General features: G+C 46.3%; 3 protein-coding genes across 6 annotated transcripts; all 3 read left to right on the top strand.

Annotated features, from left to right (window-relative positions):
* The first annotated feature begins 23,292 nt into the window (after positions 1 to 23,292).
* Positions 23,293 to 98,582, top strand: LOC115409276 (tripartite motif-containing protein 16-like). 2 transcript variants are annotated; one of them, XM_030120379.1, is made up of 3 exons: positions 23,293 to 23,321; positions 96,297 to 96,394; positions 96,550 to 98,582. In XM_030120379.1, the coding sequence occupies exon 3, from the start codon at positions 96,724 to 96,726 to the stop codon at positions 98,371 to 98,373; it is 1,650 nt and encodes a 549-aa protein (XP_029976239.1). In that variant the 5' UTR covers positions 23,293 to 23,321; positions 96,297 to 96,394; positions 96,550 to 96,723; the 3' UTR covers positions 98,374 to 98,582. The 2 variants fall into 2 exon arrangements, with proteins under 2 accessions (XP_029976239.1, XP_029976238.1); XM_030120378.1 differs by lacking the exons at positions 23,293 to 23,321; positions 96,297 to 96,394 and adding an exon at positions 96,403 to 96,454.
* LOC115409277 (tripartite motif-containing protein 16-like) lies at positions 23,362 to 52,554 on the top strand. 2 transcript variants are annotated; one of them, XM_030120381.1, is made up of 3 exons: positions 23,362 to 23,384; positions 42,299 to 49,882; positions 49,978 to 52,554. In XM_030120381.1, exon 3 carries the CDS (start codon positions 50,152 to 50,154, stop codon positions 51,790 to 51,792), a length of 1,641 nt encoding a protein of 546 aa, XP_029976241.1. In that variant the 5' UTR covers positions 23,362 to 23,384; positions 42,299 to 49,882; positions 49,978 to 50,151; the 3' UTR covers positions 51,793 to 52,554. The 2 variants fall into 2 exon arrangements, with proteins under 2 accessions (XP_029976241.1, XP_029976240.1); XM_030120380.1 differs by lacking the exon at positions 23,362 to 23,384 and adding an exon at positions 23,903 to 24,121 and having other exon boundaries at positions 42,005 to 49,882.
* Positions 98,583 to 123,823: 25,241 nt separating the features above from the next.
* LOC115409854 (tripartite motif-containing protein 16-like) lies at positions 123,824 to 138,030 on the top strand. Of its 2 annotated transcripts, XM_030121139.1 has the most exons (3): positions 123,824 to 123,883; positions 135,317 to 135,364; positions 135,460 to 138,030. In XM_030121139.1, the coding sequence occupies exon 3, from the start codon at positions 135,634 to 135,636 to the stop codon at positions 137,281 to 137,283; it is 1,650 nt and encodes a 549-aa protein (XP_029976999.1). In that variant the 5' UTR covers positions 123,824 to 123,883; positions 135,317 to 135,364; positions 135,460 to 135,633; the 3' UTR covers positions 137,284 to 138,030. The 2 variants fall into 2 exon arrangements, with proteins under 2 accessions (XP_029976999.1, XP_029976998.1); XM_030121138.1 differs by lacking the exon at positions 135,317 to 135,364 and having other exon boundaries at positions 123,839 to 123,883.
* Positions 138,031 to 143,699: the final 5,669 nt, after the last annotated feature.

The following is a 143,699-nucleotide window of genomic DNA, read 5'->3' as shown; positions in this document are numbered from 1 at the left end:
AGCTAGTCGGCTAACAAAAGTTAAGCTAGTTGGCTAACAACAGTTAAGCTAGCTGGCTAACAACAGTTAAGCTAGTTGGCTAACAACAGTTAAGCTAGTTGGCTAACAACAGTTAAGCTAGTCGGCTAACAAAAGTTAAGCTAGTTGGCTAACAACAGTTAAGCTAGTTGGCTAACAACAGTTAAGCTAGTTGGCTAACAACAGTTAAGCTAGCTGGCTAACTAAGCTAGTTGGCTAACAACAGTTAAGCTAGCTGGCTAACAACAGTTAAGCTAGTTGGCTAACAACAGTTAAGCTAGCTGGCTAACTAAGCTAGTTGTCTAACAACAGTTAAGCTAGTCGGCTAACAACAGTTAAGCTAGTTGACTAACAACAGTTAAGCTAGTCGGCTAACAAAAGTTAAGCTAGTTGGCTAACAACAGTTAAGCTAGTTGGCTAACAACAGTTAAGCTAGTTGGCTAACAACAGTTAAGCTAGTTGGCTAACAACAGTTAAGCTAGCTGGCTAACAACAGCTAAGCTAGTTGGCTAACAACAGTTAAGCTAGCTGGCTAACAACAGTTAAGCTAGTTGGCTAACCACTGTTAAGCTAGTTGGCTAACAACAGTTAAGCTAGCTGGCTAACAACAGTTAAGCTAGTCGGCTAACAAAAGTTAAGCTAGTTGGCTAACAACAGTTAAGCTAGTTGGCTAACAACAGTTAAGCTAGTTGGCTAACAACAGTTAAGCTAGTTGGCTAACAACAGTTAAGCTAGCTGGCTAACAACAGCTAAGCTAGTTGGCTAACAACAGTTAAGCTAGCTGGCTAACAACAGTTAAGCTAGTTGGCTAACCACTGTTAAGCTAGTTGGCTAACAACAGTTAAGCTAGCTGGCTAACAACAGTTAAGCTAGTTGGCTAACAACTGTTAAGCTAGTTGACTAACAACAGTTAAGCTAGTCGGCTAACAAAAGTTAAGCTAGTTGGCTAACAACAGTTAAGCTAGTTGGCTAACAACAGTTAAGCTAGTTGGCTAACAACAGTTAAGCTAGTTGGCTAACAACAGTTAAGCTAGCTGGCTAACAACAGCTAAGCTAGTTGGCTAACAACAGTTAAGCTAGCTGGCTAACAACAGTTAAGCTAGTTGGCTAACCACTGTTAAGCTAGTTGGCTAACAACAGTTAAGCTAGCTGGCTAACAACAGTTAAGCTAGTTGGCTAACAACTGTTAAGCTAGTTGGCTAACAACAGTTAAGCTAGTTGGCTAACAACAGTTAAGCTAGTTGGCTAACAACAGTTAAGCTAGTCGGCTAACAACAGTTAAGCTAGTTGGCTAACAACAGTTAAGCTAGTCGGCTAACAAAAGTTAAGCTAGTTGGCTAACAACAGTTAAGCTAGTTGGCTAACAACAGTTAAGCTAGTTGGCTAACAACAGTTAAGCTAGTTGGCTAACAACAGTTAAGCTAGTTGGCTAACAACAGTTAAGCTAGTTGGCTAACAACAGTTAAGCTAGCTGGCTAACTAAGCTAGTTGGCTAACAACAGTTAAGCTAGTTGGCTAACAACAGTTAAGCTAGCTGGCTAACTAAGCTAGTTGTCTAACAACAGTTAAGCTAGCTGGCTAACAACAGTTAAGCTAGTTGGCTAACAACAGTTAAGCTAGTTGGCTAACAACAGTTAATCTAGTTGGCTAACAACAGTTAAGCTAGTTGGCTAACAACAGTTAAGCTAGTCGGCTAACAACAGTTAAGCTAGCTGGCTAACAACAGTTAAGCTAGTTGGCTAACAACAGTTAAGCTAGTTGGCTAACAACAGTTAAGCTAGTTGGCTAACAACAGTTAAGCTAGCTGGCTAACAACAGTTAAGCTAGTTGGCTAACAACAGTTAAGCTAGTTGGCTAACAACAGTTAAGCTAGCTGGCTAACAACAGTTAAGCTAGTCGGCTAACAACAGTTAAGCTAGCTGGCTAACAACAGTTAAGCTAGTTGGCTAACAACAGTTAAGCTAGTTGGCTAACAACAGTTAAGCTAGCTGGCTAACTAAGCTAGTTGGCTAACAACAGTTAAGCTACCTGGCTAACAACAGTTAAGCTAGTTGGCTAACAACAGTTAAGCTAGTTGGCTAACAACAGTTAAGCTAGCTGGCTAACAACAGTTAAGCTAGTTGGCTAACAACAGTTAAGCTAGTCGGCTAACAACAGTTAAGCTAGTCGGCTAACAAAAGTTAAGCTAGTTGGCTAACAACAGTTAAGCTAGTCGACTAACAACAGTTAAGCTAGTTGGCTAACAACAGTTAAGCTAGTTGGCTAACAACAGTTAAGCTAGTTGGCTAACAACAGTTAAGCTAGCTGGCTAACAACAGTTAAGCTAGTTGGCTAACCACTGTTAAGCTAGTTGGCTAACAACAGTTAAGCTAGTTGGCTAACAACAGTTAAGCTAGTCGGCTAACAACAGTTAAGCTAGTCGGCTAACAAAAGTTAAGCTAGTTGGCTAACAACAGTTAAGCTAGCTGGCTAACAACAGTTAAGCTAGTTGGCTAACAACAGTTAAGCTAGTTGGCTAACAACAGTTAAGCTAGTCGGCTAACAAAAGTTAAGCTAGTTGGCTAACAACAGTTAAGCTAGTTGGCTAACAACAGTTAAGCTAGCTGGCTAACAACAGTTAAGCTAGTTGGCTAACAACTGTTAAGCTAGTTGGCTAACAACAGTTAAGCTAGTTGGCTAACAACAGTTAAGCTAGTTGGCTAACAACAGTTAAGCTAGTTGGCTAACAACAGTTAAGCTAGTCGGCTAACAAAAGTTAAGCTAGTTGGCTAACAACAGTTAAGCTAGTTGGCTAACAACAGTTAAGCTAGTTGGCTAACAACAGTTAAGCTAGTCGGCTAACAAAAGTTAAGCTAGTTGGCTAACAACAGTTAAGCTAGCTGGCTAACAACAGTTAAGCTAGTTGGCTAACAACAGTTAAGCTAGTTGGCTAACAACAGTTAAGCTAGTCGGCTAACAAAAGTTAAGCTAGTTGGCTAACAACAGTTAAGCTAGTTGGCTAACAACAGTTAAGCTAGTTGGCTAACAACAGTTAAGCTAGCTGGCTAACTAAGCTAGTTGGCTAACAACAGTTAAGCTAGCTGGCTAACAACAGTTAAGCTAGTTGGCTAACAACAGTTAAGCTAGCTGGCTAACTAAGCTAGTTGTCTAACAACAGTTAAGCTAGTCGGCTAACAACAGTTAAGCTAGTTGACTAACAACAGTTAAGCTAGTCGGCTAACAAAAGTTAAGCTAGTTGGCTAACAACAGTTAAGCTAGTTGGCTAACAACAGTTAAGCTAGTTGGCTAACAACAGTTAAGCTAGTTGGCTAACAACAGTTAAGCTAGCTGGCTAACAACAGCTAAGCTAGTTGGCTAACAACAGTTAAGCTAGCTGGCTAACAACAGTTAAGCTAGTTGGCTAACCACTGTTAAGCTAGTTGGCTAACAACAGTTAAGCTAGCTGGCTAACAACAGTTAAGCTAGTCGGCTAACAAAAGTTAAGCTAGTTGGCTAACAACAGTTAAGCTAGTTGGCTAACAACAGTTAAGCTAGTTGGCTAACAACAGTTAAGCTAGTTGGCTAACAACAGTTAAGCTAGCTGGCTAACAACAGCTAAGCTAGTTGGCTAACAACAGTTAAGCTAGCTGGCTAACAACAGTTAAGCTAGTTGGCTAACCACTGTTAAGCTAGTTGGCTAACAACAGTTAAGCTAGCTGGCTAACAACAGTTAAGCTAGTTGGCTAACAACTGTTAAGCTAGTTGACTAACAACAGTTAAGCTAGTCGGCTAACAAAAGTTAAGCTAGTTGGCTAACAACAGTTAAGCTAGTTGGCTAACAACAGTTAAGCTAGTTGGCTAACAACAGTTAAGCTAGTTGGCTAACAACAGTTAAGCTAGCTGGCTAACAACAGTTAAGCTAGTTGGCTAACAACAGTTAAGCTAGCTGGCTAACAACAGTTAAGCTAGTTGGCTAACCACTGTTAAGCTAGTTGGCTAACAACAGTTAAGCTAGCTGGCTAACAACAGTTAAGCTAGTTGGCTAACAACTGTTAAGCTAGTTGGCTAACAACAGTTAAGCTAGTTGGCTAACAACAGTTAAGCTAGTTGGCTAACAACAGTTAAGCTAGTCGGCTAACAACAGTTAAGCTAGTTGGCTAACAACAGTTAAGCTAGTCGGCTAACAAAAGTTAAGCTAGTTGGCTAACAACAGTTAAGCTAGTTGGCTAACAACAGTTAAGCTAGTTGGCTAACAACAGTTAAGCTAGTTGGCTAACAACAGTTAAGCTAGTTGGCTAACAACAGTTAAGCTAGTTGGCTAACAACAGTTAAGCTAGCTGGCTAACTAAGCTAGTTGGCTAACAACAGTTAAGCTAGTTGGCTAACAACAGTTAAGCTAGCTGGCTAACTAAGCTAGTTGTCTAACAACAGTTAAGCTAGCTGGCTAACAACAGTTAAGCTAGTTGGCTAACAACAGTTAAGCTAGTTGGCTAACAACAGTTAAGCTAGCTGGCTAACAACAGTTAAGCTAGTTGGCTAACAACAGTTAAGCTAGCTGGCTAACAACAGTTAAGCTAGTTGGCTAACAACAGTTAAGCTAGTTGGCTAACAACAGTTAAGCTAGTCGGCTAACAAAAGTTAAGCTAGTCGGCTAACAACAGTTAAGCTAGTTGGCTAACAACAGTTAAGCTAGTCGGCTAACAAAAGTTAAGCTAGTTGGCTAACAACAGTTAAGCTAGTTGGCTAACAACAGTTAAGCTAGCTGGCTAACTAAGCTAGTTGTCTAACAACAGTTAAGCTAGTTGGCTAACAACAGTTAAGCTAGCTGGCTAACAACAGCTAAGCTAGTTGGCTAACAACAGTTAAGCTAGCTGGCTAACAACAGTTAAGCTAGTTGGCTAACCACTGTTAAGCTAGTTGGCTAACAACAGTTAAGCTAGCTGGCTAACAACAGTTAAGCTAGTTGGCTAACAACTGTTAAGCTAGTTGGCTAACAACAGTTAAGCTAGTTGGCTAACAACAGTTAAGCTAGTTGGCTAACAACAGTTAAGCTAGTCGGCTAACAACAGTTAAGCTAGTTGGCTAACAACAGTTAAGCTAGTCGGCTAACAAAAGTTAAGCTAGTTGGCTAACAACAGTTAAGCTAGTTGGCTAACAACAGTTAAGCTAGTTGGCTAACAACAGTTAAGCTAGCTGGCTAACTAAGCTAGTTGGCTAACAACAGTTAAGCTAGCTGGCTAACAACAGTTAAGCTAGTTGGCTAACAACAGTTAAGCTAGCTGGCTAACTAAGCTAGTTGTCTAACAACAGTTAAGCTAGTCGGCTAACAACAGTTAAGCTAGTTGACTAACAACAGTTAAGCTAGTCGGCTAACAAAAGTTAAGCTAGTTGGCTAACAACAGTTAAGCTAGTTGGCTAACAACAGTTAAGCTAGTTGGCTAACAACAGTTAAGCTAGTTGGCTAACAACAGTTAAGCTAGCTGGCTAACAACAGCTAAGCTAGTTGGCTAACAACAGTTAAGCTAGCTGGCTAACAACAGTTAAGCTAGTTGGCTAACCACTGTTAAGCTAGTTGGCTAACAACAGTTAAGCTAGCTGGCTAACAACAGTTAAGCTAGTTGGCTAACAACTGTTAAGCTAGTTGGCTAACAACAGTTAAGCTAGTTGGCTAACAACAGTTAAGCTAGTTGGCTAACAACAGTTAAGCTAGTCGGCTAACAACAGTTAAGCTAGTTGGCTAACAACAGTTAAGCTAGTCGGCTAACAACAGTTAAGCTAGCTGGCTAACTAAGCTAGTTGTCTAACAACAGTTAAGCTAGCTGGCTAACAACAGTTAAGCTAGTTGGCTAACAACAGTTAAGCTAGTTGGCTAACAACAGTTAAGCTAGCTGGCTAACAACAGTTAAGCTAGTTGGCTAACAACAGTTAAGCTAGTTGGCTAACAACAGTTAAGCTAGCTGGCTAACAACAGTTAAGCTAGTTGGCTAACAACAGTTAAGCTAGCTGGCTAACAACAGTTAAGCTAGTTGGCTAACAACAGTTAAGCTAGTTGGCTAACAACAGTTAAGCTAGTCGGCTAACAAAAGTTAAGCTAGTCGGCTAACAACAGTTAATCTAGTTGGCTAACAACAGTTAAGCTAGTTGGCTAACAACAGTTAAGCTAGTTGGCTAACAACAGTTAAGCTAGTCGGCTAACAAAAGTTAAGCTAGTCGGCTAACAACAGTTAAGCTAGCTGGCTAACAACAGTTAAGCTAGTTGGCTAACAACAGTTAAGCTAGTTGGCTAACAACAGTTAAGCTAGCTGGCTAACAACAGTTAAGCTAGTTGGCTAACAACAGTTAAGCTAGCTGGCTAACAACAGTTAAGCTAGTTGGCTAACAACAGTTAAGCTAGTTGGCTAACAACAGTTAAGCTAGTTGGCTAACAACAGTTAAGCTAGCTGGCTAACAACAGTTAAGCTAGTCGGCTAACAACAGTTAAGCTAGTTGGCTAACAACAGTTAAGCTAGCTGGCTAACAACAGTTAAGCTAGTCGGCTAACAACAGTTAAGCTAGCTGGCTAACAACAGTTAAGCTAGTTGGCTAACAACAGTTAAGCTAGTCGGCTAACAAAAGTTAAGCTAGTCGGCTAACAACAGTTAATCTAGTTGGCTAACAACAGTTAAGCTAGTTGGCTAACAACAGGTAAGCTAGTTGGCTAACAAAAGTTAAGCTAGTTGGCTAACAAAAGTTAAGCTAGTTGGCTAACAAAAGTTAAACTAGTTGGCTAAAAAACAGTTAAGCTAGTTGGCTAACAAAAGTTAAGCTAGCTGGTTAAACACAGATTAGCTAGGTCTTTAACAAAGTTAAGCTTGCTAGTTAAACAGAGGTAAGCCAGGTGGCTAACAAAGTAAGCTAGCTGGTTAACCACTAAAGTTAAAGCTTCCTCTCCTGGATGCTCTGGGACTCATCATCAGTGATGTCATCAGTGATGTCATCGGGGCTCATTGGGCGTTTGGGGTCTTTCAGCATCAGACCGTCGCCCAGGCGACCCGACCGGAGGTGATCAGACTCCGGCCTGTGTCCCAGCAGCGCTCGCCCACGGTCTGCCCTCTTCCTCCACAGCCAGCTTGTGGCTTTCTCTGCTCCAGTGGTGGATCTGATGCCTTCCCTTCTCCTCCCCTGTGAGGCCCAGCAGTGATGGAGCTCTGCAGAGGGATCGCCCTGCCAGTCCTGGCCAGCTTCCTCCAGAGGGTCACCAGAGCTTCTCCAGCCCCGCCTCCTGCACTCCTCCACCACTTCCTGGCACCACTTCCTGGTTTCCTTTGGTCGGCCTGGTCCAGGCGCTCTTCCCAGGGGGATTACAGTCCAGTCGGCATCAAGCCAAGTCGGCCTCGCGGGGGGGGGGGGGGGGGGGGGGGACAAACTGTGTGATGATGGAGACTGACAGTTAGAGGTGGAGAACGGACCTGGAACTTCATGGTTGACGTCTTGTTTGAACGAGTAGCTTAGCTAGGAGCGCAGCGCGAGCGGCTGTCTGGTCACGTGACCAGATGGGAGCGTACCTGTGTTCCCTGGTCCTACACTGGAACAAATGACTGTAAAAATACTGGATACTTTGAACAGTAGTATACTGTTTTCCATTCATACAGCTGAATACTGTAAATTCTGACGTCTTTCAGAGACAAAATATTAACGGTAAGCTGCTGTAAACTATTTACGGTACAAAGCAGTATTTTGGGTTTTTTTTACAGCAAGCCGCCGTAATCTTATGGTATAATACAGTATTTATTTTCTTTTTCAGTTGAGACTTCGAGATCTTTGATCTGTTCAGTTAAACATCTGAGAAAAATTCGAAAATAAATAGAACTTAAAACAGGCCGACACATCGGTGTGTTCATTCAAGATGGAGGAAACAGTAACGAGAAGAGAAGAATTAGGTTTCATCAGGATTTTTAATCTCAGAGCACCGAACTGGAGGGCGGGGCTTACTCCATGTGGCATCACCTGGTGCTCCTCCCCCCCCCCCCCCCGTCATCCACCCTCACCCAGGCTTTGTTAAGAAGGTAAATAGAATCTTGCAAAAGTAAGAATACGATATTATGTGATTGTGTTCAGGATGAACATTTTTTCGATTTTTTTCACAAGTCAAAATTACGTGCAGCTGTGGACAAAAGTTGAACTTTGTGTTGAAGCATATTAGCTTGAGCTGGCTTGGTCATTTTTGCTACACGGTTGCATTTGACCATTTGCTGCAGTACTCTTCACGTAAAATAATTTAAAGTAGTTTATAGGGAGACTGTTCTGCTGTTATGCTGGTTGATGCAAAAAGCTAAAAGCTTCAAATGTGCACTTAATGTAATAAAGCTAACAGTTTAAAGCTGCTGTAGGCAGGATTTTGCTAGTCAATGCTAATTTCTCTGTGTTTTCTTTGGATTAAATGTTAGAGTATCCATTGATAATCCTTTAGGAGTGCAGCATAACTGCTCTACCGCGAGGGCGCAGCGTTTCCATCTGTCTCTGTTCTGAGCTGAAAAGGAATCTCCACAGCTCCAGGTATCTTTGACCAATCAGAAGAGCCCCTGAGGCTCTATCCTGATTGGTCGAGGGGCGTTCGTCGCACGTTCTTGTGGGAGGGGCTTAACTTGCGTAAGGGCGTGATGTCAGAGAAAACAGGACAGGATTGGCTGTGCTGGGTTTCAAACCGCCATCTTGCTGAGATGCTGAATACTGCCTACAGCACCTTTAATTGTTGAGGTGAGGATTTTTTTTCTTGACATCGTACTTTAAGGACTGAATGTCGGTGATATTCATTTGTTGTGAAGGTCTGCAAGTGAAAACCAGTGTTGCCAGATCCTCATGGCAGTTTCCAGCCCAAGCACAGCTGAAAACCCGCCCATTTTTATAAAAACCAGCCCGATTGGGCCAAACCCATGAGACAGCGCCAAAACATTACACACACAACAGAAAACACTTCCTGAGCATACAAACCTTCACATAGTGACCATAACGAGGATAAACAGCTGCAGAAGACAAAGCAAGTAACACCCAGTGATGTTTTCGTCAACGATGACGACGACGAAAACATTTCGTCCACGCCCCTTTTTTCCGTGACTAAAACGAGACGTGACGAGTTAAAAATATCTCTTTAAAGACGGAAATGTGACGAGACGGATCTGTTGTTTTCGTTAACGAGACCAGATGAGACCAAAATGTCAGTATTTTGACTTTCAAAATAAATGAAAACCAATGCGATTCTCCCAGCTTTTCACACAGACCGGCTGCTTTACTCTGAAAATATTATGAATCACGAGCTGCTTCCTGTTTGACCAGCCTGCGCTGCAGCACCGGCGCACTGCAGAGCGGCAGCAACTTTGGCCGGAGCTCGGCGAGAGGAAAAGACGCAGAGATTTATGGATGTATTTAAATCAGAATCCAGCAGAAAATCAAACAGAACGCCTCGTAGTGGAGACGGAGGATCTGATCAGCTGTTTGACTGTTTGTTCTTACTGTGAAGCTGCAATAGGAGCCACCACTGATTAGTGAAGAGTTTTCCCCAAGTAGCCTACCTAATACATCTTTACTTTCTTTCTTTCTTTCTTTTTTTAAATAATTCAGGAGTTGTCTTATTTTGAAGAAATGCATTTTGACTTTTGTTTAATATTTGTATGGAGAAAATTCAGGTCAGGAATACTTACAAAGTTGATCAAACTCAAGTTCTGTTTGTCATTTCAGTTTTGGAGACTTCCAGTGTTTCACACCATCAGGTGTGGCCAAGGAATTCATTTAGTTTATTTCAGTATTTTTAATGCTCGTATTTTCCTAACAACCATCTTAATACTGGTTTTATCATTCCTCCAAAATAATAACAGGCTCAGTTCAAATCAGGAACAGAAACATAACAGAGCAGTTTGAATAAAAGATCTCAGCCTTTATATCAGTCTGGACATTATCAAAATAACTTGAAAGTATCAGCAAAACTCCTTTAGTCCTCTCAGTCTGTCTGCAGAGCTCATATCAGCACTGCGCTGAGTTAGTATCAAACCAGTCCAGTTTATTATTTGATATTCAAAGGCATCAATGTGTTCTGTCGTTTTTTTTTTTTTGCCATTTAAGTATATTTTATTATGCTTGTTTTGTTTACAATTTCATTTGTCTTTTTCCTTTTTATGACTAAAACTAGACTAAAACTATGAAGTGTAGAAAAGACTAAAATGTGACTAAAACTAATGAGCATTTCGTCCAAAAGACTAAGACTAAAACTAAATCAAAATAGGCTGCCGAAAACAACGCCGGGAACACCTCTCTGTTGCCACTATAGACCTTTTTCACACTTCCTGGTTTTTTAGCCGGAAATACGCCATCCGTGGGTGACTTTGCTTCCGGTAGCCCTGCCACAAGCTAAAAACAAACGATGCTGTCGAGTACCTGGTTGCTTTTCTAATGGGCTGAATCAGCCTTATCTTCATTTTTACTCGTTTCCAAAGAACGGAGAGGTCAGACAGAAGTGGATTCAGGCGATTAGGCGGGGAGGGGCCCAGATTTGTTCTTAACGAGGGGAGCAGCACGTCTGCAGCGACATGTCACTCCGGCGGCTACGTCCAGGAGCTAAGTGTTAGCCGCCGTAAAGCCGATGCTGTTCCAAGTCTCTTCAGCTGGAATGAGTTCACACCGCTTCCTACCAGGAGTCCGTGTCGGCCGCTGCTCCACACGGCAGTCTGTGGAGCCGTCTGTCCAGGAACCGGAGAGCAAACAGAGAGAAACTGCAGCGATGGAGGATAAACTGGACCATGACTCTGCGACCCGCCTCCTGCAGGGAAGAAACTCCATCTGTTGTAAACAACGGATTACATACACATTTTATTTTTCTTATATAAGTGTGTGTGTGTCTGTCTGTCAACAGGGTCTATCATTTTAATAAAGTGTGTGTTTGTGTCTGTCTGTGTGTGTGTGTGTGTGTGTGTGTGTGTGTGTGTGTGTGTGTGTGTGTGTGTGTGTGTGTGTGTGTGTCAACAGGGTCTATTATTTTAATAAATTGTATAAAGACCAGAATTAATCTTTCTTCTGAATCACCACAGGTGTTCTGGATGAGGTGTCAGGTTACATCAGAGACCTGGAAGCCAAACTGCAGAGTGTTTCCCTGCCATCCTCAGTCGAATTGATGTATAAATAAAGTTTGATTGATTTACATGTAACACATTGTTTTGTTACTGTTCCTTTGTGGGGAGAGGATTTGAATTTAGCCATGCAGCCACATCTGAAAAAGTGAAATCATACACACTGCAACAAGCACAATTAATTCAACTGAGGCTTAAGATATTTTATCAATAAGCATTCATTTGATTTAAACACACACACAGTACAATACAGGCCGAGGCTATATTCTGAACAATTCATTTAACGAATGAAATATCAAATGAGCTGTGTAATTAATCACCATGTGTGCATTTACAAGAATGTACAATGTTGGATCACTATGCAAAACTGTAAAACAATAACCAATGTGATAAAATATCAAAAATAATCATGTTACAGCAGTGCAGCAAATATTTATAACAGACAACAGAAGTATAAGTTAGATAGGGAATGCTGAGACCAAGGAAGAGGAAGAACTGGGAGTTCAGGAGCCAAGTGGTGCTGGATCAGATCACTGGATGTTTCAGGTGGACAAAGGTAAGACATGGGGCATCATCCACGTGGGACAGGGCCATGGAACCTGCTCTATTTCAGACAAGCCATCCAACACAGGAGCACTGAGGGGCTGGGGTTGTTCCTCATGCAGCCTGGGTCCAGCCGCCATCAAGTCAGGGTCGGGAAACGGTCCTAAAAAAAGATACATAAAGCCTCTACTTATTTGTGCTTCTATTTTGGGAAAATGTAGTTACAGTAGTTACATCTGGCCATCATTACACAAAGGCATGAGCATTTAGCTGTCACAAAAGTGAAATGCTGAATATTATTACCTGTATATGTCTGGTACAGCGTGGACTGAAGACCACTCTCACCAGCTGCTGTTGGCTTTCACACCACATCACTCACAGGTTCTGGATGAATTCCCTGAAACCAATAGTGAAATATGTTAATTTTTGCAAAGAATTGTAGTAATACACAGTCTGTGTCTGTGTGTGTTGTTTTTTTTAATAATTTCAGGACACAAACAAAAAAGACAACATATGGTAAACACAAGCACTTCATGAAAACAGAGTAAATAAACGACCTTATTAAACCACCTGAGTTCTCGCTCTATGCCATAGTTGTAGACTGTTTTTCAGGCCAGAGATGGAGGACAGTCTGCAGGCCAGACTGTGTATAATGTGCTGTCTGATGAAGTAGGGCCACAGTGTGGCTGAAAAACCCTCTTCCTGCTGCACAGCTACAGGAAAACACCATCAGACGTCCACTGTCAACAGCAAGCGTCATCTGTACAGAAATGGATCAGAATGATGAACATGACATCATGGAGATACGTCACTGTCAGTGGTCAGAGATGGTAACAGCTGATGGTAAGGGGACTCTGTAGTGCACCACCACCACCCTTTTTTCCCCCCAAAATAACTAACTTTTACAATAGATTTTCACACACACACAGACACGACTTTATTCAGTACAATAGAAACACACCACACACAGCTGGTTTGGTTGAGTGGGGACGCTCTCTTCTGGCCACAGATCTATTATAAAAGCAGATAACAGCAGTAGAGACTTATAACCTATGGAATGAACTGAAATAAAATGACAAAGAAAAAGAGCGGAGTCGAGGCTGCTGTATAAGATCAGGCTGGGACGGACAGCATGTCAGCAGAGAGCTGCAGCAGCAGGAACTTCTGCTCTCTGTGGTCAAACCTCTGGTTCATGAGGCTCCTGGCTTTTCCTCTGCGACCGGCAGCACCTTGCCCTCACTGTCACCTGGCTTTTTAATGCATTTGATACTATGATGATGATAAGACACGCACTACAACACGTTAGCTGAGAGCTAACGCTGTTAGCTGTTGGGCTAATCAACGATAGCATTCGTCTAATATCATATCTGAAAGACGTTCACTGAAACAGCCAGAAAGAGAACAAATGGTTGTCGTCATGCTGCAAATGAAACTTAAATGTTCGGATACGGTTATCAGGATCTACACATGAAAAAGTATGTCTAAATACAGTCGCCAGGGTTCAGTAGCACTTGGGCTAACATGCTAACTCTCTACTTACCTTCGTGTTTTTCTATGAAGTTTTTGTGGAAAAACTTGTATCCTTTCTTCATCTTTGACTTTTTTGTCACCGATTTCTCTTCCACCATCCTTTCCACATCAGCGAAGGAAATGCTGGGGAAATGTTGGAGACAAGCACTGAAAACGCGACCCATCTCGGAGAAAATGAATGGACTTGGCGCTGGACCGGAAGAAAAGTCACCCACGGGATGCGTATTTCCGGTTTTTGTGAAAAAGGTCTATGCTTGTCATAAATGTTGTGATAAATGCTGTATATAATACAGTGTTATTACTTCCAGCCTCCTGCCCTCCAATACAGCCTTTCAGTTACTGTTTAACTACTTGGAACTGACCTCAGAAGAAAAGCAGCTGATCAGACATTTCTACAAATACAATTATTTCACTGTATGTTTTACTGCCTGCCATACCTGTGTGCCTTTTGTCATCTGTCTGGTCATGTCTTCATGATGACAGTTTTACATCTAATATATACATCTAATATACATTATATAGTTAAACACATAATTAGAACCGCTCAGTTCTCTCTTCAGCAAATACATTGATGTGTTACACTGTTAAGCAGAGCGATATTAATCATAAACAGGAGTCTAACAAAGAAAGTAAGGAGTTCAAGGAAACTTTATTTAGCAAACTTCAACAGAACCTTCAAGAATAAAAGCAAAAATCAGTTAGAAACATCAGGAAGGTTAAAAAATGACATGTTTTTAAACATTGTACAGTTCTTTCTTTTATTTACCAGGAACAACAACAACAACATGAATGGGTCAATGATAAGGTGTTGATGTGACTCCAGTCTTCAGGGTTCACCAGGGAGAACACCGTTATATTGTTACAGATGCTTCTCCAGGAAAAAGCTCCTCGATGGAGTGAGGAGCTTCAGTCTGGTTCTGCAGGGTTCTGGACCGTCCTCAGTGTTGTGGATGAGCTGATGAACATCATCTCAGTGATCCACTTCCAGACAGGAGCAGGTGGAGGAACCTGGAGCTTTGCTCTCCTGGTCTTCAGGCATTTCTTCATCCTGCTGGAGTCGTTGATGGAGCCACAGACACATCTTTTGCCTAAACAGAGAGTTTTCCCTCCGTCATACTGCAGGGTGTTTTTCGACGCCAGAGGAGGTTTACTGAGGTCTATATTGACAACCTGGGGTGTGATGAGGCCCTGGTCCTGCTCAGATCCACCATGAACCAGCTGGTCCTGTCTCCACCAGCTGGGTTCTGCTGGGTGGAGGTGCAGACTCAGACCTGCAGCACCAGGAGCCTTTATGACTCCAGACTGACAACCTGTTGGAAGTGTAGTGGAGTAAATATTGATTCCACTTGCCATCTAATATTGTGCAGTATTATAATTTTCCCACGGTGACCGGATGTGACGTACACTTGGGCCCCTGCAGACTTGGGGTGTTTCACCCCACATAACTTTCTCAGTCTGCTGTGTCCGGCGCCGTGGTAAGTGGTGGAAATGAGATGCTAAACAAATTTAGCACGTTTTCTTTATTGTTAATATTTTCTTTTGTATTTTTAGCATGTTTTCAAACTTCACGTGCGCGACTGTGAGAGTACATGACGACGTGTGTTTTTACCAGAATTAAACGGCGGATCGATGCCAAAGACATGAAGTGTCCTGGCTGATTCCTTCACAACGCAAGAGAGAGAGTCCAGAGCCGCTACAGAAGGAAGAGGCTTTATCTCAATATTCAGAAACAAACACGTCCACAGTGAATTCTTAAAATAAGATCACAATTTATCAGTCACAGGAAGCCTCTCTGGTGTCATTCAAAGTACAGAACCAGGTCTGACACCTTGTATCAGGCCTTCAGATTATGCCTCTTTTATTTTTAGCTTGTTTGGTCACAGCCGACCCTGCAGATGTCCCAAAGTCTCTGAGGAGGACAAAAAAAAAAAAGAATCACACACTACCAACTCAATGTATTATTCATACGTGCATTAATTGAAGCATGGAAAAACAAACCTCCCTCCATCCACATCTGGCTGCAGATCACCACTGATCACCTCTGGACCAGGTTCTGGTTCTTCAGTGGTTCCTTGATTGAAATAGTTCATGGTTTTAGTCTTAATGCACAACATTCAGCAGTAGAACCAGTGGAAGACATTTACACACTGAGACTGACCTTTATGGTCAATATTAACATTCAACTCTCCTTTTAAACATTAAAGTTAAATTAAACAGCTTTAAACGTGAACTTTTCCCTCAGCTGAGCAGATTTACTCTGAAACAGATTAAACTGGACCAAGACACCGCTGGATTCACACAAAACGATCCATATCCTCTGTTAACCACAGCAGAGAGTCACAGCCTGCTGCAGCCGACAGGAAGCAGCTGAGCACCGGGTCTCCTCGTTAGGCCGTCCGGTCCCCAAATGTCCGAAATTGTCAGAACAAATTTTCAAATAAGCTTGATGTTGTTGTGTAATGCAATATTAATGAAGATTGTGATGTGTTGCTGCACGGACCTATTTGAAGGGTGCACAGAGATTTGTTCCTGGCTTCGGATAAACGGTTAACAAAGTTCCGGCTCTCTCGTTCTTTTAGTTATAAAACCCACAATAAGTTCTTGACAGAACATAACATGGTGTCAGATCAGTGGTAGTGCTTCAGTGCAACGAACCGTGACGACGGAAAAGCGAAAGAAAGCCGACGGAGGAGGAAAATGAGCGAACAAAACGCACAAGCTCAGCCGCAGCTGGCCATCCAGCAGCCGCCGTTACCTCAGTACCTCCCGCCGAGTAAGTTTGATTTTTCAAAACCTGAGGAATGGCCGAAGTGGATCAAGCGGTTTGACCGCTACAGGATCGCATCAGGGCTCGACAAGCAGTCACAGGACTTTCAGGTGAATGCGTTTATGTACTCGGCGGGGGAGGAAGCGGAGGATGTTTTGAATGTGCTGCCATTGACAGAAGCTGAGAAGAAATCGTATGAGGCTATCACGGCGGCATTTGAAAAACATTTTGTCAGCAAGAGGAACGTGATCTATGAAAGAGCCTGCTTCAACCGTCGGAACCAGCAACCGGGTGAGAGTGTGGAGACTTTTATTACTGCAGTGCACACGTTGGCTGAACATTGCCAGTTCGGCGCCCTGACAGAAGAGTTAATCAGGGATAGAATAGTGGTGGGAATCCTAGATGCCAGGCTGTCAGAGCGGCTACAGCTGGATGCAGAACTCACCCGAGAAAAAGCCATGACTCAAGTTAAACAAAGTGCAGCAGTAAAGAAACAACAGCCGGTGCTGAGAGTGGCCGAGCAGACAGCAGGACAAGTAGAAGCCATAACAAAGAAACAGAAGGGGCGCAAAGTTCTGCATGAGAAAACAGACAGCCAGACAGCTCACTGTGGCAAGTGCGGGAACGCTAAAAAACATCCATGGAAAGAATGCCCGGCCCGTGATGCTGAATGTCGAAAGTGCCACAAAAAGGGACATTATGCAAAAGCATGCAGGTCAGCCAAAGGTGTGCACGACATCACGCAGGGGTACATGGGATGTGAGGAAGAGGAGGATTTCGCTTTCCTGGGAGAAGTGAGGTCAAGTGGAGAAGATGAATGGATCGGTGTGTTGCTGCTGAATGGACAGGAGACAGAGTTCAAGCTGGATACGGGGGCTGCAGTCACCGCGATTCCCAGCAGCACATACTCCAGCAGGGTCCACGGGGCACTGCAGCAGACAAGAAAGATGCTGCATGGCCCAGGGCAACACAGGCTAGAGGTTGAGGGGTGTTTTAAAGGGAGTCTGACAGTGAAGGGCAAAACAACTGAACAGGATGTGTATGTTGTGAATGAACTGTCCAAGCCCCTGTTAGGCCTCCCAGCGATCAGGGCCCTCAATCTGGTGCAGCGCATCCGTGCGGTGGAAGCACAGCAGAAGGATGTCAAGGCGCTGTTCCCCACTGTGTTCACCGGGCTAGGGAAATTAAAGGAGCCCTACACCATCGCCCTGGACCCAGATGCTGTCCCATATGCGCTGTCTTCTCCACGCCGCGTGCCCCTCCCACTCCGCGACAAAGTAAAAAACGAACTGGATCGCATGGTCAGCATGGGTGTTATCTCCAGAGTAACACAGCCCACACCCTGGTGTGCCGGGCTGGTCGTGGTGCCGAAGCCCAACCTCAAGATACGGCTGTGTGTGGACTTAACGCACCTCAACAGGTGGGTTCAGAGGGAACGACACTTCCTCCCAGCTGTCGACCACACCCTGGGCATGCTGGCTGGGGCGAAAGTGTTCACCAAGCTGGATGCCACCTCTGGCTTCTGGCAAATCCCTCTGGCAGAGGAAAGCAAGCTGCTGATCACCTTCATCACCCCGTTCGGGCGGTATGCGTTCAATCGCTTGCCGTTTGGGATTTCCTCTGCCCCGGAACACTTTCAGCGACGCATGTTCCAGATGCTGGAGGGCTGTCCAGGCGTAGTGTGCCACGCCGATGACATCCTGGTGTATGGGGACAGCAAGGCCCAGCATGATGAGAGACTCAGTCAGGTCCTAAAGAAACTCCAGGAGGAAGGACTGACATTGAATGGGGAGAAATGTGAGTTCAGCAAGGACAGCATTACTTTCCTGGGGCACCGTGTCTCCATGGACGGCGTGACACCTGACCCCGGAAAAATCAGAGCAATACAAGACATGCCTGCCCCAGTGGACGTCGAGGGAGTGAAAAGACTGATGGGCATGGCGAACTACCTCAGTAAGTTTCTCCCACACCTTGCGTCATACACTCGCCCAATCAAAGACTTGCTGTGTGGAAAGAATGAGTGGTGTTGGGGAGTGCCGCAGGAAGAAGCTTTCCAAAGACTCAAGTCCGAGCTCAGCTCCACACAGGTGCTGGCGGCCTACTCTCCGACAGCGGAGACATGCATGTCGGCAGACGCTTCATCCTTCGGTCTGGGGGGCGTCCTCACCCAGCGGCAGCCTGATGGTGCATGGAAGCCAATCGTCTTCATCTCTCGAGGTATGTCAGACACGGAAAGACACTACGCTCAGATTGAAAAGGAAGCTTTGGCAGCTACATGGGCATGTGAACGTCTGTCCTCCTACCTGCTGGGACTGAAATTCAGATTGGAGACAGACCACAAGCCCCTAGTGCCATTGCTTAGCACCAAGGCTCTTGACGAACTCCCACCGAGAGTGCTGCGATTCAGGCTGAGACTGCTGAGATTTTCGTTTGACATTGTGCATGTGCCAGGGAAGAACCTGATAACTGCAGACACTTTGTCCAGGGCCCCAATCCAGCACACCTTCACGGCGGAGGAAAAGGAGAACGAGGCTGAGGTCAAAGTGTTCCTGGACGCCGTCAGACAGAGCCTCCCTGCCACAGAACACCGTCTGAGAGAGATAGCAGCAAAGCAGCAAGCTGACCCAATCTGTGCACAGCTGATCTGATACTGCGAGACAGCGTGGCCGGAAAGACACACCCTACCCCACGAGCTGGCTCCCTTCTGGCCTGAAAAAGACAGCCTCACCTTGAATGGACAGTTGCTCCTTCGAGGTCAACGCATCGTCATCCCAGGTGAGCTGAGGGGGGAGATCTTGCAGCAGCTGCACAGTGGTCACCAAGGTGTCGTTAAATGCCGAGCTAGGGCCCGCCAGTCAGTCTGGTGGCCGGGACTGTCAGTCCATATCAGGCAAATGGTGGAGAACTGCAACATCTGTTCACAGCATCGGGCAGAGCAGAAAGAGCCGCTGCTGACGACAGCAGTGCAAGAGAGACCCTGGCAACGTGTTGGCACAGACCTGTTCTTTTGGGAAAATGACACTTACCTGCTCGTGGTGGACTACTTTTCACGCTACATAGAAGTAGCACACCTCAGAGTAGCTACAGCTGAAACAGTAGTGGCGGCTCTGAAGGATGTTTTCAGTCGCCATGGGACACCGGAGACTGTTATGTCCGACAATGGGCCACAGTACAGCGGTTCAGTGTTCCAGACCTTCGCCAGAGCATACGGATTTGCTCACGTCACAAGCAGCCCCAGATACCCACAGGCCAACGGCGAGGCAGAGCGGGCTGTTGCCACGGTCAAAGGGCTGTGGAAAGGGAAAGGTGACAAGGCAGCGGCACTGCAGACGTACCGCGCCACACCCCTGGAGAGTGGCTACTCTCCAGCACAGCTCCTTATGGGGAGGCAGATTCGCTCAGGTGTCCCCCAGGTTCCAGCTGTGCTTCGTCCCCGGTGGCCAAACATCAGGCGGTTCCGGAAGGAGGAGAGGCGGGCGAAGGAGAACCAGCAGCGCCGGTACAACCAGCTCCACAGAGTTCGGGTCCTGCCACAGCTGCAGTCAGGCCAAGAGGTTTGGCTGCCCAAAGAAAACCAGCACGGGACAGTTGTGCAGAAAGTCAACACTGACGAAGGTTCAGTTAGGCGCAACCGCACACACATGCGTCCAGTTCACAACACACAGACACCTACACCAGACATAATCAATACACCTGAGGACACTCCAGTGCCAGGTAACATAGCCACACCTGCACGCACCATTACAGAAACACACAGACACACACATACAGATCGAGATACATCATCGAGATGCATCCAACACATACATTACTGCATCTGGCAGAGCCTCACGTCCTCCAAGACGTCTGGATTTATAAGACATTTTGGGAATTAGTGTGAGAGGAAAAGAAAAATGGAAATGTGTTCTAATAGTGTTTTGAAAAGATGTGTTCTGTTTTGAAAAGATGTGTTCTGTTTTGAGAAGATGTATTCTAAGGGTTGAGTGAATGTATGCACAAAGAAATATGACACTCAGGTTTATGCAGTTGATAAATGATTGAAATGTTGATACATTTAAGAGTTCTTACAGAGAGTAATGTTTATGCAGAGTAAATGTGGATATGTCATGATAAAAGGTCATGTAAACACTGTTGTGATGTAAGGGGAGATTCTACTTGAGGGGGAGGTGTTGTGTAATGCAATATTAATGAAGATTGTGATGTGTTGCTGCACGGACCTATTTGAAGGGTGCACAGAGATTTGTTCCTGGCTTCGGATAAACGGTTAACAAAGTTCCGGCTCTCTCGTTCTTTTAGTTATAAAACCCACAATAAGTTCTTGACAGAACATAACAGATGTGAAAAGACTGACTCCATATCAACATTCTAAATACCTACATTCTCGCCTAAAACACTGTTAAAACTACATTCTGTTAAACAATAACGCTAATATTTCATAGTTTTTTTACTCACCGCTGTGTTTACTTTAGACATCAGACTTCTTCTACTTCCGGTTTCAAGGCAGACCAAAGCAGTGGATTCAACGAGATTCGCGTTACTCCCGCCCACCGACTTTGACGAGCGAGGTTGACAGATAAAATAAATTCATGATCCACTGCAACACGCGGACCATGAATGAATTAATTAAATAGTAAAATGGTAATATAGGCTTTTTACTTAAAATGAATTGCAATTTTAATTAATTAATGATACATTTAATAGCATATTTAATTAATTAATGGTCTATTTAATTAATTACTGACACATTTAATTAATTATTTAATGATGTATTTATTTATTTAATTGTGGCCCTTTTAGTCCTCCGTACAAGACCTGTCATTTACTAATATTTCTATAATTCATCAAAAGGAGCCCAACCAAGTATTGAGAGCAGAGAAATGAACATACTTTTCACAAGTCTTATATTTTCTTTAAAACATCCTTTTTAAATCGTATTTATTTATTTATTTATGTATTTATTTATTTATTTATTTATTTATTTATTTCTGAGACACAGAATTTTGGGTTTTCATTACCTGTAAGCCATCATGATCAACATTTCAATAAACAAAGGCTGGAAATATTTCAAACTATGTCTCATGAGTCTATATCTGTCCTGTATGGGTTTGACTTTCTGAAATGAGTGACGAGAAATATTGAACATTTTCATGATATTCTAATTTTCTGAGGCATAAAGGTCCACTGCATGAGAAGATACAGCACCGCTTGACCTGACAAGATGGAAACAAACAAACAAAACTGTAAAGATTCACTTCAAAGTATTGATTACTTGGTTAAGAATGAGTTTATTGACACTACTTTTCCTGTGTTAAAGCTAATTCGACCACTGCTTGTTTCAGGGAGATGATCTTTTTCTAAAATGATCAATGAATTATTTCTCAGTCACTAATTACAATATTTACATGAGTAGAAAAATGTAAAGTCAAATTTAAAATGCACAGATAATTATTCAAACAGTCAGAAACAGGAATGTGCAAAGGATGAAATTTAAATGATGACTAGTAGGCTACTGCGTAATTAAAATGTGCAAAGAATGATTGTTCTGAACACTGAACATTTGACTTTTCAAATGACCATTCAAGATGTTCAATAAAGAAATATTGTCAACAGTCACAAACTACAACTACTAACAATTTCTTGACTCCTTGTTTCAGTCCTGAACAGTTTCAGAGTCAGCAGCTGGACTGAAGTCAATCAGTTCAACACACAGTGGCCCTCATTTATCAAACGGTAGTACGACCGTATATGGGCGCACGCCCGTCGTACGTCCATATGAAAGACGGGTTGGTTATTTATCAATTTGGTCGTGATCGTTCGGAAAAATGAAATCTCACGACAGCTCTGACATCGTGTACGCAAGTTTCAGTCAGTGCGGACTTGCGGTGCAGCGCAGAAAACCTGGCGGAGCGTGAAAATAACTATAAAGCACATCTCAAACAGGCCATAAAGCAGGAGCAGCACACATTCAGTACAGATTAAAAAATTTAAAAAAAAAAATAAAATGATGCCCTTAAGGAATATCTAATAAAATTCTTCCTCGTGGGATTAATAAAGGATTTTTAACTTTCAATAACTCCGCTGGTTCATCCTGCCACGGACAGGAGCAGTTTTAACAGTGCGCAAAGACGCACAGCTGCTGCTGCGGAGCAGCTTCAGACGCTCAGATCCAGCGGGGGAAACGCTGCTGTTCCTGTTCATCCCCGAAAAGGTGTGTGACTTTATTTAGGTAGTTTACACAATATTGCACTTGCGACAGAGTTACTTTGATGCGCTTGCGCCACAAGAGGATGTGGGAACCAGCAGAGCCGCACTGGGTCTGGACAGAGGAGACAGGACCTGAAGAACCGCTACTGAAATGGAAATAAACTCTAAAGTTTAGCAAATGATTTAATCAGTGATGTGAAGCCAGCAGCCTAGAAAATAACATGAACTAAAGGGAGGTCAAATACAGACAGAGGACGTTTAGTCAAACATTTTATGAAAACTTCTATGAATGGTCTTTAATTGAAGCAGCACCAGCAGCGGGGGGCACGCGCCGCCCTCGGTGGCCTGAGTCCCGGGTCCTGTTCGATCCTGTGCTGTGTCCCGTTCGGTCCGAGGGGTGTCTCGGTGGGACCGTCCCGCTGTGGGGAGGAGACCGGGCCGCGGTGCCGCTGTCTGACTCTGAGACATCATAAAACAAAACAATAAAACTCTGAGCTGTACAACATGAGTCGGCTTCATTATTTGTAATATCAGGGTTAAATTAACGGATCTATAACCTGCTCAGACCTCAGCCGGTGTCCGTTAATCCAGGTGACGCTGCTCACCGCTGCCGCGAACAGCGTCCTCCAGACTGCATTTTTCTTTTCTCCTTTAATTTCAGTTTTTTATTCTTCCAAAGAGCTCCTCCTGATTTCTCTCCACCTCAGACCTGAGAGGATCCATTTCCAGCTCCCAAAAGTTTCTTTTTTCGCCAAAATCGCTCCTTTTCCGTGTTTGACCTCACTGGGCGCGGCTTGGGAACTGTGAATATTTCAGGGCGGAACATTGTTAATGATGATCAAATTCAGCCGCCGCATTTATCAACACCCGATCACTCAAACGTTGAGATCGGCAAGGTACGGAAGTTTCTGTAATGCCGTGCGAGCCCCGTCGTACGATGAGCTCACTGCTCAGATATACACCCGTTTGAAAGATCGTTTGAAAGATCGTTTGATAAATGAGGGCCAGTGTGTTTTCACAGCCTGATCTCTCTCTCTGCATTTCCTCCCCCCTCCCTTCAGAGCAGCAGTGGGTGGAGCCACATGGCGACTCACTGGGTGGAGATCAGGAAAACTAGTTTGACTTCTCCAGAAGAGAAGCAGACGGAAAGAGAGGCTGGACGTCTGCTCAGGATTTCTACTGCTGTGAGTAGAAAACTAATGCTGACTAATGTGAGGAGGAGTCAGATTCAAGAGTACTTTTGGATTGTAAGTTTACCAAAAATTAGTTGTTGGCAGCTTAAATATATTAAAGATTTATACTTTTAATGTCTTCTTAGTGTGCTGATAATGTGCTTCATTATACTTGTAACTTATTTCAGTTAATAGAAAAGCTAAACTTTGCAGTTAATAGTCAACATACTTTATCATTACTTTGCTTTACTACTTTTCTAGTACACACACACACACACACACACACACACACACACACACACACACACACACACACTTTACAAATGATGGAACACATGACATTCCTGGAAGGTTCTCCATGTATTTATCAGCAGAATCCAGACTCAACATCCTGAGGATGTTAAAATAGCGTCGGAGTTGAATCATGAGACCTTCTCCTCCTCCAGACTGGATCAATCATTCTGCGTCGTGTGATGCTTAGCCCGCCTACGGGCTTCACTATCGGTGCTCTCCCTGGTGCCAGCCAATCACTGAGACAGATCCCACAGGGGAATCCCGCCATTCCCGCACGTGCGCTGGCACACTGCCACGCCCCTCACCAAGGGGATATAGTCAGCGTGCGTCAGGACCACTTCCTTCTTCTTTCTCAGCCTCGAGGCTGATCTGAAGCTCCAGACTCAAGATTCAGGACAAAGACAAGAGAAGACATGGACAAGCCGGCCCGTGAACAGTCGCCATCCGGCGTCGGGCCGTTCTCCTGCCACGGCTGCGGCGGACCGCTCTAGGAAGGACAGCTGCTTCGCCTGCTTCAGGTCAGCATCTAACTCTGCGTGTTTCTTTGGCCTGCCCTCTTGTCCCGCTGGAAGAGGCTCGGCGGAACGTCTCAATGTCTGTCTTCACCGCAGCCCCCCAGGGCACTCAACACGCGCAAGACGAGGCTCCGGCGTCACGGAGGCCTCCTCCCGCGCGTTTCTCCAGATGTCCCGCGCTCGTTGCGCCCGCTCCCTTGCCCTGGTTTTTCCTACGGCCAGGAGCGCCAGCCCCCCCCAGATGTTGGCAGCCCTGCCGGCCGCTGCTCAGGACAGGCGGCAGGTGGACGCTCTGGCTGCAACCAGACACCCGTCCTCACCGAGGTGACAGCATGTGACTGGCCTCCACTCATGCACCCCTCGTTTCCCTGGCCATGAGCGTTGAGCGGCTCTCTCCGACAACATTGGCGGAGCTGCATATCACTACGCTGGGGTGTAGTGACGCCAGCTGAGGCGCCCTGTCAACCTGCCCCCCTCCGGTGGCTGAGAGGATTACTGGTATGGAGAGCAACCCCAAGGTCGTGGGTTCGAATCCAGTGGGAATGGAGTTGATGTCCCTGATGTCACAACTCCTTACATCTGCCACACAGACCTTCTTTTCCTCCATGATGGACGCTCCACCTGCAGTCATCTGCCGACGTGTGAAACGGAGCACCTGAGGTGCCGGAGCTGCCGGAGCTGCCCTCCCGCTTGCACTGCCTGTCTGCCGTCCGGAGAGGAGCGCCGAAAATGGGTGGAGTGAGAATCATTCTGGACCTGCTGGTCCTGAAAACTCACGTGGCCACCAGGAGGTTCCGCATGCTAACAGTCAGTCACCTCCTGGAGAGCGTCCGCCCTGTGGACTGGAAGTTCCTCAGATTCGCTGTGGGAGATCAGTGTTTCCAGTACAACTGTCTCCCCTTCGGCGACTCCCTCATTCCATGCACCTTCACCAAGTGTGTCGAGGCCGCGCTGGAGCCTCTCCGTCGTCAAGGTCTCAGGATACTCACCTACATCGACGACTGGCTGATACTAGGGCCCTCTTTCCGGGAGGCCGTGGAGCGCACGGCCCTGGTCCTTCACCACATCGAGCTCCTGGGGTTTGTGGTGAACAGAGACAAGAGCGCGCTTGTCCCAGCTCAGCAGATGGCTTATCTGGACCTGGAGCTGGATGCTCTCACCATGACGGCTCACCTCTCCGAGGAGAGGTGGGCCTCTCTTCTGTCACTCCTGAGGTTTCTGATTGTGTCATCTCCGGTTCAGGTCCACCTGGTCGGGACCGTTCTGCAGATGATGGCTGCTACCCACCCCATGGTTGGCTTTGGCCTTCTGCACATCCGCAGGCTCCAACGGTGGTTCAGCCGCCTCCGCCTTTCAGGGATGCGGGACAGACGCAGGAGCGTCTCAGTCCCGCCCCAGGTGCAAAACGACCTCCTGTTCTGGCTGGATCCAGTTCTTCTCCAGCAGGGAGTCCCCATTAGCTGCGTCTCACATCATGTCGAGGTGTTCATGGATGCGTCTCTCGCAGGTTGGGGAAGATCCTGTTGTGGGCAGACTGGCACCTGTCCTCTCTGAAAGCTCGATACGTGCCCAGGGCTCTCAACGTCGGCGCGGACAGCATGTCTCGGGGAGGCCCACTCCACGACGAGTGGAGCCTGCCCCCCCGAGTGGCAGCCCGACTCTGACACAGGTTTGGACCCCCGCGGCAGACCTTTTCGCCAGTGCAGAGAATGCATACTGCCCACTTGGTTCCCGCTCAGGTCGTCAGATTAACTCGACGCCCTACTGCAGGCAGGGGGCACCCTCCGGTCCCGCCCCATCCTGGGCAGGAGTCTCTTGGCCTGGATGCTGAGCTGGTGAGACCAGTTGGGCTAGATCTCCCCCCGGCTGTGGTGTCCACCATCCAGAGCACCATAGCCCCCTTCACCGTTAAGGCTTACAGGTCTCGGTCACCTCTTTGCGTCGTGGTGCTCTGAGAGGGGTCTGGACCCGGTCTCCTGCACCGTCAGCAGGGTGCTGGAATTTCTGCAGGCATGCTGCATCCACTCTCGCGGTGTTTGCATTGGCCATCACGACGGGCCACGCGCAGTCACCCACTGGTGAAGCGGTTATTGCGAGGTGCGTGTCGGCTGCGGCCTCCCCCCAGGCATGTAGTTCCCCAGTGGGACCTCCACACTGTGCTGGATGGTCTGAGCCGACCCCCTTTCGAGCCTTGCAGCAGGTGGATGTCCGCATTCTCTCCTTCAAGGCTGCCCTCCTTTTGGCGTTGGCCTCTGCCAAGAGGGTTGGGGATCTCTGCGCCCTGTTGGTCCATCCCTCCTGAATGGCTTTCAGTCAGGACTGGGGACTGGTTCACCTTTGGCCTAACCCGGCTTTTCATCCCAAGGGGATCACTTCAGACTTCTGGTCACGAGTGATCCGGATCAGGGCACTTTGCTCCTTGTCTGGCCCGTCAGGAGACGACCCTTGGCTGCGGTTGCTGTGTCCGGTCAGGGCTCTTCGTTGCTACATTGAGCGCACAGCTGGCTTTCGCACTATGGACCAGCTGTTTGTGCAGTTTGGGGCCAGGGGGTGTAGCGCCCCGCTGTCCTCCCAGCGTCTTGCCCACTGGGTTGGGGGGCGCTATCATGGCTGCCTATGAGGCATGGAACTGCCTGCCGCCTGCGGTGATTCGCGCTCATTCTATGCGGCCCGTTGCCGCTGCTGCGGCTCTGTGCAGAGGTGTCACGGTGGGTGATATCTGCCAGGCCGCCTCTTGGGCCTCTGCGTGAACCTTTGTGCGCTCCTACCTGATGGATATTTGCACAGACTCTGTGGCCATGTCAGTTTTCAGCGAGAACAGGAGTTCTGTCGCTTAACTGTGTTGGTTCTTGTCCAGACTGGCTACTGCTTCCCTGGGGGATTCAGGCCGTGTGTGGTTCCGCTGCCTGCCCTTGTGACTCAGGTGTCCTGGCCGGCGTATGTGTGCCGCCGTGTTACGGTGTTTATCGGACATGTCTGTGGTCGACGCCTCAGTGCGAGGCTGCCTGCCGCCAGTGTCTGGGGGTTTGGTGTGGCGGTACTGGGCATACGGCCTGCCAGCTTCTTTTTCTGCGCCAATCCTGTCAGCCTTCCAGCTGGGGGTACATTTTATCCCTCCGGCCTCCGCCTTGGTAGTGTACCAATACCGAAGCCCATAGGTGGGTTAAGCATCACATGAAGTAGAAATTATAGTTACTAAACGTAACTACAGTTCTACGAGTGTGTGCTTGCCCACCTACCTGCAAGACCAGCTGCCCTGCTTACGTTTCTCCTGGGCTGTTCAGAAGAAGGGAGTTGAGCGGGCGCACGCTGATTAGTGAGGGGCGTGGCAGTGTGCCAGCGCGCATGTGGGATTGGCGCGTCAGTTTTCGGATTTTTCTCAGTGATTGGCTGGCGCCAGGGAGGGTACCAATAGCGATGCCCGTAGGTGGGCACGGACACATTCATAGAACTGGATTTACGTTTAGTAACTTTAATTTTCTAAACACTGATCATTCACTGCAGAACATCTGGATGGAGCGAAGGATGGAGGCTCCTCTCTCTTCACTGCAGGGTGAAGACATCCAGAGGATCTTGCTCCGGCTCGCTCCCCCCCGGGTTTGTTTACATGGCGACAGCGGCTGTTAGCAACGCGGTCGGTGTTAGCTTGGGGCCCAGGGCCCGCGTCCCTCGCCCGGCTTCAGAAGAGATGCAATGATGGGGTTGGTATGATACCATGCTTCTCACTGTTGTGGAGTAACGTTTGGGCTTTTGCCATCGTTTCGGGCCACCGCAGAGTTTATTTACATTAACTGATATCGTCACCCGCCCTGCCCGCCTGCTGTCTGGACGAGGGCCGCCGTTGGTCACCCCCTCTCCTGAGCATGGCCCCGGCAGGAGTTTACGGCTGTGGCGCAGCCTCCGCCTTCAGCGGGTGGCCTGATCACTGGCAGAAGAATGATGAGGGAACCGCTGTACTCCTCCTTTCTCTTGTAGCTTGGCTGAATTTGTAGTCACTGTGGTCACTGTACCGGCGGAGAATGCATCAACCCACCCCCCCCAAGCATTTTTTTGTGCACTTGTGGTGTCGTTTCACTTTCCTACAATGACTAAGTACAAAGAGTTCATTCTTCTAATTTGCATATTGTATCTGCAGAAAGCATTTCTGCCAGCAGAGGGCCCCTCTGAGCCTGAGGACCACTGGGCACGTGCCCAGATTGCCCATGTGGTAGATCAGGGCAAGGTCTTGGTGGAATAGAGACTTCTCTGTAACTGGAATATGCCCCTCCCCCAGCTTATCGTACTACCGTTGTTTTGACCTGTTGTGCGCACCCGCCCTGACTGGCGGGTAGCACTATAGTGACGGTAGAAGGAAGAGGGAGCCGTCAAGCGTCCCCCTCCTGGACATGGTTCAACTGAGCTACTTGTCTGGTGATTTGTTTTTGCCTTGCAGGCGGCGTGCGCCCCCTTCCCTCAGCTGACCGCATTACGAACATTAATTTATATTTCTGAGGTGCTGTGCACAACCCCCGCTCCTGGTGGATGGAACCAATATAGAAGCTGTTGGAGGAGGGAGCAGCTGAGCAGCCGTCTCTCTCCTGGATGTAGCTTTAGCTGGGCTGATGGCCGGTGATTGAGGTTGGTTGTGCAGGTGGAACACGCCTCCTTCCCTGGGCTTACTGCATTGCTGTTGTTTCTCCTGGCCTGCTGCACGCACCCCCGATCCCAGCGGGTGGTGCTGCTATGAGGGCACAATGGAAAGGGTGCCGCTGGGCGGCTGTCTCCTCTCCTGAGCTCGACCCCAGCTGGTGCTCACAGGCTTGGTAGTATGGTATCCGCTGTGTAGGCGGCATATGACCTTCCCCCAGCTTATTGCATTACCATTGTTTTGACCTGTTGCGTGCACCCACTGCTCCCGGTGGGTGGCAGTGCAATGAAGGCAGACAGAGGTAGAAGCCGCCGAGCGCCCCCCCCTCCTGGACGTAGCTTAGCTGAGCTACTCGTCCGGGGATCTGCATTTGCTATGCAGGTGGTGTACGCCCCCTGCAATCAGCTTACCGCACTGTTGTCTATTGACCGGTTGCGTACACACACCTCTTCCAGCGATGCCCTCACTACGGGGAAGAGGAAGCCATAGGGCGGCTGTGCCTTCTCCTGAGCGTGGCCTAGGGTTGGGCGGTATGAAGAAAATCTTATATCACGGTATCAGAAATTTCATATCACGGTAATGGTATACATCACGGTATGTATTTTTCCCCTGTAAATTCAAATAATTGCTTAGAAATAACCAAACTGTCACATTTGCTCATTTTCCTCTTATATTTTTTAAACTCCGGTTTATATAACTTCAATTATTTAAAAAATAAAAAAAAAACACACAACATGAAAGAAAAAAAAGACCTGAGTTTTTAGCGTCACTCCCGGAGCCGCTAGTCTCTGCGTCCACCATTATGGCTCCCACCTCTCCGGGATACGCTGGTGTTGTTCGTGAGTGCACCCTGTGCTTACCTGACCACTGAAACGCAGCGAACAAACCCCGCATGACGTCGGGACGCGCTGTGAAAATGCACAAACGCACCCAAACAATTGGGCTCCAGCTGTCCTGTTAGCGAGTGAGACGACTGTACACTGACTGCAGCAGACATCTGCTCTTTCTCCGGTATAAACGGTATGGCAAAATTTCAACCGGTATACACTTTTACACCGTCACACGGTGTTATACCGTCATACCGCGCAGCCCTAGCGTGGCCTCAGCTGGTTTACGGGTTTGGCAGTATAGAGTTTGCTGTGCGTACGCCCCCTTCCCTCAAATGTCACACCAACCTTGTTCTTATGCCCACTTTTAGACATAGTTGTTGTCGGCTTGGCTTTACTGATAGTCCAGTAGCTGTACGCTAGCCGGGCTACTCGGCTCTCGGAAGTGAGCCGGGTTTCCCCCTCTCGGGAGGCTGTGTCTTCACACTGCCTCCCCAGTTTGTGGGTGTGCCTCCCGCGGTTGTTGGTGATGCGGTTTGTGTTAGCTCGGTTGCTGCGGTTGAAGCACCATTCATACGCTCCTCGCTTGTCTTATCAGGACAATCCTGGTTGATAGCCAGGGGCAAGTGTTGGCTTAACTGTGGCTTGTCGGCCACTTGTTGCTGCTTCCCCTGCTTATTGGGCCTCGCTGTGGCTGTTGCCACGCGCTTTGGTGTCAGCTTGGACACAGCCGGTGGAAGTGCAGTTGTGCATTGTCTTTCCAGCTGATTGGTACCTACTTTGGCTGGTATGTGGCGAGTGTCGCGTGGCCGCTGTTGGTGGAGGATCCATTTGTGCGATTTTTTTCTCCTGCCTTATGGGTGACATGCCTGGTCATTTCTGTAAGTGGTTCAGCATCCGCAAGGCAGACCCAGTGCTTTGTCTAATCCCAGCAGTCTCGGATACTTGAAGGCTCCTCTGGGGGGACGTCGACCTCCATCTACCCTGAGGGTGCAGGTTCCAGTGATGAAAGCCACAGACCCCAGCGCTTAGCACTGGATTTAGTGTGTCAGCCTCAATGTGAGCCCCTGGGTGCAGTGGGTGCCACGCAAGACCACATTGTGATGGCTGTTAGCGTGAATAACATGATGCGTGAGTGTTGTACATGCTTTATCAGCCCGTCACGCCTGGAGGGGTGCACAAATGTTAGGGTAGCCACTCTAAGACCGACCCTTGCCCTTTTCCCAGGTGCTGTCAGGTCTACAGTCTTTTCAGCCTATGAGGCTTACACGTCATGACTCCCTGTCGAGCGTCCCTGAGGACCCGGCGGAACTCTTGTGCCCAGTAAGAGCCCTGGGCCACTATTTTGATGCTACCACAAGGCGTCCGTTCCTCTGAACTGCTTGGGCTATTCAGGAGGTCCTGATGGTGGTTCTGCTCTCTCCAAGCAGAGCTTCTCCCACTGGATCATGGTTGTGTTTGAGTTTCATTCTCAGCAGGTGGTGAACCACTCTCTACCATCAGGTGTGCTGCTACTCCTCCAGAACGGTGCCCATGCTCTGGGCGACATTTGTGCCGCTGCCCCCTGGGTGGGAGAAGCACCTTTTTTTTAGGTGCAAAAAAATGGGGGCATGAACGCCGCCACTCCCCATTCACTGGGTGTGATTTTGGCACTGCAGAGGCATCTCAATGAGGTTGGTCTCTGTGATTCCTCGTGACAAAGCTGGTATATGTCATTCCAGTGCTTTTGGCGCTGCCGCTGGCGGCCAGTAGGGATAAAAACGAATGAATGTTACAATTGTAACTACGGTTGTATGAATCCCATATGACCGCCAGAGCCCAGATAGCAAAATTCTTATGGCCCATATCTGGCCCATACCTGACATGTTCATATGGCCCACATACCGCGTGGAATGATGGCACTTGGGAGGTCCGCTCCTGTTTGCCAAAAGTGGGCCACAATCAAGCCTTCACACTGCCAGATGTCAACCATAAACCGGCCAAATAAACCAGCACTAAACCAAATGTGGGCCACTAGCAAAAATTTTTGTGGCCCATGTCTGGCCCATACCTGATATGTTCATACGGCCCACGTACTGCATGGAATGATGGCACTTGGGAGGTCCGCTCCTGTTTGCCAAAAGTGGGCCACAACCAAGCCTTCACAATGCCAGATGTCAACCATAAACAGGCCAAATCTACCAGAACTCAATCGAATGTGGGCCACCAGCAAAACAATTTTGTGCACAGTGGCCCAAATTTGGGTGAGTGCTGATTTATTTGGTCTCCTCTTGGCTGACATTTGGCACTGTGCTGGTTTGGTTGTGGCCCACTTTTGGCAAACAACTGTGGACCACCTTTGTGCCATCATTCCATATCGTATATGGGCCAGAATAAAAGCATACAGTGGCCCACATTCGGTTGAGTGCAAGTTTATTTGGCCTGTTTTTGGTTGACATCTGGCATTGTGAAGGCTTTGTTGTGGCCCACTTTTGGCACACGGGAGCGGACCTCCCAAGTGCCATCAGTCCATGCAGTATGAACATGTCAGGTATGGGTCAGATATCAGCCAAAAGAATTTTGCTAGTGGACCAAATTTGGGTGAGTGCTGGTTTATTTGGCCTGGTTTTGGTTGACATCTGGCATTGTAAAGGCTTGGTTGCGGCCCACTTTTGGCAAACAGGAGCGGACCTCCCAAGTGCCATCATTCCATGCGGTACGTGGGCCGTATGAACATATCAGGTATGGGCCAGACATGGGCCACAAAAATTTTTGCTAGTGGCCCACATTTGGTTTAGTGCTGGTTTATTTGGCCGGTTTATGGTTGACATCTGGCAGTGTGAAGGCTTGATTGTGGCCCACTTTTGGCAAACAGGAGCGGACCTCCCAAGTGCCATCATTCCATGGGGTACGTGGGCCGTGTGAACATGTCAGGTATGGGCCAGATATAGGCCGAAAAATTTTTGCTATCTGGGCAGATCTTGTCGAGCCTACACCATGACAAAGTTCTAGGTCAAACATGAACACATCATATAAATGAAGCAGAACTGGTGTCGTGTGAATTTGTGGCTACATATTATTTCGGTACCTCCAGATATTGTGTTAAATGGTGGCATGCAGTGGTCCAGTCTTGGGACTCATCAGGGTCAAAGATGAAGATACCTTCTGAAGAAATGAAGAAATAACCAGAAACCAGAAACAACTTGTGAAAAGTAGAGAACTAATGATCCTTTATTTTTTTAACCTGTGCCCCAAAATAGGCAAAACAAAATAAAAAAATAACAAAATTCTGACTCAGTGGAACACTTGTTGACCTCCAACGCTCACTGCAAAACAATCACAGCCCCAGCATCGTCTCATCTTCATCTGGCCCTTTAAGAAATGCACAAAAGAACATTTTGTTGACTCAGTAAAGCAGCTCTGTGGTTACTGGACACGGTTGCAGTGAAGTGCTAACTACAAAAACCTTATCATGAAACCAAACAAAAAAAAAGGTTTTTTTTAAATAAAATGAATCTGAAGGCATCTGATCACTGACCCAATATCTGCTTGCTCAGACAACAATGAAAGATGGCACTGATACATGCCAAGTGAACTTGAGTAAAGCAGTTTGATCAAACACTCTGACAAACTTCACATTTAACCTGAAGTTACAGTAATAAAACATAGAGTTCAATTCATTTAGAATTGGGGAGATTTGTTCTGTACTTCACCCTCTTTTTCTTTTTTTTACATATGGTGACAGCTTCATCTTGATTTCTGCTGTAGAACAGCATCACACGGATACTGCAAAATAGGTATTGTAGCTGACTTACATGTGAGCTGTGTGGCACGCCTTTTCAGCACTGGTCACTTTATCCTTACATAAAAGTGAATGTTAACTACCTAACATTTTTGCAGCACTGGCAACCTGACAAAACAATGTAACGTTCCAACAACAAGAGCTAAATGTTTCCAACAGACAGATTAATTCATTCTTTTATTTTTTGTTGAGGGACTTACCTCACCATGACTTCTCTTCTGTTCTGGATAGAAGTCACAGCTGCAGGTTTGCAGCAATTGCTTCCTTGCGCCCATTTGTCAATTCAAATATGATGCATTTAAAGGACTCGGTAATTTGGAAAACTCCGACTTGAAGCAGGAGAAACCATAACGGAAAGTAGAGTTTGAATAAAGATATGATCCTTCACGGCATACAGACTTCGTAGTGGACTTCATTAACAAAAAAAAAAAAAACAAAAAAAAACAAACAAACAAACAAAACAAAACACAAAAAAAAACCTGTCACTGTGGGTGATATGTTCAGGTACATCATGGAACATTCCACTGAAAAAGGAATATAAAGTCATCTTATCTTATCTTATCTTATCTTATCTTATCTTATCTTATCTTATCTTATCTTATCTTATCTTATGTTTATGGTTTAGTTAATAACGGATGATCTGGACAAAAGAAAAGCAGTAGCAGTTTGCATAGCTATGCATGGTGGCGTAGTAGTTAATGCTCTCGTCTCACAGTAAGAGGGTCCTGGGTTCAAGTACTGGCCAGGGCTTGGGGCTTTTCTGTGTGGAGTTTGCATGGGTTCCCTATTCTGGCTTCCTCCCACAGTCCAAAAACATGCATGTCAGATTAATTGGTCACCCTAAATTGTCCCTAGTTTTAAATGTGAGTGTAATGGTTGTATGTTATATCTGTTGTACGTTGCTTTGGACAAAAGTGTCTGCTAATTGAAATTGTAGATACAACTAGGAGCAAGTAATAGTGGACAGCTGTTCAATGAGAGAAGCAAACTAACATCGCTTTTCTTGTCTTTTCTTGCCCTGCAACATTTGTACTTCACAAAGTATGGACCCCACCATGTTACATGCGGGCCACTTTAGGCTCACATCCAGATTAGTCGATGCTGACCACTGTCTTTCGGCCAAAACTTTCCCAAATGTGTTTCAGCAAAGATGGGCCATGTGCATATTCTCATATGTGGGCCACTTTAGGCTCACATCCAGATTAGTCGATGCTGACCACTGTCTTTCGGCCAAAACTTTCCCAAATGTGTTTCAGCAAAGATGGGCCATGTGCATTTTCTCATATGTGGGCCACTTTGGGCTCACATCCAGATTAGTCGATGCTGATTGCCGTCTTTCAGCCAAAAGTGGCCCAAATGAGTTTCAGCAAAGGTGGGCCATGTGTGCCGAACCATATGTGGCCCAGCCTTGGTTCACCTGCAGAATAACTATTCCCTACTCTGCCACGTATTTGACAAACATGGGCCATATTTGTTTTATGAGGTATGGGCCAAATGTAGTATTTACCACATGGGCCAGTTTAGGCTTACATCTGTTTTTTGTGGCCCAGAAGAATGCCTTCAGTGCCAGACTGTTGCCTGAAGTGGCCCACATCCGTATGCTATCTGGGAGTGTTCTGTCGCTCAGAATCCTCACGATCAATGTTGGTCATCACGGCGTTAGATTATAACGGCGTTATTTTGTTCAGTAACAAATAATCTAATTAATTACTTTTCCCATCGTTACAGCGCCATTACCATTACTGAGAATATGAAGTGGCGCGTTACTGCAATTAGATTCAATGAAACGCGAGTGTCCACTTCTGCCGCACACATCAGCTGCAGGAGAGAGCAGATAGGAGAGAGGGTGAGGGGAGGGGTTGATGAAGACATGATGATTCTTGGCTGGTGGGCGGATCATGCTCTGATCACGTGTCTCACTCGCTGCATGCGCTGACCGCCGGTAAACACAACAAGCTTGAGCCCAGGACGTTCAAAGGAGCGTTGTGAAATAGGAGGTGTCACTGGAGGACTTCATCCACGTCGGTCTCGAGCAACTCCAACCTTGTGAAGCACCTCACAGCAAGACATGCTAGAATGACACTTGTTGCTGCTGCTGCTGCTGCTAACCCCATGCTGACCCAAGCCCGAGCCCAAATGCAGCCAGAAGGGAGACGAGCCGCTCTGTTAAAACAAGCAACGCTCGATTTTTTGGGGCAGCAGGCGACCAGAGCCGAGCTGAGCACACCGACTGCAGGTCCACTGGTACACAGTAGACCTAATATACAGTTACAGAGATTTGAACTACTTAATGGCCACAAGTTTAAATTTGTGTTTTCTTTAACAGGCTGGAATTTAGTTCAAATAAATACCAAATGTTCTAAAATACTGTATAAAGTGTTTTTATTCTTCAATCAGTTGATATAAACATCTTTTATGTTATAGATGTCATAGAATGTGGTAATGTATAGAACATGAAAAATAACGTCAGTTACTTTGTTGAGTAACTAGTTACTCTTACAGTGAGGTAACTGAGTTACTAATTCAATTACTTTTTGGGAGAAGTAATTTGTAATTCTAACTAATTACTTTTTAAAACACTGCTTCTCGATCACACGAGAAGTCTCTGTACAAACTGATCCCGGGGTTGGACACCGGAACTTATGGCTGTTCCTGGGTCACCCAGGGGTCACAACCCACATAGCAAAATTAGTATGGCCCAGTAGTGGCCCACACTTCTCACTCACACTTGGCCCACATACCGCAATGAATTACGGCACTTGGGAGGGCCACCTCTGGTTGCCACATATTGCCCATGATTGTGCCATGTCTCAGCCACCTATTTAGCCATATGTGGCCCTGTCCTGGCCCAGTGTTGGGCGAGGTAAGTTTTAGTTTTTCTCCCAGATGTCAACCACCTGTATGACCACAACTGGCCCGAAGTAGGACCAGACAAGTTTCAGAACTGGTTCCAGATGTCAGCCTCAACTAAACCATAACCGGGCCACTTCTTTAATACACTCACTTGCCGTATTTGGCCCAGAAAACAAAATGCTCCAACAATGACAGTTTCAAATATTTATTTATTGATACAATTACAATATCATCTTAAAACAGTATATAAAATTAACAAGTTTAATACTATACATTTTTAAAAGCAAAGCAAAAGTTTTATACAACATATATTCCACACTGAATACAAATAACCCCCAAAAGTGAGATATGTAGTTGAAAACAGTAATGAAGCAGCAGAAATAAAGTTTGGGGTAAGTGGAAAACTTGTGAAGGACTGGAAAAAGCAGAAGTTACTCTTACTGAAATGAATACAACAGAACAATTCGATGTAGTATAGTGTATAGTGGTAGTATAGAGTAAAGTGGATGTTGAGCACATACAGAAGTCCAAACAGCATAGCAGTGAGTAGTCCTTGATGCCATGCAGGATGATCTGATCCTCCAGCACCACAGCCAGGTCCGTCAGATCCTCCCCTTCTGGTATTCTGAGGATTCCCACGTTCAGTCCCCTCGTCATGTCGTCCTCCATATCTGTGGGCTCCTCAAAGATAAAAAGAAAAACAAAAAAAGCACTGTTAGAGTTTTTACTTGTCTGCAAGTTCCAAAAAAGACATTTAAATCTAAAGTCCACTGGTTTGCTTCTGCTAAATCCATGTTGTCTCACATGGGTTTGGAGAGACTTTTGAGACTTGAAAAAACACACAATCACTGTAAATGCAAAGGAGAGCTGAACTGCTTCCATCATGACCATGGCTGGTTCTGTAGTGTTCAAGTGTTCTTCTGGGTTTCCCGTGACAGAAGTGCAAAACTTACCTGTCCATCTCATCCGCAGCCAGGTGGAGCAAATACGATGAGCTACAACATAAAATCCCATGTTAGTATAGTGACAATGGTTACAACACACTCAACAATCATAACTGTTTTGATTTTCTAGAGGCATGCACATACACTAATACTAATGCACTGGTAATATAGTTTTTGTGTCAAATTCAACAATTTGCAGGATTTAAAAGCTGAAAAATATTTTAGGTGGGCTGAGGGCAGCAGCATTGTACTGTATATTCCTCAACTAAATTGAAGACTTGGACCTTTAATTTAATACAAATAGTGAACACCATTCTGAAAAATGCTTGTTTTTGAATTAGCCTTTTAATGTCAGAAACATGCATGGAATCTGTACTGACAGATTTAGCAGATTGACAGATTTAATCCTCCCGCCCGCACGCACTCTGCTCCTGCACCCCCACCCGCGTGCCCCACGTGACCCCCCCATCCGCGCACTCCTCTCCGTGCACCCCAAGCACACAGACGACCGTCTGCCACGCCATCTACCCCCGCACCCACAAACGTCGTCAAACGTTGTCTGCTTTAATTCAACTGGCGTTTTCATGGTGCAGTCTGCACAGAGCAGGCTGGATTCCTGTCATTCACTGGGACAAGATGTGAATTAACATGTTTAAAAACGCAAAGAGTGTCCCGCTCGTTGTCTTGAGACGATCCAGTTAGCATAGCTAAAAGTTAGCGAAAAGTCTCACGTTTAGCCTTCTAATAACTTAACAATTTAAAGGCAAGAAAAAAACATCTGGGTAGTATTCATATCACTCGGTGACTTACCTTTTCTGAATATGTGAGCGTGACTGAGCCCAGACTGAAGAAACACGTCTCGCGCAGCTGCAGAAACTGGCGGACGAACTGCCGGGGCTGTTTGAATGCACGTTCAACGTGCTGACGTCATCAGAAATGTCCAATGAGGAAAAGTATCATCGGTTCAAATTCCTAATTCCACTGGAATCATTTTAATAAGTTTGGAAAGTTTTCTTTAGTGAACACAACATAAACATAACATCTTGAGTTATCACATCTGTTTCAATAATTTGAAGTCCTGCCGACTAAAATTCTTAATTTATCATGAATAATTGGTAGAATTATTTTTAACGGTGTACAATTTTAAAAGAAGAAATTTATATAAGGACCAAGCAAGTAAAACTTGTTTATGGAAGTTTGAAAGATGAACAGGATGTTTTTTCAATGTTATAGTTACACTCTAGAGGAAATTTTAGGCCTCCAACCAGATAGCATGGCTAGACATAAAAATCCACATTTTTTCACAACAGTTTGACACATTTAGTCTTAAATTTTTTGTTTAGAGTATCGAAGTCTATGAAGTTAAGTCCTTCATTCTCATATGTATTCACGACAACAGGTTTTTTCCAAAAATATTTAAAAAGCATCTTATCCATGCACTAGATGGTTTTATTATCAACCTATATAAAAACGACTGCGTAGGTGAGTCTAGAGACTCCCTCTGCTTTTGATTTAAGTATTCTTGATTTTCAATGATGCTGTGGCTAATGCTTCACTTTATAAAATAGTCCTGACTTTTGTACTTTTTTTTCGGATTTAAGTTTGAATAGCAAAAAATGTATTATAAGCAAATAGTAGGCCACAGCAGTAACAAAACTGTAATTTTGAAGTTATATATATTATGTATGCTATATGCTAGAATGAAAATAAGTGGTTTTAATGAAAGTAAATGGGCCCAAAATCTTCTCCAGGAAAACCTGTGATTTTTATTTGTCTACTGATGTTATTGAAATGTCAACATACATTAAAAAAAATTAAAATCTGTGTCAGATTTCACAGAATGAACGACATGAATGAGAGCACAAATAAATTGATAAGCCTCTAGAAATAGGCCAAAATATTGTGCATTAAAAGAGGCCAATTAAAGTTAATGGTATTTCACACCTGAAATTTAAGTTTTATTGCATTTGGTACAAACAATAATATCGGTCATTGTGAGCTTATCTTTACATGAAGAACAGACCCGGGCCACATGTGGCCCACAGTTCAAATTTGATATGTGGGCCACATACTAAACTTAACATCTGGCCCACATCTTTTTTTCCACCTTAAAGTGATACCAACTGAATGCCACCTGTGGCCCACCGCTCTTTTTTGACACGTGGGCCACATATTAAACTCAACATCTGGCCCACATTCGGTTTGCCACCTTAAAGACGGCACCACCTCCGCCACATCTGGGCCACGTTTGGTTCACATGCTGTATGCCAGTGCCGACCGAATGCCACCTGTGCCAGCTTCCAGCCAGATGTGGCCCAAGTGTCTCTGCTATGTGGGAAGTGACGTTGTTGGTTTACATACTTGAACTGTGCGTGTCCGAACGAACATTCCAATGCCTTCAGCACCGCATCTGGCACTCATCCGGGATTTAGAGAACCGTAGTTACAATTTTAACTTTCATTTTAGCTTCCAGGACACAGCATCATGGGAGAATCACCAATTTAAGAAGTGGAAGACACTTTCTTTTATTTTAAAAGACTTCATGATGGCCTCAGAGTTCGATCACTGTTTTGAGTGCTTACGTTGTAGCTGAAGCAACCAAAAAACTACCAGTGTCTAAAGTAAGAACATGGAGTATAACTTTACTCATAAAATTAAATAGAATTACATTTTCAAAAAAGCACTTTGAATTGAAGTTTTGGTATTAACAGTCCCGAACTATACAGAAGCCTATATATCAGGGGTCGCCTATTAGATTTGGCAGCGGGCCACTTTTTGTTTGGGCACGTGAATCGCGGGGGGGGGGGGGGGGGGGGGGGGACGTACGCATTTCCGCGTCCGCTTTGGAGCCTCCGCGCACCATCGATGCGCAGCTGTGCGCGTCCCATGCAGGCGCTGTGATCCACGCATCCTCGACAAGCTTTTCCGGCGCTACAGACTGTTTATCTGCTCCTTTATTACAGATTATTTAGAGAAAATTAAGCACATACATTGTCAGTACATTATCATTCATTATTAAAGTTTATTTAGCCTTTTTTTCCTGTTTCTGAATCGCGGGGGCGGCGCCGGAGCAATTAGATACTTTTTTAACTTTTGACTTCTGTCTGCAGACCTTCTCTTCCCTCCAGACAGAGTCTGCTCTCTCTTTCCACCAGTTTTTCACTCTTTCGGTGTCTTTAAGTGGAGCCATCAGGCTGGAGCTCCGTCTGCTTTCACTTTTACCGTGATGTTTTGTTTGCTGTGGCGCTCTGGCGCAGGCGTACACCGCCGCGAGCTGCGCGCAATGCGCAACGCGGTCTCAAAATCTGGCTGCTGCGCGGACGTCCGCGGATCGGTCCGCGCGGACCCTAGCGGACAGGAATTCATGATGATTTTTACGTCACGCGGACCAACGCGCAACGCGCACCCACGCGGACATGTGAAGCATGGACGGGCTATGCGTGTGTATGTGCGTATGTGCGTTCGTGCGCGTGCGTGTTGGAATCCTCTCGCGGGCCGGATTGGACGGTTCGGCGGGCCGGATCTGGCCCGCGGGCCGCCTATTGGGGAACCCTGCTATATAAAATATACAAATGAAGTTTACTATTATTATCTCTGTCTGTATCAACAGGGTAATGAATTAAGTGCAGGAGTGCTGTGAGGAGTATTTTTTTTTTCATTTTTAGTTTTTAGTTTATTTAGCTTCTTCAATGAAAATATTATAAATTTCAGCATTTTACTGTATTTAGCCGATTTCTGTTCTGTTTTTTTCCACCTATTTGAAATTTCATGGCTATGGTGAAATAAAGGTTAGTTTTAGATGGTAATTGTTCTTTTATTGAAATAAGATTTTAAACTGATGTCTCGGACCCAAAAAGCAAACTACTGTCACCAAAATATTCACAGGTCCAACTGTCTGTTTCTCCCCCTTTTCTTCACATCTTTTAAAAACCTTGTGAATCACGGTTTGTGCCTTGAAGCTGCCAACAGTTTTGTTAATCCTAATCTAAGTGACCAGATAAGTGACCAGAGAATGTAAGAAAAAATGATAATGGTGTTTAAAGTAAGTGAAGTAAATTAAGTGAAAAACAACAACGACTTTAAAAACGTGCTGAGCCAACAATCCCTCTTCTACCATCTGGGTCATCTGTGGGTCCATCCAGCATCCAGGTCTGCTTCATGAAGGCTCGTCTTCTCCTGTGGAGCTCTCTCTCTCTCCCATCTCTCTTTCAGGACTTCCTGCATCAGTCGGAGGTTTAATGTCTTCATGGATATATCATAATATCACATTTCATCTGGTTCTTAAATGTGTTGATACCTTTGGAAACACAAAACAGTGTTTCCCAAACATTATACACAGACCAGTGTGTGGCCCAGCAGCTCAGAATCAACTCCGAGCACCAATAATTCATTGCATTTCTTTCCCCAATGGGATTTTGAATTATGTTCCAATCAATGATCTCCTCATGCCTTCATGTAATGAGACCAATATTCCAGTTGACCAATTGAATTTCAATTTTGAGCTTGTATTTTAAAGCAGAACTATGCAAGATTTGCTTTAGCGCTCCCCCTACTGGTCTCTTGTGAAAGCTCACTGTTGTAAACATTCTCCGTATCACCCCCCCCCCTCCCCCACCCCCGCCCCGCGTGCAAAGAGCGTCCCACTCCTGTTTTCTTTTTTCCGCTCATCAGACAAAGGTTTTTTCTGTCTTTTTGGTTCTGCCATCTGTGAGCACCCAAGGGTGACGTTGCTAACGCTAGCGAGGGTTTTACGTGCTTTTATATTTGTAATCCCGTATGAGCGCCGTAAAGCAGGTTTGTTGTCGCGAGATGTAGTCGGGTCACTCCTCTGAAAGTTGCAAATGCTGTTTTCAGGACACAGACCCCGGGGGGAGGGGAGGGACCGGCGAATCACCGTGACAAGTCTTTGTTTACCCCCATATGGATTCTGAAAAACATTTATTGAGGTAAAAAAGTTGCATAGTTCTGCTTTAAAATACACATTAAAAATATATGTGAAAACTAATTTTGAATAGTATACTTTTGAAATTACACATGAATTCACTTAGAATATATTTGAATTTGATTTATGTTGATAAACTGTGATTTGTAGTTATTACGGCTGCTGCCTCTGTGTGTCTTGGGTTTGATCCTGTTTGTCTCCCCCAGGTGTCCAGGCGTGGTGTTTGTCCTTTTTTTTCCAGCTCTTCATCCAAGACCTCACCTGTCCTGCCAGCAGTCAATCCTGGACACCTGTCGCCAATCATCCCATCAGCCGATCATCCAATCAACCTCCAGTCCTGCCCCTATATATTGCTTTGCACCCTGTGTTTCTGGCGGTCTGTCTGTCTGTGTGAGAGGGAGAGCATTTTGACACTTTGACTAAAGTTTGTGACCTTTTGGTTTTTGCCCTCCTTAACCAAACTAGTGTTGGAGGGCCTATTTTTGTTAAAACCTACCCGTCCCCACCTAGTGTGTTTTGCAGTCAACCCCATTCTCTGTATTGTCTTCTTCCTTGGAGAAGGGCTCCAGGTAAGACACCCCGGGGTCTACATTCAGCGCGTAGGTGACTTTCTGTTTATACACACTAGGTAAGTGTGGGCGGCTGCCACGATCTTCTGTAGCAGGCAGGTAAGGTTCAGGCTTAGTTAGTTAGGGCTAGTCACTGGTTAAGATAGTTAAGGTCACAGGGTCGAGGTGTAGGGGAAGTTTAGGGTTTTTGTGGTTAGTGGCACCGCCCACAGGGCCCTTCTCCTAACGTCCTCCTGCCCTCCATTAGCTCTCCCCATTTTTGTTTCTACCAGCCTTTTGTTTTACGCCTGCTGACTGTGTTCTGGCATCTTTTTTGTAATTTGTAAAATTTGTAACACTGCTTCTGTTTAATTATATCCTTTGTTATATAAATTCCCTTTTTCCTATGGAAAAGGCCACCAAGTTCTTTTGTGTTGTGTACCTGGTTTTGCCCGCTCACCACCTGACGCTATTTACATCTGCCCAGTAGGCCTGCGCATAAGTGTTGCGTTTTCCCCCCTCACTCCTAGTTTGGCCATTTTTAACAACTTCAAGGGGGGACGTAACATAGTGGGGGCTCGTCCGGGAAAACCTTATTGTGTCCGGAGGCTTGTGTGTGGGTGTACTGTTGTGGACTGGTTCTGGTGGTGTGGCAGCCTTGTGTTTGGTTGGTATGGTGGAGTCCATTGTGCAACTGTTTATTGATACCCCAGCAGTAGAGCTGTTGGATAGATGCCGTGTACAGATTTACAGGCCATTGCAGAGCACTTTTCTATTCAACTGCCTAAGGGCTTGCTGAAGGCTGAGTTGACGCAGCATGTCAAGCAAGAGTTGGTGAAAGCTGGTGTGCTTGTGGTGGTGCCTGAGGTGGTGTCTTCTACTCCTTTCCCTGGGGTGGAGGAAATCTCCCCTAGTGGTGGAAGGCTCCCACAGCCTGACCTGGAGTTGGAGGCTGATGCGCAGGCTGCGCCAGAGGTGTTAGTTCCCCGATCGTGCCTGTTGCTCCCGGCGTGTTGGCTGCCTCGGATGTTTTGGTTGCCCCTCCAGAAGTCCCTCGGACCATGCCTCGGTTCAGCCCAACTCGGTTGTCCCCTCCTGAGACGTCTGATAAAGCTCGGTTACGTCTCCGTATGGCTTCTCTTGAGTTGCAACACCGTGAGAGAGAGCGTAGAGAGAGGGCCGAGTATGAGCATAAACTGCAGCTCAGGAAGCTGGAACTGGAGGCTGAGGTCCAGAAGAGGCGTGTGGAGAGGAGGAGAAGGTAGCCCTGGCTCATGCCAGAGTGTCAAGCAGTCGTATGCCTGATGCCTCCAGCCCCTCTGCATTCGCCACAGCCAGCCCACCCGACCAGTTTGATGTGACAAAAAACATTTCTCTTGTTCCGCCCTTCAGAGAATCTGAAGTAGACTCTTACTTTGGAGTGTTTGAGCGTATAGCAGCAGCTCTTAAGTGGCCTGAGGAGATGTGGCCGCTGTTGCTACACTGCAAACTAACTGGTAAAGCCCAAGAGGTTGTCTCTGCTTTGTCTTTAGAAGACAGTTTAAAGTATGATAAGGTGAAAGCTACAGTGTTAAGGGCCTATGAACTGGTCCCAGAGGCCTACCGACAGGGGTTCCGTCAGCATAAGAAGGCGACGAATCAAACTTTTGTTGAATTTGCCCGTGAGAAGGAGCAATTATATGATCGTTGGTTACAGGCTAGCAAAGTGACAGATTTCGCGTCCCTTCGAGAACTCAACCTCCTTGAAGAGTTCAAAAGTTGTGTCCCGGAGAAGTTTGTTGTATACTGTAATGAACAAAAAGTCACTACATTGTCCCAGGCAGCAGTACTAGCTGATGAGTTTGCTTTGACCCACAAAACTGTGTTCACAGCACCTCGTGTGGAGACACGGAGAGTTGTCTCGCCTCCTGTACAGTCTGGTCCGTCCCAAGTCGCTTCTGGCTCAAAAGGGACAGGTGCTCGTGAGTGTTTCTACTGTCATAAAGTGGGCCATTTAATTCAAGACTGTAGGAAACACTTTCAGGCGGAGAAAAGGTCTCCTTCTTCACCCAACGGTAAAAAGCCTGTGGTGCTGGTCAAAACTAAGCCTGTTGCTCGTGAGGTATCTGGTGGGTGTGCTGACTCTCCAGATCCCAGTTATGCGCCATTTATTTTCCCTGGGTCTGTGTCTCTATGTGACAGTTCTGAGGAAGTGCCCATTCACATTCTGCGTGACACTGGAGCAGCGCAGTCAGTGATTCTAGTTGACGTGTTGCCCTGGTCAGAGGCTTCTTCCTGTGGATACAGTTTACTTTTACAGGGAATTGAAATGGGACATGTGCCGGTGCCACTACATTCTGTTAAGTTGCGCTCAAAGTTGATTAGTGACCAATTTAAGGTTGCGCTGCAGCACTCTCTCCCTGTGAAAGGAGTGTCATTAATCATGGGAAATGATATCACCTGTGATTGAAGTCTTTGCTCCTCCCAATAAACCCATGTGTTTAGACACTCTGGGAGAAGATTTCCCATCTGCCTTCCCTGCTTGTGTGTTTACCCGTGCCCAGTCACGGAGGTTAGGGGAGGAAGTGTGTGGATTAGAGGATACTGTGCTTTGTCCTTTATTCCAGTCTGCTGAAAATGTGTCACCTTCCAGTCCTGTGAAGAACCAAGACTCGGTTAAGCAGGTGAAATCATTAACTGATGAGTTAGTGCTCCCAGTGACAGGTGATACTCTCAGAAAAGCTCAAAAGCAGGATCCTAGCTTAACCAACTGTGTTTCTGCAGCGGTAAGCTCAGAAGAGGCTTCTACGAAGAAGGTAGCCTATGTGCTAGAGGATGGTCTTTTGTTGCGTACCTGGATGCCTAGGAAGGATACGGACAAGGTTTTGGATTCTGTGAAGCAGGTTGTTGTTCCAAAGCCGTTCCGTGCTCAAGTGTTGGCGTTAGCCCATGACAGTCCCTGGTCCGGTCATCTAGGTGTCACAAAAACTTATGACCGAATCCTCAAGCACTTCTTTTGGCCAGGGTTAAAGAAAGATGTAGCTACACATTGTAGGACCTGTCATACCTGCCAGATTGTGGGTAAACCTAACCAGGTTGTCTCCCCAGCTCCTCTCTGCCCAATACCAGTCATGGCAGAGCCGTTCGAGCGCGTCATTGTGGACTGCGTAGGTCCACTGCCTCGAACAAAAGCAGGTAATCAGTTTCTAATAACAATTATGTGTACCGCTACCCGTTTTCCTGAAGCCATTCCAGTATGCAAAATAACTGCTAAAGTTGTCATTGCTCTCCTCACGAAATTTTTCTCTACATTTGGCCTACCAAAGATAGTCCAGACAGATCAGGGTTCCAATTTCCTGTCAAAGTTGTTTTCCCAGGTTCTCAAAACCCTGAACATCACTCATAAAGTGTCAAGTGCCTATCATCCTCAGAGTCAGGGGGCGTTGGAAAGATGGCACCAGACTCTAAAGTCCACCCTCCGCAAGTACTGCTTGGACACCAGCAAGGACTGGGATGAAGGTATTCCCTTCGTGTTGTTTGGTCTCCGTGAAACTGTGCAGGAATCCCTCAAGTTTAGTCCTGCAGAGTTGGTCTTTGGACATACCGTACGAGGCCCGTTGAAAGTTTTGAAAGAGAGAATGATCTCCACAGATCCAGCTCCAAGAAGTGTGCTGGATTATGTCAGCAAAGTGAGAGAGCGATTACATCATGCTTGTGCCTTAGCTAAGGAGGTGTTGTCATCTTCCCAGGAAACCATGAAGACTCGTTATGATAAAACGGCTGTTCCACGAGCTCTCCAGCCAGGTGATAGTTTTGGTGCTGTTGCCAGTCCCTGGTTCTGCCCTGTCTGCCCGCTTCAGTGGTCCATATATGGTGGAGAAAAAACTCAGCGACACGGACTATGTGAAACAGACGCCCGACCGGAGACGTCAGACCAGAGTGTGTCATATTAATATGCTTAAACTGTATCACACAAGAGATGGAGAGCCGTCTAATGATGGTCCTGTTCCGTGTTGAATGTCACCGCTCATGGTGATGCTGATGATGATGGCCTTGACCTGCGGACTCAGCCACATCAGTGCGCCAGGTTAAGTAACTCGGAGGTGTTAAACTCTCTTCGAGAACATTTGACTCACTTAAGCAAAGTGCAGCAGGATGATGTGGTGAAACTGATTGACTCCTATCCCAGTTTGTTTTCAGATGTGCCCACACGCACTTCAGTTCTGTCCCACGACATAGATGTCCATAACGCGGTGCCGATTAAGCAGCATGTCTACCGAGTGAACCAAGGTAAACGTAAGATCATGCAGCAGGAGGTTGCGTACCTAATAGAGAATGGTCTGGCCATTCCCAGTACTAGTCCATGGAGCTCCCCCTGTCTGCTGATTCCTAAACCTGATGGTACCAGCTGGTTTTGCACAGATTATCGCAAGGTAAATGCAGTCACAGTCCCTGACTCTTTTCCTTTGCCCCGCATCGATGACTGTGTAGACACCGTTGGAAATGCTGTTTTTGTCACGAAATTGGATTTATTAAAGGGTTACTGGCAGGTTCCACTAACATCTAGAGCTTCTGACATCTCTGCCTTTGTAACTCCTGACAATTTTCTCCAGTACACAGTGATGGCATTCGGCATGCGCAATGCTCCAGCAACCTTCCAGCGTCTCGTTAATACAGTTGTAGGTGATGTCCCGAACTGTACCGCTTACATAGACGACCTGGTCATCCATTCTACTACCTGGACAGAGCATCTGACATCGCTGAGGGCAGTTTTCCAACGGTTGGCCGATGTCCAGTTAACGATCAACTTAGCTAAATGCGAGTTTGGAAAGGCCACAGTCACATACCTCGGGAAGGAGGTAGGCCGCAGTCAGGTGAGACCAATAGCAGCAAAGGTCTCTGCCATTGCTGACTTTCCTGCTCCTGCAACCCGTAGACAGTTGCGCAGATTCCTAGGTATGGCCGGCTACTACAGAGGATTCTGTCGTAACTTTGCTACTGTTGCAGCTCCCCTCACTGGTCTGCTGAGTCCCTCTGTACAATTTCACTGGTCTGGTGAGTGCCAATCTGCATTTGACTCCATCAAAACACTGCTGTGTAGCTCTCCTGTTCTGTCTGCCCCAGATTTTGAGCGACCGTTCAAGCTGCACGTGGACGCAAGTTCTGTTGGTGCTGGTGCTGTTCTTGTTCAAGAAGATACCGAAGGAATTGATCACCCTGTCTGTTTCTTTTCCCGCAAGTTCACCCAGGCCCAGACTAGATATTCCACCATCGAGCAGGAGACGCTAGCTTTACTTTTAGCATTGCAGTATTTTGAAGTATATCTTGGCTCCAGTCCATTTGACGTTGAGGTTTTCACTGATCATAATCCTCTGGTGTTCCTGAATCGCATGTATAACCATAATCAGTGCCTCATGCGCTGGGCATTAATGGTTCAGGGTGTTCCGCTGGTTGTACGCCACAAGAAAGGTTCGGAGAATGTGGTTGTGGATGCCCTTTCTCGGGCCTACTCTTAGGTAAGATAATGAACTCTGATTATTTTGAGCTGCGCATGGATACAATACATATGATGCAAAAGTGATTTTTGTCATAGATGTATCCTAGAGGGGTCCTGGATCTTGTAGTTATCACAATCCCACAGGATTGCTCTTAAGGGTGGGGGTGTTACAGCTGCTGCCTCTGTGTGTCTTGGGTTTGATCCTGTTTGTCTCCCCCAGGTGTCCAGGCGTGGTGTTTGTCCTTTTTTTTCCAGCTCTTCATCCAAGACCTCACCTGTCCTGCCAGCAGTCAATCCTGGACACCTGTCGCCTATCATCCCATCAGCCGATCATCCAATCAACCTCCAGTCCTGCCCCTATATATTGCTTTGCACCCTGTGTTTCTGGCGGTCTGTCTGTCTGTCTGTGTGAGAGGGAGAAATCACTTGTTCGTTTGGAGAGCATTTTGACACTTTGACTAAAGTTTGTGACCTTTTGGTTTTTGCCCTCCTGAACCAAACTAGTGTTGGAGGGCCTATTTTTGTTAAAACCTACCCGTCCCCACCTAGTGTGTTTTGTAGTCAACCCCATTCTCTGTATTGTCTTCTTCCTTGGAGAAGGGCTCCAGGTAAGACACCCCGGGGTCTACATTCAGTGCGTAGGTGACTTTGTTTATACACACTAGGTAGGTGTGGGCGGCTGCCACGATCTTCTGTAGCAGGCAGGTAAGGTTCAGGCTTAGTTAGTTAGTTAGGGCTAGTCACTGGTTAAGATAGTTAAAGTCACAGGGTCGAGGTGTAGGGGAAGTTTAGGGTTTTTGTTGTTAGTGGCACCGCCCACAGGGCCCTTCTCCTAACGTCCTCCTGCCCTCCATTAGCTCTCCCCATTTTTGTTTCTACAAGCCTTTTGTTTTACACCTGCTGGCTGCGTTCTGGCATCTTTGTTGTAATTTGTAAAATTTGTAACACTGCTTCTGTTTAATTATATCCTTTGTTATATAAATTCCCTTTTTCCTATGGAAAAGGCCACCAAGTTCTTTTGTGTTGTGTACCTGGTTTTGCCCGCTCACCAGCGACGCTATTTACATCTGCCCAGTAGGCCTGCGCATAAGTGTTGCGTTTTCCCCCCTCACTCCTAGCTTGGCCATTTTTAACAACTTCAAGGGGGGACGTAACAGTAGTACAATTATTTCAAAGTGTGTTAAAAGTGTCAGTGTGAAAGCTTAATGTTAGTATTGTTGGTTCCATCGATCTCGAGAGATCATGGACAAGCCAGGATGAAGTTCTGAAGGAACCGAGATGCCGAGTCAGCACGTCCCCCTTCTCATCCTCGCTGGTAGTGTCCAGCGGAAGCTACAGGCCCATACAGTTGGTACCACCTTGGCTAAAGCAGTTGCCAGTAGGAGCTCCAAGGCGAGAACCAACCGCCTTCAGGGCTGTACTCCATATTTTTTCTGCAGGGGAGGGTCTCCCTTAGCCTTTGTCACTCCCATGATGGCCACAAGGCAGTGGTGCTATTTTACCCATAGCTGGGGGTTGCAATATGCAGACAGGGGGAGACAGGAATCAAACCAACAACCTCTCGATTGTAAGACGACTGCTCTCCCCACAGCTGCCTCAATGTCATTATCCTTGTTATATATTTACAAAAGGTGCAATTTGTGGAAGTATATTGTCAATATAGGAGTGAAAGTATGAATAAACTGAGAATATAATAAAGTCCTCTTTTGTGTCACCAGGGGAGCAGAAGTTGAAGCTTGACATTCCAGCTGAACGACGGCTGGAAGGTGAAGTGAAGCTGCTGCATTTCCTGAATGAAGTCAAGTTGTGACGTCCTCTCCCTTCTCTCCACACTGAGTCACTGCCTCCTCCTCTTTCACAGATCTCACAGCTGAGGGATCCCTGACGTCTCTGAGCTGCAGGGGGCAGCAGCTCACCAGCAGAACCAGGGCAGACCAGCGTTCACAGGAGCAGGAAACCAGAGGAGGGTTGGGCTTCAAAGCTGCTGAGCAGGAAGAGATACTCTTCAAACACTGGCTGTTGTTGAGAGGAGGAAATGGCTCAGGGAGGAGCTCAGATGGATCCACTAAAGTTCTCTTGTTCCATCTGTCTGGATCCCCTGAAGGATCCGGTGACGGTTCCCTGTGGACACAGCTACTGCAGCAACTGTATTAATGGACACTGGGATGAAGAGCAAAACAAGGGAATCTACAGCTGTCCTCAGTGCAGGAAGGAGTTCATGCAGAGACCAGACCTGGAGATAAACTTCATGTTGGCAGAGTTAGTGGAGGATCTGAAGAAGACTGGACTCCAAGCTGCTGCAGCTGATCTCTGCTCTGCTGGACCTGAAGATGTGGCCTGTGATGTTTGCTCTGGGAGGAAGCTGAAAGCCGTCAAGTCCTGTCTGGTCTGTGTGGCCTCTTACTGTGAGGAACACCTCCAAGGTCACTACGAAGCAGCTCCATTGAAGAAACACCAGCTGGTGGAGCCCTCCAAGAAGCTCCAGGAGAAGATCTGCTCTCTTCTCGATGAGGTGAAGAAGATTTTCTGTCGCACTGATCAGCAGTGCATCTGTTACCTCTGCACCATGGACCAACACAGAGGCCATGAAACAGTCCCAGCTGCAGCAGAAAGGAGCCAGAAGCAGAAGGAGCTGGAGGGGAGTCGACTAAACATCCAGCAGAGAATCCAGGAGCGAGAGAAAGACGTGAAGCTGCTTCAGCAGCAGATGTTTGCCATCAATGTCTCTGCTGATGAAGCAGTGGAGCACAGCGAGGAGAGCTTCACCCAGATGATCCGTCTCCTCCAGAAAAGAAGCCTTGAGGTGAAGCGGCAGCTCAGATCCCAGCAGCAAACTGCAGTGGGTGGACTCAAAGAGCTTGAGGAGAAGCTGCAGCAGGAGATCGCTGAGCTGAAGAGGAAAGACGTCCAGCTGGAGCAGCTGGCTCACACAGAGGACCACACCCAGTTTCTCCACAGCTACACCTCAGTGTCAGCACTCAGTGAGCCCACACACTCCTGCAGCATCCAGACTGCTCCTCTCAGATACTTTGAGGATGTGGCAGCAGTTGTGTCAGAGAGCAGAGAGAAATTCCAGGACTTCCTGAGAGAGAATGAAGAGGAGATGTTACTGCTACAACCACAGCCAGAGAGCAGAGCAGACTTCTTACAATATTCACAGCAGATCACTCTGGATCCAAACTCTGTGAACAGAGAGCTGAAATTATCTGATGGAGACAGAAAAGTAACTTGTACAGAGGAAGATCAGCCTTATTCTGATCATCCAGACAGATTCACTGAATATCGTCAGGTTCTGAGCAGAGAGAGTCTGACTGGACGTAGTTACTGGGAGGTGGAGAGGAGAAGAGGAGTTTTTGTAGCAGTCACATACAAGAACATCAGCAGAGCAGGGAGGGAGAAGGAATGTGTGTTTGGAGGTGATGACAAATCTTGGGCTTTAGATTGTGTCTCTGACACTTTTAGTTTTTATCACAACAACATCCAAACTCCCGTCTCAGGTCCTTGGTCCTCCAGAGTGGGAGTGTACCTGGATCACAGAGCAGGTATTCTGTCTTTCTACAGTGTCTCTGAAACCATGACTCTCCTCCTCAGAGTCCAGACCTCCTTCACTCAGCCGCTACATGCTGGAGTTTATGTTTGTCCTGGATCCTCAGCAGAGTTCCTGAAACCTGAGTAGAGGACTCCATCAGACCTCCTGGTGGGGTTTTCTAAAGGAGCCTCCACATTTTCTGAGCTGAGGCGTTGATGAGATTTCTGACAGGAAGTACATTGAAACCAACAGATGGTCGGCCGTCTTCTCAGAGACTTTCTACGGGGACAAAAGGATGTGAGACGAGTGTGGAGAGACAGAAAGGAGCTGAGTTAGTGGAGAAAAACATGGCCGCTGCAGCCGTCAGTCCCTCACTGATTCCTCAACTGATGCTTTTCTAATAGTTGGACTCATTTTTCAAGCTTCTCAAACAGGAAGTTCTTCTTCATGGACTACAGGAAGCTGCAGCTTTTCACACTTTGGGGGATTTGAAGTGGAAATTAGGAGCTTTCACATGTTTGGATTGATCAGTCTTTCTTTTTTCATGATTCTTTTCTGACATTTGATCCTTCAGAGTGAAGATTTGTGGATTTTCTTGAACAGTGAACTGATTGTTTTGGCTTTTTGGATCTTCATCTGTCACCAAGTGGCAGGAAGTTTGATTCCTTTAGCTGGAAATGACTCCAGTCGACAACACACACACACACACACACACACACACACACACACACACACACACACACACACAGGTTTCTTTTAAAGACATTAAATCAGTCATAAAGTGAAATGCTACTTTATTGTCGATTTGTTTCTTTTTCAAAGGTTTTTGCTTCAAATGTTGTTTGTGTGACACCAAGAGAAACCAAGTCAGTCAACATGGAGCCTTTAATAAAATACATTCAGTCATCATTCTTATCTGGACTTTATTTGTTAGGGTTAGCCGAACAAAACTGTTAGCTGGTTCAACACAGGTAAGCTCGGCAGCTAACAAAAGTTAAGCTAGTAGGCTTAAAAAAGTTAAGCTAGTTGGCTAATAACAGTTAAGCTAGTTGGCTAACAAAAGTTAAGCTAGTTGGCTAACAAAAGCTAAGCTAGTTGGCTAACAAAAGTTAAGCTAGTTGGCTTAAAAAAGTTAAGCTAGTTGGCTAACAACAGTTAAGCTAGTTGGCTAACAAATGTTAAGCTAGTTGGCTAACAAAAGTTAAGCTAGTTGGCTAAACACAGGTAAGCTAGCTGGCTAAACACAGTAAGCTAGGTGGCTAATCACAGTAAGCTAGTGGTCTCCTCTGTCTGTGCTGGTTCTTCATGAATGACAGTGGAAACTCCAGTTGTTGATGTTCTAGATCATCAATCTCAGGGACTGATTTGTTTTGAAGGAGGAGAACAAATCATGGAGGAGCTCCTCCTGGCTGTGCAGTGAGTCGGCAGCAACCCAGGACTTTTCACAGGAGAGGTGGAACAGCCAAGGTTCCTGGCAATGGAAGAAGAGGAGCAGAAGGAGCCTTGAGGAGGTGCTGGAGGAAGAGGACCTGGATGCTGAGGAGCTCTTTGGAGTTCTTTAGAGAGAATGGGCGGCCTGGAGGTTCTCCTCCTGAGTGCTGGGATGATATCAACACTCTGCTCAAACCCTAAAACCCTAAAACATTAAAACCCTCCCTGGAGCCTGGAAGCTGCAGCTCTACCGCCCCCATGTGGCTGCAGGGCCCCACACCTTTCTGTCTTATTTGTTTCATATATTTACTTAAATCTCGTCCAACAGGAGCCACTCAGAGCGATCTGTCCACTGCCCATAACACACTGACTGCAGACTTTACTGACACTCACGGAGGACCTCTGCTGGCCAAACCTATGTTTGCTTCACAATAGAGCCAAATAGTAACAGTATTTTATCAGTAGAGGTGATTTAGAAAAATCTTCACTGCCATTAAACATCGTAGCTAAACATCTCAAATAACATCTCTCCATATTAAGACCCTCCTACCTTTGGAATGACCGAGCTGTGCTCACTGATCCTGACAGCTGCCATGTTTCCAGCTGACTGCTGCCCAAACACAAACCGAGGTGGAGATGGAGACGAGGCTGCCGGCTGACTCTGTCCTGCTTCTGTGCCGTGAACCTCATATTGACCACGGTCACAGAGATCAAAGGAGCTGAAACTCCCATCATCCATGGGGAAAACTGCAATGTTGCTGCATCAGTGATGTGGAGGTGAGACAATCCAATCACATTTCAGCAACAGCTCTAAGAACACCGTTCTCATTGATTTCCAGGGAGCTGTCAGTAGATGGCGCTCTCTTTCCTCTACTCCAGGCCTTCTGGACGCTGGGAAAAACCTCCAGGAAAATCAGTTTTGAATTTCCTGAGACTCTGCAGCCAGTCCCTGGACACCAGTGTCCCATCCAGGGAGACAGGCCCAGTACTCATTGCTCAGCTTCTACTTTATTGTTTTTATTTTAGCGCTGTATGGACCACGGCCACGTCTTGATGGCTCCTGCATTTTGATAGGCTGTGACGATGACGAGAGGCATTATGATTGGCTGCTCTGGCAGTCGTTAACAGATACAGGTAAAGTTAGCTTTCAGAGTTAGCTTTCAAAAGGCGTGTTTTTCCGCAGCATCTCCAGATGTGTGACTCTCTGGAGAAAAGGCAAACTTCAGGACGGAGTCTCCACTGTGATCCTCCAAGATGGAACAGGAAGTCTGAGCGGACCAGGCTGCTCTGATCCAGAAACATCCAGTCCCCTTCAGTTTGAGTGGATTCACTCGGGGATTCTCTAAAGCAAATATCCGGCATCGGCAGACGGAAGGTGTGGATTCCAGACTGGAAGTGGAAGTTGCTGGAGCGATTGCTGAGGGGAGCCACAGTCAGTCTTGCTGCAGGGCCAAAGTCAGCTGATCATCCTGTTTCTAGTGTTTCTACATGCCCCCTATACACACATCCACACTCTGTGAGTTGTTGCTGAGGATGTGTAGATGGTTGTTCTCCTGTGACTGGAGCGTTCCACTCAGACAGAACTTCAACCATCAAGCAGCCACATCCTGCAGATGGTTACCATGGAAGTGTTCCAGCTGTCGTCATGTCAGATGATGGTGAGGATCACATTGTTCTTGTTTCTTCTTTAGAGATGAAGGAACGTGGATCCAGAGCCACACAGAGCAGAACACATGGAGCACAAGCTGCACACTGACCAGAGGGAGGAACTGCTCATGTCTGGGGCAACCCTTGACCTTTCACTGATGGGTGTTCCAGTCAGACCGTCAGCCGCTCTACCATGCCAGTGAAAAACAGCTGGACCATATATCAGGAGGTTTACAGGAAGCTTCAGCCTTTCAGAGCATCAGTACATCTGACACACCGGGGAAAAGAGTTTCACTCTCTGGAAATGGAGACAGACACAAGTGAAGCAGTGAGAGAGAGAGAGAGAGAGAGAGAGAGAGAGAGAGAGAGAGAGAGAGAGAGAGAGACTTTGACTTTTCAACAATCCTTTATTTAAACAAGACTGGATTGTATCAAGTCAACGTTAACATATACAAAATGCCAAATCGAAAGAGATTAAAAAAATACAAGGAATAAATAAATAAATAAAAAGTCAACCATTCTCTGCCACATATTACAGCAAAACATCTGCAAAAATTATTTTTGAATCTCTAACAGAGAACAAGACACCATCATGATCCCAGGTGTTTTTAAAAGTCTCCAAGTCCTCCATTTTGAAGTAATACCTGTGCTGAAACTGTATGTGAGCTCTCACAAGCTTCTTGAACAGCAGTAGAGCATCACATCTCCCTTCTCCCTTGATCTTCTCCTTCCTGCTCAGGTAAATTACCATTTTTGCCTGTCCAAAAATGAAATTCAACAATCTCCCCTTCCTCTTCTTCCCATAAGAAAAACCAAAATGAACATTAACTCAGTAAAGTGCTCTTTGAACCGGCTCACTAAAGTGCTGAGTGCTCTGAACAGTGGAGTTAATCTGGAACACTGGGCAAAACAGTGAAAAACGGTTTCTCTCATAGAACAGAAAGGACAACCATCTGGAACCGAAGGATTGATCACTGACACAAAGGCATTGACTGCTAAAATCCCATGTAAAACACGCCAGTGCAAATCTCCAACATTTTTTGTCAATGGTGGTTTATAGAAAACATTCCAGGCTGGTTTAACCTCTGGTTTCACTTTCAGAAAAGCTCTCCATGGTGTGTCTGCCCTTCCTTTGAGATTTTCTTTGTTTAAAGCCTTTACACACCCCTGTTAAAGACCCTTCCCATTAGCAGAGTCCAGAGACATCCACACACAGCCACTGAGCAGAGGGTCTGCCATGCCACAGTCTGGAAGATTTGCTTTGATCGCCACCCTAGGAAATGGATCAGAAGCGTCAGGTGTTATTTCGCCATTAGACCACTGTTGCAGGAGCGCCCTGTCCTCTTTGGAAAACGCCCTCCTGAACTTCTCCAGGATGGCACCAACTGTCCGGACAGACCGGACCTCCAGCCTCTCCGCCAAGGCCTCCGCATTGTCCAAGTTCTCTCCCGCCAGCTGCAGCAGATGTTGAACCATTGTTACTCGTTTCTGGAAGAAAACTGCAGACATTAGCGGGGCGTCTTTCCATGGCGTTCCCAGACGTGCTCCTTGGAGTATGGGTTCCTTCAGCAGCCAGTGCAGGGATGCAGCAGGATCAAGTCTGCTCACCTCCATCAGCCTCCACACTCTGACCACACTGGCATAGAAAGGTGGCAAACAGTTCACACTTGAGTTGGCCCAATCAAAACAAAACAGTGTTTTATCAAAACCCAAATTCCCAACCTGACCTGATCTTGTCTGGACTTTATTTGTCAGGGTTAGCCTAACAGAACTGTTAGCTGGTTCAACACAGGTAAGCTAGTTGGCTAACAACAGTTAAGCTAGTTGGCTAAAAAAAGTTAAGCTAGTTGGCTAACAACAGTTAAGCTAGTTGGCTAACAACAGTTAAGCTAGCTGGCTAACAAAAGTTAAGCTAGTTGGCGAACAACAGTTAAGCTAGTTGGCTAGCAACAGTTAAGCTAGTTGCCTAAACATAAGTAAGCTAGTTGGCTCACAAAACGTTAAGCTAGGTGGCTAAAAAAAGTCAAGCCAGCTGGCGAACAAAAGTTAAACTAGTTGGCTAAAAAACAGTTAAGCTAGTTGGTTAACAAAAGTTAAGCTAGTTGGCTAACAAAAGTTAAGCTAGCTGGTTAAACACAGATAGCTAGGTCTTTAACAAAGTTAAGCTTGCTAGTTAAACAGAGGTAAGCCAGGTGGCTAACAAAGTAAGCAAGCTGGTTAACCACTAAAGTTAAAGCTCCCTCTCCTGGATGCTCTGGGACTCATCCTCAGTGATGTCATCAGTGATGTCATCGGGGCTCATTGGGCGTTTGGGGTCTTTCAGCATCAGACCGTCGCCCAGGCGACCCGACCGGAGGTGATCAGACTCCGGCCTGTGTCCCAGCAGCGCTCGCCCACGGCCTGCCCTCTTCCTCCACAGCCAGCTTGTGGCTTTCTCTGCTCCAGTGGTGGATCTGATGCCTTCCCTTCTCCTCTCCTGTGAGGCCCAGCAGTGATGGAGCTCTGCAGAGGGATCGCTCTGCCAGTCCTGGACAGCTTCCTCCAGAGGGTCACCAGAGCTTCTCCAACCCCGCCTCCTGCACTCCTCCACCACTCCTGGCACCACTTCCTGGCACCACTTCCTGGTTTCCTTTGGTCGGCCTGGTCCAGGCGCTCTGCAGGGGGATCCAGGGGGATTACAGTCAATTCGGCATCAGCCAAGTCAGCCTCGCGGGGGTGGGGGGGGGGCTCTCAGGTGGCCGAGTTGCTCGGTGCCGACTTGACTGCAAGCTGCTCACCAACTCGGCCAAAAGCCTCTTTTATTTTATCACGATGCTGCGGTGCGACGATTTGCACAGTTTTTTGGTGTCGGCTGCTCCGCTTCTCCTCACGTAGCAGGGGGGGGGGGGGGGGGGACGGGACGGAGGACAAACTGTGTGATGATGGAGACTGACAGTTAGAGGTGGAGAACGGACCTGGAACTTCATGGTTGACGTCTTGTTTGAACGAGTAGCTTAGCTAGGAGCGCAGCGCGAGCGGCTGTCTGGTCACGTGACCAGATGGGAGCGTACCTGTGTTCCCCGGTCCTACACTGGAACAAATGACTGTAAAATACTGGATACTTTGAACAGTAGTATACTGTTTTCCATTCATACAGCTGAATACTGTAAATTCTGATGTCTTTCAGAGACAAAATATTAACGGTAAGCTGCTGTAAACTATTTACGGTACAAAGCAGTATTTTGGGGGTTTTTTTTACAGCAAGCCACCGTAATCTTATGGTATAATACAGTATTTATTTTCTTTTTCAGTTGAGACTTCGAGATCTTTGATCTGTTCAGTTAAACATCTGAGAAAAATTCGAAAATAAATAGAAGTTAAAACAGGCCGACACATCGGTGTGTTCATTCAAGATGGAGGAAACAGTAACGAGAAGAGAAGAATTAGGTTTCATCAGGATTTTTAATCTCAGAGCACTGAACTGGAGGGCGGGGCTTACTCCATGTGGCATCACCTGGTGCTCCCCCCCCCCCCCCCCCCCCCCCCCCCCCCCCCCCCCCCCCCCCCCCCCGTCATCCACCCTCACCAGGCTTTGTTAAGAAGGTAAATAGAATCTTGCAAAAGTGAGAATACGATATTATGTGATTGTGTTCAGGATGAACATTTTTTCGATTTTTTTTCACAAGTCAAATTACGTGCAGCTGTGGACAAAGTTTAACTTTGTGTTGAAGCATATTAGCTTGAGCTGCTTGGTCATTTTTGCTACACGGTTCCATTTGACCATTTGTTGCAGTACTCTTCACGTAAAATAATTTAAAGTAGTTTATAGGGAGACTGTTCTGCTGTTATGCTGGTTGATGCAAAAAGCTAAAAGCTTCAAATGTGCACTTAATGTAATAAAGCTAACAGTTTAAAGCTGCTGTAGGCAGGATTTGCTAGTCAATGCTAATTTTTCTGTGTTTTCTTTGGATTAAATGTCAGAGTATCCATTGATAATCCTTTAGGAGTGGAGCATAACTGCTCTACCGCGAGGGCGCAGAGTTCCATCTGTGTCTGTTCTGAGCTGAAAAGGAATCTCCACAGCTCCAGGTATCTTTGACCAATCAGAAGAGCCCCTGAGGCTCTAACCGTGATTGGTCGAGGGGCGTTCGTCGCACGTTCTTGTGGGAGGGGCTTAACTTGCGTGAGGGCGTGATGTCAGAGAAAACAGGACAGGATTGGCTGCGCTGGGTTTCAAATGGCCATCTTGCTGAGGTAACCCTAAGCAAGATGGCGGAGATGCTGAATCCTGCCTACAGCACCTTTAATTGTTGAGGTGAGGATTTTTTTTCTTGACATAGTACTTTAAGGGCTGAATGTCGGTGATATTCATTTGTTGTGAAGGTCTGCAAGTGAAAACCAGTGTTGCCAGATCCTCATGGCAGTTTCCAGCCCAAGCACAGCTGAAAACCCGCCCAGTTTTATAAAAACCAGCCCAATTGGGCCAAACCCATGAGACAGCGCCAAAACATGACACACACAACAGAAAACACTTCCTGAGCAGACAAACCTTCACATAGTGACCATAACGAGGATAAACAGCTGCAGAAGACAAAGCAAGTAACACCCAGTGATGTTTTCGTCAACGATGACGACGACGAAAACATTTCGTCCACGCCCCTTTTTTCCGTGACTAAAACGAGACGTGACGAGCTAAAAATATCTCTTTGAACACCGAAATGTGACGAGACGGATCTGTTGTTTTCGTTAACGAGACCAGACGAGACCAAAATGTCAGTATTTTGACTTTCAAAATAAATGAAAACCAATGCGATTCTCCAGCTTTTCACACAGACCGGCTGCTTTACTCTGAAAATATCATGAATCACGAGCTGCTTCCTGTTTGACCAGCCTGCGCTGCAGCACCGGCGCACTGCAGAGCGGCAGCAACTTTGGCCAGAGCTCGGCGAGAGGAAAAGACGCAGAGATTTATGGATGTATTTAATCAGAATCCGCAGAAAATCAAACAGAACGCCTCGTAGTGGAGACGGAGGATCTGATCAGCTGTTTGACTGTTTGTTCTTACTGTGAAGCTGCAATAGGAGCCACCACTGATTAGTGAAGAGTTTTCCCCAAGTAGCCTACCTAATACATCTTTACTTTCTTTCTTTCTTTTTGTTTTTAATAATTCAGGCGTTGTCTTATTTTGAAGAAATGCATTTTGACTTTTGTTTAATATTTGTATGGAGAAAATTCAGGTCAGGAATACTTACAAAGTTGATCAAACTCAAGTTCTGTTTGTCATTTCAGTTTTGGAGACTTCCAGTGTTTCACACCATCAGGTGTGGCCAAGGAATTCATTTAGTTTATTTCAGTATTTTTAATGCTCGTATTTTCCTAACAACCATCTTAATACTGGTTTTATCATTCCTCCAAAATAATAACAGGCTCCGTTCAAATCAGGAACAGAAACATAACAGAGCAGTTTGAATTAAAGATCTCAGCCTTTATATCAGTCTGGACATTATAAAAATAACTTGAAAGTATCAGCAAAACTCCTTTAGTCCTCTCAGTCTGTCTGCAGAGCTCATATCAGCACTGCGCTGAGTTAGCATCAAACCAGTCCAGTTTATTATTTGATATTCAAAGGCATCAATGTGTTCAGTCGTTTTTTTTTGCCATTTAAGTATATTTTATTATGTTTGTTTTGTTTACAATTTCCTTTGCCTTTTTCCTTTTTATGACTAAAACTAGACTAAAACTATGAAGTGTAGAAAAGACTAAAATGTGACTAAAACTAATGAGCATTTCGTCCAAAAGACTAAGACTGAAACTAAATCAAAATAGGCTGCCGAAACAACGCAGGGAACACCTCTCTGTTGCCACAATACAAAAACAATGCATTTCAAACCAGCAGCTGCTCTCTCATGTGCACAGCACGGCTCTCACATGCACGCGTGTGCGCACGCACGCGGACACACACGCACATCCTAATGAAATGATCTTACCTTCATGAAAAATCGGGCTGAAGTTCCATTTCTTCTTTTTTATTACTTTGAATGTTGAACTTTGAATTAACAGGGAAACCAGTTCTTCCAGAACCCCGGCTCCGCTCCGGGTTCTGGACTCTTCTCCTCCGCTAGCTAGCTGCTGCGTTCAAGTGACTGGAGCTGCTGCGGAAATCTGAAACTCGGTCGTTCACATGAAGGCAGCGGAGACAGCTGGACTCAGGAGACACTCAGGAGACGCTCAGGAGACGCTCAGGAGACACTCAGGAGAACGCTCAGGAGACACTCAGGAGACACTCAGGAGACGCTCAGGAGACACTCAGGAGACGCTCAGGAGACGCTCAGGAGACACTCAGGAGACGCTCAGGAGACGCTCAGGAGACACTCAGGAGACGCTCAGGAGACGCTCAGGAGACACTCAGGAGACACGTGAAGGAAGCGTGGACTATTTGCAGAAAGGAGCGGCTCTCAGACAGCTGTGAACCGGCTCTCCTCGTTCACTTTAAAGAGCCGTTCAAACGAACGACTCGTTCACTGAACGTCACAGTAACTGTCTGTGGAGGATGACAGTGGTTGCTGCAGACTACTGGTTTTCCGTATCTGCTGCCTTGCAGTCATCTCAGCGCGGTACACAGTGGAGGGGGGCGTGTGGCGTTTCTGCACCGCCGCGGAAGAGCGGACAGACGTGATTTCCGTGAAAATTCCGCTATCGCGGAACTTGGGCTCCCGACAAGTCTGATTTTTCCAGCCAAGGAGTTAAAACCAGCCCAATGTTTACATGCCCGCCCAAGGCTCTTCTTCCCAGCCCAGTGACTTTTAAAGTAGCCCAACTGGGCGGGAACCCGCCCAATCTGGCAACACTGGTGAAAACTGATGAGTGTCATGAAAGCATTACATGGAGGACAGAACAAACTGAGTCTAACAGTGTAACTTTTTTAGGTTCTGTCTTTAGTGTGTTTTCCTGCCAGATACAGACATTGCAGTGAAAAGACTGAGCACATTTCTGTCCTGCTTTCCTCTTTGCACTAAAGTTCAATTTCTCTGTGTATTGACCTAAAACACAGTTAAAACTACAAACAATAGCTTCCAGCCAGTGCCATGCATACACATCAAGTTGGACAAAATAAAATAGACAAAATAGCAATGTTAAAAGTAAAGAACGATATGTGTATTATGCGTTGCTTTTCATTTAACTTCTTCTCCTCATATATGGCTCTCACACCTTATTTGTTTTCCATAGTTGTTTGCCATCAGTTGCTGGTGATGGAGTCACATTGGACCACTGGATGATCGGCACTGAAAGCCGGGTCATCTGTGAAGGCAGCCAAACATCCTTCATCTCGGGGCTCGCTGCAGTTTCGCAACGTTCTGTGTTCAACCTGGAGTTCCAAGAAGAAGCTGCAAGGAAGCTGGAGTTTGTTTAAAGGTACATTTTGTGACAGAAATATTGTTTGAATGTGTTTACCCCTCTTCTCAGCTCTGTTTAGGAGTGTTGCATGTCATTTCATATCAATCAATCAATCTTTATTTGTAAAGCACCTTTCATATTCATAAAACAATGCAAAGTGCTGAACAGTAAAAACAGTCATAAAAACAAAAAAGGATTCAAAAGCGCACCATGAATCAGTGTGCACCACACACACACAGATTCACTCACCGAGTTAAACAGTCACACACTGACTGAGTTACTTTCTTTTACACAGATTCAGTGGATTTGCCCTTTACTGGCATGTCGAATCAGAAGCTATCTTCAGCCTGGTCAACTGTTGTTCAGGACAACTGTAAAGTTCCAAACGAAAGCAGGCTTTGCTTTGATGGTCAAAGCATAGTCTGCTTCTTTCTGGCAGCCATCTTCAGCAACGCTGCTGGTCAGACTGGCCATGTCACTTGTGTGCTGCTGTCATTGAGCAATGTGGCCTCCTCTAAAAGCTCTTCTTAACTTGACCTGAAATACAGTCTTTAAGAGTATATTTTGAACTTTGCACACCCAAAGTCCTAGAATTCACGACCAACACATTTCCCAAATATTGAGTTAAATCAAATCTGTTTTATGGCAGCAGCTGATCTGTTGTAATCCCCAGTCATGAATGTTTTCTTGTTTCTCATTGAAAGTTTTTCAAAAAAATCAAATCATCTTCTCATAATTTTGAGACAGAGGTGATCATCATACAAATACATCTTAATTCTTTTTAAATTAATGTGATAGGGATCCATATTAAACTGTCTTTAGTTTCATCACCTAACATCTTATACATTTTCTCTACTCTTTCATTTTAGGCGCCTCATTGGTATCAATCCCGAAAGGGAGGAAAGACCAGCCAGGTGGTGTCAGAGAGGACGGGGAAGTTGGTCCACAAGAAGGCGACAACGGTGAATCCCCATGTGGCCACTCTCCTAAAAGGTTTGATGGACTTTGAGTGGGGCTTCATTTCGTAGTACAGCTCAGTCCAAACTGTCTCGGATGCCCAGGTTCATTTTTGGACTTACAGTTGTTGAAAACCTGTTTGAGATGTTTAGTTTTTATTGTTATGAAATGTGTAATGAAGCTGCTTTAACCTTGTCTTATTAGCTGCTGTGCAATTGATGCTGTGACTTTAACCCAAACGTTCTCTTTGTGTGAAGGGAGGAAGTAAGAAGGAGAAATAAGCAGTAAAGTGTCGGGCCGTTGAATTGGCTGATGAGTTGTACTCTGTTTTGCAGTCAAACCAGACTCCATCAACTTTGAACCAGTTGGACAATACAGTTTAATAAATGCAATGTTTCCAACTCCCATGTCTTAGTTCAAGAAAAAAATAAGACGGTCAAGTAATGATGCTTGTGGAGTTTATGGATGTGAACTGAAATGTCGTCTTTAATAAATGTCATTGTTGTAAGTCCATCTCTTGTCTCAGCTGTTTCTGTTTGTGGCTGTTTTCATTTATTAGTAGTATTATTTTAGAAACTGTAGCGGAGCCAGAGTGGGGGCAAGGGGGCGGTCGCCCCAGGGCCCACAAGGCCATAGGGCCCCGTTTCATGTGATTTGTTCACATTTACTCGTAAATAAATGATTATAATAAAATGTGCAGTGTGTGTCAGAAGGTATAGCATATGACTGTGGGCTCCAAATTTGTCAGTTCTACATTACGACTGTCCATGAACGCATCAGAGCTGGAAGCCAGCGCTGATTGGCTGAGCGGCATGAACCAGTTTTTTCTTTTGCACTTGATCTGAACTCTTTGGAGGGAAGTTAAACAGTATGCTAAACACTATGCTAGCTGCTAGCGGTGCTACCCAAAACCTAACATCGAGCCACTGGTGAGTCAGTGAAACCTTCAGAAATATTATCTTTATCAGAATGCTGTGGTCTGAAACACCTGCCTGTTTGAATGAGCCTTGTGTTGCTCTGAACTATAAGAGACCGCCGAGTCTATTTTTTTTTCTAATATACGTGAATTCCAAAAGATATCGACCTGTCTATACCGATCTGAATAGATTGTGTAATTTTAGACCAGCTGTGTTCATTTTATATTTAAGCTGTATCAAAGATGGTACAGATTTAGCCCGTGAGTTTTGATCTGAGTTTCAGCACCATGGACAGCGGACGCTCTGAGATGACACCTGTCAGGCTGCATTTGTCTGTGTGTGTGTGTGTGTGTGTGTTCTTCAGAACAAGTTTGTGAACTGGTTTGTGACTTTATTCTGCTTTCTGAGGCATAGAGGTTTGCTTGGTCGATAAAAGTGAGCATTAGTGTGTTGTTTGATGGTAGCATGAGGGATTGTTTGAATGGTTAAATTACTATCATAAGGGCCCGTCGAGAATGCTCCGCCCCCTCTGTACTGAGACCCAGGCTCCGCCTCTGTTTAGAAGTTTTACTTTTCACTTGAAACATTCTGCAGTGTTTAACACACAGTCATTTTACAGTAATAAGTTGTTTATGGAGAATACTGTAGCAACTGTAAAATAACTATATTAGCAACCAAAGAACTGCCAGTATAATACTGTAATGTTTATTTTCTGTACAGCACAGTACTGTAATATTTTTACAGTAATAGACTGTTGTTGTAGATCACAGTACACTGTAAGAAAAAGTACCCCCCTATCTACTCAGAAAATTAAGGCAAACACATTACAAGCAATATTATTAATTAAATTCAACTATGTTTGATATTGAGTAAATTTAAGTGAAATAAGGCGTGTCATAATGACCCATTTTAAAATGAGTAAATTCTGATTCAAAACAAAAGTGAATTTAATTGACAACGAAACTAAAATATTAATTTCAACTGAAATAACTGAAACTTAGAAATGATTTAACGTATTTATAAAAATTAATTTAATTCTACACTTCAATGATATACAGTTTAGTAATAATCATCTAAATTAATCAGTGCACTGATTTGAATTTATGTATTACATCAATTAAATCTTATTTTTAATTAATCACAAATTCAACCATTAATGTAGAACTCTTGACTTTATTTTAATGCCGCCAGCATCCTAAAATTGAAACGTACAATGCTTGACCACAGCATAGTGCAAATGATACACCCAACATTTGAATAGCTGAGCTGACACATCCTTGGTTTTCTGCACATTAGTTTTTAAACAGGCAGTAGTTAAATGATGAGTAAAATAAATATACAGAAATCATCCAATGAAATGAAAGAGTAACAAAGTGCATGGAGACCATATCAATAATAAAAATCAAGAAAATAAACACTCCACATTAAGCAAAACGTATGAACACACTACTTCTTTTTCCACGCAGGTATCGTCAGTCAAGTAATCTTGTAGATATTGACAAATGCAGCATGTAAAAAAAGCTGAAAAGAGGGGAGGGGTTGGCTGAATTAAAGTGTAGGGTAACACCATAACAATGTGTACTTCAGAGCACAAGTCTGATCCCAAAGTGTGTTAAATGCTTTGAACCTGCTGTACTTAAAGGACAGGTTCGTTTTAAAACAGTTTTTCACGTTGTTTATAGAATGAAGTACAACAATCTCCTCACCCAGAAGGCTTTTCTGATCCGAACAGTGCTTCAGGAGAAAGTTAGATCCTAAATTGAGCGGCGCACATCCCTATACTGTTAGCAGATGGGGCATGTGTATATCCGCTCCTGAAACGGCTTAATCGTCCAAAAACTCATTAGTTTCACCAATATTTCGTCACGGTCCGCTCAGCCTCTCCTCCACCACAGCCCGGTGTCGCCAGATATGTCATATATGCAGATATATGTTCCATTTGAATGTACTACTTGGCGTTCACGCGTATCTAGACACCTACATCTACATAGCAGGGATCAGAAACATGCATTCGAATCGGCAGTCGAAAAACACACAGCAACACTGCAGCTTCTATAGCTCCTGCTCATGTCACGCTACTGCCTAGACATATAGACATAGATATCTAGATGTAGGTGTCTAGATACGCGTGGACGCCAAGTAATTCATTCAAGTCGAACATATATCTGCATATATGACAATCTCGCGACACCGGGCTGTGGTGGAGGACAAAAAAAAATAATAAAAACTTCAAAGAAAAGAAAGACAAGACCAGCCTACACCTTCAGCTTCATCTCTCAACATTTCACTCAGTGAAAGTTATTTACACAATTTTAATGTATTAACAATAGTCTATTAAAGAAGTGGAGGAAAGTAACCGCAGAAACTGAAACCGATCTGCAACCTACATATTATTTCGATACTTTATAGATGAGAAATAATGTACATTTCTACACTTAGTTAATAATTGTCATATTGCAGAGAAATTATGGAAAAAGCTGGAGACTTACCATGCAAGCCTTCAGTGTCTTGTAGGCGGGCAGCGTTCAAAAGACAACTTCCTGCTTCACAGGAAGTGGTTCTCAATTAAAAACTGTTTTGAAAACATGAAGTTGGATTCATTGATTTATCTCTGTGTTTGGAATCACAAACAGCATGCTTGTTTTTTTGTCTAACTAAAATAAGAATTATTTCTCCAAACATTTTTATGTTTTTTTTTAATCAAATGATGGCGACAAAAGCAAGAACATAATAATTTGAATATCATTTACCTATTACAGGGGTTTTCAAGTGCGGATTAGCGAGCCTCCCCAAATAGAAGTCAAAGGATGGTGGCCCCCTTGTACCCCTTACTCATGTCGTCTGTGAGGGGGGTTCCTTATCAGTACTGCTTATCGGTACAATTCCTTATCATTCTCTTAGCGATTCTCATTGAGTGAGATATGAAACAAATACAAATGGGGGTTTGCGTTAGTCCTTATATTTTCATCCTGACAGAAGAAAAAAAATATCCATGTCATGAAAACTTTGCAAGCTGCAGTCGCCCCAGTTTCATCTTTTGGTGTGACATACAGCCGAAACGCTGGAGCTTCGTCCTGACGCCAGCCTAGAAAGCTCAAAACAACTACATGCCTGTGCGTGTCTGGTCCAGCTCTGCAGCTCTGTCACTCACTCTCCTCAGTGTGGTCTGCTGTCAGCTGTGGAGGTTGCCAGATCCGCCCCAAATATAATATAAAACTGTCCAACATAGAAAGCAGTCAACCTCCATCTCTGAGAAAACGCATGGTTTAAAACCGTAAAAAACCAGATTGGCATTAAAAAAAAAACACACATCAAACATATAGCATTCCATCAACCCACCTCGGGTTCAAGAGAAGCTTGATTGTGCAGAAACCTCCAATCTGGCAACACAGCCGCTCCAGTCATGGAGCTTTGATTTGTGCAGTTTCTTGTCATTTGAATTTCCTACAGTGAGTAAACCTGTACCTGTATGAGTAAAACCCCTGTTCTTTTTTTTTTAATTGTTTATTTGTTTGGAATGGACAGATCATTACAACAGCTTAACACCACAAATACAAATAGCAAATGTCCTTCCAGTTTTGTTGTTTAGAGTCCAAAAAGTATGCATCGTCCATCACGACATGAGTCAACAAGTTATTCAGAACTCGAACACAACTTATTTAAAGCTCAAACTGTTTAAATTAACTATGAACAGAAAACTGGGGGGGGGGGGGGGATTACCTGCTGTTCCTGTCTCTGAGATAACCAAAAACAAAAAAAAAAACAGTCAGAGAGAAGATCCCAAAACAAAACTGCCAGTTAAATCAAATAAAATCTGCTCTCATAGGGGCTACGAAGGAGATCCATTTGTTCCAGATTTGGTAAAACTTGCCCTTTTGTGTTCTTAATTGATATATTATTTTTTCCAACTTGAATATCTCTAGGGTAATACCAATCCAATCCTCCAAAGTAGGTGTGTTTGGGCTTAAACCATCTCCTTGGGATTGCTTTCTACATGCTACCAAGAGCATTTGCAGCAGTTTTATCTCCCTCCTGCTTTCCAGGAAGGAAAATGACCCAGGTACAGGACCTCAAAGCTCAGAGGTATTTGAGTGCTGAAGACTGTGGTTAGTGAGGACTGAATACCCTCCCAAAACACATTTAACTTGGGACATTCCAAAAGATATGATAGTGATTTGCACCTGTCGTGCCATATCGTCTCCAGCATGGCCATACTTGCACCTTTAATATGCTCCTGGTACGGTGTCCTAAAATATCTGTTAATGTTCTTCCAACAATGCTCTCTCCAGACCATTGAGCTGGAAGTTGTCCACTGGAAGGACCCTACATTGCCCCAGGTCTCCTCAGAAATTTCAATTCCTGCTTCCCTTTCCATTTATCTTTAACATATAAAGTATATTTTTATTAGCATGGGAAAGAGCTGTGTACAGCCTTGAAATGGTTTTTGAGAGGGTCATGGTCATGGCAATTTTGAAGATGAGGTAAAATTCTGATTCCTGATGAGCTCGGCTGAAACTTAAGGAGGCTGGGATCCGCCACGGGTTTCTGTTTCCTGCTCGTCTCATTTTTACGCATGCTGGCCAAACTAAAGTATTCCAGTCGCCGAAAGAGGCTGCCATTTATGTTGAAAAACACATCCAGCCTCCGACGGCTGAGGACACTGGATGACTGGGCACAAGGACACCATCAACGCGACGGAATGCGGTATGATTCACACATGCTTGCCTGCATCAATATGTAGGGTTTTTTTTCTCTTCTTTTCTTTATTATGGACAAATGAACTAAATGAACGGTGAGGCAAGAGCGGCAGGTGTCTCGTTTTTTTTTTCTTTGTGTTGTCATAATTAGAGAATTCGCAAGCAGGAAGTTAGGTTAGGTTATGCCGCTCTGTTATGGCGCCTGTTCAGGCGTTCAGCCAATTATTGCTGCCACTATGTTGGGCACTGACTGCAAAGACAGAAGGGAGAAGGAAAAGATTCACATTATTTGTAAACAGTTTATAAAACGGGATGAGTTTTTTTTCTTCCCTTCTCTTAGTTACTATTATTTACACTTATTTAATATTCAGAATTCTCCTGGAAATTTTAAAATGAGCACCAGAAGGCTATTTGCTTGATTCAAAATGACTGTTGATAATTCAACTATAGGAGGGTGGTAAGGAGCTGAAACAGGATGAGGTTTTTTGTTTGCTTTATTAGGTTCCTCTCTACTACATGTATCGGCTCCTTTCTCAGCAGCTCCGCTACCATGTGGAGTTTATATTATCCCTCTTCTTATGGGTGGGAAACGCAGGGAGTTTGTTTTTTGCTTTTTTTTTTTTTTTTTTTTTTTTTTTGTCTTTTTCATCAATCATGTTTATGCTGTGCGTAAATTCTGTCTGTACATAATGGCATCATGCATATCTACGTCTCAGAGGTGTCATGACTGGCAGAAAGAAAGATAATACCGCAAATACAATTATTAATTTAACTTCTTGGAACGTCAGAGGTTTAAATAATCCATTAAAAATGGCAAAGATATTTTCTCACCTACATGATTTGCACGCTGATATTTTGTTTTTGCAAGAGACGCATATTAAACACACGGAGGCCCTGAAACTCAGGCATAGCTGGGTAGGACAGATCTTCCAGTCAACTTTTTCAGCCAAAGCACGTGGTGTTGCAATTTTAATTAAGAAGAGTATCCTTTTCAACATATTTCAACTAAAGCGGATCCAAATGGTCGCTATATAATTGTGAATGGCACTATTCTGACTGTACATGTCACCCTCCTTAATTTGTACGGACCAAATTTTGACAACCCAAGTTTTTTTCGAGGGGTTTTCGAGCTAATACCTGATCTGGCAACAACCAACTTGATTATAGGTGGTGATTTCAATTGCGTTCTGGATCCCTTTTTGGACAGGTCCTCACCTCGCCCAGTGAGTCCCTCAGATTCTACAAAGGTGTTAAACAATTTAATAAAAACTTTAAACCTGGTAGATATCTGGAGGATCCACAATCCCACTGAGAAGGAATACTCTTTTTTTTCACAAGTCCACAACACATACACAAGGATTGATTATTTTCTAATTGACGCTAAGTTAATAGCAAATACGAAGTCGTCTAAATATAATAATATTATAATTTCAGACCACAGCCCAGTCTCTATAGGTATGGACTTTGGGTGGAAAAAAACTCCCTATAACTGGCGATTTAATCCAAATCTTCTCAACGATAAAATATTTCGAGAAAAATGCTCACTTCAATAAAGGACTACCTAGCTTTCAATGACACAGGCGAGGTTTCCGATTCAACTTTATGGGAGGCCTTTAAGGTAGTGATAAGAGGCTTTGTTATATCATATGAGGCTGCGGGGAAAAAACAGAGAAGACAAAAGTTATCTGCTATAGATCTACAGCTTCCCCTTCTTGAAAGACAGTACAGAGGGCCCCATCTCCTTCTTTATTAAAGGAAATACTTAAGTTAAAGCATGAATATAATAATATTCTTTCCCAGCAAATCAACACTATGTTGTTGAAAGTAAGGTATAAACAATTTGAGCTGGGTGACAAACCTGGCTCTCTTCTCTCAAGGCAGCTGAGAGGGGCGCAGGCTAGCAGGGCCATTCATGAAATTAAAAGTCAGGCGGGTTCTATTGTAACGGACCCAGTCGAAATAAATAAGTGTTTCAGAGATTATTATGAAAATTTATATAAATCCCAAAGTCCCACTGCTGAAGAGGATATTCTACAATTCCTGCAATCCCTCCCACTTCCGAAGATAGATGGTGATGCGCAAAACAAACTTAATGCTGAAATTACACTACAGGAGGTTGTCACGGCCATAAAGGAATCCCCAAGTGGAAAGTCTCCTGGCCCTGATGGCCTCAGCATCGAATTCTATAAAGCGTTTATTGATGATGTGGCCCCCCTACTACTAAGAATGATTCGAGAAGCAGCTCGATGCAAAACATTACCCGACTCATTATACACAGCAAATATATCTTTAATATTGAAGAAAGATAAAGATCGGACCGATCTGTCATCTTATCGACCTATTGCTCTTCTGTGTAGTGATTACAAAGTATTCGCCAAAATCTTAGCAAATAGATTAAACAAACATGTTGCAACAATTGTGCACCCAGACCAGGTTGGGTTTATCCCCAGAAGATTTTCTTTTTTAATGTAGTAGATTGTTAAATATTGTATACAGTAAACAAAGTAAGTCAAAGTCTGCAGTACTTACTCTCGATGCACACAAGGCTTTGATCAGGTGGACTGGAAATACATGTTGTTGACAATCAGAGAACTTGGCCTGGGTGAAAGCTTTAGTTCAGGGTCGAAACGCTTTATGCACACCCAACTGCATCTATTCTCACTAACTCAGACAGATCTCACCCTCTCAGTCTGTATCGTGGTGTTAGGCAGGGTTGCCCGTTGAGCCCCCTGCTGTTTGCTTTGTGTATTGAACCTTTGGCAGTAAGTATTAGATGTAATCCCGAAATTGTTCCGATACACCTGGGCAAAATAGATCATTATATAGCTTTATATGCAGACGACGTAATTTTATTTTTATCCCAACCTGAAAAATCTATTCCACCGTTATTAGATCAAATTAGAAATTTTGGGAAATTATCTGGTTATACTATAAACAGGCAAAAATGTGAATTCATGCCTCTATGTGAAGATTTAGACCCTGATTTTCTTAGGAATTTACCAGTAAAAGTGACTTCTAAAATTCATTATCTTGGCATTACAGTCTCTAAGCAATTTGATCAGCTCTACTACTCAACTATAAAGTTTTGATTGACAAACTTAAAAACGATATTGAGCTCTGGCGCACATTTCCCATGTCAATGATCGGCAGAGTCAATTCTATAAAAATGGTGATCTTACCCAGATTTTTGTATCTATTCCAGAACGTGCCCATTTTCTTTCTAAATCTTTTTTTAAAACACTGGATTCAGTCATCATGCCTTTCATTTGGGGGTATAAACCACACCGAATAAGCAAAAAGCACCTTTGTAAGCCAAAAGAACTGGGTGGACTAGCGCTCCCTCTATTTCAACATTATTATTGGGCATCTAATGCACGAGTCCTTGTGTATTGGCAACAGGCATATTCTTCAGGCCCCAACGAGACTACCCCCTCATGGCTGGCTATAGAGCAGGACATCACTGGCACCTCTCTCCCAGCACTACTCAATACAACTAAGAGAAGCCCTGCACCATTTAAAGGGACTGGACCTATAGTTAAGCATTCATTAAAGGTGTGGTATCAAATCAAGAAAACATTTAATTTAACAAACACCTCTATTTTTGCTCCCATCTGTCAAAATCATGCATTCATCCTCCTCATTCAGATTTTGTTTTCAGTACCTGGAAAGAGAAGGGCCTGGTTACAGTGAAGGATTTGTATATTGATAATGTTTTTGCTTCATTCAACCAACTTAATGCCAAATTTGACCTACATCCATCTCATCTTTTCAGGTATCTGCAAGTTAGGAACTATGTTAGAGCTAACATTTCATCGTTTGAAACCTAACGCCAGACAAAATCTACTCTCTTTTAGTAAAGGCACCTGAGACCACAAGCTGATATCATTGTTTGTAAATGCCTTTGCAGCTCAAACCGCTCCAAGTTCACAACACCTGAGAGTGCGTTGGGAGAGGGAAATAGGTACCACAATCTCTGAAGATGCGTGGTGTAAAGCCCTTCACAGTATACACACATGTTCAATTAATGCAAGACACCAGCTAATTCAATACAAGGTCATACATAGACTACATTATTCTCAAGTTAAACTGCATTATTCTCTCCATCTACTTCCCCATTATGTGTGAAATGTAAACACTCTGACGGCACACTGGCACATATGTTTTGGTTTTGCATTAAACTTAGACGATTTTGGAGTGAAGTTTTTCGTTTTTATTCTGAGGTTTATGGAGACGATCTCACCCCAGACCCAGAGACAGCCATTCTTGGCTGGTCTCACCAACTCGAGGCTCTGAGCCACTGGAAGGTTATGTCAATACAGCATGGGATGGTAACGGCTAAGAAAATTATTTTACAAAACTGGAAGAAAGACACATCCCCAAGTTTTGATGTCTGGCTAGAGCATTCAAATACTTTACACATGGAGAGAATTAGATTTGAGCTATCAGGGAAATCAGACAGATTCTATCAGATATGGCAACCATTTCTTGATCATATCACAGATCGACAGACTTCCTCATGACGCCTCAGTGTTTTGAATATGTATATTCACTGTTATTTTTTTTATTTTATTACAATCTGATCATATTCGGATGACCGCAGAAATTGTTTGTACAGCTTTTTATTATTATTTTATTTTATTTTATTACCTTTTTTTTTTTTTTTTTTTTTTACTGTTATTTTATCATTTGTTTTCTTTTGTTAACCTGCTTTGGGGGAGGGGTGGGGGAGGGGGTAATTCAAGGGACTTTCTTATGTGTTGTGATGTTATGAAAATGAATAAATAAAGTATTGAAAAGAAAAAAAAAATTCTGATTCCACCGCTGAAAAATCAGTCAGTTTGCATTCTTGATTTATATATGATCGTACTTGGAGGTATCTGTGGTAATCATTCCGTGCCAAACCATGTTTGTCTTGTAATATCTCAAAGCTGCACACTGTGTTTCTTTGAGTGAGGGACAGGAGTGTTGTGAGTCCGTACCTTGTCCATGATTTAAAGCTAGGGTCATGCCTGTTGGGAATAAAGTCTGAGTCATAGGCAAACCATCTGAACATCCTCAGCATTTATGAAGATCACAATATTAATCACCTTTTGCCATACTTGAAGAGTGTGAGTCAGCCAGGGATTTCTTATCTTTTCCAAGTGACCCATTAAACCCTTATCTGCCATTGCAGCTTGGATGGGGAACTGTTTTGACAAATTGGACTCCAGCTCTTTCCATTTAGCTATATATGTATTATTACACCAATATAAAAGGGGAGTAATTTGTGCAGCATAATAGTAATTTCTTAAACAAGGAAGACCAAATCCTCCGTTCTCCTTAGCAAGCTGGAGAGTAGCATATTTAATCCTTGGTTTCTGGCTCTGCCAATAAATCTGGAGATCCATTTGTCCCATTCCCTGAATGGTTTTCACTCACCTCAATGGGTAAATTCCTAAAAAGGTAAAGTAGTCGGGGTAAAATGTTCATCCTGACTGCACTTATTCTAGAGCTAAGACTCAGGAAGGGGAGCAGATTCCATCGGTGTAGATCTGTTTTATGCTTGAAGATATTGGGTCATAGTTTGCCTGGAAGAGCCCTGAGAGGTCCTCAGTCAGGTGTATCCCTAAATATTTGAGAATCCCATTATCCCAGTTTACCTTAAATTTCTTTCGCAAAGTCGAGCCGAATAATTAAGTGTCATCACTTCAGTTTTCAAAATATTAATTTTGTATCCAGAAAACTAACCAAAATCAGTCAGAGTAGACATCAATTCACAGAATGAACTCTCAGGTTCCCCCAGGCAGACCAGTACATCGTCGGCGAACATTGCCACCTTGTGTTCAACTCCTGACAGTGCAATACCCTTGATATTTTGATTCTGTTATTAATTGGCCCAGTACTTCTATAAATAGATCAAAAAGGAGTGGCGAGATTGCACAGCCCTGTCTGCATCCCCGTTTCAGAATAAAAGCCTCAGTTAGACTGCCATTGACCTTTATACGTGCCGAAGGGCTGTCATATAGTGCCTGGATCACCTAATAAACTTATCCTGAAATCCAAACTTCCCTAGCACCTTGTACAGAAATGCCCATCTCACAGAATCGAAAGCTTTCTCAGCGTCCAGACTCCCTATAATTGACTGAGTTTTGTCTTTTTGAACTTGATCTAGGATGTGTAATATTCTTCTGACATTATCCGTTGTTTGTCTGTGGCAAATAAAACCAGTCTGGTCTAAATTAATTAAGCCAGGTAACAACTTCTCCACTCTGCGGGCCAAAATCGAGGTGAAGAGCTTGTAATCTAAATTGAGGACACTAATTGGACGGTAATTCCCACATTCCTGTCTATCTTTGCCCTCTTTCGGGATGACTGAGATAGTTGCCTCCCTCCAAGAGGGTGGGATTTGTCCCTTCTGTAAAATGTAATTGAATGTCTTCAATAGAAGTGGAACTAGTTCTGTTCTTAGACTGCGATACCACTGAGCATTATACCCGTCTGGCCCAACTGCTTTTCCTGATTTGAGTCTGGAGATAGCGGCATTGACTTCCTCCACTGAGATTGGTTTTATTAAATTTTCATTTTGAAAGTCTGAGAGTAACGGTAAGTCTGAGAGCTAAGGAAGGTATCAATACAATCTTCCTCAGGAGCATTGGGTTGTGAATATAGATCCCTATAAAATGCCTCAAAACATTCCTCAATCTTCTCCAATTTGTTTTCCAACACATTAGTTTTAGGGTTCTTAATTTTGTAAATTGTACTGTCCTCCTGTTGTTTACATAATTTGTACGCCAAGTATTTTGCTGATTTTCCTCCTATCTCATAATGTTTCTGCCTCAGAAAAATTAAATTCTTCTGAGCCTCTTCTGTGTAGATATCATTTATTTCTCCCTGTATTTTCCTAATTTCCTGCTTTACAGTAGCGTTTGGGTTGCTTATATCTTCCTGTTGTTTCAGCTTTAAGTTAGCCTGTAAATCTTTAAGCTTTTGCCCTTTGATTCTTTTGAGATAAGAAGTGATAGATATTAAATTACCTCTCAACACTGCTTTAAGTGTATCCCATAGGATAACTGGTGATACCTCTCCTGTGTCGTTAATTTCTAGAAATTCTTTTAAATCTTCCTTAACTTTAGATAATATGGCGGGGTCATTGAATATATACGAGTTACATTTCCATAGAGTATTGCGTTTTTCCTCGCCACCTGTAGGGACAATGAAACAGGGCTATGATCCGATAGATCCCTTGTTAATATATTGCAGTCTCTAATCTTACATCTGTCTACTTTGAACAAATAAATAGTCCAGCCTAGCATAAACTTTAAATTAGTGCATAGTCTCTGATAGATGGGTATAGCTCTCGCCATACATCTATTATGCCCATTTCTACCATATAGGAGTTAACTTTTCTTGTGAGTGGGTTATTCTGATTGGTCGGATTAGAAGAGTCTAGTTTGGGGTTGCACCCTAAAATTAAAGTCCCCCCCTACAGATAACCGTGCTTGGGAGTCCCACCATTAAATCAAAACTATTTCTATAAATATCTCCAATCACTCCAGGTGGGGCATACACATTTAATATTGTAATTTCAGACCCCTCCATCCTTCTGTAATCCTAACAAATCTGCCTTCATCATCCTGATTTCTGAGATATGCTCATAGTTAAGAGGTTAGAAATAAGTGTGGTACACCCCTACTTATGTTTAGACTTAATAGATGAGGAGAATACATGTTTGAAACCCTTTCTTTTAACCTCAGGTGATCTACTTGGTTCATGTGTGTCTCCTGAATTAATGGCAATCTGGGCTTTCTCCTTCTTTAGTTTGGACAAAACCTTATCCATTTTAGTCCTATTCAAAACCCCATTACATTAAAGAAATGATTTTCACTGGCTCATTTAGCATATTGTTATATTAAATGACCACTCAACAAAGCAGCAGGCAACCCCAAGTAACAAAAAGAAAAAGAAAAAGGTGTAGTATATACTGAAACATGAACACTACTAACCACACTTTCCAACAGTGGAACTGTTTCCCCCAGTCTTTGAAGGAAAACCCCTATTTAGTCTCTGGGTTGGGGGGCCTTCCACTGTGATGGCACCTTCGGGCAAGCGAGCCACGAATCCCCTTTTAGCTCGACAATAATTTATTTCACCATGTCGTCCAACTTATAAACATAACTTTACTTTAATTCTCTCTCGTCTGTATACTTGCAGACTTTCCTTGTATCCTGCAGCCTCCGGTTCTGCCGCGGGCGCCGTCCAACCAGCTCCTCTCCACGATGGACCACCGTTGTCGTTTCCTCCCGAGAGATGCGGTGGTTTAATCACTTTAACCGGGAGCCCCCGGCCTTGCAATATCCGCCGTCGCTTCCTCAATCGTGTGTAGATTTTCACTCCTTCTTCATAAAACACCTTCACTTTCGAAAGTCTTCACCTCTTTCCCAACGCCTCTAAGCTCCTTCAGTCTCAATGCCAAGGTTTACCGGTTCATCCTAGTTCTCCGTCCCAGCATCCTCACAGCTTGGAGCGGGGAGGCACCTCGGTAGCCCCGGGGGGAGTAACGTTTAGCATCTTCTGTTGGCTGCATCGTGTCGTCTTCAGCTTGTTCGAAAATGACTCTTTTTATTTTTCCTATTCTTCCTGGACGTCATTGTGCCCCCTCTTCCTAGTTTTCGTTGTAGTTTACTGCTAATTAATTCACTCGGGCAGTTTAATTCACATTTTGTAGAGAGCACTCTTACCAGGCTGCCATCCCCTCTGACCCTTAACCCGGAAATCAAACCCCTGTTCAAATGCATATAATGATTAGATCGCGTTGTTTTTATATATTCTACCAGAAGAATTACAAAAAACAATGTGAAGGCAAAAACACGACACAGATTTTATTTTGAAATCACTGATTTAGGAACACGTATCGACTTTACATCTGGCACCGACTTGTTTCTGTCAGACTGAAGCAGCAGGGCTCCGGAGTGAGGGAAAATAGGGTCGGTCTTTGCTGAAAGTTTCGGTCCGCGGCTCTGTGGCGGTGCACCGAGCGGACCACAGCCGTGCTGGGAGTCACGCACACAGCGGAACCGATAAGCAGAACCGTTAAGGAGACAGCCAAATAATTCCTTGGAATCCAGACATGAGGAACCGGTTCTACAAAAGAACCGGTTCTCAACTCCAATCCCAAGGGGGGGCGGGGGGTGGGGGTGAGGAATCTCACAGGACACACAGCGCGCGGCTGCTGCGGAAGCTCACACGTTTGTTTTTTTTTTTCTTCTTCTCTGTCGCTCTGCGCCTACCCTGAAACCCTCTGGCGCCCCCAGGGGAGGCGTGCCTCACACTTTGAAAACCGCTGACCTATTAAATTTATTATAATTTACATGGCCATAGATTCATTTATGACAGTGTAACATCAGGGTTAAATTAACGGACCGATAACCTGTCCAGACCTCAGCAGGTGTCTGTTTGTCCAGGTGATGCTGTTCACCGCCAGTGCTCGCTTCCTCCAGACTGCGTCTTTCTCTCCTCCTTTAATTCCAGTTTTATTCTTCCACAGAGCTCCTCCTGATTTCCCTCCACCTCAGACCTGACAGGATCCATTTCCAGCTCCCAAAAGTTTGTTTTTCACCAAATTGCTCCTTTTCTGTGTTTGACCCTCAGTGGGCGCAGCTTCAAACTATGAAAACTATCAACACCCGGTCATTCAAACACTGAGATCGGTGAGGTACGGAAGTTTCTGTAATGCCACGCGAGCCCCGTGGTACGATGAGCTCACCGCTCAGATATACACCTGTTGGAAAGACATTTGATTAATGAGGGCCATTGTCACCAAACGTCATAAAGCTGCTGTAGGCAGGATTTTGCTAGTCAATGCTAATTTTTCTGTGTTTTCTTTGGATTAAATGTTAGAGTATCCATTGATAATCCTTTAGGAGTGTAGCATAACTGCTCTACCGCGAGGGCGCAGCGTTTCCCTCTGTCTCTGTTCTGAGCTGAAGAGGAATCTCCACAGCTCCAGGTATCTTTGACCAATCAGAAGAGCCCTGAGGCTCTAACCGTGATTGTTCGAGGGGCGTTTGTCACACGTTCTTGTGGGAGGGGCTTAACTTGCGTAAGGGCGTGATGTCAGAGAAAACAGGACAGGATTGGCTGTGCTGGGTTTTAAATGGCCATCTTAGATGGGTCAAATCGCCATCTTGCTTAGGTAACCCTAAGCAAGATGGCGGAAGATGCGGAATCCTGCCAACAGCACCTTTAAAGCATCAACACTGTATTATTGGTAATCATCAATAGAGAGAGATTCATCTCCGAAAGTCTCAGAAAGTCTGAAGAACCAAATTCTCTTTCAGTGAAATCAAATGGATGTCATTTAAACAACAGATCAGAATCTCATGGGTCAGTGTCAACCAGGTGATCTGATTGGTCAATAAAAGAAGATTTGACTGCAGGTCAAAGTCTTCTCTCACACAGAGTTAAATATTATCTGAGAATATTACTGGAGGCCTGGAAGAAGGGAGACCGTCTTGTTTTCCTTGGATCCAAGATTGTATCCAAGGAAAACAAGACGGTTTATATAAGTTTTACAACATGACGAGGCAGAACACCATCTAGACCTCTGACCTCTCAGACACATCTTGTCGAGGACTGGAGTTTTCCTCCCTCCGGTGCCGGGCTGGGACTCCCCTCTGATTGCTCCTCGTACCCTACAGATTCTTTCTTGGATCCCAAATCGAGAGCAGAAATAAAGAGTCCCAATGCAGATTTCCAACGCTGATTACAATTTATTTGTGCGAAGCCTCAGGACAGAGTTCTGGTCCTCTGTGTCCCTCGTCTGTCCTCCAGCAGCCTCACTGACAGAGTCAGAGCAAAAGGCCATGTCTAATCTAATGTGTGTGTATTGATGAAGTCTTCGCTCACAGGCGGGGGGATGTCCTTCATTCTTCTGGGTCACGTCCCTGGAGCTGGTCTGGGCTGGTTGGGCCTCTGCTTCTCTCACACTGATGTGGATCCGGTGTTCCTCCTGCTGTCCAGCACAGCCGCTCCGCCTGATCAGGAGTTGTCTTTCTGCACAGAGATACTCAAAGATTCCTTGCATGAACATGAGCGTATGTCTGATTCGGCGAGCAAGATTATGATCCACAAGCTGCTTTCTCCATATATTAAATAGGTCAGAAGACAGTAGAATAGTCATAGAAGTTGTAAATTTCCACAATTCCCCCTCTTGACCTAAGCTAGTCTTAGGTCAATAAAGCCAACATTAAATAGAACAGGAAATAGTAAGATAGAACACAGTAAATTTGTAATAGGAAACAGTAAAATTTCACAATCTGTATTTAAATATATTATTTGAAACATGTAAAGATTTGAACATTTGAGAGTGAAGATCTTCTAACACTCATGATTCCAACAACCTGGAGGAACTTGTTCCAGTGTGTTTGGTCCTGTGTGTGTTGGTGGTGTGTTCTAACTGTGTCTCTCATTCCAGGCTCTGTGTCTTCCCCTCCTCATGCTGATTGCTGTTCTCCTCCCTGATGTTGATCACGTCTGCCTGATATCATCACAATAATAAAGATAAGACATTTTATTTCAAAGCTCCTTTCAAACCTCTCAAGGTCTCTGTCCAGAGATAAACCAGCAGCAACAAGTAGAAAACAACCAGAGAGTTAAACATTAAAGCAGTCCAATAAGAGAACAGAGTTCAGGGTTAGCTTTAGCTTAGCTTAGCTTAGAGACACTGAAGCCTCTCCATTTCAACCAGGCTGTTCTCTGAGCCGGTCCGCTGGAACCTGACCGTCACGTCACCAGAGCTCCCAGCAGGTGGTCTCTGTGTGGTCCAGCCTCACAGCGAGCTCGACCCTTTGACCTGTGAATGACCAGGAGCCAGAGGAGCTGCTGGAGGACAAGGTGAAGTGGAGGAAGGAGGGGCTCTGGAGATGATTTGGAAGGAGGGTTGGGTTTAGTGGAGATGGAGCACCAGGATGATTCCAGTCTGCTGAGTGACAACACCACACACACACACACACACACAACACAACATCCATCCATCCATCCATCCAACCATTCCATCCACCACCACTTATCCAGGACGGGTCTTGGGGGCAAGCAGTCTCAGCAGAAGATGTCCACACTCTAAGAAATAAAGTAACAGCTCAGCTTAATTCCAGTAAGGTAACAAATTGCCTCAACCTTTTTAAGAAATTCCAACTAAACCTTTCAATAAATCCAACAGGCCTTTTAATGGTCGAAACTCAGTTATTTAAGGTCAACCAAAATATTTACTTCAACCTGCAAACAGTTAATTAGGGTGAAGTAACATAATTTAATAACTGGTCAATGTCAAAATTAAGGTGAAGCAATGTATGAAAGAGGGAGGTTACCTCACCTTTAAAACATGGTTTGAAAAATCTTACATAACTCATTCATTTCTTCCGCTTTCCCTTTCGGGGGTCACGGGTGGCTGGAGCCAATCACAGCTGCTGTGGGCGAAGGCGGGGTCACCTGGACAGTTCCTGGTCTGCCACAGGGCTGACATATATCAGACATACAACCCATCACAATTTAGGATGACCAATTAACCTGACATGCATGTTTTTTTCTCCATAGTACCCGGAGACAAGGGGAGAACATGCAAACTCCACACAGGAAAGGCCTGAGCCCCGGCCGTTATTTGAACCCAGGACCTTCTTGCTGTGAGGCATGAATACTAACCACTGCACCACCATGTGGTCATCTACTTAAACTCACCCCTAAAATATTTATGAACACTTTTGTTTGTCTTGTCTTACTTATTTAAAGTGTATTTTTTACATTTATGTTTTTCAGTTATTTGTCATCTGCAGTTGCTGTCTGAGATTTGGGCAAACTGATGGGAAAAACTCAATATACAGCAAAATTTCAGTCCATGATTCAGCTCAGACAATGATTGAGGTGTAGTTGATTTCCGGTCTGGCCTTTGAATTGCCCTTGGGGACACATGAAGTTTTTTCAGTTTGAATTTGACAGGTTTTGTTGAAAATATACATACATGTTTAAGTTGACACAGCTTCCGATTTCAAGCTGGACCAACTTCTTAAAATAGTCACCATCTTGTTATAATAAGTCCATGTATCAAATTTAGAATGTTATGTTGACAAAGCTCTTGATTTTAAGCTCAACGAGCTAACCCAATATGTTCAGTCGGACTAACCTCTTAAAACAAATTACCACCTTGTTATAATAAGTCCATGTAACAACTTTATTCTTTTATGCCGAAAAAGCTCATGATTTTAAGCTCAACTAACTAACCCATGAATCATTTTTTAGAGTGCAGGAGACATGATGGCAGGACGGCAGACGTGGACCACAGGCAACAGTGGACAAACTTGTCATGAGCTTCATTTGTGGTGGGCTCATTAAGCTTCAGTGGTGGAGCGAGTATATATTCAGACAGTTCATGTATTTAATTGAATTTGCTTCACTACCTGTAAATAAAACCGTTTAATTGATATGTATGTACACACGTCCTCGTTTCCTTTTTGCACAACACAATAGAGGCAGAAAACACCTGTTGCTAAAAAGTAACTTTTTACTTTTACTCAAAGTACATTTTAAATCATTTACTTTTACTTGAGTAGATTTTTTGACAGGTAACTTTACTTGTAAAGTAAAATCACATCAGAGTAACAGTACTTGTACTTGAGTATAATATTTTTGTACTCTTTCCACCTCTGTGCATTTGTTGAAATGTGTATTGTCTTGTTTGGGACCAATAAAACTGACATTTTGTATATCTTTGCCTTCTGTGTCATTTTTAAATGCTTAACCAAGCTTCATAAAGCATAGTAGTCCTCACTTATGATGGCCTCACAGAATATACTTAAATAATGGGTAACTAATGAGGTAGTAACAGCATTAATAAGTTATTCATTGAGCAAGAATGAGTGTTTGTAAACATATACTAACACAGTTGCTAACTCTTTATAAAGTATTAACATCTGAGGTTATCAATGAGCAACAAAGCATTTTTAACCGTGTTTAAGTGCTCAGTAAGCATAATACATGCCATACAGATCATGAATTCATGATTAATTAAGCATTTACTAATGCTCAATTAGTGCTGAAGTACTTCTGAATGGGTTGCATTTAAACCGTTTATAACTGTGTCTACTAACGCTTAGTATTGTATAAGTAATTATTTCCAAATGATGAGTTAACGATGAATTTAGCACTTCACTAATGTTTAAGTATGCTTAATGATGTGTTAGTTGAACATTTAAAACTGTCTTTACAAATGCTTTGTAATGCATTACTAATGGTGAATTCATGATGAGTTCATGAGGAATTGAGGATTAACTAATGTGTAAATTATGCTTAACTAATGATTAACTAATGCTTAATAGCGTGTAGTTATTATAAAGTGTGACCGTCCAGGTTTGCTGGAGGTGAAGTAGTGTTGATGAACGTCTGTCTTCCACGGTCTGACTTCATTTACAGTTCTTATTTTCAGCCACCAGGGGGCGGTGCAACGAACCTGAGTGATCAGCTGATCTTCAGGGATGGGCTCTTTTAAAAAACACACTTCAGTGTAATAAAACACAGCTTAAAGCCAAACGCTGTCCTTCTTCTCTCTCAGCTGATGAGACTGTCTTCCACACTCCACCAGCAGCTCATGTTCAGCTGCTCACATGGTTTAATGTCGCTGATTCACTCAGAAACTCGGCCCCAGGTTTAAACCCAGAAAGAAGGAAAACTCCAGACGTCTTCAGTGACGAGCATCGTGACGCTGTTGGGGAGCTCTTTCTTTCAAAATACCTGATTTCCCGAAATAGAAGAGTGAACTACATAAAAAAAACCCGTATATTTGGACTTGAGGAAACACACTCATTACATCCAGTTTTCAACTGAAGCTGATAAACAGGTGAAATGTAGTTTCTCCCTCAGGTCTCTTCTTAAAATCTGCACAGATGATCCTCACGTCGTCCTGAAGCCTCCACTCATGTTCACAGGACTGAACTGATCCATCACTGTAAAGGACTTGATCAGGAGGAAGATGATGCCAGACTGGAAGTTTGAATTTGCTCCTGCTCAGAGATGTTGACCTTTGATCTCTGACCTCGGTGCTTCTTTTAAAGCTTCTATCTTGACAAAGGAAATTCTAGAATCATGGGACCAGCTGTTACACAAAGCTCTTGAACTGCACCATCCTGTCAGGTTTGACCTGATATTATCACCAGCAGGGGGTCACGATGTGTGGGAGAAACTACATTCAACCTGTTTATCAGCTTCATGTGAAAACTGGATCTAAAGGAGTGTTCCTCATCAGTCTGAAGCTCTAAACAGAGCCGCCGTGGCTCAGGGCGCCGTCCAGCAGGGGGCGCTAGAGCCGCCGCCTGAGCAGCAGAAAGGGAACAAATAAAGTTAAACTTTCACTGACTTTATCAGTACCGTATTTTCGGCACTATAAGGCTCACTGGATTATAGGCGCACAGTCAATGAATGGCTTTTATTAAAAAAAAAATGTACACATGGGGCGCACCACATTTTAAGGCGCATAGGATGTATAGAATAGTATGAGAGAAATACATACTGGCAGTCCAGGTGTTACATTCTCGGTTGAAATGTGAGTAAAGTGACATATCAAGCCAGTCTGACTGAGGATCGCTCCTCTTCATGATGTGCAGCTCAGAGCGGCCGCGACTGGTGGAACTCGCTCGGTCACCGGGTTCAGCCAGCTGATCTCCTGAGGGAAGCCCCCCACCCACAGCTCAGCCGCAGCCGGCCGGCCGCTCCCGGCCCGGCGGGCGGGCTGCCGGCGGGGCCGGCCGTTCTCGGAGTCGCAGCGTTCAGGCTGCCGCCCGGCGTCCAACCGCTCCCCACGTCCCGGCTGTGCAGCCGCCGTGCTCCGTTCTGTTTAAACTAGCTAGCTTAGCAGCTTAGCAGGCAGGGGTTGTTTGCGCACATGATCAGGGTTACCGTAATTCCCGCAAGAAAGGTGCATCGAATTATAAGGCGCTCTGCTGGATTTTGAGAAAATGACAGGCTTTTACGTGCGCCTTATAGTGCGTAAAATATGGTAGTTGTACTAAATAAGCAAACACTATTAAATACCAGCAGTCGTCTGTAATATTACTGGATGAATCACCTGTGGAAAGTTTTTTGCGGTTCATCTGAGAAGGTGCTCTTACGCTGAGGCATTTTCCTGCTCCGCTGTCGAATTAAAAGTGCATTAAGGAGTTTTACAACCTTAAAATACTTATTTTCCACCATAAATATGTTTCACATGTTTAATGATGTGTACAATGTGCCCTGACATATTCATTACCAGAACCTCTAACAGCGCGAAATTGTCACTTGAAAGTCACAGTGCCGGTCCGGCACCAGCATTTTTTGGGGAGAATTTGAAAGGAATGACGTAATGCCGCTCCGGCTGGTTAGGTTTCATTTTGTCCGCCATTACTCCGCCAGATGCTTAGTGAGCAACAACTGAGCAGGATCTTCCAGAAAGTCAGAACAGACTGGCTTCTAGCACTGCCACAGCTCCACACAGACTCCACCAGTAGAAGACACTTCAATCTTACTGGAGCGCTACTAAACGAGCGAAGACGGAGTTCCCCTCTTCCGTGCACGGGAGCCACAGGGACGAGTTTTTCACTAAGCTGCATTACGCCCAAGGCCTGCAGGGGGTGCTGTTTCACATAAAACGTGCAAACTCCTTAATGTACCTTTAAGTAGAGAAGGAATTCATCAGTTCTCCATAAATAGTGTTGTAAACAGTCGGAATGCATTGATCTCATACCTTGTATTAACGGGTTAATAAATAGAATTCAGATTGTTCTCTGATCCCACTCTATAGCGATAGGGGGCGTAATGCGCCTGTTGAAATGGAGCCATCCGCCGTTAAACAGAAGAGAAGAATACTCTGTCTGAACAGCACCGTTCTCTCTGCTCCGTCTGTGTGTGTGTGTGTGTGTGTGTGTGTGTGTGTGTGTGTGGTCGCGCGGGCGCAGATCGGCTCACAACGCCTCTCGGTAACGTCGTGTAACAAAGTCTCATAGTACCGTGTGCAAAGCGCTGGTCAGTTTACGTTCACGTGCTGTGAGAAACATGAACCCCGGGCATTTCCTTCAATTAAAAAACCCGCCCGCCCGACGCCTGGACAGGACGTAAAGAGAGGACATGTCCGGGGAAAAGAGGACAATGGTCACCCTATGATATTAGAGCTTTTCAAGCAGGTGTTTACTTTTCTTTTGACATTTTTATTGGTGACGTTGCCCTGGACAAGGTACCTTTGTTAGTTTGATTTTATGTTAAATTGACGTTATCAGACTGCAAAACTGGTCATTGTCTCGTTTTTTTTCTTTTTTGGGAAAAAAAAGAAATACAACTGTTTTTTTTTTTTTTGTTCTGACTGACAAAACGGGTTTTCCCCTCTTATTCTCTTTTTTGACAGGTGGGCGGGGCTTAACACTTGTCTCTTCTGATTGGCTCCTGTTTGCACCACTCTTCAGAGTAAAGGTCTGTCTTTACTGCTCCAGCTCCTGTCAGGACTGTAAATATCTCCTGGTAGCTGAATCACCACCCCACTCTGGGCTTCCTGCTCTTTGCTCCAACTGTTGGACTCTACAGTGTTCATTTTGACATGGATTTTCATTTCAGTTTAGTTTTAGTCTCTCACCAAAGACTTGATTTATTAAAGTCACATTTTAGTTTTTTAGTTTTGTTCGTTTTAGTTAAAATATAGTCTGTGGAAATTAGTTTTAGTTTTAGTCTTAATTTTAGTCTTGATGAAGTTTGACAGTTTTGTTGTACTGTAGTAAATTAAATAGATAGATAATAGATATATAGATAGATTAGATAACTTTATTGTCCCAGTAGGAGTCTTGGGCAAAGTGCTCCATCAACATACATTACATATAAAAACAACACAACATAAAACCACAGCAGCAGAAGTGCAAAGGATATTTGTCAGGTTGTAAAAACTCCACTGTAAGCATATGTTCAATTATGTTTAGATATTTAAATTTAGAATGTATCATAAACTCTTGTGTCATAAATATGAATATCTAAGGCTTGTTAGAAAAAATTTAAATACATAAACTTGAGATTCTTTCTGTAAATTCTTACAACAAATGACAGCCTGCAGGAAAAAAGCTCCAATCATAATGACCAGCAGGTGGCGGTAATGCAACCAACGGGATGCAAGCTGCCGTAAAACATCACAGAAGAAGAAGAAGAAGAGAGAAGCACAACAACAAACAGCACTGAGTGACAGTCTGCGGTGCTGCGTCTCCCGGAGCCGGACCGGGAGCCGGTGAGCCGGCGTGAGGATGGTTCTAACCCAGCTGGTCCGGCGGCCAGCGGCAGCTTTTTCCTCACTGTTTTTACTCCTCAGTTCATGATGTTCAGAGATTTAGTTTCAGTTTTTGTTGCCATTACTTGTTAAATTTATGTTCTCGTCACAAATTAGTCAGGAATAAAGAGTCGTCAACGAATAGTTTTAGTTTAAGTTTTTGTTGACAAAATTAGCACTGGACTCTAAACTGCATTTTTTCCACCTGACTTCTTGAAAGTAGTTACAAAATGACCAGCAGGAGGCCCCTGTTCCTGCTCAATGTCTTAATCAACGGAAGTGTAAAGAAATCAGTAAATCTCATGTGTTGTTTCTGAATCCAGCCCTCAGGGGACGGTAGCCTCATCCTCTGTGGTCAGTGGAGGAACTCAGTGCAGCTCTGCAGGTTGTTCTTGTAGGACTGTTCTCATGTCACCATGGAATCCTCTTCAAACCAGAGCAGAAGCTGCAGCTTCAATACTCCTAACAGAGAATCCTGACAGGAGCCAGCAGGACTCTGAGAGGATGCAGATCCAGAGCCAGTCTGTGTTTTCACTGCATTCTGGCCTCAGTTCCCTTGTTCTGGATGATGATAACATAATCTGAGGTGGGTCGACGTCGGTTCTCTGTATCTGTGCTTGAGAACAGATCCAGGGTCTTTCTGATGGTCGTCTCATGGCAGCAGCGTGAACTGGTGGTCTCAGAGTGCTGTGGAAGAACACCGTGAAGCAGACAGAACTCCATCTCATGTTCCTGATGCTTCCTCACAGTAAAGCTGAGGTCAGCTGATCCATCCACTCCTGAACAGAGAGATTCCTTTAGAAGGAGCCCACTCCTCCACAGCTCCTCCTCCTGAGCGTCTGACAGTCAGACTGCAGCAAGAAACACAGCTGGAGCTGCTCATTCAACACCAAACATGTTTCTGAAACAACGGAGGAGAAACAAGAGTGTGTTGGTTTGTTAGTGTTGGAGAGAGTGAAGTGGAAAACAGAAGCCTCAACACCTCGGCTGAGGGCTTTTCTCATCATTTCTCTCAAAGAGGAATCAGAAAATAAATCTTCCTGTTAATTCTTACCTGAGTCCGTCTGGTTTTTAACTCCAGAAAGCTTTTTGAACATCAGCCATGGGAACCTGGATTAGCAGTGTTTCTGTTTAGAGAAGGAAGAATCAGAGAGCTCCTGGACCAAAGTCTGAAAATAATCTCTCACCAGAAAGGAGGCTCTGAAAAACTGCTCTGGTTGAAAAGCTTCATCAAATGTCTGGAATCGTTGGATTTAGACCTTAAACTGCAGCACTGGGGTCGTCCTGTGTGAATATAACAGGAATCATGTCCAGTAATGTGAGTCTGAACCTTGACCCCCCCGTCCATCCACTGCTGCTGATGAGAGGCTGAAATAAGAACTATGAACTCCACATGTGGAGAAAAAGAGCTTTAAACACACACGACACATTCAAGTCTTCTTGATCTGAACTAAACTGAACCTCTGAACACAACAGAACTCTGCAGCAGCAAAGCAACAGACTGAAGAACTGAAACATCTCTGGAGGAGCTGCTGGTGGGGGACAGGGGTTTTACCAGCCTCCCTGGAATGTCTGGACGGTCCTTCAGTGCATTCTGGAAATGCTCCGGCTGATAGCTGAACACTGTCAAAGGCTTCAGAAATGTCTGAACGCTGCAGCCGCCTGCTGCTCCTGTGAGGAAACGGCTTCCTGCCAAACAGCCAGACCGGCCTTAAAGAGGAGCCACTTCCTGTTGAGAGCAGTCTGCAGCTTCTGCAGCGTGGGGCTCCGTTCTGCAGCAGCTGCTTTGGGCATCCTTCAGAGCCAGCTGGTCAGGGAGGCCTCTGCCTGGTACCAGAAACAGAAACCAGTCAGCAAGGACTGTGGTGTGTGTAGCATCAGTTCCAGGCAGCATCTGCTCCAAGCAGTGTGTGAGCCTGGCAGCAGGAAACTAAAGAAGAGCCAATAAAACACAGTCAACAAGAAGGAGGAATGAAACACCACCTCCAGTAATCTATTACAATCAGTAATATGGAAATGATGGGAAACGGTCAGGATGAATCAGGTTTCTATGACAACATGAATGCTGTGCAGGGATTGGCCAGGCCGTCCGTGTTCCTCAGAGTTCTGGTTTTCCTGCATCAGAAGCTGTGAGCCTGCAGTGTGTTCCAGACTCCAGATATGGACGAGTGTGTTCCCTGAGCCCAGACTCAACACCTCTCCTCTCCCAGCATGCCTGGCAGCACTAACCAGCAGCTTCCTTCCTGGAGTGGTCTTTCTTCCTGGACTGTCACAGGAAGTGGCTCTCAGCCTCCCAGAGAACATTAGAGAACAGAACACACACTCATTACAGCATTACAGCATGTATCAACACATCAACATGTCAGTCACTGTGGAAGCATTGGAACTCTCTCTCTCTCTCTCTCTCTCTCTCTCTCTCTCTCTCTCTCTCTCTCTCTCTCTCTCTCTCTCTGCTTCACTTGTGTCTGTCTCCATTCCAGAGAGTGAGACTCTTTTCCCCTGTGTCAGATGTACTGATGCTCTGAAAGGCTGAAGCTTCCTGTAAACCTCCTGATATATGGTCCAGCTGTTTTTCACTGGCATGGTAGAGCGGCTGACGGTCTGACTAGACACCCATCAGTGAAAGGTCAAGGGTCGCCCCAGACATGAGCAGTTCCTCCCTCTGGTCAGTGTGCAGCTTGTGCTCCATGTGTTCTGCTCTGTGTGGCTCTGGATCCACGTTCCTTCATCTCTAAAGAAGAAACAACAAGAACAATGTGATCCTCACCATCATCTGACATGACGACAGCTGGAACACTTCCATGGTAACCATCTGCAGGATGTGGCTGCTTGATGGTTGAAGTTCTTTCTCGCTCCACCAGAGGGGCTGCTGGCTCCCATTCACAGTGAAGAGAGGACACAGGCAGAAGTCTGACCAGCAGCTCTTGCCAGCCGCAGAGATTCTGTGACTGAAAGGAGAGCAGTCTCGGTGGAGTGGTCGCATCTGAAGCCTGACTGAAAAGGGTCCAGTAGGTTGTTGTTCCGCAGGAGTTCAGAGACTTGGTTAAATACTGAGCGCTCCAGTATTTTTGACAGGAATGGTAGAAGTGAGACTGGCCTGTAGTCTTCAGCCTGGGCTGGGTTGAGATGAGGCTTTTTGAGCAGTGGGTGACGCGGGCTTGTTTAAAAGTAACAGGAAAATGCTGGTTTCCAGGGAGGAATTGACAATGTGCGTGACTGCAGGTTTGATTATGGGTAAGATGGTCTGCAGATGCTGGTGGGTATTGGATCCAGAGGACATGTTGTCGGTTTTGAGCTCAGAAGAAGTCTGGAGACCTCATCCTCACTCAGAGGACAAAGAGCAGAGAGAAGGTGCAGTGGTGGGTTTGAGCTGACTGGGCTGGTCAGGCTCAGAGAACTGGTTGCTGATTGCAGCCACCTTTTCACTGAAAAGGTGGCGAACATATCAGGAGTCAGCTCAGTGGATGACTGAGCAGCTGGAGGAGAAAGCAGGGAGTTGAACGCCATAGAAAGTTTTCAGGAATCAGAAGCTGCACAGATCTGGTTCTGATAAAAAGCTTTCTTTGCGGACTGCAAGCAAGCAGGAGGTAAAGGAAGCAAGTTTCTGTTTGTATGAGGACAAATCAGCGGTTCTTGGGATTTACCCACTTTGTTTCTGCTGCCCTGAGTCCAGCTCTTTGTTCTCTCAGGACTTCTGAGAGCCATGGACTTGGTTGTTTTTTCTTGGCTGGTTTCGACACCCGGAGGCAGAGTTTGTCCAGAGAGGAACAGAGAGGAACAGAGTGTTTCTGTAGCCTCATTAACAGGAAGCGATGAGAAGTGAGAGTAGTCCGGCACAGAGCTCACCTCCTCAGACAGCTGAGCTGCTGTGAGCGACTTCAGGTTTCTGGAAGGAGACCATCTGTGTCGTGTCTGCAATGGCAGAGAGGCAGCCGCAAATTTTACCAAGAAATGGTCAGATAGGTGTAGTGGAGTAACTGTCAGTTCTCTATGGAGCAGTTACGAGTCAGCACCAAGTCAAGGATTTTGCCAGCTTTGTGGGTGGAGGAGACGGGGCCAGGACAAGTGCAAAGGAAGCCATCAGTGCTAAAAAGTCCTGAGCCTGAGGTTTGTCAACATGAATGTTCATGTCTCCATGACAACCAGTGGTGTGCCATCATCAGGGATGTCAGAGAGTAACATGTCCATTTCAGAGACAAAGCCATCCAGATTACCCCTGGTGGGCGGTACACAACCAGAATATATGCTTTGATGGGAGTAGTGACCGTTAAAGCATGATATTCAAACGTTGTGTTCTTGTTGGACGGGCGCAGTGAGGAGAAGGACCAGTTGTCCGGAATGAGAATGCCAGCACCCCTCCGCGCCAAGTAGAGCGAGGGGTGTGGCTTAACGCAGCAGACGCAGAGAGTGCAGCTGGTGTAGCTGAGTTTTCTGGGAGGATCCATGTCTCAGTCAGGGCTAGGACCTGAATGTCTGAGAGTTTCATCAGAGAACTGATGAATTCTGTCTTATTAACTGACAGTTCCAGAGACCGAAGGTAACTCATAAAATTCCCCCTTGTGGGATTAATGAAGGATTTTTAACGTTCAATAACTCCGCTGGTCCATCGTGCCATGGAGAGGAGGCAGTATTAACAGTGTGAAAAGACGAACACGCTGCTGCAGAGCAGCTTCAGACACAGCAGGGGAGACGCTGCTGTTCAGCCCCGAAAAAGTGTGGCTTTATTTTGGCAGTTTTACACAATATTGCATTAGATAGAGTTACTTTAGCTGTATCGGCGCCACGAGAGGACCCGATGTGTAAACCAGCATGCTGGACTGAGGAAACAGGACCTGAAGAACCGCGACTGACATGTAAATAAACTCTAAAGTTTAGCAAAATGATTTATTTAATCAGTGATGTGATGCCAGCAGCCTGGAAAATAACATGAATTAAAGGGAGATTAAATACAGACAGAGGACGTTTAGTCAAACATTTGATCAAGATTTCTATAAATTTTCTTTAATCTAAGCAGCACCGGCAGCTGATGGCACGCGCCGCCCTCTTGGATTGAGTCTCGGGTCCTGCTCAGTCCAGGTTGGGCACCGGGTCCGGTGCTGGGTGTCTCGTGTGGGACCGTCCCCGCTGTGGGGAGGAGACCGGGCCGCGGTGCTGCTGCTGTCTGACTCTGAGACATGATTAAACCGAACAATAAAATCTGAGCTGAATAATGTGAGTCAGCCTCATTATTTGTAACATCAGGGTTAATTAACGGACCGATAACCTGTCCAGACCTCAGCCAGTGTCTGTTTGTCCAGGTGATGCTGTTCACCGCCAGTGCTAGCTCCTCCAGACTGCGTCTTTCTCTCCTCCTTTAATTCCAGTTTTATTCTTCCACAGAGCTCCTCCTGATTCCCTCCACCTCAGACCTGACAGGATCCATTTCCAGCTCCCAGAAGTTTCTTTTTTCACAAAAATTGCTCCTTTTCTGTGTTTGACCTCAGTGGGCGCAGCTTCAAACTATGAAACTATCAACACCCGGTCATTCAAACACTGGGATCGGTGAGGTACGGAAGATTCAGTAATGCCACGCGAGCCCCGTGGTACGATGAGCTCACCGCTCAGATATACACCTGTGAGAAAGATCGTTGATAAATGAGGGCCATTGTCACCAAATGTCTTAAAGTATCAACACTGTATTATTGGTAATCATCAATAGAGAGAGATTTCATCTCCAAAGTCTCAGAAAGTCTGAAGAACCAAATTATCTTTCAGTGAAATCAAATGGACGTCATTAAACAACAGATCAGAATCTCATGGTCAGTGTCAACCAGGTGATCTGATGGTCAATAAAAGAAGATTTGACTGCAGGTCAAAGTCTTCTCTCACACAGAGTTAAAATATTATCTGAGAATATACTGGAGGCCTGGAAGAAGAGGAGACCGTCTTGTTTTCCTTGGATCCAAGATTGTATCCAAGGAAAACAAGACGGTTTATATAAGTTTTACAACATGACGAGGCAGAACACCATCTAGACCTCTGACCTCTCAGACACATCTTGTCGAGGACGGAGTTTTCCTCCCTCCGGTGCCGGGCTGGGCTCCCCTCTGATTGCTCCTCGTACCCTACAGATTCTTTCTTGGATCCCAAATAGAGAGCAGAAATAAAGAGTCCCAATGCAGATTTCCAACGCTGATTACAATGTATTTGTGCGAAGCCTCAGGACAGAATTCTGGTCCTCTGTGTCCCTCGTCTGTCCTCCAGCAGCCTCACTGACAGAGTCAGAGCAAAAGGCCATGTCTAATCTAATGTGTGTGTATTGATGAAGTCTTCGCTCACAGGCGGGGGGATGTCTTCATTCTTCTGGGTCACGTCCCTGGAGCTGGTCTGGGCTGGTTGGGCCTCTGCTTCTCTCACACTGATGTGGATCCGGTGTTCCTCCTGCTGTCCAGCACAGCCGCTCCGCCTGATCAGGAGTTGTCTTTCTGCACAGAGATACTCAAAGATTCCTTGCATGAACATTAGCGTATGTCTGATTAGGCGAGCAAGATTATGATCCACAAGCTGCATTTCTCCATGATATTAAATAGGTCAGAAGACAGTAGAATAGTCATACAAGTTGTAAATTTCCACAATTCCCCCTCTTGACCTAAGCTAGTCTTAGGTCAATAAAGCCAACATTAAATAGAACAGGAAATAGTAAGATAGAACACAGTAAATTTGTAATAGGAAACAGTAAAATTTCACAATCTGTATTTAAATATATTATTAGAAACATGTAAAGATTTGAACATTTGAGAGTGAAGATCTTCTAACACTCATGATTCCAACAACCTGGAGGAACTTGTTCCAGTGTGTTTGGTCCTGTGTGTTTGTGGTGTGTTCTGTGTCTCTCATTCCAGGCTCTGTGTCTTCCCCTCCTCTGCTGATTGCTGTTCTCCACCCTGATGTTGATCACGTCTGCCTGATATCATCAGAATAATAAAGATAAGACATTTGATTTCAAAGCGCCTTTCAAAACTCTCAAGGTCTCTGTCCAGAGATAAACCAGCAGCAACAAGTAGAAAACAACCAGAGAGTTAAACATTAAAGCAGTCCAATAAGAGAACAGAGTTCAGGGTTAGCTTTAGCTTAGCTTAGCTCAGAGACACTGAAAGCTCTCCATTTCCAACCAGGCTGTTCCCTGAGCCGGTCTGCTGGAACCTGACCGTCACGTCACCAAGAGCTCCCAGCAGGTGGTCTCTGTGTGGTCCAGCCTCACAGCGAGCTCGACCCTTTGACCTGTGAATGACCAGGAGCCAGAGGAGCTGCTGGAGGACAAGGTGAAGTGGAGGAAGGAGGGGCTCTGGAGATGATTTGGAAGGAGGGTTGGGTTTAGTGGAGATGGAGCACCAGGATGATTCCAGTCTGCTGAGTGACAACACACGCACACACACACAACATCCATCCATCCATCCATCCACCACTTATCCAGGACCGGGTCTTGGGGGCAGCAGTCTCAGCAGAGATGTCCAGACCTCCTGTCCCCAGACTCTTCCAGGAGGATCTCAAGGCGTTCCCAGGCCAGCCCAGAGACATAGTCTCTCCAGTGTCTCCTGGGTCTTCCCCGGGGTCTCCTCCCAGTGGGACATTCAAGGAACACCTCCCCAGGGAGGCGTCCAGGAGGCATCCTAACCATATGCCCAAGCCACCTCAGCTGGTTCCTCTCAATTCGGAGGCTCTACTCCGAGCTCCTCCCTGGTGACTGAGCTCCTCACTCTATCTCTAAGGGAGCGCCCAGCCACCCTACGGAGGAAGCTCATTTCAGCCGCTTGTATCCAGATCTTGTCCTTTTGGTCATGACCCAAAGCTCATGACCATAGATGAGGGTGGGAACGTAGATTGACCGGTAAATCGAGAGCTTCGCCTTTCAGCTCAGCTCCTTCTTCACCACAACGGACCGATACAACGACTGCGTCACTGCAGCCGCTGCACCGATCCGCCTGTCAATCTCACCTCCATCCATCCCCCACTGTCAACAAGACCCCAAGATACTTAAACTCCTCCACTTGAGCCAGAGTCTCTCCACCGACCTGGAGAGGGCAGGCCACCTTCTTCTGGTTGAGGACCATGGCCTCGGATTTGGAGGTGCTGATCCTCATCCCTGTCGCTTCACACTCAGCTGTGAACCACCCCAGTGCATGATGGTCCAGGTTCGATGGAGCAAACAGGACAACTTCATCTGCAAAAAGCAGAGATGAAATCCTGTGGTCTCTGAACCAGACCCCCTCCAGCTCCTGGCTGCACCGAGAAATTCTGTCCATAAAGATTCTGAACAGAACCGGAGACAAAGGGCAGCCCTGCTGGAGTCCAACATGCACCGGGAACAGGTCCGACTTACTGCCGGCAATGTGGACCAGACTCCTGCTTCGGTCATACAGACACACACACACACACACACACACACACACACACACACACACACACACACACACTCTCTCTCACACACACACACACACACACACACACACACACCACACACACACACCACACACTGATAAGCACACACACCCACACGACACAGCTTGTGACAGCTATCATAAACTAAAGTCATTGTCACCAAACGTCTTAAAGCATCAACACTGTATTATTGGTAATCATCAATAGAGAGAGATTTCATCTCCAAAGTCTCAAAGTCTGAAGAACCAAATTCTCTTTCAGTGAAATCAAATGGACGTCATTTAAAACAACACATCAGAATCTCATGGGTCAGTGTCAACCAGGTGATCTGATTGGTCAATAAAAGAAGATTTGATTGCAGGTCAAAGTCTTCTCTCACACAGAGTTAAAGATTATCTGAGAACATTACTGGAGGCCTGGAGGAAGTCCAGAACCAAGAACCCAGTGGAGATGAGTGGATTGATCAGGATTGATTGATATGGACTGATGTGTGTTTCAGAGTCAGTGTTGGGGGAAACAGGAAGCCAGTGAGGAATGTGGAAGTTAGTGTGAATGTTCATGAAGTGATCCACTCTTCACTGAACTCCAGTCAACTCTTCACTTCAACACAGAGTGTGTGTTCACACCCTGAACTCTCTCTCTACATTTCCTCCCCCCTCCCTTCAGAGCAGCAGTGGGTGGAGCCACATGGTGACTCAACAGGTGGAGAGCAGATAAATGAGTGTGAATTCTCCAGAAGTGAAGCAGACGGGAAAGAGAGGCTGGACATCTGCTCAGGATTTCTGTGAGTAGAAACTAATTTCTAACACTCCAATCAAACAGCTGAGGGAGCTTGATGAGGACAGGACACACTGAGGGACATTACAAGAACACAGCAGCTACTTTACTGACTGACTGCTTCCTTTGTGTCCACAGTAGCTAGCATTAGCTAACAGCTGAGTTTTCACATCTCTGTGGATTCAAACAGGAAGTCCACTGATGGGATTATTAGTGTGAGACAGACCAAAGAAAGAGTGAGTGAGTTGAAAAGCAGAAGTTGAAGCTTGACATTCCAGCTGAACGACGGCTGGAAGGTGAAGTGAAGCTGCTGGATTTCCTGAATGAAATCAAGCTGTGATGTCCTCTCCCTTCTCTCCACACTGAGTCACTGCCTCCTCCTCTTTCACAGATCTCACAGCTGAGGGATCACTGACGTCTCTGAGCTGCAGGGGGCAGCAGCTCACCAGCAGAACCAGGGCAGACCAGCGTTCACAGGAGCAGGAAACCAGAGGAGGGTTGGTCTTCAAAGCTGCTGAGCAGGAAGAGAAACTCTTCAAACACTGGCTGTTGTTGAGAGGAGGAAATGGCTCAGGGAGGAGCTCAGCTGGATCCACTAAAGTTCTCTTGTTCCATCTGTCTGGATCTCCTGAAGGATCCGGTGACGGTTCCCTGTGGACACAGCTACTGCAGCAACTGTATTAAAAGACACTGGGATGAAGAGCAAAACAAGGGAATCTACAGCTGTCCTCTGTGTGGGGACAAGTCCTGGAGGAGGCCTGACCTGAAGAAAAACATCGTGTTAGCAGAGTTAGTGGAGGATCTGAAGAAGACTGGACTCCAAGCTGCTGCAGCTGATCTCTGCTCTGCTGGACCTGAAGATGTGGCCTGTGATGTTTGCTCTGGGAGGAAGCTGAAAGCCGTCAAGTCCTGTCTGGTCTGTGTGGCCTCTTACTGTGAGGAACACCTCCAAGGTCACTACGAAGCAGCTCCATTGAAGAAACACCAGCTGGTGGAGCCCTCCAAGAAGCTCCAGGAGAAGATCTGCTCTCTTCACGACGAGGTGAAGAAGATTTTCTGTCGCACTGATCAGCAGTGTATCTGTTACCTCTGCACCATGGACCAACACAGAGGCCATGAAACAGTCCCAGCTGCAGCAGAAAGGAGGCAGAAGCAGAAGGAGCTGGAGGGGAGTCGACTAAACATCCAGCAGAGAATCCAGGAGCGAGAGAAAGACGTGAAGCAGCTTCAGCAGCAGATGGAGGCCATCAATGTCTCTGCTGATGAAGCAGTGGAGCACAGCGAGGAGAGCTTCACCCAGATGATCCGTCTCCTCCAGAAAAGAAGCCTTGAGGTGAAGCGGCAGCTCAGATCCCAGCAGCAAACTGCAGTGAGTGGACTCAAAGAGCTTGAGGAGAAGCTGCAGCAGGAGATCGCTGAGCTGAAGAGGAAAGACGTCCAGCTGGAGCAGCTGGCACACACAGAGGACCACACCCAGTTTCTCCACAGCTACACCTCAGTGTCAGCACTCAGTGAGCCCACACACTCCTCCAGCATCCAGACTGATCCTCTCAGAGACTTTGAGGATGTGGCAGCAGCTGTGTCAGAGAGCAGAGACAAACTCCAGGACATCCTGAGAGAGACTGAAGAGGAGAAGCTACTGCTACAACCACAGCCAGAGAGCAGAGCAGACTTCTTACAATATTCACAGCAGATCACTCTGGATCCAAACTCTGTGAACAGAAAGCTGAAATTATCTGATGGAGACAGAAAAGTAACTTATACAAAGGAAGTTCAGCCTTATTCTGATCATCCAGACAGATTCACTGATTATCTTCAGGTTCTGAGCAGAGAGAGTCTGACTGGACGTAGTTACTGGGAGGTGGAGAGGAGAGGATGGGTTGTTGCTGTAGCAGTCACATACAAGAACATCAGCAGAGCAGGGAGGGGAAATGAATGTGTGTTTGGACATAATGACAACTCTTGGGCTTTATATTGTTACTCTAACAGTTTTAGTTTTTATCACAACAACATCAACACTCCCGTCTCAGGTCCTCAGTCCTCCAGAGTGGGAGTGTACCTGGATCACAGAGCAGGTATTCTGTCTTTCTACAGCGTCTCTGAAACCATGACTCTCCTCCACAGAGTCCAGACCTCCTTCACTCAGCCGCTGCATGCTGGAGTTTTGTTTTATGGTTTTCCTGCATCCTCAGCAGAGTTCCTGAAACCTGAGTAGAGGACTCCAGCAGATCTCCTTGGGTGGTTTTCTAAAGGAGCCTCCACATTTTCTGAGCTGAGACGTTGATGAGATTTCTGACAGGAAGAAGATTGAAACCAACAGATGGTCGGCCGTCTTCTCAGAGACTTTCTACGTGGACAAAAGGATGTGAGACGAGTGTGGAGAGACAGAAAGGAGCTGAGTTAGTGGAGAAAAACATGGCCGCTGCAGCCGTCAGTCCCTCACTGATTCCTCAACTGATGCTTTTCTAATAGTTGGACTCATTTTTCAAGCTTCTCAAGCTTCTCAAACAGGAAGTTCTTCTTCATGGACCACAGGAAGCTGCAGCTTTTCACACTTTGGGGGATTTGAAGTGGAAATTAGGAGCTTTCACATGTTTGGATTGATCAGTCTTTGTTTTTTCATGATTCTTTTCTGACATTTGATCCTTCAGAGTGAAGATTTGTGGATTTTCTTGAACAGTGAACTGGTTGTTTTGGCTTTTTGGATCTTCATCTGTCACCAAGTGGCAGGAAGTTTGATTCTTTTAGCTGGAAATGACTCCAGTCGACAACAACAGTCGACAATTTACACACACACACACACACACACACACACACACACACACACACACACACACACACACACACACACACACACACACACACACACACACACACCAAGTCAGTCAACATGGAGCCTTTAATAAAATACATTCAGTCATCATTCTAGTCTGGACTGTCATGTGTTACCCTAACAAAACTGTTAGCTGGTTCAACACAGGTAAGCTAGGTGGCTAACAACAGTTAACCCTTTAAGCTCGGGGCCATTTTCGCCTAAAAGTTCAACTAAAGACATACCCAAAGTAAACTGAATGCTGTTCTTGAACTGTTTGGAGTACATACGTGGTTGGGGTCTCATTTGAAAGCTGACAACCTGTATTTTCACCCAGTGCAGTCAGAATTACTCTTGGTGCTACTGGTTTATTCATGTTGCAGCACACTGAATTAGGATGAATTTCATTCTCGTCTGAATTTTTTCCCTCATAAAACAGCTGGAAATAAGTGTAGAAGCACTGTGCGAGCTTGAAAACACAATTTTGCTAAAGCCTGGGGTCTTACATAGTTCAGGTCAAAATGTCAGAGCAGTAATACAAGAAATGAGTGTTTCACACATGTATTTGTACTGCTATGCCCCGGCAAGGTCAATTTTGGACATCCTCTGTATACCCCCTGGATGCCCTCTGTACAATGGTATATGTTGGTTTTTGGCCCATTTTTACATTATTTTCACTCCAAAAAGTCATAAAGTACTCAAAAAATCACTTCAGAGAGGCTTCAGTGTGGGATAAGGCCCTCAGATTGAGAGGAGCAGGGACAGACAGCAGGTACATCCCTCAGCAGATGTCTGAGAAGTCACAAAACCCTGCTGGCGGGCCAACCAGCCATTCAGCAAGCTCATTGGCTACCAGCCCTGTCAGTCAAACGTTTCTGCCGACGTGATTAGGTGCGTTCACGATGGCAAAGCCAGAGGTGGACGGAGCTAGACGAAGTAGACGGCGCAGCCGTGGGGCGGAGTTATAAGTCTGCCTCCAACTCGGACAACCCTATGTTCTCCATGTTTGTGTTTCTCATGACTCCCACCGTGGGGGGTGTTTACAGGCCCGGCGTCCGGGGTGGCAATGCTCCCCCGCCTGTGCCTCCTTGCCCCCCCTGGCTGTCAGAGGGGTAATTTTGTTTTTCTTATTAAAAACAAAAGAATTCATAATTTCTTTTGTGTGTCACATTGTGTTAATTCATATTCAGTTAACTGAAATAAATAAGATTTAGAAAAACAAAATAATTTTAAGTTACGTTTTGGCTTCTGTTATGTGAAGCGTGCTGCTGCTGCGGACCAGGCGTCAAGGGGGGACAGACTGCCTCGCCCCCTCAGTCCAAAAAATTAATAAATAAAGTTTTCAGTCTATTATATGCTTAAAAAAACAACAGCAACTCCACTGGCTTGGTCAAATCAATATGAAGTGTTGTGCTATTCAAAATTCCAAAAAAAAAAAAAAAAGAAGAGGAGACTCCAGCTCTACTAAAGGTGAGAGCTGGTTATTTTCTGTTTTTGTGTTGCTCCGTTACTTTTTCGCCACCTTTGTGCACCCTCCCCCCCCTCCATTTGTAGCCCCCCCCCCCCCCCCCCCTACACTGGACTGGAGCCGGGACTGGGTGTTTATTTATGCAAATAAAGCGTGTTGTCATCAAACTGATGAGGAGTGGGCTCGGGTCCAATCCCCTGCCTGTATGAAACAGAGAGGTGGGCCAGGTAGCCGCGGTGAGTTGCTCTCCAGCAGCTCACGCGGCTACCTCTGTGACCGATCTCGTTTGGGTCTCGCGAGTTTTCGATGCCCTCCGTAGGTCCTACGTATCAGTGACGCCGGGGCACATCTGGGCGGGACGGCTCAAAAGTCTTAAAGGTCTGCCTCTGGCTTTCTCATGTCGAACGCACCTATTGACTCAGAATACGTTGATTACGAGTGATGACGACCGATGACGTGGGTCCATCAGTCTCGGCAGCGGTTGGCTGGTTAGCCATCGGAGGGCGGGATGAGTCACTTGATTGGTTGAAATATGAATAATAAGCAACGGAAACCGATCAGTCGCCATATTGGATATCCTCAGCGAGAGTGAGAGCGGTCTGGACGTTTTTATCTGATAAAAAAATGGATTATTATCGGACGCGCACGCGGAGAGACGCGCCGCGTGCGCGTGCGGTGGCGCGTCTAATTCTGGATTATTTGCTTATTTCAAGACATGTTTTGGACAAAAGGCTATACTTTCTAGCTTTGCCTGGATGCATACGTTTGTACTGTGGCAGTTTTTGCTGGATTATCTGGATTATGGATCATCTGTGATCAGTTATGAGCCTCCAAAGGTGAGTTGCGCTGTTTACTTAATTTGCTGGATGTTGGACAAATGTGTTTATACTACCCGCTGTGGTAATCACATCTGAAAGTGGTTTATACCAGCGGATTCATGAGAATATCAGCTTTCTAACGGTACATAGTACGTCTGTGGGATCTGCAAAATGCATCTGGATAATTGATAAATGCACCGTGAGAAGAAGAGCTTAAGGGGTTTTAACAGGAAGATTTATTTTCTGATTCCTCTTTGAGAGAAATGATGAGAAAAGCCCTCAGCCGAGGTGTTGAGGCTTCTGTTTTCCACTTCACTCTCTCCAACACTAACAAACCGACACACTCTTGTTTCTCCTCCGTTGTTTCAGAAACATGTTTGGTGTTGAATGAGCAGCTCCAGCTGTGTTTCTTGCTGCAGTCTGACTGTCAGACGCTCAGGAGGAGGAGCTGTGGAGGAGTGGGCTCCTTCTAAAGGAATCTCTCTGTTCAGGAGTGGATGGATCAGCTGACTTCAGCTTTACTATGAGGAAGCATCAGGAACATGAGATGGAGTTCTGTCTGCTTCACAGTGTTCTTCCACAGCACTCTGAGACCACCAGTTCACGCTGCTGCCATGAGACGACCATCAGAAAGACCCTGGATCTGTTCTCAAGCACAGATACAGAGAACCGACGTCGACCCACCTCAGATTATGTTATCATCATCCAGAACAAGGGAACTGAGGCCAGAATGCAGTGAAAACACAGACTGGCTCTGGATCTGCATCCTCTCAGAGTCCTGCTGGCTCCTGTCAGGATTCTCTGTTAGGAGTATTGAAGCTGCAGCTTCTGCTCTGGTTTGAAGAGGATTCCATGGTGACATGAGAACAGCCCTACAAGAACAACCTGCAGAGCTGCACTGAGTTCCTCCACTGACCACAGAGGATGAGGCTACCGTCCCCTGAGGGCTGGATTCAGAAACAACACATGAGATTTACTGATTTTTTTCACTTTTCCATTGATTAAGACACTGAGCAGGAACAGGGCGCCTCCTGCTGGTCATTTTTGTAACTACTTTCATGAAGTCAGGCGTGGAAAAAATGCAGTTTATTGGGGAAGGTGGGGAGGGGGTGATTCATCCAGTAATATTATAGACGACTGCTGGTATTTTAATAGTCTTTGCTTATTTAGTACAATTACTGATGAAAACAGTGAAAGTTTAACTTTATTTGTTTCCCTTTCTGCTGCTCAGGCGGCGGCTCTAGCGCCCCCTGCTGGACGGCGCCCTGAGCCACGGCCGGCTCTGTTTAGAGCTTCAGACTGATGAGGAACACTCCTTTAGATCCAGTTTTCACATGAAGCTGATAAACAGGTTGAATGTAGTTTCTCCCACACATCGTGACGCCCCCTGCTGGTGATAATATCAGGTCAAACCTGACAGGATGGTGCAGTTCAAGAGCTTTGTGTAACAGCTGGTCCCATGATTCTAGAATTTCCTTTGTCAAGATAGAAGCTTTAAAAGAAGCACCGAGGTCAGAGATCAAGGTCAACATCTCTGAGCAGGAGCAAATTCAAACTTCCAGTCTGGCATCATCTTCCTCCTGATCAGGTCCTTTACAGTGATGGATCAGTTCAGTCCTGTGAACATGAGTGGAGGCTTCAGGACGACGTGAGGATCATCTGTGCAGATTTTAAGAAGAGACTGAGGGAGAAACTACATTTCACCTGTTATCAGCTTCAGTTGAAAACTGGATGTAAATGAGAGTTCCTCATCAGTCTGAAGCTCTAAATGTTCTTATTGTTTATATTTCACTCTTCTATTTCGGGGGAAAACAGGTATTTTGAAGGAAAGAGCTCCCCACAGCGTCACGATGCTCGTCCACTGAAGACGTCTGGAGTTTTCCTTCTTTCTGGGTTTAAACCTGGGCCGAGTTTCTGAGGAATCAGCGACATTAAACCATGTGAGCAGCTGAACATGAGCTGCTGGTGGAGTGTGAAGACAGTCTCATCAGCTGAGAGAGAAGAAGGACAGCGTTTGGCTTTAAGCTGGTGTTTTTATTACACTGGACGTGTTTGGGGGGGAAAGTTGTTGTGACAGCGCACGCTGGCACCGAGCAAGTCCGAGCGGTGACGGGCGGTGTGGTGCTCACACGGAGCGTTGGAGCGGCGCAGAGCGGTGCTCAGTCGGAACACGGCGTTTTCATACCCACCCAACCCTACATGAATTACGCCTGTGAACTACGCTAAATGATCTAACCACGCAACTCTAATGCTAAAATGATGCTAATGCTAAAACAATGCTAATCTGATAATCGCTATGAAAAAGATGGCTCGCTCTGGTCCGACTCCAACTTGTAGGGGAGGCATCGCTTATATAGGGCTGTACTCGATGACTACGATGGATGCAGGGGCGTGGGCGAAGCGTGCCTTGGATGCCATCATCCAGCCAATCACAAAATTCTAATGTAGTAAAGCTGTTGAACCACTTGGGGCGGTAGTGAGACGGTTTTGTCACAAAAATAGGATTTTAAACAAGTTTGCACTAAATTGTAAGAGTAATGTCAGAAATGAGTAGACAACCAATATAAGACATGCATTACACAGTTATTAGCAAAAAAAAAGTAATTTGGGGGTTAGTTGCCCTTTAAGCAGCCGACAGAACCAGCTGTAATGATGACATGAACTCACTCATTCATCTGGAAATACCTGCGAGCTGCTGTCATTCCAACATCATCAATCAAACTGTTCTTTGTCATTCCGATGCTGGAGGTAAAAACTCTTGTTTTGGACTAAATCCATGTTAGACTCCAAACCAGCAGCCATCATTTGTACAAACAAGCAAATTCTCCGGCCGTGTGAGCCAGAAACAGGAGCAGTTTGCTGCTGAGAGCGCTGTGCACGGCTCCCTGAGGCCTGGCTGGCTGGTCTGCAGGGAGGCTGCTCCTGTTTTTACCTGCTGTAAAGCACTTCCTGTTGGTTAGACTGTCTGTCATGTGCTGTAGAAGGAAAGACTGATGTGGTTTAAACAGTGATGCATTCATATCCTGAGCCATGTTCTGAGAAATCTTCATCAGTCGGGTCGTTCTGGCCAAAGACAAAGCAGAGCAGCCCAGAACTTCCTGAACATTTCAGAGCTCGCCGTCCTGTTTCTTCTTCCTGGTGAGTGAGACCCTGAGTTACTGTCACTTCACCATGAAGACTCTTCCTCTCACCTGGAGGGGACTATTATCTGGGACAGGACCCAGACTGAGCCTCTCCTGAATGAAGAAAGATGAAGAACGACACCAGAAACACATCTAGAGTTTAAAGCAAACTGTTTATTTGGCTGCAGAGGAAGAGTCCTGTGGCCGCCACTGAGAGCAGAGAGGACATTTCTTATTGAGCTGCTGCAGGTTCAGTGTTAACGTTTCCCCGTGTGAAGCACAGAGCAAACACAACCTGTAGCAGCCGCTGGACTGACGAGGCGTGAGATCAGACAGATGGGGAAGGTCTTCTTCATTTCCATCGAGGAGCGCTCCTCACCACACCCTGAAACTCTTTAAAAGCGTTCAGACAACAACAATAAACATTTTAGAAAACATCTGGCAGTGCGACTGGATCCTGATGACATGAAACCTTCCACAGTCCTATCAGTTCACCGTACGAAACCTCTGCGCTCTGCAAGGAATACCCACAATACCGAGCAGCAGCGGCTGCCTGACGGCTGGCTCAAAACTACGGCTGAGAGCCAAGCGGACTGCATTCCAACCATATTTCAACCTAACTTCTGGTCGTTACATGTTTCCATGGATCAGTTTCAAATATACAAAATAAATCACAGCATTATTCAACAATACTCACACAATATTCTAATCCACGTGTCCAGCTCTTTGTCTCTTTGCTCCTTTTTGTTTCCATTTAATACAAATTTAAACACAGAGAAATAACATTCTGTCCATTTACATCACTGTTTCTATCACTGTTTTACTGTTTCCTGTTCTATTTACTGTTATGGAAGAACTGAGCTGGTGAACTCCTCTGGTCTTGCTGGTCTAATCAGACACATGCTGATGTTCATGCAGGGATTCCTGAGTGTCTCTGAGCAGAAAGACGACTCCTTATCAGGCCCAGTGTGGCTGTGCTGGAACAACAGGAGGAACTCCTGATCCACATCAGTCCAAGCAGCCCAGCCCGGCTCCAGGGACCACTCTGATGGAGGTGTGGCTTTGTTCTGCTTTTATCAGACACTGGTTGTTGTTTCAACACTGTTCAGCACTTTGTTCTGCTTTTTAAACATGAAAAGTTCTCTATAAATAAAGTTTGGTTTGATTCTCTGAGACTCCTCAGACCTTCCCTCTAATCTCAGCTCTAACTGTCCGTTGCTTTAATGAACTCATCTCCTCTCAGCTGTCTTGGTCCTCTCTTCTTTCTTCTGGACTAAATCCTCTTTCTCTTCAATCTGACGCTTTGCCATTTTCCTCCAGATGTTTAGACGTCTGATGGAAACGCTCAGTTTACTGACACTAATGGATTTACTGCATTTTCATGTGTTTAGAAGACGTTCAAAGAAAATGTTGGAGCCTTTAAAATCCACAGGACTTCTTGACCCCCAGTGAATCTTTGGCATCACCACAGTAGTGAACAATAATGTGTGAAGAAGTTTCACCCTCGAATGATTCCTATTCAACAGGATTTCATCTCAGAAAAAGCTGTGAACCCACTGAATTGTGGGAAACTGTGAGTTGGAATGTCTTCAGGTCCATGAAGGAGACCTTCCTCATTCCTTTACTGCCTTCAGCCACCAGGGGGCGACACAACCTTTATCTTCTGTCTCTTTCAGGGGGAGATGAAGAGTGAAGCACTTCCAGAAGATATTTCCTTAATTCTCTGGAAAGTGAGGATCTCAGATGAAGCATGAGTCCAGTTATAGCCTCTGATTTAACTCTTCATGGGAAAAGTAGAGACTTTACACTTTTAAGATAATTAAGATAATGTGATTGTGAAATATTTTGATCCTGTTCAGAGACTTTTAGGAGCAGAATTCATGAATTCCAGAGTCATTTTGTTTGGTTTTGGTCCATTAAAAACAACATGATTAGTTTTGAAATCCTTTTAGAAAGTCTCCTCTGAGCCTGGTTCTACAGGAAGTCTCCTCTGAGCCTGGTTCTACAGGAAGTCTCCTCTGAGCCTGGTTCTACAGGAAGTCTGGTTCTACAGGAAGTCTCCTCTGAGCCTGGTTCTACAAGAAGTCTGGTTCTACAGGAAGTCTCCTCTGAGCCTGGTTCTACAAACCAAACCAAATTACACTAACAAAATTAAACTAAACCAAACTAAATTAAACTAAACTAAACTATACTAACTAATACTAGTTTAAACAGTTAAGTATCCACAAAGCTGCCCCAGGAGCTAGAATGCTGTGGGAAGTACGGTGCACTGAAGCCCTGTCCTCTAATGTCTGAATGTTATTCCCTTTAGTCCGTTCATTGCTTTTCACCTGCTGTCCCCCCCTTCGAGGGGAGTCTCTCCAGTTTCAGTTGCTGACTCCACTATTACGAGGACCTATGAACAAGCTCCGTCCGGACCGGGAGGACACTCCTGTCGGTCCTGCCCGTGGACTGGCTTCGGTTCTACTGCTGGGATCCGTGGTTCTTGTGCTGGACCGTCCAACGGACTGTCCTCAACATTGTCCTAGGCTTTACTTCTTAGTGTCTCATGCTAACTGTTGCCAAAGCTGTCCGTCCCTGGGAGAGGGATCCCTCCATACTGTGGTTCTCCCCAAGACTTCTTCTTTCTCCCACTGGGTTTTGGAGTTTTTTCTTGCCGGATGTGAGGGTCGAAGGCGGTGGTGCTTCGTTCTGTCCTTTACTGTAAATATTGCAGATTACCATTATGCTTATTCACTGTTTTTACTTTTACCGACCATGTAACATCTTGAAGCCCTCTGAGGCAACTGTTGTTGTGATACTGGGCTATACAAAAATAAATTGATTGATTGTTGATTGAGGAAGTCTGGTTCTACAGGAAGTCTCCTCTGAGTCTGGTTCTACAGGAAGTCTCCTCTGAGCCTGGTTCTACAGGAAGTCTGGTTCTACAGGAAGTCTCCTCTGAGTCTGGTTCTACAGGAAGTCTCCTCTGAGCCTGGTTCTACAGGAAGTCTCCTCTGAGTCTGGTTCTACAGGAAGTCTCCTCTGAGTCTGGTTCTACAGAAAGTCTCCTCTGAGTCTGGTTCTACAGGAAGTCTGGTTCTACAGGAAGTCTCCTCTGAGTCTGGTTCTACAGAAAGTCTCCTCTGAGCCTGGTTCTGCAGGAAGTCTGGTTCGACAGGAAGTCTCCTCTGAGTCTGGTTCTACAGAAAGTCTCCTCTGAGCCTGGTTCTGCAGGAAGTCTGGTTCGACAGGAAGTCTCCTCTGAGCCTGGTTCTACAGGAAGTCTGGTTCTACAGGAAGTCTCCTCTGAGCCTGGTTCTACAGGAAGTCACCTCTGAGTCTGGTTTCTACAGAAAGTCTCCTCTGAGCCTGGTTCTACAGGAAGTCTCCTCTGAGCCTGGTTCTGCAGGAAGTCTGGTTCTACAGGAAGTCTGGTTCTACAGGAAGTCTGGTTCTACAGGAAGTCTGGTTCTACAGGAAGTTCCTCTGAGTCTGGTTCTACAGGAAGTCTGGTTCTACGGAAGTCTCCTCTGAGTCTGGTCTACAGGAAGTCTCCTCTGAGTCTGGTTCTACAGGAAGTCTGGTTCTACAGGAAGTCTCCTCGAGTCTGGTTCTACAGGAATTCTCCTCTGAGTCTGGTTCTACAGGAAGTCTGGTTCTACAGGAACGTCTCCTCTGAGCCTGGTTCTACAGGAAGTCTGGTTCTACATGAAGTCTCCTCTGAGTCTGTTCTACAGGAAGTCTCCTCTGAGCCTGGTTCTACAGGAAGTCTCCTCTGAGTCTGGTTCTACAGAAAGTCTCCTCTGAGCCTGGTTCTGCAGGAACGTCTGGTTCGACAGGAAGTCTCCTCTGAGCCTGGTCTACAGGAAGTCTGGTTCTACAGGAAGTCTCCTCTGAGCCTGGCTCAACAGAGTCTCCTCTGAGTCTGGTTCTACAGGAAGTCTCCTCTGAGTCTGGTTCTACAGGAAGTCTGGTTCTACAGGAAGTCTCCTCTGAGTCTGGTTTTACAGGAAGTCTCCTCTGAGTCTGGTTCTACAGGAAGTCTGGTTCTACAGGAAGTCTCCTCTGAGCCTGGTTCTACAGGAAGTCTGGTTCTACAGGAAGTCTCCTCATGAGTCTGGTTCTACAGGAAGTCTCCTCTGAGCCTGGGTTCTACAGGAAGTCTCCTCTGAGTCTGGTTCGACAGGAAGTCTCCTCTGAGCCTGGTTCTACAGGAAGTCTGGTTCTACAGGAAGTCTCCTCTGAGCCTGGCTCACAGGAAGTCTCCTCTGAGTCTGTTCTACAGGAAGTCTCCTCTGAGTCTGGTTCTACAGGAGTCTCCTCTGAGCCTGGTTCTACAGGAAGTCTCCTCTGAGTCTGGTTCTGCAGGAAGTCTCCTCTGAGTCTGGTTCTACAGGAAGTCTCCTCTGAGTCTGGTTCTACAGGAAGTCTCCTCTGAGTCTGGTCTGCAGGAAGTCTCCTCTGAGTCTGGTTCTACAGGAAGTCTCCTCTGAGTCTGGTTCTACAGGAAGTCTCCTCTGAGTCTGGTTCTGCAGGAAGTCTCCTCTGAGTCTGGTTCTACAGGAAGTCTCCTCTGAGCTGGTTCTACAGGAAGGTCTCCTCTGAGCCTGGTTTCTACAGGAAGTCTCCTCTGAGCCTGGTTCTGCAGGGTTCTTCCTGTTACAGAGAGTTTCTTCTTCCCTCTGTCTCTTCTGGCTCCAGTGGAATTGTGTCTTTTTATGGCTGAACGTCTTTCCAATGACTGCTGTCTCAGTCAAAGTGGTTCTAGTTGAATTGAAGTGACTGTAAAGTCTGCAGTCTAGCTTCCTGCAGTGCAGTTCCTCTAAATGGCCGCTTGGTGGCAGCAGAGTGTTCTTCTCACACACTGAGACCATCTCCGGCTCCATGTTCCCCCTCAGCTGCACCCCCCCCCCCCCCCCCCCCCCCCCCCACCCGCATTGCAACTTTTACTGCAAACTCACAAGAAACTTGACAACTTTGTCTTTGACAATAGTTTCATTTAAATAAATCAAATTCCCAATCCTGAATATTCAAGACAATAATGAATTATAGATAAATAAGTGCAAAAACAATGAATGAATATAATAAACACAATATAAACAGTCAGCATGAAGTATTAAAGGAGTCATATCATGCAAAATTCACTTTAAAAGGTGTCTTTACAGTCATATTGCCTCCCAGAGCCTCTGTATGATCCCCCAGAAGTGAAAACATTCAGTCACCTCCCTCAGTTGTGCACTCCACTTTTAAGAAAATATACACTCAACACGCGGTTCTGAAGTCTCCCTCTTTCTGACGGTCAGGAAGAGGAACACCACTCCCCCCCCGGAAGAGAATCCAGCCTTTGGCCGCCCCAGACAGGTCGCTCATTTCGGCTGTGTTTTCCTCATCCATCGCCAGTGGTTTCATAAAGTCAGCTCCTCCACCGTCTTCAGGTGGGTCAGCTGACCAGCCGACAATTTTTACTAACTTAGCCACAATAGCTGGATGGGAGCGTAGCGGAGCTCCTCTCCCCAGCGAGAGAGGCACTTTGAGCGGCCGCGGCTGTGACGGCGCCAGGCTGCTTCTGACTTCCAGGGCCGAGTTGGGGCCGATTGGGTAAACGGCCCGGAGCTGCTCCACGGAAGCTGGTCCCGAAGCCGGCGGAGACCGCACAGGCGCGCGGGCGGCCGCTGGGCCGCTCCTCTCCTCGCCGGAGGCTGCGAAGCTCCGGAGCCCAGCGGAGGTGCACTGCGCGCCGGGCGCAAGGTCAACACACACCGGCAGCGCCGTTCCGGATGAAGAGGGCTGCTCCTCTGAGAGGCTCTCTGCTCTCGCTATCACACCAACAAACACATGATATAAACAGAAAATAAAAAAAACACATCTCATTTCACTTCTGCAAGGTCGTCTGCTCGTCCAGCACATGATCTGTGATTTAAGACTTCCAGCAAGGATGAGTACATGGTTTATGTTTCGATCTCAATGAGTGCTTGCTTTAGCCAATAGTTCCTTTTGTTTGGTTCATTCTATATAAAACGGTAATTTCCCGCGTTTGCTGCTGTCTGGACCCTGTTCAGCTGATTCTCTCTCCCGAGGCGGCGGAATAACAACATAGAGGAAAAATTTTACGTCCGTTGTGTTTTATTTTGAAACTTCCGGTGTAACTTCCTGTAAGGTGCTTTCTTAACGACAGTGAATTTACGAGGTGGGCGTGGCCAGATGCGTTCAAGTTCATCACGGAAAATAGCTGTGAAAAACAGGCTGTTCTGAAGAAGGCTCCTCCGAGCCACTTTTTAGACCCTCAAACTCCGAACAGAGGACGAATTGGGGCAAATAAACTTATATACTATGTTTTTAGGTGTCTGTGACCTATATGACGTGAGTGAAAAATAGCATAATATCACTCCTTTAATGACACAGAATCAGATCTGAAGCAGCAGTGACAACAAATGAAGAACTGTGTAACAACAGAGGGTCTACAGAGCCCTCTACTGGAGCTTTTCAGCACTGCAGCCCCTCATCAGCCTCACATCAGCTGCTGCAGCCTGACTCTCCTGGTCTTTCTGCAGCAGAGTCCTCTCCTCCATCATCATATGGTCACTGCTCTGAGACCACATGACTGCTGCTCCTGATGGAAAGTCCACGGAGACGTTCTGGCTTCATGGGAGATCTCAGGGAGCTTTGAATGAGTTGCAGCTGAGAGAGCTTCTTCCAGCAGCAGCCACTGTGACTGAAGAGTGGCAGAGCTTCTTAGTGCAAGCCCACATGTTTGGTCCTGTAGAGCCTGACCAGGTGTGGAATGGCTTTTGAAGCTTCTCCTGTGTCTGGAACAAAAGCAGAGGATCCTGATCCCTGAACAGCAGTGTTTGGTGTTCTCCCAAAGCAGCACGGCACAACTTCCTCTCAGGAAGATGCAGCTGCCTCCTCAGCTCTCTGTCCTGAAGGCTGATCCTCTTCAGATGGAAGATGTGCAGCCCCCCTTCCTGGATTCAGTGCTGAGAGAAGTGATGATGTGCTGACAGATGGAGAAGTGAAGATACAGCTTCCAGCCTTCTCTAAAACACACTCCATCAAAGCTGCTCCTCCTCCACTCATCATGTCCACATGGTAGTATTTATGGGGGCGTGGCTTCATGCTGGAAGGAGGAGGAAGAAGAGGAGGAGGAGGAGGACCAGTGAAGCAGTGAGGTGTGAAACTCCAGCTTCATTTCCAGCTGTGATTCCTTCATCCAGTTTTTCTGTTAGTTAGTTTGTGTTTATTCTCCAGGTGTCCTGTTGTGGCGCCAGCCGTAATGAAATGTTCTTCATAAGAGCCTCAACGCTGAGTTCTTGCTGGTCTCAGTTGATGAAGCTGCTCATTGAGTCCTGCTGAAAAAGACGTCTGATAGAGTCCAGTCACCGTCAAAGTCCTGGAGAAAAGCCTTGCTCATAGGCAGCATCAGGTCCTGAGAGCAGGGCCGTTTCTTCCTATAGGCCAACTAGGCGAATGCCTAGGGCCCCCCAAGCCACCAGGGGGCCCCAAAGCTGCATGTTCAACCTCTTCTGAGGAAAATTAAAATGTCCTTGTTTTATCTGTAGCTAGCTCTTGTGTTTATTACACCTCTAATATGCTTAAAAATAAACGTGGATATAAAATAAATAAACTGCAATGATTTGTGGCATTATTAGTCTGTTGGACCGCTCTGTCACACAGCAAGTGACGTCACGTAGCGCACCGCGACAGGTACGAGGGAATGATTGACAGCTCCCCGTCATTAGCGAGTGGATTAACAAAACAAAACCATAATGGTATCAAAAAGAAAGCCCAGCGGCGCGGAAAAAATCGGAAAAAAAAAGAAGACTGAGGAAGAAAAACGTTCAAAGGATAAAGGTAAGTCAATGGCTGGTGATGTGGGCTGCAGATAGGTCGAGGTGAAACTTGTTTTTTTTTTTTTTTTTCTTTTTGCAAGTTTGTTTATTTGTTGCACTATCTAGTGTTGGATAAAATGTTAGCTTGCTGTCTGCTATTATCTGTTCGTCACAAACTCAGCTTTAAGCTTTGTCTCATGAAAGCTGGCCTGTCTGCCGGGAAATGATTGGCTGACTCCGGACCGTAGAGCCGTTCATTCAGATTATAAGGAGGGAGGACATCTCGTTGTAGTAGTCTGCTCTGTGTGGAAGTTGTCTCTCACATATTTTACACTTTATTTTATGATTAGTTAGAATTAATTTACTAAATTTAGAGTGTATTGTATAGGACTCTAATTAAAACTGTGCCACTTTTTTGTTTTTAATTTAAAGAACTCTTTTAAAGGTCTGTTTTTTAATCGATCAATCAATCAACATTTATTTAATAGAGCCCTTTACAACACATACAGTGACCTAAGTGCGCTCCAAAATAATTAAAGTATATGAATAAAAATAAGTACATAATTTAAAAACCAATAAAACAATATCAAACCAATAAAACAAATACAAGTAATGTGTTCAATGAGTGGTGATCTATAAATACTAGGCATGGTGTTTTTCTTCTTATTTTAGACTGTTGTGGCAGTGGTTCATTTGTCTTAGTTTTATTAATTTAGTACAATTGGTAAACTAATGCAAGAAAACTCTTAAAAGTGGCAACTTTGTAACTGGGTACAAACTTTAAAGGACGCTGTACATCACAATGTTTAGTTTAAAGACAGATAATTTAATTTTCTGCATTACTGCAACAACACTGTATAAAATAGAATATGTACTCAGGATCTATTTTTTGCTTGATAACCCATGAGCTTTGTCGTTGCAGGAGCAATTCTAAAATATTTTGGCGCTCCAGACATCGAGCCTGAGAGATCGTCTGAACATCCTGACCAGGAAGCCCCGGGGCCATCAAGTGCCTCCAAACCTCCTTCTGTCCAGAAACTCCAGAACAATCACTTACTTCAGAACCTCTTTCTGCCCAGGAAGCATCAGCTGCACATTTACATGGTCAGCTGTCTGTTTTTGATCCAGCTGACCTGCCAGTGGCCATCAGTTTTCTCTGATTCATTCAGAACTGATATAGTAGAGGGCCATTTCAGATCAGTTCTGTTTTTACGTTTCCCAGAAAAGAAGATGGCAGAAAGCTAGGAAGCAGACATTTTGAACGCAATACACTGTGACTGTTACTGTGAATAGTGTGTTATTATTAGCTGTTGTGCGGAGTGTGAGACTGTCGTGTTAAGTATTATTTTAAGCAGTGGTTTGTTTTGATTGTTGAACTTTAAAATACATGTTGATTTGCTATGTTTTATTATTTAAAGTAAATGTTTTTTTCTTTTATAAATTCTCAATCTGTTTTATTTATTGACATATAGAGGATGATTTTCCTTGTATTATAGTCTTATCGGTTTAACTTGTCTGAGTGGCTCAACTATTAAGACGTTTGATTTTAACTGTAGCCTAGGCTTAGTAGGCCATCTAAAGGGTTAGGAATCTCTTCATTACAGTCTGAAAAAATAGGGGCCCCCAAACAACATCTTGCCTAGGGCCCCCATGAAGCTTGAAACGTCTCAGGCTGAGAGCACAGTGCATGTGACGTGCACTGAGGTGTGTCTGCAGTCATCCGTCTGGGCTGGATGTGAGCACAACCTCCAGTCTGGTCATTAACTCTCGTCCTGCTGAGAAACTTCCACAGTTCCTTTGAACCATGAAGGGACTTGAACCCTCATCCTTCTGATCAGAAGTCAGACGCCTTGTCCATTCAGGCTCAGGATGGGGCAAAAAGGTCTGCTACGGTGGGGGAAAGAAAAAAAGGAAAAAGGGGAAAGCGGGGGGAAAGAGAAATGGGGAGAAAAAAAGTAGAAAATTCAGCATGAAGTCATCCATCATCAGACGCTGTGGCCCAGAAGAAGAACTTATTCCTCTACTGTTGTTCTGCTAAATAGGTATTGCTGTATTAATCCATTAATATTATTAATAGTATTGATAATCCTCTATGATTAAAAAAAAAAGACAACAAGTCACACACTCTTGCCAGGATTTGCACCTGGAATCTTCCACCCACAGGATGGCTGTGTTGCTGTTCCACCACAAGAGTTGTGTTTTTGTTGTTTTCAGTGACAATAAACACTGTTCTGACTTGTTACCATTTATCAGCTACTTTATCTTTACTCTGAAGCTGCTAAATGCAGTAGTTTAACACAATAATACTTTGAGTTAACACTTAAAGCTGCTGTAAGGCAGGATTTTGCTAGTCAATGCTAATTTTCTGTGTTTTCTTTGGATTAAATGTTAGAGTATCCATTGATAATCCTTTAGGAGTGCAGCCATAACTGCTCTAACCGCGAGGGGCGCAGTCGTTTCCATCTGTCTCTGTTCGAGCTGAAAAGGACTCTCCACAGCTCCAGGTATCTTTGACCAATCAGAAGAGCCCCTGAGGCTCTAAACGTGATTGGTCGAGGGGCGTTCGTCGCACGGTTCTTGTGGGGAGGGGCTTAACTTGCATAAGGGCGTGATGTCAGAGAAACAGGACAGGATTGGCTGTGCTGGGGTTTCAAATCGCCATCTTAGATGGGTCCAATCGCCATCTTGCTGAGGTAACCCTAAGCAAGATGGCGGAGATGCGGAATCCTGCTACAGCAGCTTTAAAATGAATCAAATATGTTGACATAGAACGGAACATGAAGTCCTGTCAGACTCACTTCATTTAGACCAGAACAGAACAGACAGGAAGGCAGAACACACTGTGTGTGCAGTAATACACACAGAACACACCCCTGTGTGTTACAAACACACCAGACGTCTGTATCAGTAGTGTATCAGACACACACACCATCAAGTGTTTTGTTAGTTCCACGTGAACACAGCTACACACACTAGAGCAAGACTCTCTGCAGACGCCTCTCACTGCCTGCTGGCCTGGAGCAGAGCTGCTGGTCTGGAGAGGACCTCCAGGACCTCCAGGACCTCCAGGGCCTCCAGGGTCTCCAGGACCTCCAGGACCTCCAGGACCTCCAGGATCTCCAGGACCTCCAGGACCTCCAGGACCTCCAGGATCTCCAGGGCCTCCAGGACCTCCAGGACCTCCAGGACCTCCAGGACCTCCAGGGCCTCCAGGACCTCCAGGACCTCCAGGACCTCCAGGGCCTCCAGGGTCTCCAGGAACTCCAGGGTCTCCAGGGTCTCCAGGACCTCCAGGACCTCCAGGGCCTCCAGGGTCTCCAGGGTCTCCAGGACCTCCAGGGTCTCCAGGGTCTCCAGGGTCTCCAGGACCTCCAGGGTCTCCAGGACCTCCAGGGCCTCAGGACCTCCAGGGTCTCCAGGACCTCCAGGGTCTCCAGGGTCTCCAGGGTCTCCAGGACCTCCAGGGTCTCCAGGACCTCCAGGACCTCCAGGGGTCTCCAGGGTCTCCAGGGTCTCCAGGACCTCCAGGGTCTCCAGACCTCCAGGGTCTCCAGGACCTCCAGGACCTCCAGGGTCTCCAGGGCCTCCAGGACCTCCAGGGTCTCCAGGGTCTCCAGGACCTCAGGACCTCCAGGACCTCAGGGCCTCCAGGGGTCTCCAGGGTCTCCAGACCTCCAGGACCTCCAGGACCTCCAGGACCTCCAGGGCCTCCAGGACCTCCAGGGCCGCCAGGGTCTCCAGGACCTCCAGGGACCTCCAGGACCTCCAGGGCCTCAGGGCCTCCAGGGCCTCCAGGGCCTCCAGGACCTCCAGCCTCCAGGACCTCCAGGACCTCCAGGGCCTCCAGGACCTCCAGGACCTCCAGGGACCTCCAGGACCCTCCAGGACCTCCAGGGCCTCAGGGCCTCCAGGGTCTCCAGGACCTCCAGGACCATCCAGGACCTCCAGGGTCTCCAGGACCCTCCAGGACCTCCAGGCCCTGGCCAGCTGGTCTTCTCAGGGTTCCAGGAGGACCTGCTGAGGAGCTTGTTGATGGGATCCAGACCGGAGCTCAGCCTCAGGGTTTCTGCTGTTTCCATGTCAGAGAGAGCAGTTCTCATCCGGGGGAGTCCGGCATGGACCGCCTCCCATCGGGGAAGGCCTCTGAGACCACATCGGCCGTCCCGCCTCAGGAGAAGAAAAGAGGAACAGTTCAGACAGCTCACTGAAGAGGAGCAGTGGAGAGAGCAGCTGGGTTCATGGTCAGATCCCAGCAGCTTCACTGGAGCTGAAGTCCTCCGACGGGAGCCGACAGGACGTCACTTTCAGCTGGAACTTCCTGAAGGACTCCCTGCTGAGGACGGAGTCAGAGGCCCTCTGCAGACCAGGTCTACAGTCAACATGTGTTGATGGGTTCATACTGGGCTATCAGATGGTAACCCGAGTGCAGACTGGAAGAGAATCAGGAGGTGTGGTCACGTCGGGACCCTCATCCTCCTGAACCGGCTCCAGCCTCTCTGGCAGATCGGCTCAGTTCCATCAGCAGCACTCAGCAGGTCTCCTCTGGTGGACGGAGCCAGAAAACACTCGGCTGCAGCGAGCTCTCCTGCCAGCAGGCGTCTCCTGGAGAGAGAAGAAGACAGGAGAGAGAGAGAGAGAACAGAGGAGGAGCCATCATGACCTGACAGGCTGGTTATTGATACGACGCTGTTCAGCAGCTGTTCTTGTTGCTTTGGACTGGCTGGAGGCTGCTGAGGAGAGAGCCGGGAACCAGTCTGGACCCGTCTTCCAGACCAGCTGATGATCAAACGTCCCATGCTGCACTTGTCTCCAGACGTGACGATCCATTCATCTGTTCAGCTCAGAACAGTCACTGTTTGGACCTTGTCTGTCCATCAGAGTCCAGGACCACAGGTCCTGCGCTGCTTTCAGACAGTTTCCACTGACACACTTCACCTCGCAACGCCTCATCATGGTCTGAAAAGGTCAGAGTGGGAACGTCCGGGGAAACTCCAGCTCATGGGAATCTCACGTCCAATCAGAAAGCAGCGAAACATCCCAGAGACCCCAGCCGCAGGGTCACGTCCCCCCCCTCCTGATGTCCTCACCTGCAGAGCATCTGTCCCCAAAGCGTCCTGTTAGTGGAGCGGCTGACCAGACAGCGAGTCAGGAGGCTCCCTGCTTCCTGCTCTCTGGCCTGTTAAAACACACCTTATCCTGAGCCCACAGGGTCAGCACTCCTTCCCAGCAGGACCCTGGGCTCCGGTCTGTCAACGTCCCGGCCCTCCATCACCGGCCGTTCATTCATCCATTCATCATCTGAGTGTTCAGACACTGGAACCTGGTCCTGCTGGAAACGTCAACAAGAACACTGATGGTCTGTCTGTTCGCTCTGACTGGGAAAGAAATCTGGAGCGTCTGCAGGAAATAAATCGACCCACACATGACTGGAACTGCAATATACTGCAAAATATACTGTGATTATGGGGGAGAGGAGCGATTGTAACAACTACCGTGGCATCTCACTCCTAAGCACAGTTGGCAAAGTCTTTGCCCGCGTTGTCCTCAACAGATTACAACTACTAGGCCGAACGCGTATATCCAGAGGCGCAGTGTGGATTCAGAGCAGCCAGGTCACTACAGATATGGTGTCTCTGTGAGACAGTTTGCAAGAGAAGTGCCGGGAGCAGAGACAACCCCTATATCTGGCCTTTATCGACCTGACCAAGGCTTTTGACTTGGTCAGCAGGGATGGACTGTTTGCTCTCCTCCAGCGAACCGGATGCCCCCCCAAGCTCTTGCGCATGATCAAGTCATTCCATCAGGACATGAACGGCGTTGTCCAGTTTGGGGGATCATCCTCAGACCCTTTTCCAATCAAGAATGTGTGAAGCAGGGCTGTGTCCTTGCTCCAACCCTTTTTGGCATCTTTTCTCCATGCTCCTGCGCTACGCATTCAGGACTCTGAAGACGGTGTCTTTCTCCACACCAGGAGCGACGGAGGCCTCTTTAACCTGGCACTCCTCAAGCAAAGACTAAGGTACGGAGCGTTCTCATCAGGGAGCTGCTCTTTGCTGATGATGCTGGTCTTGCCGCCCACACTGAGGAAGCGCTCCAGCGTCTCATAAATTGCTTTGCTGATGCCTGCTCTGAGTTTGGCCTCACCATCAGCCTCAAATACCAAGGTCATGGGTCAGGATGTCAGTAGTGCTCCCAGCATTAACATCGGCGACCACACCCTTGAGGTAATGGACAAGTTCACCTACCTCGGTTCGATCATCTCCAGTAACCTTTCCCATGATGCTGAACTGGACACGCGCATTGGCAAGGCATCGACAGTGATGGCCCGCCTGGCGAAGCGTGTCTGGGACAACTCCATGCTAACCACCAACACCAAGATAAGAGTCTACCAGGCCTGCGTACTGAGCACTCTCTTATACGGCAGCGAAACATGGACCCTCTACTCCTTCAGGAACGTCGGCTGAATGCGTTCCACCAGCGCTGCCTTCGCAGACTACTGGGCATCAGCTGGCAAGACCGTGTCTCCATATTGACGTCCTGGCCAGAGCAGAAGTTCCCAGTATGTTTGCCATCCTGACCCAGAGAACCTTGCGATGGCTTGGCCACGTCACCCGAATGAACAACGGCCGCATCCCAAAAGACCTACTGTACGGGGAACTGGCTACTGGAAACAGGTCAAAGGGACGACCAGCTCTCAGGTTCAAGGATGTCTGCAAGGGTGACCTTAAAGCTGGAGGCTTCAACCCTTCTGACCTGGAGTCAGCCACGTCCGAACGCTCTGATTGGCGGACCACCAGCAAGGATGTCATCAGAAAAGCAGAGGAGAGAAGAGACACCCGCTGGGGAGAGAAGAGACACCGCAGACAGCGGAAACCATTGACATCTCAACCACACCGCGAAGAGTTCATCTGCAGTGGCTGCGGCAGGATCTGCGGATCCCGTATTGGCCTCTACAGCCACGCCCGGCGCTGCAGCTCCCTGACTGTAAATCCACGGCACAAACCCCCCCCATGATCTCTCGAGATCGATGGAGCCAACCGTTACAAAATATACAAATGTTCGCTGCTTTCCAATATACTGCAATGAATGGGGAATAGAAATATTAAAGCTGAAGACATCAGCAGCAGCTCTTCATTGTTTTGGATGTTTTAACAGGATCTCACATCGCCAGGAGCTATTTATAGACACTGATAGACCAGATTAAAGAAAACACACCTGAACCAGCTCAGTACAGACTGCTGACTTATCCACACACACACACACACAGACGAGCACTGAAAATAAATCCATGTAAAAGACGTTTCTGTTCATGTCGTTCTTACTTCTGAGGCTGTGAATGAAGTGAATCTTCGGTGCAGAGCTGCTGACGGCGCTGCAGCGCTGTCGGTACCAGACGGTCCCTTCTCCACAGTTCCGGTCCGGTTCAGGTTCAGGTCTGGTCGGTTCGGGTCGGATCCGCGCGCTTCGTCGCCGGCGGCGACGTCATCAGGGCGACGAGCCGTGAGCGACCGCCACGGCCCCGCTCCGAGCGGGGACCGCCGCGCCGAGCCGGACGCGGTAGGGCGGGACTCCGACGCCCCCGTCTGCCGATCGGTCCGTGACGCGCGCCGCTCCAGCCGGCCCGCCGAGCAGCGAGCCGTCTGACCGTCTGTTCCACCGGGGAACCAGAACAACTCTGCAAACTCTTCCAAGAAGTCTCCTGAACGGCGTCTTGACGGAGGAGCGGCGGCTGCTTCCGTCACTGCAGAGGAGGCTCAGCCAGACCGACGGCGCCGTCGCAGACGGAGGGAAAAACCACCAGGTGGTCTCAGAGCGGCTCTCCGGCGCTCCAGACCCGGTCAGCGCCGCGCAGAAAGCAAGAAACTGAGGAGAGATTCCAGAACATGAAGGATCAGAACAGCTGCAGGATCCTGAGGAAGAACCGGCGCTGGTTTGACGCCACGGACCCGAGTTCTGATCACAGACCGGCGAGAGGAGCAGAGGAGGCTGTGAGGACCTGGAGCTGGACCAGGTCCTGAGCTCCCTGTGAGACCAGGACCAGGACCAGGACCAGGACCTGGACCAGGACCAGCACCAGGACCAGGACCAGGACCAGCACCAGGACCAGGACCAGGACCAGCACCAGGACCAGCACCAGGACCAGGACCTGGACCAGGACCAGCACCAGGACCAGGACCAGGACCAGGACCTGGACCAGGACCTGGACCAGGACCAGGACCTGGACCAGGACCTGCTGCTCGGACCAGGACCAGGACCAGCACCAGGACCAGAACCAGGACCTGGTCTGTTCCTGGTTCAATGAGTCACTGAGGAAAAGGCTGCAGGAGAGCAGAGAAGGCTGGATGTGGGCCGAGAGGCCAGGAGCAGACCGGCTCTGCTGGTCCAGCAGGGCCAGGAGGGAACCTGGTCCTGGTCCAGGTCCTGGCCCTGGTCCTGGTCCGAGCAGCAGGTCCTGGTCCTGGTCTGAGCAGCAGGTCCTGGTCCTGGTCCTGGTCCGAGCAGCAGGTCCTGGTCCTGGTCTGAGCAGCAGGTCCTGGTCCTGGTCCTGGTCTGAGCAGCAGGGTGACCATGAAGAGCAGGATGAGCGGAGACCCCTGGAGGTCCGGGTCCAGCAGGGACCACATGCTGCAGTCCACCACAGAGACCCAGAGGAGAGGGAGGAGGAGAGGGGACAGGAAGCCGTCCACACTGACCCCCCCTCATTCAGACCAACCCACCAACTGAAAGGCAGAGAGGAGGATATGGGGGCGGAGCTTAATGAGAGCAGAGCAGAACCAGAAGCCTGGACAGAGTCCCGGACAGAGTCCCGAACAGAGTCCCGGACAGAGTCCCGGACAGAGTCCCGGACAGAGTCCCGGACAGAGTCCTGGACAGAGTCCTGGACAGAGTCCTGAACAGAGTCCTGCTGGAGCAGCCAGGAAGGACTCAGAGCCACAGGAAGTTCTGGAGCATCCAGTCCAGCTCTGGAGATCATGACGACTCAGCATCAGAGCTGCAGCCTCCAGAGGATCTCTTCTCTCTGGATCCAGGTCCAGGCAGAGCTGCTGGCGTCACAGTAACTGTCGTGTTGTGGAAACATTTCAACGTCCAGAATGATGGATCCATGAAAACAAAGCAGCAGAACAACAAAGAAACGTTGTGTCGTCCCTGCAGCTTTCTGCCAGGGCTCCCATTCCATCCAGCTGGAGGAGGATTCTGAAAGCAGGCCTGGAGGGAGAGCCAGAGAGCCAGTACTCTGATTACTGTGGAGCCTTTTTACATCTGAAACGTCAAATCCAACAGCAGCTGAAGCCTGGAAGGAATGTAAAGAACGGCCACTCAGAAGAACATGGATGTAGAGAGAAATCCAGGAGCTGATCATGTGTTTCCTCTCTGATGCTCCGTGATCACAGCAGCAGCGACCAGAGTTCTGCTCTGGATGAAGGGTGCAGCTCAGTCTGGAGTCCAGAGGAAGAGTCCAGGTCTGGAAGGGGAAGGACTGATGGAGGAAGTGGGCCAGAAACCGACTTCCCAGCAGCCCCGGCAGAGCGGCGAGGGTCCGCGCTGGGGTCCGTCTCCAGGAACGATCTTCAGGCTCCGACGCCCAGACGAGGCTTCCCGGCTCTCCATCGAGCCGGCCTGCATGGAGAACAGGTCCACAGAATCCTCTGGTGCTCACACAATATCAAACCTTCACAAGAACAGAGCTGCAGAACACAGGCTGGTAGAAACACACAGCATCACCCAGTACTGGACAATGTGTTCAGAACAGAAGCTCAGCTGGAATAAATAACGTCACACTAAGGTGTTCATCACAGCGTTTGATCATCTAGAAGATAAATGTTGACAGATAAAGAGCCTGACAGCCCAGAGATCAACTGGCTGCAAAGACAAAGCAGCAGCAGCACCAAGAAACTGGCTTTGAAGAGCAGGAACCACATCCATCAGGGCCAGACAGCAGATCAACAGTCAGACAAACAAGTCACAGCTTCAGGCTATTTGGTCTGGTCACATTCAGAGAACTCAGCCACGAACGAACGAATGAATGAATGAATGAATGAATGAGCCTCAAATTATTGAGAGGCTAAGCTAACGCAGTGTAAATGGACGGGAGGCTAAGCTAACGCAGTGTAAATGGACGGGAGGCTAAGCTAACGCAGTGTAAATGGACGGGAGGCTAAGCTAACGCAGTGTAAATGGGCGGGAGGCTAAGCTAACGCAGTGTAAATGGACGGGAGGCTAAGCTAACGCAGTGTAAATGGACGGGAGGCTAAGCTAACGCAGTGTAATGGACGGGAGGCTAAGCTAACGCAGTGTAAATGGACGGGAGGCTAAGCTAACGCAGTGTAAATGGACGGGAGGCTAAGCTAACGTCAGCGTGACTCACCAAGTCCGCAGTTCAACAGTCTCGCGGCTCAGGCTCAGACGCTCGGCGGCTCCGGTAGTCAGCTCCTACAGTCCCACATTCTCTGCATTCAGTTGCGGAACGTTTAGATTTGACTGAAGCAGCAATGATCAGACAAACCTGAAGCAACTTGTCCCAAACGCGCCCCTCGCGCTACTTCCGGCAGCCGGTGTTTATGCTCTGTGATTGGGCGCGCTCCGTCACGTGAGCCACGGCAACACGCAGGAAAACTTCATAATCAGGAAACCGGATAAAAAAACGGAGGAGAAAGGATTTTCCCCGCTGGGTTCAAGACCTGTCATTTACTCATATTTCTATAATTCATCCAAAGGAGCCCAACCAAGTATTGAGAGCAGAGAAATGAACATACTTTTCACAAGTCTTATATTTTCTTTAAAACATCCTTTTTAATTTTATTTTTTTTATTTATATAATTCTGAGACACTTAATTTTGGGTTTTCATTACCTGTAAGCCATCATGATCAACATTTCAATAAACAAAGGCTGGAAATATTTCACTCAGTGTCATGAGTCTATATCTGTCCTGTATGGGTTTGACTTTCTGAAATGAGTGACAAGAAACATTGAACATTTTCATGATATTCTAATTTTCTGAGGCATAAAGGTCCACTGCATGAGAAGATACAGCACCGCTTGACCTGACAAGATGGAAACAAACAAACGAAACTGCAAAGATTAACTTCAAAGTATTGATGACTTGGTTAAGAATGAGTTTATTGACACCACTTTTCCTGTGTTAAAGCTAATTCGACCACTGCTTGTTTCAGGGAGATGATCTTTTTCTAAAATGATCAATGAATTATTTCTCAGTCACTAATTACAATATTTACATGAGTAGAAAAATGCACAGATTGTTCTGACAGTAACAAACAGGAATGTGCAAAGGATGAAATTTAAATGATGACTAGTAGGCTACTGTGTAATTAAAATGTGCAAAGAATGATTGTTCTGAACACTGAACATTTGACTTTTTAACAGTCCATTCAAGCTGTGCAGTAAAGAAATATTATCAACAGTCACAAACTGCAACTACTAACAATTTCTTGACTCCTTGTTTCAGTCCTGAACAGTTTCAGAGTCAGCAGCTGGACTGAAGTCAATCAGTTCAACACAGAGTGTGTTTTCACCGCCTGAACTCTCTCTCTACATTTCCTCCCCCCTCCCTTCAGAGCAGCAGTGGATGGAGCCACATGCTGACTCACTGGGTGGAGATCAGAACGAGTTTCACTTCTCCAGAAGAGAAGCAGACGGAAAGAGAGGCTGGACGTCTGCTCAGGATTTCTACTGCTGTGAGTAGAAACTAATGCTGACTAATGTGAGGAGGAGTCAGATTAATTTAAAGAGTACTTTTGGATTATAAGTTTACTAAAAATCAGTTGTTGGCAGTTTAAATCCAAGATTTATACTTTTAATGTCTTCTTCGTGTGCTGATAATGTGCTTCATTATACTTGTAGCTTATGTCAGTTAATAGAAAAGCTAAACTTTGCAGTTAACAGTCAACATACTTTAACATTACTTTGCTGTACTACTTTTCTAACACACACACACACACACACACACACACACACACACACACACACACACACATACACACACACACACACCTTACAAATGATGGAACACATGACATTCCTGGAAGGTTCTCCATGTATTTATCAGCAGAATCCAGACTCAACATCCTGAGTCAGAGTTGAATCATGAGACCTTCTCCTCCTCCTGACTGGATCAATAGGTGCGTTCACGATGGCAGAGCCAGAGGGAGGCGGAGCTAGACGAAGTAGACGGCGTCAGCCGTGGGGCGGAGTTATAAGTCTGCCTCCAACTCGGACAACCCTATGTTCTCCATGTTTGTGTTTCTCATGACTCCCACCGTGGGGGGTGTTTACAGGCTCGGCGTCCGGGGCGGCAATGCCCCCCCGCCTGTGCCTCCTTGCCCCCCCTGGCTGTCAGAGGGGTAATTGTGTTTTTCTTATTAAAAACAAAATAATTCACAATTTCTTTTGTGTGTCACATTGTGTTAATTCATATTCAGTTAACTGAAATAAATACAATTTTAAAAAACAAAATAATTTTAAGTTACGTTTTGGCTTCTGTCATGTGACGCGTGCGTGCTGCTGCAAGTGGACCAGGTGTCAAGGGGGGCAGACTGCCTCGCCCCCTCAGTCCAAAAAATTAATAGACAAAGTTTTCAGTCTATTTTGTGCTTAAAAAACAACAGCAAACTCCACTGGCTTGGTCAAATCAATATGAAGTGTTGTGCTATTGAAAATTTAAAAAAAAAAAAAAAAAAGAGGAGACTCCAGCTCTACGAAAGGTGAGAGCTGCTTATTTTATCAGTTGTTTTATTACTATTTGTACTTTTTAGCAATGTGGTTAATGATCATACGTTGTTGGACACAGTAGAACAGGCCTCTGATCTGTGGATTCTGTTTTTGTGTTGCTCCGTTACTTTTTCGCCACCTTTGCGCACTACCCCCCCCCCCCCCCCCCCCAGTTTGTAGCCACCGACCCCCTCCCCCCTCTACACTGGACTGGAGCTGGGACTGGGTGTTTATTTATGCAAATAAAGCGTGTTGTCATCAAACTGATGAGGAGTGGGCTCGGGTCCAATCCCCTGCCTGGATGAACCAGAGAGGAGGGCCAGGCAGCTGCGGTGAGTTGCTCTCCAGCAGCTCACGCGGCTCCCTCTGTGACCGATCTCGTTTGGGTCTCGCGAGTTTTCGATGCCCTACGTCGGTCCTACGTATCAGTGAGGACTACTGAGGACAGGCGGCAGGTGGACGCTCTGGCTGCAACCAGACACCCGTCCTCACCGAGGTGACAGCATGTGTCTGGCCTCCACTCATGCGCCCCTCGTTTCCCCGGCCATGAGCGTTGAGCGGCTCTCTCCGACAACATTGGCGGAGCTGCATATCACTACGCTGGGGTGTAGTGACGCCAGCTGAGGCGCCCTGTCAACCTGCCCCCCTCCGGTGGCTGAGAGGTTTACTGGTATGGAGGGCAACCCCAAGGTTGTGGGTTCCAATCCAGTAGGAATGGAGTCGATATCCCTGATGTCACAACTCCTTACATCTGCCACACAGACCTTCTTTTCCTCCATGATGGACGCTCCACCTGCAGTCATCTGCCGACGTGTGAAACGGAGCACCTGAGCTGCCGGAGCTGCCCTCCCGCTTGCACTGCCTGTCTGCCGTCCGGAGAGGACCGCCTAAAATGGGTGGAGTGAGAATCATTCTGGACCTGCGGGTCCTGAAAACTCACGTGGCCACCAGGAGGTTCCGCATGCTAACAGTCAGTCACCTCCTGGAGAGCGTCCGCCCTGTGGACTGGAAGTTCCTCAGATTCGCTGTGGGAGATCGGTGTTTCCAGTACAACCGTCTCCCCTTCGGCTACTCCCTCATTCCACGCACCTTCACCAAGTGTGTCGAGGCCCCGCTGGAGCCTCTCCGTCGTCAAGGTCTCAGGATCCTCACCTACATCGACGACTGGCTGATACTAGTGCCCTCTTTCCGGGAGGCCGTGGAGCGCACGGCCCTGGTCCTTCACCACATCGAGCTCCTGGGGCTTGTGGTGAACAGAGACAAGTGCGCTTGTCCCAGCTCAGCAGATGGCTTATCTGGACCTGGAGCTGGATGCTCTCACCATGACGGCTCACCTCTCCGAGGAGAGCTGGGCCTCTCTTCTGTCACTCCTGAGGTTCCTGATTGTGTCATCCACGGTTCAGGTCCACCTGGTCGGGACCGTTCTGGGGATGATGGCTGCTACCCACCCCATGGTTGGCTTTGGCCTTCTGCACATCCGCAGGCTCCAACGGTGGTTCAGCCGCCTCCGCCTTTCAGGGATGTGGGACAGATGCAGGAGCGTCTCAGTCCCGCCCCAGGTGCAAAACGACCTCCTGTTCTGGCTGGATCCAGTTCTTCTCCAGCAGGGAGTCCCCATTAGCTGCGTCTCGCATCACGTCGAGGTGTCCACGGATGCGTCTCTCGCAGGTTGGGGAAGATCCTGTTGTGGGCGGACCGGCACCTGTCCTCTCTGAAAGCTCGATACGTGCCTAGGGCTCTCAACGTCGGTGCGGACAGCATGTCTCGGGGAGGCCCACTCCACGACGAGTGGAGCCTGTCCCCCCGAGTGGCAGCCCGACTCTGACACAGGTTTGGACCCCCCGCGGCAGACTTTTTCGCCAGTGCAGAGAATGCATAGTGCCCACTTTGGTTCTCGCTCAGGTCATCAGATTAACCCGACGCCCTACTGCAGGCAGGGGGCACCCTCCGGTCCCGCCCCATCCTGGGCAGGAGTCTCTTGGCCTGGATGCTGAGCTGGTGAGACTAGTTGGGCTAGATCTCCCCCCGGCTGTGGTGTCCACCATCCAGAGCGCCATAGCCCCCTTCACCGTTAAGGCTTACAGGTCTCGGTGGCACCTCTTTGCGTCGTGGTGCTCTGAGAGGGGTCTGGACCCGGTCTCCTGCACCGTCAGCAGGGTGCTGGAATTTCTGCAGGCATGCTGCATCCACTCTTGCAGTGTTTGCATTGGCCATCACGACGGGCCACACGCAGTCACCCACTGGTGAAGCGGTTATTGCGAGGTGCGTGTCGGCTGCGGCCTCCCCCCAGGCATGTCGTTCCCCAGTGGGACCTCCACACTGTGCTGGATGGTCTGAGCCGACCCCCTTTCGAGCCTTGGAGCAGGTGGATGTCCGCATTCTCTCCTTCAAGGCTGCCCTCCTTTTGGCGTTGGCCTCTGCCAAGAGGGTTGGAGATCTCTGCGCCCTGTCGGTCCATCCCTCCTGAATGGCTTTCAGTCAGGACTGGGGACTGGTTCACCTTTGGCCTAACCCGGCTTTTCATCCCAAGGGGATCACTTCAGACTTCCGGTCATGAGTGATCTGGATCAGGGCACTTTGCTCCTTGTCTGGCCCGTCAGGAGACGACCCTTGGCTGCGGTTGCTGTGTCCGGTCAGGGCTCTTCATTGCTACATTGAGCGCACAGCTGGCTTTCGCACTATGGACCAGCTGTTTGTGCAGTTTGGGGCCAGGGGGTGTAGCGCCCCGCTGTCCTCCCAGCGTCTTGCCCACTGGGTTGGGGGGGCGCTATCATGGCTGCCTATAAGGCATGGAACTGCCTGCCGCCTGCGGTGATTCGCGCTCATTCTATGCGGCGCGTTGCCGCTGCTGCGGCTCTGTGCAGAGGTGTCACGGTGGGTGATATCTGCCAGGCCGCCTCTTGGGCCTCTGTGTGAACCTTTGTGCGCTCCTACCTGATGGATATGTGCACAGACTCTGTGGCCACGTCAGTTTTCAGCGAGAACAGGAGTTCTGTCGCTTAACTGTGTTGGTTCTTGTCCAGACTGGCTACTGCTTCCCTGGGGGGATTCAGGTCACGTGTGGTTCCGCTGCCTGCCGTTGTGACTCTGGTGTCCTGGCCGGCGTATGTGTGCCGCTGTGTTACGGTGTTTATCGGACATGTCTGCGGTCGACGCCTCAGTGCGAGGCTGCCTGCCGCCAGTGTCTGGGGGTTTGGTGTGGCGGTACTGGGCATACGGCCTGCCAGCTTCCTTTTCTGCGCCAATCCCGTCAGCCTTCCAGCTGGGGGTACATTTTATCCCTCCGGCCTCCGCCTTGGTAGTGTACCAATACCGAAGCCCATAGGTGGGTTAAGCATCACATGAAGTAGAAATTATAGTTACTAAACGTAACTACAGTTCTACGAGTGTGTGCTTGCCCACCTACCTGCAAGACCAGCTGCCCTGCTTACGTTTCTCCTGGGCTGTTCAGAAGAAGGGAGTTGAGCGGGCGCACGCTGATTATATCCCCTTAGTGAGGGGCGTGGCAGTGTGCCAGCGCGCATGTGGGATTGGCGCGTCAGTTTTCGGATCTGTTTCAGTGATTGGCTGGCGCCAGGGAGGGTACCAATAGCGATGCCCGTAGGTGGGCACGCACACATTCATAGAACTGGATTTACGTTTAGTAACTATAATTTTGTAAACACTGATCGTTCACTGCAGAACATCTTGTTGGAGCAAACGATGGAGGCTCCTCTCTCTTCACTGCAGGGTGAAGACATCCAGAGGATCTTGCTCCGGCTCGCTCCCCCCCGGGTTTGTTTACATGGCGACAGCGGCTGTTAGCAACGCGGTCGGTGTTAGCTTGGGGCCCAGGGCCCGCGTCCCTCGCCCGGCTTCAGAAGAGATGCAATGATGGGGTCGGTATGATACCATGCTTCTCACTGTTGTGGAGTAACGTTTGGGCTTTTGCCGTTGTTTGGGGCCACCACAGAGTTTATTTACATGAACTGATATCATCACCCGCCCTGCCCGCCTGCTGTCTGGACGAGGGCCGCCGTTGGTCACCCCCTCTCCTGAGCATGGCCCTGGCAGGAGTTTACGGCTGTGGCGCAGCCTCCGCCTTCAGCGGGTGGCGCGATCACTGGCAGAAGAAGGATGAGGGAACCGCTGCACTCCTCCTTTCTCTTGTAGCTTGGCTGAATTTGTAGTCACTGTGGTCACTGTACAGGCGGAGTATGCATCACCCCCCCACCCCCCCCCCCCCCCACCCCCCAAGCATTTTTTGTGCACTTGTGGTGTCGTTTCACTTTCCTACAATGACTAAGTACAAAGAGTTCATTCTTCTAATTTGCATATTGTATCTGCAGAAAGCATTTCTGCCAGCAGAGGGCCCCTCTGAGCCTGAGGACCACTGGGCACGTGCCCAGATTGCCCATGTGGTAGATCAGGGCAAGGGCTTGGTGGTATAGAGACTTCTCTGTAACTGGAATATGCCCCTCCCCCAGCTTATCGTACTACCGTTGTTTTGACCTGTAGCACTATAGTGACGGTAGAAGGAAGAGGGAGCCGTCAAGCGTCCCCCTCCTGGACATGGTTCAACTGAGCTACTTGTCCTGTGATTTGTGTTTGCCTTGCAGGCGGTGTGCGCCCCCTTCCCTCAGCTGACCGCATTACTAATATTAATTTATATTTCTGAGGTGCTGTGCACAACCCCCGCTCCTGGTGGATGGAACCAATATAGAAGCTGTTGGAGGAGGGAGCAGCTGAGCAGCTGTCTCTCTCCTGGATGTAGCTTTAGCTGGGCTGATGGCCGGTGATTGAGGTTGGTTGTGCAGGTGGAACACGCCTCCTTCCCTGGGCTTACTGCATTGCTGTTGTTTCTCCTGGCCTGCTGCACGCACCCCCGATCCCAGCGGGTGGTGCTGCTATGAGGGCACAATGGAAAGGGTGCCGCTGGGCAGCTGTCTCCTCTCCTGAGCTCGACCCCAGCTGGTAGTATGGTGTCCACTGTGTAGGCGGCATATGACCTTCCCCCAGCTTATTGCATTACCATTGTTTTGACCTGTTGCGTGCACCCACTGCTCCCGGTGGGTGGCAGTGCAATGAAGGCAGACAGAGGTGGAAGCCGCCAAGCGCCCCCCCTCCTGGACGTAGCTTAGCTGAGCTACTCGTCCGGGGATCTGCATTTGCTGTGCAGGTGGTGTACGCCCCCTGCAATCAGCTTACCGCACTGTTGTCTATTGACCGGTTGCGTACACACACCTCATCCAGCGGTGCCCTCACTACGGGGAAGAGGAAGCCATAGGGCGGCTGTGCCTTCTCCTGTGCGTGGCCTCAGCTGGTTTACGGGTTTGGCAGTATAGAGTTTGCTCTGCGTACGCCCCCTTCCCTCAAATGTCACACCAACCTTGTTCTTATGCCCACTTTTAGACATATTTGTTGTCGGCTTGGCTTTACTGATAGTCCAGTAGCTGTACGCTAGCCGGGCTACTCGGCTCTCGGAAGTGAGCCAGGTTTCCCCCTCTCGGGAGGCTGTGTCTTCACACTCCCTCCCCAGTTTGTGGGTGTGCCTCCCGCGGTTGTTGGTGATGCCGTTTGTGTTAGCTCGGTTGCTGCGGTTGAAGCACCATTCATACGCCCCTCACTTGGCTTATCAGGACAATCCTGGTTGATAGCCAGGGGCAAGTGTTGGCTTAACGGTGGCTTGTAGGCCACTTGTTGCTGCTTCCCCTGCTTATTGGGCCTCGCTGTGGCTGTTGCCACGCGCTTTGGTGTCAGCTTGGACACTGCCGCGGGAAGTGCTGTTGTGCACTGTTTTTCCAGCTTATTGGTACCTACTTTGGCTGGTATGTGGCTCGTGTCATGTGGCCGCTGTTGGTGGAGGATCCATTTGTGCAATTTTTTTCTCCTGCCTTATGGGTGACATGCCTGGTCATTTCTGTAAGTGGTTCAGCATCCGCAAGGCAGACCCGGTGCTTTGTCTAATCCCAGCAGTCTTGGATACTTGAAGACTCCTCTGGGGGGACGTGGACCTCCATCTACCCTGAGGGTGCAGGTTTCAGTGATGTCAGCCACAGACCCCAGCGCTTAGCACTGGATTTAGTGTGTCAACCTCAATGTGAGCCCGTGGGTGCAGTGGGTGCCACGCAAGACCACATTGTGATGGCTGTTAGCGTGAATAACATGATGCGTGAGTGTTGTACATGCTTTATCAGCCCGTCACGCCTGGAGGGGTGCACAAATGTTAGGGTTGCCACTCTAAGACCGACCCTTGCCCTTTTCCCAGGTGCTGTCAGGTCTGCAGTCTTTTCAGCCTATGAGGCTTACACGTCATGACTCCCTGTCGAGCGTCCCTGAGGACCCGGTGGAACTCTTGTGCCCAGTAAGAGCCCTGGGCTGCTACATTGATGCTACCACAGGACGTCCGTTCCTCTGAACTGCTTGGTCTGTTCAGGAGGTCCTGATGGTGGTTCTGCTCTCTCCAAGCAGAGCTTCTCCCACTGGATCATGGTTGCGTTTCAGTTTCATTCTCAGCAGGTGGTGAACCACTCTCTACCATCAGGTGTGCTGCTACTCCTCCAGAACGGTGCCCATGCTCTGGGCGACATTTGTGCCGCTGCCCCCTGGGTGGGACAAGCACCTTTTTTTTAGGTGTTGCAGCATGAACGCCGCCACTCCCCATTCACTGGGTGTGGTTTTGGCTCTGCAGAGGCATCTCAATGAGGTTGGTCTCTGTGATTCCTCGTGACAAAGCTGGTATATGTCATTCCAGTGCTTTCGGCGCTGCCGCTGGCGGCCAGTAGGGATAAAATCGAACGAATGTTACAAATGTAACTACGGTTGTATGAATCCCAGATGACCGCCAGAGTGTTCTGTCGCTCAGAATCCTCACGATCAATGTTGGTCATCACTGCGTTAGATTATAACAGCGTTATTTTGTTCAGTAACAAATAATCTAATTAATTACTTTTCCCATCGTTACAACGCCGTTACCATTACTGAGAATATGAAGTGGCGCGTTACTGCAATTAGATTCAATGAAACGCGAGTGTCCACTTCTGCCGCACACATCAGCTGCAGGAGAGAGCAGAGAGGCGAGAGGGAGAGGGGAGGGGTTGATGAAGACACGATGATTCTTGGCTGGTGGGCAGATCATGCTCTGATCACGTGTCTCACTCGCTGCATGCGCTGACCGCCGGTAAACACAACAAGCTTGAGCCCAGGACGTTCAAAGGTAGAGTTCTGAAACTGGAAGTATCACTAGAAGACTTTATCCACGTCTGTCTCGAGCAACTCCAACCTTGTGAAGCACCTCACAGCAAGACATGCTAGAATGACACTTGTTGCTGCTGCTGCTGCTGCTAACCCCATGCTGACCCAAGCCCGAGCCCAAATGCAGCCAGAAGGGAGACGAGCCGCTCTGTTAAAACAAGCAACGCTCGATTTTTTGGGGCAGCAGGCGACCAGAGCCGAGCTGAACACACCGACTGCAGGTCCACTGGTACACAGTAGACCTAATATACAGTTACAGAGATTTGCACTACTTAATGGCCACAAGTTTAAATTTGTGTTTTCTTAACAGGCTGGAATTTAGTTCAAATAAATACCAAATGTTCTAAAATACTGTATAAAGTGTTTTTATTTTTCAATCAGTTGATATAAACATCTTTTATGTTATAGATGTCATAGAATGTGGTAATGTATAGAACATGAAAAATAACGTCAGTTACTTTGCTGAGTAACTAGTTACTCTTACAGTGAGGTAACTGAGTTACTAATTCAATTACTTTTTGGGAGAAGTCATTTGTAATTCTATCTAATTACTTTTTAAAACACTGCTCGCGATCACACGAGAAGTCTCTGTACAAACCGATCCCGGGGTTGGACACCGGAACTTATGGCTGTTCCTGGGTCACCCAGGGGTCACAGGTGACGTTGTTGGTTTACATACTTGAACTGTGCGTGTCCGAAGGGAACATTCCAATGCCTTCAGCGCCGCATCTGGCACTCATCCGGGATTTAGAGAACCGTAGTTACAATTTTAACTTTCATTTTAGCTTCCAGGACACAGCATCATGGGAGAATCACCAATTTAAGAAGTAGAAGACACTTTCTTTTATTTTGAAAGACTTCATGATGGCCTCAGAGTTCGATCACTGTTTTGAGTGCTTACGTTGTAGCTGAAGCAACCAAAAAACTACCAATGTCCAAAGTAAGAACATGGAGTATAACTTTACTCATAAAATTAAATGGAATTACATTTTCAAAAAAGCACTTTGAATTCAAGTTTTGGTATGAACAGTCCCGAACTTTTCAGAAGCCTATATATAATATACAAATGAAGTTTACTATTATTATCTCTGTCTGTATCAACAGGGTAATGAATTAAGTGCAGGAGTGCTGTGAGGAGTATTTTTTTTTTCTTTTTTAGTTTTTAGTTTATTTAGCTTGTTCGATGAAAATATTTCATTTGAATATAATTTCAGCATTTTACTGTGTTTTGCCGATTTCTGTTCTGTTTTTTTCCACCTATTTGAAATTTCATGGCTATGGTGAAATAAAGGTTAGTTTTAGATGGTAATTGCTCTTTTATTGAAATAAGATTTAAACTGATGTCCCGGACCCAAAAAGCAAACTACTGTCACCAAAATGTTCACAGGTTCAACTGACTGTTTCTCCCCCTTTTCTTCACATCTTTTAAAAATGTTGTGAATCACGGTTTGTGCCTTGAAGCTGCCAACAGTTTTGTTAATCCTAATCTAAGTGACCAGATAAGTGACCAGAGAATGTAAGAAAAAATGATAAAGGTGTTTAAAGTAAGTAAAGTAAATTAAGTGAAAAACAACAACGACTTTAAAAACGTGCTGAGCCAATCATCCCTCTTCTACCCTCTGGGTCATCTGTGGGTCCATCCAGCATCCAGGTCTGCTTCATGAAGGCTCGTCTTCTCCTGTGGAGCTCTCTCTCTCTCCCATCTCTCTTTTAGGACTTCCTGCATCAGTCGGAGGTTTAGTGTTTTCATTCATATATCATAATATCACATTTCATCTGGTTCTTAAATGTGTTGATACCTTTGGAAACACAAACCAGTGTTTCCCAAACATCCATATACAGACCAGTGTGTGGCCCAGCAGCTCAGAATCAACTCCGAGCTCCAATAATTCATTCCATTTCTTTCCCCAATGGGATTTTGAATTATGTTCAAATCAATGATCTCCCCATGCCTTCATGTAATGAGACCAATATTCCAGTTGACCAATTGAATTTTAATTTTGAGCTTGTATTTTAAAGCAGAACTATGCAAGATTTGCTTTAGCGCTCCCCCTACTGGTCTCTTGTGAAAGCTCACTGTTGTAAACATTCTCCGTATCACCCCCCCTCCCCCTCCCCCTCCCCCACCCCCGCCCCCGCCCCGCGTGCAGAGAGCGTCCCACTCCTGTTTTATTTTTTCTGCTTGTCAGACAAAGGTTTTTTTCTGTCTTTTTGGTTCTGCCATCTGTGAGCACCCAAGGGTGACGTTGCTCACGCTGGTGAGGGTTTTACATGCTTTTATACTTGTAATCTCGTATGAGCGCCGTAAAGCAGGTTTGTTGTTGCGAGATGTAGTCGGGTCGCTCCTCTGAAAGTTGCAAATGCTGTTTTCAGGACACAGACCCCGGGGGGAGGGGAGGGACCGGCGAATCACCGTGACAAGTCTTTGTTTACCCCCACAGGGACTCTGAAAAACATTTATTGAGGTAAAAAAGTTGCATAGTTCTGCTTTAAAATACACATTAAAAATATATGTGAAAACTAATTTTGAATAGTATACTTTTGAAATTACACATGAATTCACTTAGAATATATTTGAATTTGATTTATGTTGACAAACTATGATTTGTAGTACAATTATTTCAAAGTGTGTTAAAAGTGTCAGTGTGAAAGCGTAATGTTAGTATTGTTGGCTCCGTCGATCTCGAGAGATCATGGATAAGCCAGGATGAAGTTCTGAAGGAACAGAGTTGCCGAGTCAGCACATCCCCCTTCTCGTCCTCGCTGGTCGTGTCCAGTGGAAGGGACAGGCCCATACACTTGGTACCAACTTGGCTAAAGGAGTTGCCAGTAGGAGCTCCAAGGCGAGAACCAACCGCCTCAGGACTGTACTCCGGATTTTTTCTGCAGGGGGGGTCTCCCTTAGCCTTTGTCACTCCCATGATGACCACAAGGCAGTGGTGCTATTTTACCCATAGCTGGGGGTTGCAACATGCAGACAGGGGGAGACAGGAATCAAACCAACAACCTCTCAATTGTAAGACGACTGCTCTCCCCACAGCTGCCTCAATGTTGTTGTCCTTGTTATATATTTACAAAAAGTGCAATTTGTAGAAGTATGTTGTCAAGATAGGAGTGAAAGTATGAATAAACTGAGAATATAATAAAGTCCTCTTTTGTGTCACCAGGGGAGCAGAAGTTGAAGCTTGACATTCCAGCTGAACGACGGCTGGAAGGTGAAGTGAAGCTACTGGATTTCCTGAATGAAATCAAGCTGTGACGTCCTCTCCCTTCTCTCCACACTGAGTCACTGCCTCCTCCTCTTTCACAGATCTCACAGCTGAGGGATCACTGACGTCTCTGAGCTGCAGGGGGCAGCAGCTCACCAGCAGAACCAGGGCAGACCAGCGTTCACAGGAGCAGGAAACCAGAGGAGGGTTGGTCTTCAAAGCTGCTGAGCAGGACGAGAAACTCTTCAAACACTGGCTGTTGTTGAGAGGAGGAAATGGCTCAGGGAGGAGCTCAGCTGGATCCACTAAAGTTCTCTTGTTCCATCTGTCTGGATCCCCTGAAGGATCCGGTGACGGTTCCCTGTGGACACAGCTACTGCAGCAACTGTATTAAAGGACACTGGGATGAAGAGCAAAACAAGGGAATCTACAGCTGTCCTCAGTGCAGGAAGGAGTTCATGCAGAGACCTGACATGGAGATAAACATTGTGTTAGCAGAGTTAGTGGAGGATCTGAAGAAGACTGGACTCCAAGCTGCTGCAGCTGATCTCTGCTCTGCTGGACCTGAAGATGTGGCCTGTGATGTTTGCTCTGGGAGGAAGCTGAAAGCCGTCAAGTCCTGTCTGGTCTGTGTGGTCTCTTACTGTGAGGAACACCTCCAAGGTCACTACGAAGCAGCTCCATTGAAGAAACACCAGCTGGTGGAGCCCTCCAAGAAGCTCCAGGAGAAGATCTGCTCTCTTCACGATGAGGTGAAGAAAATTTTCTGTCGCACTGATCAGCAGTGTATCTGTTACCTCTGCACCATGGAGCAACACAGAGGCCATGAAACAGTCCCAGCTGCAGCAGAAAGGAGCCAGAAGCAGAAGGAGCTGGAGGGGAGTCGACTAAACATCCAGCAGAGAATCCAGGAGCGAGAGAAAGATGTGAAGCTGCTTCAGCAGCAGATGGAGGCCATCAATGTCTCTGCTGATGAAGCAGTGGAGCACAGCGAGGAGAGCTTCACCCAGATGATCCGTCTCCTCCAGAAAAGAAGCCTTGAGGTGAAGCGGCAGCTCAGATCCCAGCAGCAAACTGCAGTGAGTGGACTCAAAGAGCTTGAGGAGAAGCTGCAGCAGGAGTTGGCTGAGCTGAAGAGGAAAGACGTCCAGCTGGAGCAGCTGGCACACATAGAGGAAAACAACCACTTTCTCCACAGCTACACCTCAGTGTCAGCACTCAGTGAGCCCACACACTCCTCCAGCATTCAGACTGCTCCTCTCAGATACTTTGAGGATGTGGCAGCAGCTGTGTCAGAGAGCAGAGACAAACTCCAGGACATCCTGAGAGAGACTGAAGAGGAGAAGCTACTGTTAATGCTACAACCACAGCCAGAGAGCAGAGCAGACTTCTTACAATATTCACAGCAGATCACTCTGGATCCAAACTCTGTGAACAGAAAGCTGAAATTATCTGATGGAGACAGAAAAGTAACTTGTACAGAGGAAGATCAGCCTTATTCTGATCATCCAGACAGATTCACTGAATATCGTCAGGTTCTGAGCAGAGAGAGTCTGACTGGACGTAGTTACTGGGAGGTGGAGAGGAGAGGAGGAGTTGATGTCGCAGTCACATACAAGAACATCAGCAGAGCAGGGAGGGGAAATGAATGTGGATTTGGATTTAATGACAAATCTTGGGCTTTAGATTGTGACTCTAACGGTTTTAATTTTTGGCACAACAACATCCACACTCCCGTCTCAGGTCCTGAGTCCTCCAGAGTGGGAGTGTACCTGGATCACAGAGCAGGTATTCTGTCTTTCTACAGCGTCTCTGAAACCATGACTCTCCTCCACAGAGTCCAGACCTCCTTCACTCAGCCGCTACACGCTGGAGTTTATCTCTATGGTTCTGGATGCTCAGCAGAGTTTGTGAAACCTGAGTAGAGGACTCCATCAGATCTCCTTGTGTGGTTTTCTAAAGGAGCCTCCACATTTTCTGAGCTGAGACGTTGATGAGATTTCTGACAGGAAGAAGATTGAAACCAACAGATGGTCGGCCGTCTTCTCAGAGACTTTCTACGTGGACGAAAGGATGTGAGACAAGTGTGGAGAGACAGAAAGGAGCTGAGTTAGTGGAGAAAAACATGGCCGCTGCAGCCATCAGTCCCTCACTGATTCCTCAATTGATGCTTTTCTAATAGTTGGACTCATTTTTCAAGCTTCTCAAACAGGAAGTTCTTCTTCATGGACCACAGGAAGCTGCAGCTTTTCACACTTTGGGGGATTTGAAGTGGAAATTAGGAGCTTTCACATGTTTGGATTGATCAGTCTTTCTTTTTACATGATTCTTTTCTGACATTTGATCCTTCAGAGTGAAGGTTTGTGGATTTTCTTGAACAGTGAACTGATTGTTTTGGCTTTTTGGATCTTCATCTGTCACCAAGTGGCAGGAAGTTTGATTCTTTTAGCTGGAAATGAGTCCAGTCGACAACACACACACACACACACACACACACACACACACACACACACACACACACAGGTTTCTTTTAAAGACATTAAATCAGTCATAAAGTGAAATGCTACTTTATTGTCGATTTGTTTCTTTTTCAAAGGTTTTTGCTTCAAATGTTGTTTGTGTGACGCCAAGAAAAACCAAGTCAGTCAACATGGAGCCTTTAATAAAATACATTCAGTCATCATTCTAGTCTGGATTAGCATTTGTCAGGGTTAGCCTAACAGAACTGTTAGCTGGTTCAACACAGGTAAGCTAGCTGGCTAACAACAGTTAAGCTAGTTGGTTAAACACAGGTAAGCTAGGTCGCTAACAAAGTTAAGCTAGGTCGCTAACAAAGTTAAGCTAGCTGGTTAAACACAGGCAAGCTAAGTCGCTAACAAAGCTAAGCTAGCTGGTTAAACACAGGTAAGCTAGGTGGCTAACAAAGTTAAGCTAGCTGGTTAAACACAGGTAAGCTAGGTCGCTAACAAAGTTAAGCTAGGTCGCTAACAAAGTTAAGCTAGCTGGTTAAACACAGGTAAGCTGGGTCGCTAACAAAGCTAAGCTAGCTGGTTAAACACAGGTAAGCTAGGTCGCTAACAAAGTTAAGCTCGTTGGCTAACAAAAGTTAAGCTAGTTGGCTAACAACAGTTAATCTAGCTGGCTAACAATAGTTAAGCTAGTTGGCTAACAAATTTAAGCTAGCTGGTTAAACACAGGTAAGCTAGGTCGCTAACAAAGTTAAGCTAGGTCGCTAACAAAGTTAAGCTAGCTGGTTAAACACAGGTAAGCTAGGTCGCTAACAAAGTTAAGCTAGGTCGCTAACAAAGTTAAGCTAGCTGGTTAAACACAGGTAAGCTAGGTCGCTAACAAAGTTAAGCTGGCTGGTTAAACAAAGTTAAGCTAGTTCGCTAACAAAGTTAAGCTAGGTCGCTAACAAAGTTAAGCTAGCTGGCTAAACACAGGTAAGCTAGCTGGCTAACAAAAGTAAAGCTAGTTGGCTAACAAAAGTTAAGCTAGCTGGCTAACAAAAGTTAAGCTATCTGGCTAACAAAAGTTAAGCTAGCTGGCTAACAAAAGTTAAGCTAGTTGGCTAACAAAAGTTAAGCTAGGTGGCTAACAAAGTTAAGCTAGCTGGCTAACAAAAGTTAAGCTAGTTGGCTAACAAAAGTTAAGCGAGGTGGCTAACAAAGTTAAGCTAGCTGGCTAACAAAAGTTAAGCTAGTCTGCTAACAAAAGTTAAGCTGGCTGGCTAACAAAAGTTAAGCTAGTTGGCTAACTAAAGTTAAGCTCGCTGGCTAACAAAAGTTAAGCTAGCTGGCTAACAAAAGTTAAGCTAGTTGGCTAACAAAAGTTAAGCTAGTCTGCTAACAAAAGTTAAGCTAGTCTGCTAACAAAACTTAAGCTCGCTGGCTAACAAAAGTTAAGCTAGCTGGCTAACAAAAGTTAAGCGAGCTGGCTAACAAAAGTTAAGCTAGCTGGCTGACAAAAGTTAAGCTAGTCTGCTAACAAAAGTTAAGCTAGCTGGCTAACAAAAGTTAAGCTAGCTGGCTAACAAAAGTTAAGCTAGCTGCCTAACAAAAGTTAAGCTAGCTGGCTAACAAAAGTTAAGCTAGCTGGCTAACAAAAGCTAAGCTAGCTGGCTAACAAAAGTTAAGCTAGTCTGCTAACAAAAGTTAAGCTAGCTGGCTAACAAAAGTTAAGCTAGCTGCCTAACAAAAGTTAAGCTAGCTGGCTAACAACAGTTAAGCTAGTCTGCTAACACAAGTTCAGCTTGGTTGCTAACACAAGTTGTATCGGCGACTCAAAGCCAATCTTGTCACCCTGAGAGAAAAGGTGAGGGTTCCTGTTTGTCTGACGCGCTGCCGCGTCCTCCAGAAAGCACACGATGACGTAAGTGCAGTTCAAATCGTTTTAATTCACATCCGTGTGCACACGCTGTCGGCTGCACCTCCAATGACGTCTTTCTGTGGCTTCCATCAAGGGAAACGGGCCAAATCACGGCAAACGGTCAACAATAATTATGGCGACCCCGCTCTCCTCTCTCTCGCTGCCTGCAGGTGAACACACCTTTTAATAACTACCGGACAGTGACCGCCCACCACCGCATGCGTCACGTGACCAAGCACCCGTGCATTACCTTAAACACCCAGTGACACATACACACCCTATATTATGGCTCCTACACAAGTTAAGCTAGCTGGTTAAACACAGGTAAGCTAGGTGGCTAACTAAAGTTAAGCCAGTTGGCGAACATACGCTAAGCTAGCTGGTTAAACACAGGTAAGCTAGGTGGCTAACTAAAGTTAAGCTAGCTGGCTAACCACTAAAGTTAAAGCTCCCTCTCCTGGATGCTCTGGGACCAGTGTTCATTTTGACATGATTTATTCATTTCATTTTAGTTTTAGTCCCTCACCAAAGACGAGATTTAGTTAAAGTCACGTTTTAATTTTGTAGTTTTGCTTCGTTTTATTTAAAATTTAGTCTGTTGAAATTAGTTTTAGTCTTAATTTTAGTCTTGATGAAATTTGACATTTTTGTTGTACTGTAGTAAATTAGATAGATAGAAAGATACGAGGGTGTACCCAAAAAAAACCGGAATTTGATTATAACTTTTTATTTCTGACATTTCAAAATAAAACACCACCGTCGCCTTCAAAATAATCCCCATCTGCATTCATGCAGCGCTCCAGCTGTGTCTCCCACTTCACCAATGCGTCGTCAGACCCGCGCGTAAAAGTGCCATTTTTTGCCGGCTGCGATTTTTCTGTCACCTCCTCCACATCTGCAAACCGCTGTCCCTTCAGCTCTTTCTTCAACTTGGGGAACAAGAAAAAGTCACTCGAGGCTTCATCTGGCGAATAAGGCGGATGGGAGAGGAGATTCTTCTTATTCTTCACCAGAAACTGCGTGACGCGCAGCGCCGTGCCCGCTGGCGCACTGTCGTGGTGGATCAACCGGGCTCCACTCCGCCACTCCGCGGGCCGCTTCCTCCTCACATCCTCACGGAGCCGTCTGAGGACTTCCATGTAGTAGTCCTGGTTTACAGTCTGACCTGGAGGGACAAACTTGCTGTGGACGAGACCCTGGACAGCGGAAAAGCAGCTCAGCATTGTTTTCACGGCTGAGCGCACCCGACTCGCGGACATCTGGCCCTTTTTAAACCACCCGAACCACTCATGGACCTGAATCTTCGCCAGAGCATCATCCTTGTAGGCTTGCTGCAACAAGGTGAGTGTTTCTGCTGCTGTTTTATCCCAGCAAAAAGCAGAATTTAATGTTTACGCGCTGCTCTGGCTTCCCAGGCAATGTCGCCATTTTGGAAAAAATCGCAGACCTCCTCTGCACTCTGTTGCTATAAATAGCTCCTGACAGGCGTCAGTGTAACTCTCGGAGCTCAAATTTCTCACAGATGTGCATGAGGCTTACCTGCAGCACATCTGACGGCCAGAAGTCGGAACTCATTATTATTATTGTTTTCTGACCAAATTCCGGTTTTTTTTGGGTACCCCCTCGTAGATAGATAGATAGATAGATAGATAGATAGATAGATAACTTTATTGTCCCAGTGGGAAATTTTGTCTTGGGCAAAGTGCTTCATCAACATACATATACAGATAAAAACAACACAACATAAAACCACAGCAGCAGAAGTGCAACAGGATATTTGTCACGGTTGTAAAAACTCCACTGTAAGCATATGTTCAATTATGTTTAGATATTTAGATTTAGAATGTATCATATAACTCTTGTGTCATAAATATGAATATGTGAGGCTTGTTAGAAAAAAATTTAAATACATTAACTTGAGATTCTTTCTGTAAATTCTTACAACAAATGACAGCCTGCAGGAAAAAAGCTCCAATCATAATGACCAGCAGGTGGCAGTAATGCAGCCAACGGGATGCAAGCTGCCGCAAAACATCACAGAAGAAGAAGAAGAAGAAGAAGGAGAGCAGCACAACAACAAACAGCACTGAGTGACAGTCTGCGGTGCTGCGTCTCCCGGAGCCGGACCGGAGCCGGTGAGCCCGGCGAGAGGATGGTTCTAACCCAGCTGGTCCGGCGGCCAGCGGCAGCTTTTTCATCACGTTTTTACTCCTCAGTTCTTGGTGTTCAAAGATTTTGTTTCAGTTTTTGTTGCCATTACTTGTTAAATTTACGTTCTCGTCACAAATTAGTCATGGAATAAAGAGTCGTCAATGAATAGTTTTCGTTGAAGTTTTCGTTGACAAAATTAACACTGTCTGGGACTCATCATCAGTGATGTCATCAGTGATGTCATCGGGGCTCATTGGGCGTTTGGGGTCTTTCAGCATCAGACCGTCGCCCAGGCGACCCGACCGGAGGTGATCAAACTCCGGCCTGTGTCCCAGCAGCGCTCGCCCACGGTCTGCCCTCTTCCTCCACAGCCAGCTTGTGGCTTTCTCTGCTCCAGTGGTGGATCTGATGCCTTCCCTTCTCCTCCCCTGTGAGGCCCAGCAGTGATGGAGCTCTGCAGAGGGATCGCTCTGCCAGTCCTGGCCAGCTTCCTCCAGAGGGTCACCAGAGCTTCTCCAGCCCCGCCTCCTGCACTCCTCCACCACTTCCTGGCACCACTTCCTGGTTTCCTTTGGTCGGCCTGGTCCAGGCGCTCTTCCCAGGGGGATTACAGTCAAGTTGGCATCAAGCCAAGTCGGCCTCGCGGGGGGTGGGGGGGTGGGGGGGGGGCTCTCAGGTGGCCGAGTTGCTCGGTGCCGACTTGACTGCAAGCTGCTTACCAACTCGGCCAAAAGCCTCTTTTATTTTATCACGATGCTGCGGCGTGACGATTTGCACAGTTTTTTGGTGCCGGCTGCTCCGCTTCTCCTCACGTAGCGGGGGGGGGGGGGGGGGGGGGGGGGGGACGGAGGACAAACTGTGTGATGATGGAGACTGACAGTTAGAGGTGGAGAACGGACCTGGAGCTTCATGGTTGATGTCTTGTTTGAACGAGTAGCTTAGCTAGGAGCGCAGCGCGAGCGGCTGTCTGGTCACGTGACCAGATGGGAGCGTACCTGTGTTCCCCGGTCCTACACTGGAACAAATGACTGTAAAAATACTGGATACTTTGAACAGTAGTATACTGTTTTCCATTCATACAGCTGAATACTGTAAATTCTGACGTCTTTCAGAGACAAAATATTAACGGTAAGCTGCTGTAAACTATTTACGGTACAAAGCAGTATTTTGGGTTTTTTTACAGCAAGCCACCATAATCTTATGGTATAATACAGTATTTATTTTCTTTTTCAGTTGAGACTTCGAGATCTTTGATCTGTTCAGTTAAACATCTGAGAAAAATCTGAAAATAAATAGAACTTAAAACAGGCCGACACATCGGTGTGTTCATTCAAGATGGAGGAAACAGTAACGAGAAGAGAAGAATTAGGTTTCATCAGGATTTTTAATCTCAGAGCACCGAACTGGAGGGCGGGGCTTGCTCCATGTGGCATCACCTGGTGCTCCCCCCCCCCCCCCCCCCCCCGTCATCCACCCTCACCCAGGCTTTGTTAAGAAGGTAAATAGAATCTTGCAAAAGTAAGAATACGATATTATGTGATTGTGTTCAGGATGAACATTTTTTCGATTTTTTTCACAAGTCAAAATTACGTGCAGCTGTGGACAAAAGTTGAACTTTGTGTTGAAGCATATTAGCTTGAGCTGGCTTGGTCATTTTTGCTACACGGTTGCATTTGACCATTTGCTGCAGTACTCTTCACGTAAAATAATTTAAAGTAGTTTATAGGGAGACTGTTCTGCTGTTATGCTGGTTGATGCAAAAAGCTAAAAGCTTCAAATGTGCACTTAATGTAATAAAGCTAACAGTTTAAAGCTGCTGTAG

Source organism: Salarias fasciatus, chromosome 22 (genome assembly GCF_902148845.1).
Source record: "Salarias fasciatus chromosome 22, fSalaFa1.1, whole genome shotgun sequence".
Classification (NCBI taxonomy): domain Eukaryota; kingdom Metazoa; phylum Chordata; class Actinopteri; order Blenniiformes; family Blenniidae; genus Salarias; species Salarias fasciatus.
The sequence above is the reverse complement of the archived record's forward strand: the minus strand, read 5'-3'. Positions and strand labels throughout refer to the sequence as shown.

Excerpts from the sequence above, each read along its gene's own strand:
- LOC115409277 (XM_030120381.1), top strand. The coding sequence starts at position 50,152 with ATGGCTCAGGGAGGAGCTCAGATGGATCCACTAAAGTTCTCTTGTTCC.
- LOC115409276 (XM_030120379.1), top strand. The coding sequence starts at position 96,724 with ATGGCTCAGGGAGGAGCTCAGCTGGATCCACTAAAGTTCTCTTGTTCC.
- LOC115409854 (XM_030121139.1), top strand. The coding sequence starts at position 135,634 with ATGGCTCAGGGAGGAGCTCAGCTGGATCCACTAAAGTTCTCTTGTTCC.